We start from the raw sequence: 144,179 nt of genomic DNA, 5'->3' as shown, positions 1-144,179 counted from the left end.
TGCAGGTGCTGTCAGACCTGTTGAGTTTTTCCAGCTATTTTTGTTTTTGCTTCAGATTTCCAGCATCCGCAGTATTTTGCTTTTATCTGTGGTTTGTCATGGTGCCTCAGATGCAGATGCCACAATGGACCATTGCCAAGTGAAGACATCATGATTGCCGCTAGTATACCAGGCATTGACCTGCATGTTTCACTGCCTATGTTCATGCATTGCTAAATATTGAGGGAGTGAGATTCATTTTAGTTGTGGTACATCTCAGAGTTGACCTGTGTGGCCTGTAAAGTGGCGTGTGCAGTTAATGACACCCTGGACCACGGGGAATCTTGCAATCCTCACAAAGCCTGCTGTGTCTGCTTCTCTCTGGCAAGAAAGAATGAAATGTATTCAGTCTCTTGAATAGAAGGCCTCTGTGACCTCCTTCTTGTGGATAGCAAACTGTGAGATGTTGAAAATATCACCTGCTCCAACCAGAGGGAGCCTGATATATAAAGTTCACCAGCATAATGTTACAACCGGGTGAGGAAGAGTGCACTGGCTCCTTTTTATTCAGTCTCCTCGGTTGCTGGCAACAAAGGTTTTTAAAAAAAATTATTTTCCCTGTTAGATGCTTTTTTCAATCCAAATATATTTGCTTTTTAATAAGGAGCCAATCAAGCCAGGTTTCCTTCAGTCAAAGAAAGAGTAAGTTTATTAGTTACCAAACCTGAGAAAAATAATAAAGGATGTGACAACACACACACACACATCAGAAGTAAGAAACAAATCTAAATATAAGTTAAAAGAACACACAAGTAAGTCCTTTGCTTGCCCTGAGGTGTAGATTGTTGAATGTTGCAGCTGTTTGAAGTTAGCTGGTTTCCTTTAAAATCTTGGAGTTGAATTGAAGTTTGAGTAACTGCTCTTACTAGAGTCAATTTTAGCTTGAGAGACAAAGATTCCTTACTGTTTCCTTCAGCAGTTTTTCCAGATGACTTTGATCGTTTCTCTCTCTTTCTGGCTTGGCAAAACCGGCTCTTAAACCTCCTGTCTGTATATTCCAAGAATGGAATTCAATTAACGCGTCTTGCAGTCATTGTTGTAGAACAAGTAATCACATTTTTGATCTTTCATCTCAGAAACTTTTGACACATTTCAGGATAGTAGAAACCAACAGGAGATAGAGTTATTTTGTCTTCCACAGGGGTTTTGAGTGTCTGTTGGATGTATCTGGTTGATTAATAGCTCCCATTGTCTTGACAGAATTATAGTGGAATTGCTTTTCAAGACTCCCTGTTTGAAGTGGACCTTGACACCCCTCAGTTGTGAAATTCCATGCAACCTGTCAGGGCAGGTTTGTAGTATAATCCATATAGGATCTTTCTAGAAAAGTGGTCAACTTACAACATCAGACATCAGATGACTGGTGGTAGCCATCTTTGGTCAGTGTCTTTTCTTGTAATTTTTGAAAAAGAAAACAGGTCCTCTTTAAACAGTTCGATATGTTTTTGGTTAGCTGGTGATGTTATAGGTAGATCTCACTCAATATTGTGACATTGTGACAATGGTCACCTTCACAGCGACTGGTGGTGCTGTCTGCATCCTGCTCTGAGGTTGCACCAGGTGACAGATTTCAGTTAGAACATCCTTACTGAAGCTGAGATGTCTTACACATTGTTCCTTGCTGAGTTTCAGTTAGGAGAATTACTCACTGAAGACACTGGGCAGATATGGGCTCCTGCTGAGAGCCTTTTCCCCCTCTCCTCCTCCTCTCTCTTCTAGCAGCTTATTCTGCTCTGTGTAATGAATACCCACTAATGTAACCATGTCTGGGAACAAATTGTTTGTGCAGAATCCGTGAAATCAGGACAAAGTCATTCAGCATATGCCACACCACCTTCCTGCAGATCTCAGCTACTTTAAAGAACTCTGGAACCACAAAACACTTCTACAATTACAGCAACAGCCAATACAAATCAATTAGCACCTAACCTGAAGGTAGTTGATGATCTCTTTACAGAGAACTGGTAGCAGGTCCTTCCTGCCACTGAACACATGTTCAGCTGTGAGATGGTGTTAGCTGGAATGTTGAATTCCTAAGTAGCAGTGCCGGTGTCAAATGATTGGCATCCTGATCTGCTTATGCAGTACACTTCCATCAGACACTCCCTGCCTGCCTGCCTCCACCAAAATGGTGTCCGGTGCAGATCGCACCAGAAGTGTGTGCGTGCTCCGTAGATGTCCATTTTGGAATCAAGAAAGGCAATGGTAGCACTGAAAAACTGGATGCTCAGGAGGCAAACTTTCTGGTCTTGGTTTGTCAACTCTGGCTGGATATATTCCTGGTGGTTTCATCACATGAACTCTTATCTCCAATCACCCCACCCCCACACTCCTACCATTGGTCATTCCCATCCATCCCTGTCCTCCCAAGCCAATTAGAAAGCAAATATTTTCCAGTATCTATTTGGATGAATCTAGGGTGTCATAAACAACCTCCCCATCTCCATTTTTTTTATTATTCAAAAAAACATTAAAAAGAAATAGCATTTTAAAGACCCCCCGGTTATTTTTCCAGCTAGTAAATAAATCGGAGGGAAGGCAATCCGAATGTCTATTAATCCCAGCTCTTTTCTTGATTTCTCAGGATTACCAGCCCAGTATCAACCACTACTCTTACAGAGGGAAAAGGGGAGGCTGTACTGAGCGGGATAATAAATAAACAGGACAGTAGTATAAGAGCTCTGCCTATAAGGGCATAAGGCAAATATTCACCAAATTTCCATTTCAGTTATTTTACACGAATGGTTAGCAGTTCCACTGAATGGGGACTATTTACAAATGCATTACCTAATAGATAGTATCGATTTGCCTAAGGGTTAGGCAAAAAACCGAGTATGTTTTTTGCACCTCAACCAACACATCAGTAGCCGAGTCTCGAGAGATGGGAATCATCAGAGAATGAACCAGAACTGCCTTGCTGTTTTGGCAACTCATTGTTGCCTCGGGTTCAGAATCTGCTCAGGATGTGTTTATAACAATATCTGTTGGGGAATTAGTCGCCGCCCCCTCAACATTTCGCACACTTATTGTTTAAATGAAACTTTTTTTTTTGCCATTTGTCAGTTGCCCCTAAATTCCTTGGCTATGATATCATAAAAGATGCAGCTGTTACATGCTGAGTGTGCGTGAGAGAGAGAGAGAGAGAGAGAGACAGTGAGAGACACGCCTCCAAAGCCTGGACTGGCCAACATTTACATCCCAGCAGTGCGCAGGACCGAACTGAAACTGACAGGGACACTGGACGCGAAATTAACCAGCTCCAGCCATCCTGGGGACAAAAACAGCTGGCAGCGGCCGGCCGGCCAGCCAGTCAGTCAACAGTGCAACATCTGGAACGTGCACTGGGCGTGAGTAAAACAAAAGGCAGCGTCGTTAAACCATTATTTTATTTAAAAAGTAAGATAGCGGAATGGCTGTGATGTTTCAGTAGCCATAGTTACAATGTGGGAGAGCTGGCTGTCTCCATCTGTGATACAATTCATTTTTAGAGAGATGGACGGGCGGGGGAAACCGTGGGAAATATTAACAATCTGTGGTGGATTATCTCTTTAAATTGTGCGAGGACTGAAGTTCTGTTAGGATGGGATTCATCTTTAGCCACAGATCCACATTAGATTAACCAGAGGTTCCATTGTTATTCCCCATGGTGTAAATATTGAGAACCAGCATAACACAGGAAAAAAATTAACATTGAGGTTATTGTTCTCCTGAAACAAGATTAACTGCATTCAAAAAAATTTCAAACAAGCAGGGAATTTTCCCAACAAATTTGTAAAAAATTAAGGATGATTTTTAGAACAGTAATTGTTGAAATGGGCCCAAACTCTCTTTCTGGATCTATTTGTAGCTGTATCTTAGGTTGAATTGTCCATTTCTTCATGCTCGTTTCGGCCTTGCCCTCCTGAACTCTGAGCCACACACGGTGGTTGTTGTTTCTGGAGGGTGGGTGATCCTGCTTATGGATAGCTCTATATTCATAGCAGGGAGAAATGACTTCACCCATCTCCCCCCAAACCCTGTATTCTGAGGGGTAGCACTAACAATGTACACTGAAGACTCATTCTAACTTTGGGGAAGAGATGGGGGGGTGGGCTACATATTACATGAGGCAACCAAATAAATCCTGATATATTTGTACTGTATTAATCAGGTGATCTCCTGTGGTTTTGGTTAGTGAAAAAGAACGTACAAAAGATAAAAGATCTCTCTGTAATTGTCTCTCTCCTTTGCCTGTCCCTGTCTCACTTTCACTCACTGTCTCTATTTCTTACACACACACACACACACACATATATTCTCTGCCGATATGCCTCTTACACACCTGTCTTTTCTGTATCTGTATTTATGACTTTCTGATTCTCCCTTTGTGTAATTTGTATTTTACTCTGCTGTACTCTCGCTCCATCTTTTGCTTTACATGCTCATGGACAGGTACAAAAAGTAATTACAAAGGCTAATGGAATGTTGGTCTTTATTGCAACAGAGCTGGATTACAAAGTGGTGGAAGTTAAGCTATCATTATATAAAGATCTGGTGTACAGCATTCAGTCCTGACCTCCATACTCAGGGAGGATATATTGGAGGGGGTGCAGTGTAGATTCAGCAGAATGATACTGGGGCTAAAAGGACAGAATGCACAAACTAGGCTTAAATTTCCTTTACTATAGAAGATTAAAAGATGGTCTGTTTGAGATGTTTAAAGGATTTGATAGGGTAAATAGAGAGAAACTATTTTCTTTGATGGGGAGTCCATAACAAGGAGGCATAATCCTTATAATTAGAGCCGGGCTTTTCAGGGCTGATGTCAAGAAGCACTTCTTCACGCAAAGATTAGTGGAAATTTCAAACTCTGTCCCCCAAAAAGCTGCTGAGGCTTGAGGGTCAATTGAACATTTCTAACTTGAGATTAGGGGATTTTGTTAGGGAAGGGTATGAAGGCATCTAGAAGCAAGGTGGGTGGAGAGAGTTACGGGAATATCAGCCATGACCTAATTGAAAGGTGAAACAGACTGGAGATGATGAATTGAAACCCTCCTGTTCCTATGCCTTTTGCCCCTTTTTTTGTGCTCGTTTCTGTTCGCAATCTCGGTGCCATATTTGACCCGAGATGAGCTTCTGACCACGTATTCATGCCACCACTAAGACTACTGATTTCTACTTCTGTAAAATCACCCGGCTTTGTTCCTGTCTCAGCTCATCTGTTGCTGAAACCCTCATCCATGCCTTTGTTACCTTTAGACTCGACCATTCCAACGCTCCTGGCTGGTCTCCCATATTCTATCCTTATAAACTTGAGGTCATCCAAAACTCTGCTGCCTTTGTCTTAATTCGCACCAAGTCCCTTTCACCTCTCACCCCTGCCCTTGTGCCTTCAGCTGCCCAGGCTGTAAGCTCTGGAGTTCCCTCCCTAAACCTCTCCACCTCACTATATTGCTTTCCTCCTTTTAAGACATTCCTTCAAACCTACCTCTTTGGCCATATTTTTAGTCATATGACCTAATATCTCCTGAAGTGGCTTGGGTGTCATACTTTGTTTAATAATGCTGGTGAGCCAGCACCCTGCATTCCTGACCTGGGCTGCTGCATTGCAGGGTTAGGCATCTCCTAACCCTCCACAATTTTTGTGGAGTTGGGTGAAATTTTCAAGGATCTGTGGTTCACGGCCCCTCAGAGGTGTCATGAGCCATAGTCTGGATGAAGGAACCTTTTGAAAGATAAGTTCAAAAGGTCTTACCCATGACCCTTCATGCCAACCTATGCCCTTCCATCCACCTCCAATGGCCCATCATACCCTACATCCACCCCGCAATGGCTCCTCATTCTCTCCTTGCTCACCTATACCCCTCCACCCACATCCGATGGTCCCTCAGACCTTCCATGCCAACCTATTGTGTTTCCGTGCCCATTCATTCAATTGGTTCTAGACAGAACTAATGAGCCCTATAATCATACTGACAGGTGGAAAAGCTTTAATAAAAACAGTCATTTTTAAAAGTCAGTGGAGTCTTCCCAGCTCTGTGAAAATCCAGCCCATTGTCTCTAAAAGTTTCCCCGCCACTGACATTGGACTGACTGGTCTGTGGTTACTGAATTTATCCTCCCATTTTTTTGAAAAGGGGTATAACATTTGCCATCTCCCAGTCTCTGGCACCACTCCTAAATCCAATTAAGATTAGGAGACTGTGACTAGAACCTGCATTACTTCCACTCTTACTCCCTTAAGTAATCCAGGATACATACGTCTGGCTGCATGACATTTCTATTTTGCGCAATGTTAACTGTTTAAGTATCTCCTCTATCTATTTTAATCCTATCTGATATCAATTCTACATCCTCACATACTGTGACATTGGCAGCACCTCATCTCTAGTGAAGTCAGATGCAATATATCAATTTAGTATCTGAACCATGACCTCTGCCTCAATAAAACAATATCCTTTTTGGTCTCTAATCAGCTCTACCTTTCTTTTGACCGCTCTTAATCTTTTCTCTTCCATTTCCTTTATCCCTCTTATTCCCCTTTTCAGTTCTCCTCTGCACCTGAATACTAAAACCAATTACTAAATTACAGAACACTAAAAACTGATTAATTACCACATTGCTGTTTCTGGGATCTCCCTGTGCGTAAATATACTGCTGTGTTTCCTACACCACAACTGTGACTACACTGTGAAGCACCTTGGGATATCTTTAAGTTGTGAAAGGTGCAAGTCTTTCTTTCTAGATATGAAATCAATGACTCCAATATTATAAATTGCTATATAAACATACAATTGGTTGACAGACATTATAAATTAGATAAACAACTCAAGATGAATTTAAAAAATCAATTTTTATGATCTCAAGATTATAAGTTCCCAATTAATTAATGATTCCACTCTAAGAGTACAATCTGACTGATAAAACTAGAGCAGGGGCTACGCACAAGTCCAGTTTCTGGGAATGAGCAGACTCCAGAGCTAGTGAGTAGAACACAGACCAGGCCTGGGCCTCTGAGTAGAAAGAGGGGATCAGACCAGTGAGGACTTCAGGAGTGGAGCAGTGTCGGGGCTGGGGCGGGGAGTGGATCAGTGTTGGGGCTGGGGCGGGGAGTGGATCAGTGTTGGGGCTGGGGTGGGGAGTGGAGCAGTGTCAGGGCTAGAGTGGGGAGTGCAGCAGTAATATGGTAAATTTAGCATTCAGTTTGAGAGTGAGAAACTTGGATCGGAAATTACTGTGCTAAACTTAAATAAGAGTAATTACGATGGAATGAGGGCAGAGTTGGCTGGGGTGGGCTGGGAAAACAGTTTAGCAAAAAAGACAGTGGATGATCAATGGCAGACATTTTAGAAAATAGTTCATGACTCTCAACAAAGATATGTCCCAGTGAGGAAGAAGGATTCAAGGAAGGGGATAAACCGACCATGGTTAACCAAGGAAGTTAAGGACAGTATCAAATTGAAAGAAAAAACATACAATGTGGCAAAGATTAATGGTAAGCCAGAGGATTGGGAAAGTTTTAAAAACCAATAAAAGATGGCCAAAAAATAAATAGAGGGAGAAAATAAGCTTTAAGGGTAAACTAGCAAGTAATATAAAAACAGACAATAAGAGCTTCTTTAAATATATAAGGATGAGAGAAGCCAATGTGAACACTTAGAGAATGAGGCTGGGGAAATAATCAAGGGAAACCAGGAAATGGCAGGGGAGTTGAATAAATACTTTGCTTCAGTCTTCACGGTAGAACATACTAATAGCATTCCAAAAATACTAAATAATCAAGGGGCAAAATGGGGGGAGGAAATAAATGCAATAACTATCACTAGAGAGAAAGCACTAGGGAAACTAAAGGGGCTAAAGGCCGATAAGTCCCCTGGACCTATGGATTGCATCCTAGGATATTAAAGGAAATAGCTACAGAGATAGTGGATGCACTGGTAGTAATCTTCCAAGAATCCTTAGATTCTGGAAAAGTCCAAAAGGATTGGAAAACTGCCAATGTAACACCCTTATTCAAAAAGTGAGGGAGACAAAAAACAGGTAACTATAGGCCAGTTAGCTTAACATCTGTCATTGAGAAAATGTTGAAGTCTATTATAAAGGATGTAATAGCAGAGCATTTAGAAATACGAAATCTAATCAAGCAGAGTCAACATGGTTTCATGAAGGGGAAATCATGCCTAACAAATTTATTAGAATTCTTAGAGGAGGTAACAAGCAGGATAGATAAAGGGGAATCAGTAGACGTAATATATTTGGATTCCAAAAGGCGTTCGATAAGGTGCCGCACATAAGGTTACTTAATAAGATAAGAGCCCATGGTGTTGGCAGTAGTATATTAGCCCAGATAGAGGATTGGCTAACTTATAGAAGACAGAGAGTTGGGATAAGGGGGATTTTTTTGGGATGGCAACCTGTAACTAATGGAGTGCCACAGGGATCAGTGCTGGGGCCTCAATTATTTACAATATATTAATGACTTAGATGAGGGAAATGAATGTACTATCGCCAAGTTTGTGGATGACACAAAATAGATGGGAAGGCAAGTGGTGAGAATGACACAAGGAGTCTACAGAGGGATATAGACAGGTTAAGTGAGTAGGAAAAAACTTGGCAGATGGAATATAATGTGGGAAAATGTGAGGTTATGCACTTTGGCAGGAAGAATAGAGGAGCTGAATATTATTTAAATGGAGAAAGGCTGCAGCACAGAGGGATTTGGGAGTCCTTGTGCATTAATCCTAAAAAGCTTACATACAAGTTCAAAAGGTCATAGGGAAGGCAAATGGAATGTTGGCCTTTATTTCAAAGGGAATGGAGTATAAAAATAGGGAAGTCTTGCTAAAACTGTACAAGGCACTAGTTAGACCACACCTAGAATACTGTGAACAGTTTTGGTCCCCTAAGGAAAGATATACTGGCTTTGGAGGCAGTCCAGAGAAGGTTCACTAGGTTGATCCTGGGTAAGGAGAGATTTTCTTATGAGGAGAGGTTGAGTAGGTTGGGCCTGCACTCATTGGAGTTTAGAAGAATGAGAGGTGACCTTATTGAAACATATAAGATTCTTAGGGGGCTTGGTAGGGTAGATGCTGAGAGGTTGTTTCCCCTTGTAGGAGAGTCTGGGACCAGAGGGCATAATCTCAGAGTAAGGGGGCGCCCATTTAAAACAGAGATGAGGAGGAATTTGTTCTTTCAGAGGGTAGTCAATCTGTGCAATTCTTTACCACAGAAGGCTGTAGGCAGTGGGTCGTTTAGTATATTCAAGGCTGAGATAGATTTTTAATCAGTAAGAGAATCAAGAGTTATAGGGAAAAGGCAGGAAAGTGGAATGGAGCGTTATCAGATCAACCACGATCTCATTGAATGGCGGAGCAGACTTGTTGGGCCGAATGGCCTACTTCTGCTCCTATGGTCTTAGTGTCGGGGCTGGGGCGGGGAGTGGAGCAGTGTTGGGGCTGGGGCGGGGAGTGGAGGCCATTTGGCAAGTGGAGCAGTCCAAGGCCTTGTTTTGGCCCTCGGGGGTTGGGCATTGCCTGGGCTGGGCCTGGGAAGTGTAGAGATAATGAAAGTGGAAAATAAATGATTGGTAAGCATATACAACAAGGAAATGAAAATTGCTTATTGCAATTCTGTGTAGGAGAATGTAGAAACCTATGAAAATGACGAACAGGAAAAGACAAGCTGGTTAATCACATCCTGACCAGAGTGGTGAAGCTCACTGTTGGCTAATACTTGAAGGGTGGGCTTACTTGGCAAGATTCTGAAGGTCAGGAACACAGCCCAGGGGACAGGGGGTGACTGGGAGCTGTTCCCCAGGGAACGGCAGGGTAGTGGGAGTATACCACAATGTAGAGAGGGGCTCTGTGAGCTGTGCCTCAGGGAACAGGGGTGCAATGGGAGCTGCACCCCAGAGTGATTCAGCACTCTCAGCAGAGGACTGAACAAATAATTATGTATTTGCCCTTCACTGATGGTGATTTAAAATGAGAGTTCTGAGGTGCATTTTTTTTGTGCTCTAGGGGGTTTTGAGTTTTTAATCAGTGTGGGTTTTCTGTGATGCACTAACAGCCTAACAGCAGTGCAATCTAATGGTTTCACCAGAGTAGAAGAGGAAATCTAACATCTTTAGTGCCAATTTGCACAGATTTAATACTGAGTTACTGGTCATTAATATTACATTGGGATATTGCTGCAATAGTGAAGGAGCACTGAAAGTCAGGTTTTGAAAAATGTGCCCTCACTTTACTACTTCTCGAGTTCTCTGCCTGAAGACAGGTGCAACCCTCAGCACTCTGATCTCCACCAGTGGTCTGGCGAGGAGGCAGATCCCAAATCCACCCCACCCCATGCTGTTGGCACCAATCTGATTCACACTAGCTGTCCAACCAACTGAGCCAACTGGTCCCCCAGGGAGTCTGAGTTGCTGTCGTAACACACACCTTTACAGGCTTGTTGTAGTCTGGAGCAATGGATAGTGATGGTAGGAGCTCCAGCTCCATCCATCATTATCCATAGCTCTTACCGCTCTCCCACTCTCACCACCTGCCATTGGCGTGTGTTGGAAGGATTTGCAGGTTGATATTCAACCTGATGGACTGTGTTATGAACTTTCCTTGGCCATCAAGTTCAGGAGTGGGACTTGAACCCAGAGCTTCTGTCTCAGAGCCAGGAACGCTAACCATCCAAGACCTCCTTTCACTTTACTTCACACAGAGGAATTCTGAATCTCACCAATGTACTTCTTGCTTTTTCCTTTCAATATGTCAGTGTGGTGCTTAAATCTGCCCTGAAACTTTTACAAAATGATTTAAAGGAAAGAAAACAAATAAAATGATTAAATTGATGTCTAAAATCAGTCTTCACTTCTTCATTCTGGTAACTTTCTGACAATTTAAGTTGCTAAAGTTCATCTTAACTTGTTAGCTTTATTTTTGGGCACTGCACCTCAAATGGGATATAATGAGCTTAGAGGCACTGATTCACCAGAATGATACTGAGGTTTAAAGGGTTAAATTATGAGGCATAACTGAGGCCTGTATTCCCTCAGGTATAGGAGATTGAGAGGTGATCTAATTAAGGTGTTTAACATGATATAAAGCATTCAATAGGATTGATGGAGAGAAACTATTTGCCAAATGGGAGAATCCAGAACTACAGGGCACAGTCGGAAAACTGGAGCTAGGCCTGAGAGGAATGAAATCAGGAAGCACTTTTACACAAAGATTAGTGGAAATCTGGATATCTCTCCCTCAAAAGCTAGTGAGTTGGGTGGGGGCGGGGAGGAAATGGGGTAGGAGTCAATTAAAATTTTCAGGACTGAGATTGATAGATTTTTCTGGTAAAGGGAAATGAAGCAAAGGTGGGAAAATGGAGTTGAGGTACAGATCAGCTAGGATCTGACTGACAGGCCTGAGGCGCTGAATGGCCTCCTCCTGTTCCTATGTTGCTGTCTAGACTGTTGCTCCTTTTCACTCCATTACATTACAGTTTCAAAAAGTACTTCACTGGCTGCGAAACACATTGACATATCCTTTCTTTACAATTCTTTTATTTTTTCCCTCCTTTGCTTTCCTTTCTGAAATGATTGCTATCATTTTAAGTGAAGATGAATCTACCAGGTAATGTAGGCTTGGAGTCCAGTGCAGGCCGAATTGGATAAGGGTACTGGGCTTCCTGAAGACATTGTGGAACCAGTTGTGTTTTTACAACAATCCAGTAGATTTCATGGCAATTTCCTGCTACCTGTCCACAAATCACCTTGGCACCTTCTCTGTTAAAAGTGCTAATGAAATGTGAATAGGTGAGTGACCATACCATATTAGAAATTAAATTTTGGCTTATTATCCAACCAGCAGGAAATTTACTTCAATGTTGAACAAGTAGAGAGAAGCAGGAGATAGGCATCTTAAAATAGCTAAAATCTATTAATATATACCACTAAATAATTGACAAAATCAGCAACATAGTTGAGTACTTACATGTAAGTAACTCAGTGGTGTTTGGGTATGGTTGCAGGAAGGGAAGATTATACTTCACCAACTTCCTTGACCTTTTTGAGGAAGTGACATTCCAAATGGACATTGGCAAACGTACGTTCGTAATGTGAGCCCAATTTTCCTGGTTTCTCTTTGTCCAGGTGGTGAGCACTCAGTATCCAGAGGACCATCTCAGCTCAGGGGATGATGGGGTGAAGGGTGACCAGGTTGATGCTAGTGTCAGAAGGATTGCGTTGCAAGGAAACGTTTGAAAAACTTTTACTCTTTTTCCTTGAAAGTTAATCAGTGAACGAGTCTTTTCTATAAGCTGCAAAGTGGAAGAGAAAGGGTTACCTTGAGTCACTATTAAAACATGATCTGTAGAATATGGGGACAAACTGGAAAAAGGCAAGCTAAGGACTGATGTCAGGAAATATTTCACCCACAGTGATCAATACTTGCAATGGTAGGGGATCAGAAATGCTCTGGAGCTGTGAATCAGGTGATGATGGATATTGTAGCTTTAGACAGCAGGATAAGCAAGAAGAGCCAGTTCTTTTTATTACTTATTCTCGGGGTGTGAGCATTGCTGGCAAGGCTGCATTTATTGCCCATCACTAGTTGCTCCAAGAAGGTGGTGGTACACCTTCTTAGAATCATAGAATGGATACAGCAAAGAAAGAGGCCATTCAGCCCATTGAGCCTGTGCTGGCTCTTTGCAAGTGCAATGTAGCTAGCCCTATTCCCCTTTCCTTTCCGCATACAGCTGCAACTTTTTCCTCTCTTAAGGTGCTTATCCAAATAATTCCCTTTTGAAAGCCACGATTGAACCTGTCTCTGCTGTTTTGATGCTACTGAGTGGCTTACTAGTTCACTCCAGAGGGGAGCTGTGGTCACTATTGCTGTTACCCTTTTCTATTTCCAGCTGGTTTTAAAGTGAAATCCAAATTTTCAAACTGCCATTAAGAGATTGGATTCACATTTTCTGGAATATTAGTCCAGTGACATGTCCAGTGTCTTGCCACATCTTATTTTAGGAATTGGAATGTCTCACTTCTTGTATTTACATTGCAGGAGAAGACATCCCATAAAAACATTGACAGGAGGAAGAGCCCTTGATATCTAACCCCACAGGAGGAGGAAGTCCCAGAAATGCTTGGAAGGATGGCCAGTGGGGAAGTAGAACAACTGCTGCACCCTCGGGGTTCGTGAGTTCCTTCCCATCACTTGTTGACAGTCCTGTGTATACTGAAGCTATAGAATTATAGGAGATTACAACATGGAAGGAAGCCATTCAGCCCATGATGTCAGTGCCAGCTCATTCCCAGAAGAATCCAGTAATAATCCTATTGCTTTCCGTTCTTCCATATCTTACTCCTTCACAAATGTTCTTCTACTCTCAAATAAGACAGTGGTCTCTGCCTCAACCACTCCCTGTGGCAAAACATTCCTCACTCCAACATGGTTCTGTAACAAAATTTCTCTTCACTCTTTGTTCACAGTGATCATTTTAAAATGAATGACCCCTTACTTCTGATTCCCAACTAGACAAAATAGTCTTCCCCTATTCATCCAATCAAAACCTCACTGAGCTCATTTATAAAAGATCTCAATTAAATTTCCACTTCCGTGGAAATATCCGTAGTATCTCGAGCCTTTCCACGTGATAATTTATCAATCCTGGAGAATGTACACTGCATGCTCTCTGTGGCTTTTATACTGTTTCTATAATGTAATGCAAACTTGGAACTCCTTCACCCAAAAGGCTGTGGGTACTGTAGATCAATTGAAGACTGAGATAGTGGGTGTTGGGGAAGACTGTCTAGGGATATGCTGAGGTAAATGGAGTTAGGATACAGATTGGCCATTATCCAATTAAATGGTAGAACAGGTTTGAGGGGCTGAATAGCCTCCTGTTCCTATACTCCTATAATGAGATATTTCCTTACTGCTGTATGAATATTATTGTATTCCCACTGTTTATTTACTATATTCTCTTATTCAAAACTGTACTTTAATTGTAGTTAAACAAAATGTTATAAACAGCATTAAGAAAGTGGAGAAATATCAACATTATTTAAAAGGTGTATCATTGACCCAAAAACTGGAGTTGGAGGGTGTGGCCCTGTTTCCTTTGCTTGAAGAGATGCAGTTTGGACATTTTGTTGTCTGCCTGTGTCGGTGCTTTGTCTGAGGCATTCCAGGGGTTTTTTTGAGCATCAGCAATCTATTTGTGTTGCGAATAACACCCTGTTTAAATCTTGGATTTGTTTTTGTGTAATCCTCTGCAGCACATTTAACAAAATTTAATCTTGTGCATAATCATATAACACACATCTCAGGGCCTTGCTACTCTTGGTGCTCAGAACAGTTCAATCCTACTCTTTTGAGTGCCTGACTGATAAATATACAGATGATTCTCATTTAATTGTAGTGTGCACTGCAAGTGGTAGAGAAATTGCAGCTAAACTGGCCCTTTACATCAGATGACTAACAGAGGACAAAGGGCCCATTCACTGGGATTATCTTCAGAACAATCAGTGTTAACTGCTCATTGGAGGCTGAATATGGTTAATGCTCTGTTACTACTGAAACTGAGTTTGCACACAACCGATATTGGGCTTTGAGTTATTGCACACCTGCTGGGTCTCCCAAAGCTGCTTGCTGGTGAAAATGCAGGATCTCCATTTTGGGCCACTGTGTCCCCAGTAGTAACCCTCAGGTAGGTGCTGGGAGAGGATGGGGTGGTGGGGAAATAGGAAACTCGCAGGAGCAAGGGGAGATCAGTGGGGCTAGTATTGATCCTGGGATCTCAATTCCACATTTAAACACTTAAATTCAAAACTTCTGCCCGTCAAGGTTCCTTTCAAGATTAGGCCACATGTGAGCCACATTTTTGAAGGTAACCAGCCTGGCACAGATGAGCATAATGTTTGCATATGGCTTCAAACAGGCACAAGGCCTAAGGAATGAATGTTTGATTCAGGTGTGGGCCCTGCACGCCCCTTTATCCACCTTGACCAATATGGAAGGGGCACACTTCTGGTGTGTGGAGCACATGCTGCCATATTGGCTGCTTAGGAAACCATTTTGCACCTTATGAACAGATGTGGTACTATTGAATTTCTAGGTTACAAATTTCAATAGAGGCCCTTTAGGCATTGAAAAACAATGAACTACGACTTGTAGTGTCTGACGAAGAACATAGGCCATTTAATGGTTGATGAACTGAAGGCTTTATAATGGAGGATTCATTAATGCCTATTCCAATTTGTCATATTTATAGTTCTCACTGTAAACTTGTGATATATGCCATCATGGCTGTGTTCTGCTTTGGCAGATATGGAAAGCACCAGAGCTTTTAAAGATCCTTTTGAATGCCACATTCCCCTCTTCTTGCAGCAAATAGAATTTCTGTGTCACTAATTAGAGGGAGTGTTGAAATCCACAGGGTTTCTCAAACCACACTGAAAACACCACAACCTCACACAGCATGGGTTTAAAGGTGAAAAAGGGAACTCTGTGTAGCACTGAGAAGAGGCGTCTATTTATAGCCACAGAAACCTCTAGAACTGAAAAAGGCAAAGGATTTAATGATGGTGCCAAGAAACACAGACGTGACTGATAATATCTGAAACTGGAGGAAAGCTAATTACTGCACCGTCTGGGTTTTCATGCGGCCTCTTACACCCAGAATATCCAACTATTCTCACACTGATTCAACTTAACTGAATTGTGTTTAACGGCCAATATCAACGTGTTCAAATATTTAAATATCTTATATTCATTTGAATGAAAATGAATGAAGAAAAATAGTTTTGGTTCTCAAGGGGGTGTAGATTGAAAAATTAAACAGGAACTGGTCAATCTCTGATAGCGCTGGGGTGAGAGTTTGACTTCTTGCCTGACTGATTGGCACTGTTTAGCCGCCCTTTTCAGTGATAAGGCCCCTGTGATTTTGAGGTTAAAGGTCTCCAGCAGGTCCATGATTGAGGCTTCATGATTAGGCCAGAGGGCTGCTGTATTGCCAGCTCTGTTGGACATTTCTTCAGGTATCATTAGATGATCTCCTGCCCCCACACTCCTCCCATTGGTCACCTCGTCCAGCCCCATGTAGGCAGTGTGGGTCTACGAGTATTCCCAGGATGGGAATGATTTACAGGGCTATGGGGAAAGAGCAGGGGAATGATACTAATTGGATAACTCTTTCAAAGCACTGGCACAGGTACGATGGACTGAACGGCCTCCTTCTGTGGTGTATGATTCTTGTGTTTCTATATTGTAAGAGCTGATAGCTTCTTTTCTTTCTTGTGAATGACAATTCTTTGTCTCCCGGTCAGAATTCTGGCTTAAATACACTTGGGCAGTGGTCATTACAGCAAGTTATCTTCCTGATCAGTACTGCTTTGGTGGGAGCCAAACCAACAGCAACAAGAGGAAGTGTAGTGGGAGCTCAATTATGAAACCTAATTGCAGCAGAGAAAATTGAAATTCTGGTAATCATAGGTTGGATTGTTTAAAAGGCTTCATGTAGCACGGGTATTCATACAATCGATGAAATAATCCAGTTTAATAAATTTGTGACACAAAAATATAAGATTGAAAGGTAAGATTATTCACCCAACCAGCCAGTTAAAGTTAGTTTTCTGGGCTTGTGCTGCAGGAAAATAACTTCCTTCCATCTCAACACTGAGCCCATGTCCTTCCACTGTCTCCACTCTGACTCTGTGTATTCTACATTTAGCACACTTGGCAAGTTAGTCCACAGTTTTAAGTGAGAAGTTGCATGTAGATCACATCCTGTTCTTGTGGGTTTGATATCAATTTGTACGAGATTAATATGAACTTTTGTTACTGAAACTTCAGCCCATTTGGCCTCCTTACTTTCCAATCGTGACATGGCATTGTGCTGTTTCTGCACAAAGATCTGCTTCCACCTCACTGCTTCCTTTACACTAATCCCTCGGTCACCAATAACCAGCAAACAATTATTGAGCAAAAATCTTTTCTATCTTAATGGCACGTGAGGTGATATCCCTTCTACTGTCCCAAACTGACTACTTTACAGAGGACAGGGCTGTATGGGTCCATCCACAAATTCTAGGCTTCAAGTGGCAGCCAAGCGAGGGTTGCCATTGTGCACAAAATGCCTTTTTAGAATTTTTGGGTGCTAGTTCAGCGCAGTGAAATATTTGCTGGTGTGAATTGTGAAGTGGGAGATGTTCCTGTTCTCTGATGGTGGGGTGTAATTTTCAATGAGCCTGAAGCCTCTCCACTGATTCTGCAGGTAGTTAGGAATGCAGAGACACAGAGGCAAAAACTACTGGGTAAAAGTAGACCAAGGCCCCTCCAGTTCATCATCTTCTATCCTGAGTCCATGATATAATGATAATGGAGTTGTTGGTTCATCATAGCAATTTATTTCTATCAATTCATCTACAGCAGGCTCACACATGAGGGGCTGGATTTTATGGTGGGCAGTGGGACCCTGTCGTTGAGCCCGTGATCCTGAGCCTGTCCATATTTTCAGCACGTTCCCTAGTGCAATCTTGTGGGAGGTGGCTTCCTAATTGGCTTGTTGTCCTATTAAGGTTGGTGGGTGGGCTCTCAATGCTGCCAGCAACGATGTCAGGCTAGCAGCCCCACTGGGAGAGATGGGCATTGCTGAGGCAGGCAGTTGAGTGGGAGGGCACCTCAATGTGGTGGCACTTTCAGCTGCCTGCATTGAATTATACATTAAAGTGGCTGAAGCTGGTAGGGCCATCAGCTTGGAAAGGAAACTCCTTCCACAGGCCTAGCCATGGACAGAACTGTGACCTTTCATCTCTGCAGTGCCATGATTGGGACATGGTGCTTCCAGCTCTGATGGCCCCTTGGCCTGCTGCGGTTGAGCTGTAGCCTCCACACATGGTTGTGGGGTGGGGGGAGGAGGGTGTGTGGTAGGGCTGCTCTGACGTTAGTAAAATACTGGTGTTGGTTCAAAATGGCTCTAAGAGTAAATGGATTCTCACCATGACACCCCAGTCCCCATTTCTCAGGATCCTGTCCCCCCACCTCCAACCCCATCTTCATGGGACTGGGAAATCTAGCTCAAGGTGAGGAAAATTTCAGTGATGGAGAGATTTGGGAACCACAGATCCAAAATCACCTGTTCCTCCTAAGCACACCTTGGGTTTCAAATACAGCAACTGTAACTCTGTGTAAATGAGAGAAGTTGTACTGGCTCACTGAAACCCACAATACATGAGATTAAGTTGGAATAATGTAAATGGAATGGCCCTATTGCCAGTGGCTGAGACTGGGGGAATGATTCTGCCATACACCTGGATACAACTGATCCTGTCTCTTAACCAGCTCGTGGGACCACCTTTACTTGCATCCACAGTAAGTGTTTTTGAGCACAGCTATGGGGTTACCAAAGGGCATTCTAATCTTTACAATTTGAATGAAGCAACAGTAGTAAGGATGCAGGAGGAGAGAGTTAAGCCGCATTAAAAGATGATGAGTCACATGAGGTATTACCATTCTCCCTTACAGAATTTACAGGGCACACAGATCTCTATAAGGAGCTCCGTGAGAGAAGGGTACACATCATCAAAGAGGCAATGGATAACCGTGCCAGCAGCTGCCACCTGTTACATATGCCTATGAAGATGTCGTTCCTCACCTACTGCTGTCATCTTCAACCATTCTCAACACTTTAAAGGCTGCAGCTGTAATTCCTATTTCCTTGGCACAGGCTGCCATGATTGCATTCAGCTAAGGCTGACAAAAATGCAAATGCTGCTTTCAATTGTCCAGCGGGGCCAATGCTGCTTTCAATTGTTAGGTGGGAGTGTTGCACTCTGGGGTGCAATGTTGGCTCAGGTGGTGGATGCTTAGGGCCAGTGGGGTAATTACCCCCAGGAGAGGGGTAATTTTAACCAAAGCTGCCTGGAGGGAACTCCCAGGAACGGGTGTAACACTGATTTCACACTCTCCCTGTACAAATTAAGACAGACTGACACAGTGGGCTGACTATCAAACTGCATTCCACCCAATCCAGTGGACTGGTGTGTCTGGTAAAAATAACCTCTTGTGTGTGTCTATCGCTTTGGGGGATCTGGAGCAAATTAGGCAGATAAAGAAACCATCTAGTTAAGCAAATGAAGAATCAATGTGTGTATCATGAAACAATTTCCCTCCTGCATTAGGAAAATAAAGACTTGGATTTCTGTAGGATCTTTAAAATGCTCAGGATGTCCGATAGTGCTTCACAGCTGAGAAAGCGCTTTTGGACATTCAATCGTTGTTGTAATGTAGGGAAATGTGGCAACCAATTTGTGTACTGCAAGATTCCACAAAGAGCAAGAAAATGTCAGGTAACCTGTTTTTTTTAGTGATGATGTTTGAGGAACAAATACTGGCCAGGACACCAGGGAGAACTATAATGGAGAACTTGAAATAGTGCCATGGGATCCTTTACATCCACTGAGAGGGCAGATGGAACATAGTTTCACTCATTTGAAAGATGGGTTCCCCTTCTTTCTGTTTTCAATATGATTACAAATCTCCTTTTGTTTAGGATCCTCTGTTTCCCAGTCAAGCTTAATGAGCTCAAACAGTTCCCAGCCATTTCCCTCAATTTGTCTTGGTGACCCAGTCTTCACTATCACAAATGTCCACTTAACTTGACTGCTTCCCCTCTCAAGCTATTTGTGTCTTTTTATTGTTTATGGAAGCTCACAGACTCCCATCCCCCACCATCACTCTCCACCTCTCTGGTTAATGCTGTAATCTTCACTTTACTGCACACTGGAGCCCTCGATCTCTGGGAAACCAATCATTTCCACCATCCATTCTGTGAATAACATTTTCAGCTGCAGGATTTACTAGATGTTGTGTACAGGAAAACACCACTTGCGGTTCCCAGGGACAATATTCCCATCCCCCTTCCCAGCTGGAAAATCTCAACACTCCATCTTTGGAGCAATGGGTATTTGGTTACCACAAAACACAGATGTCCTTTTCATTCAATGTTATTGGGTACATGATGTGAAATATACCACACAATGTGATTTCTCAAGGTGTTGGTGTGTCTCAGTGGGCAGCACTCTTTCTCCTGGGTCAGAAGATCATGAATTCAAATCCCACTTTAGAGACTTGAGCATGTAATCGAGGTTGATGTTCCAATGCAGTACTGAGGGTGTGCTGCACTGTTGGGAGGTGTCATCTTTTGGATGAGATATAGTCCAGCGTAGCTTGGTTTAATTTCAAAGAAAAACAGGGGTGCCTAGTCTCTTGATCAATATGAACCCCTCAAACAACCCCCATACAGATTTTCTAATTATTTATTCTATTTCAGCTATTCCATGCACATTGCTGTGCGCAAATTGTCTGACAAATTTCCCTGCAATACAATAGTGACTAAAGCTCAAAGGTACTTCATTCAAAAGTACGATAAAATACATCAGGATACCTTGAAGTCACGAAAATGTTATAGAAATGCAAGTCTTTCTTTGTTGTCATTTGTTTGGAGTTTATTGTGTCATGTTTAGACCAAAGCTGTATTGGGAGCTGTGAATAATTATGGAAATGATTTGACCCTAGACAATAGTGTGGAGCTAAGACACCACACCTGACTACGAACCTAGTCATTTTCGACTAAACTATTGTAAGGATGCAAAAATCTCTCTCGAGTCAACAGTGTCTTTAGCATCCTTTAAAAACAAGCTACTCATATGTAGGGACATTAAGAATGTATAATTCTTTCTTTCACTTAATAAATAGATCGGCAACGTAGACATCTTTCTTTCTAGAATTTCAATTGTCTGTTGTAAACATTTGTAGATATGACTAAATCCAGCACTACTGGGGTTTCGCTGTCTCCAGAATCTTTTTCTTGATGTCTCTAGATGCTTTGGTCTAATGACATTAATCTCCATATGAAGCAATGACACAGGCTGCGTCTCTGCTGGTCATCACATAACCAGCCCATTTAAACACAGTCGTTGTTCTCCCCATGTCACTTTTCCCATATATCAGACTTACTGAGGTAATTTATTCATGGCACATAAAATGTAGACTTGGACTGTTAAATTGTGCAACAGATTTTGCATTAGGCTAATTACTTTCCAACATAAAAATACAAACAAATGAAGCAAATCCCATTAAAGGAATTATGTGCTTTTTATACTGCAACAGAGTCATCAGCTTGGATTTTCACCTAGTCAGGAAGACTTCACGGATCTTTACAAAAGGCAGGCAGGACCTAGATGTGAAAGTCCCACCCCCATTTCCGAGGGATCCAATTTTTACTAGCGGGGGCAGGGTGTGATTCACACATAAGGGAGACCTGGACTCAACAGGGCCATTTGAACTTAGTGCTGAATTCAAACAGACCCCATTTTCGCTGTTCCAATGGCCTCACCCGCAGTATGGGAGTCACAGGTTGATGAAGTAGATGTAAATGTCTTGAAGAGTGAATAAGGTCTGTTTAACTGTCATGAAGTTTTTCAAATCCCTTGCTTTTTAAACTTAGAAACAAAGCTGTCAATGAGAATTTAAAAAAACACTCTGCCGAGCTGTTTTGGTTGACAGGCTGTCTGGTGTAAGTTAGAGAAAAACACAGTTTCAACAGTGTTCTTTGTTGGCATTTCCCAAGGGTTATTATTATTTCATTATGAAAGCTTAGCTGAGTGTTAAAAGCTAAAATGATCTCAGCAAGATGTTCTGAGTTGACAGTTTGACAGACAGTTTAAAGAGAATACTAAAAGATTAGCTGTCTTTGATGTGACTAATGAATAGAAGTGTGTTTGTTTTTATAATGGATTAACCACCTGAGGAGATTTAAAAGCTTTGAATGGGTTCCATTAATGGAAGTTTCTTTCACTATCAAATGTATATGAGTGAGAGCTGTACTGGATTGTTATAAGTATTTTTTTTATCTTCACATGGCTCCTGAGGTCTGCCCATGACGGATACTGGGATACTACGGAGGTGGCATGGGCTTATGAGGGGACATGGGGGTATTGGTGGGGACATGAGTTGGCATGGAGGTGACCTGGGATTTTGAGAGGCCATTGGGGTGAGGGTTAGAGAGCCTAACAGCTTCTAAAACAACAGGGATGAAGTCTCAGAGAACAGAGGCAGGCCACCTCCATGGCCACCTACGACCTGCTTCCAGGGCTGGTGGATCCGACTCCTGACCTGGACTCCCTGGAGTGAAAATTGGGCCTACTGGGCTCCTTCAAACTAAGGCAGTTCTGCTGAGTTGGGAAATTTCTGACTCGAGCTACCTGCCTCGGTGGCAAAAGTTCTGCCCATAGAGTCAGAGTCAACCTTAAAGGAGAAGTAGAGTGCTGGTGAAATAGTTAGAACTGGATCATTGGAACCACATGCATTTCTGCTCTTTGTTACAGTAATCATATCAGCAGTGTCCTTCAGGGTATGCCCCATTATCTCTCCATTATGTTCCTTATGGAGGGCTCCAGTTACACATTAAATGAGATCCAGGAGCTGACCTCACACCATCCTGCAAAGCCAACTCACCAATATGCCAGGGAACTCCTTGGACCTGGCACAGGAATTCTAGCACACCTGGCCAATTGGCCCACATATTTAACCCTTTAATTGGTGCAAACATCAGGGAAATGGTTAACTCCCTGAGCCAGTTGGATTTCAGCTCAGCCACTTGTGGAAATTTTGCCATAAGTAGCTTCATTGCTGTATTGGCCTGGATTGTAACCCTACCTCACCCAGCATGAATGGTGTGTGGGAAGTGTTGATAGGAGGCCAACTAATTTCCTCTGAGATTTCACTGTTTCACCCACCTCCATTTCGCCTTTGACAATTTTCAAGTCGGCCAAGGTTCCTCCTACAGGTAGGTAGGGGCCTGCTTTCAGTGCAGAGACCATCAGTCCCGCACCATAGTTTTATTTACTAATTAGGAGAAGGCCACAAGGTGTAAAAGTCATCCTCTGAAACACTGCAGGAAGCATCAACCAACTGACAATGCTTTGTGAAAACTTCTCATGGGCCAGCAGGAGCTGGAGAGCCCAACATCACCCCTGACTCTCCCCAAATCCCAGACCCACAAGGTGTTCTTTGCTGCCCACCCAACCACCCTGCCCCCGGCCCTGACCTGCCACTCATTGGCATTGGCTGCTGCAATTCTTGTTAAGTGCTGATGTTCTGCTGAGGGCCGTTTCCTCGGATCCTTGACCTCCAAAGGCTCCTGTGCAAATTCCCATTGTGTCTTCTGGCCCCAGCATCATTCCTGTTAGTTTCAGGCAGCAGACTGGCCTGGAATATTTAAATAAGGCCTGGTTCTTACCAGTAAACTCCCCACAGGATGTTCCCTCCTGCCCCACATCTCATGCCCTCTACATACTTCCAGCTACAGGCACATCACTCAAACACATTGCAACACACTCACTGCCCCTCTTCCCTCTCTCTTGCAGGACAAAGCGGCAAACATTAGGAGACAGAAGCAGACAACAGAAAGGGGAAAGGCACACCACTGCCGCTCTGCCTGAGCCCTTGCTGTTGCCTCTCAACCAGTCAGCCCAGACTGCTGCCACCTAGGCTGAGGTGGTGCTGTCTGAAGCAGGGTTGTCAAGACCCAGAGCTGCTCCAAGTCATCCTGCAAGGCCATCTACAGTCTCCCCCAATGAAAGACATCAGCCTTCCACCAGCCATGCTGATTATCCCACTGGGGTAACACTGTGTAGGAGCACTAGGCAAAGACACTGGCAAAACAAGAACTAAGGGAATGCACAAGGGTGAGTAATTCAGTTTTGTATTGGCACTGTTGCTGGATTAATATAGAATGTGTTTTTGTGTTTTTTTTATTGGATTTTGGCCAAGAAAAGGGTGTGGATATCTATAGCAGAGGGATGGAAAGCTGGGGAATTGTGGAGAAATGATGTGGGGATGTACTCGGGGAACGCAGAGTCTGATGAGTTGCTCATGGATGGTGCATCGAGATTAATGGTGTCCCAGATGCCTCCTCCCTTCCTCTTACTTCTTCTCCCCCAAAGGCCTGATGTCACAGGCTATGCGCTCATGAGATTCGGGTTGTGCAGAACACACCAGAACATGACAATTTTGAAGACACACTCCAGTGAGTGTTGTAGGGCTCCCCTTGACAGTCCAGGCAGCCCAACTGCTGTTTTAGAGTGCTGATGGTTTACTTCATGACATTTCTGGTCACAGCATGGCTCTCGATGCATAAGCACTCTCTGCATGTGGTCAGCTGGTGGAGGGGAGTCATGAGCCACACAGAGAGGAGGCAGCAAGCATCCATCCTTTTTTAAAAAATTAATTCACAGGATGTGGGCTTTGCTGGCCAGCATTTATTGCCCATCCCTAGTTGTCCTTGAGAAGGTGGTGGTGAGCTGCCTTCTTGAGCTGCTGCAGTCCATGTGTAGGTGCATCATGGTTCATCATGGTTCAAAATATGGACGGAACAGTTAATTGGCACAGGATAAAGGTATCATGACTGCTGTAAGAAAAGCAGGAATTCACCAACATGATGCACTCTCTGCAGTTTTGCACGCCAGTTGCATTTTAAGGGAATGGGTCCTTTGAGGTTTAGTTACATCCTAATAAAGCCACATTCCTCCTCTCTGTTTAGAGAAAAGCTTATGAACGCTCCTCTCCTGGTATGCTGGCTCTTGGTGACCTACCTGTTGCAGTAATGCATGGCAGATTGTAAGATGTTGGTGATGTCACTGACTCCAGCCTAGAAGGATCTGTTTGCATAGAAATTGAGAACCATAGTCATCTTGACAGGGAGTGCTGCCCTCATCCTGCTCTGTGGTTGCAGCTTCAGTTGGAAGAGATGGCATAGTCATGGAGTAATTTATGGCACAGAAGGCCATTCGGTCCATCAAGTCCATTTTGGCTCTCTATGTAGCAGTCCGCTCAGTCCCACTCCCCCGACCCGCCCCCACCCCCCGCTCTATCCCCGTAGCCCTGCTGGTTTATTTCCTACAAATGCCCCTCTTATGGAGCATAAACACTAGCAGAATAAGTTGGGCTGAATGGCCCATTTCTGTGCTGTACATTCCATGTAGAACCTTACTCCCAGGCATTCAACTAGTTTCCCTGAGCAACCAATTTTTAAAACACTTTAAGTATATTCTTGTTCCTTCCTCAAAACAAAATGCAATTTTAAGTTTCAGTTTGGGAAAAGTCTATTGATGAGTGAATGCAACCAATCAGCGTGCTGGCTAGTTTAGAGTCAGTGAAGTTTGACCTTTCAAGCTCCAGGCTTTGAGTGATATTGTGTGAATTCAGTGTGAATAAACAGCCCTGATCAGACAAACAAACAAAAGGCAGGATGAAAGACATGATCACTGGTTTCCAGTAAATTTGTTATGATTTAAAACAGCTTTTGAATCTTGTAAATTGAAAAAAATGGCAAAATGTTGGAACCTGAAACTAAACCAGGAACTCCTGGAAACACTCAGTGAGTACTGAGGATAACTTTAATCTATCTCGTCCATCGGGAAACTAAAGGCCTCAGGTATGAAATTGGTGTCACACTCCATCCGATTTTACTTTGCACTGATTTCAATGTGTCGAGTGTAATATGGCATTCTTGATGTATTGTGCAATGAGGAACCTTATGAATGATTGTGTCATGATGTAAACTGTGATGGTTTTTACACATTAGCATTGTCATTATCTCACAATACCCAAGAATAATGTGACCAAGGCGTTGTACAAGTCTAACATAATCCCTTTGTTTTTCAGTTCTTTGTTTGCTTTTTTAGACTTTATTAACCTGTATTGTTACTTTTCATGATTTGTGTCTCTACCCACAAATCCTCCTATTTCTCGACCCCATTTAGACACTTACTATATTTTCCAAGGAGTATGTGCTCTCTTTACTAAAATGTTTCACCTCACACTTATCTATATTGAAGTTCATTACATATCCACTTTGCAAGTTTATTAATATCTTCCTGGATTTTGTCACAGTTCTCTTTTTCTATATGAACTACACCCAGTTTCAGCGCCATCTGCAGATTTTGAAATTACCCTTCTGATTCCTGAATCCAATTTGCTAATCCAAATGGTGAACATGATCATTTCTCTGGTTTATTTGCCAAAGACATTATTGGAAGCAAAGTCAGTACTTGGCAAATTCTCAGCAGAGTATTGCAAATATTTCAGTACTTTGGAACTGTTCTGTGATGCTGACACAAATTTAGCAGCACATGTCAAGGAATTCATAACACTGACCCTTTGGAATACAAATTCTGAGAATGTCAGACTCCACCCTATTGGGATCTTGCATTGTAACATAAAACACTGCAATTCACAGTGTTCCTCCATCTTGGATAAACAATCTGTCCCATATATTTCCCTGTTGAAAGCTCCTGTTCAATTGGCTCTCCAATATATCTGATGTCTGTGCTGATAGCTCGAATAACCACATTTTTGATATTACTCGGATCTCCTGTGTCCTGGATGACAAAGTTGAATCCTAGTGCCTCAAACTCAAAGGAAAATTGCTGTTACCTGTCTTTGATCTGTAAGATGTTAATCACTGTCCTCCTTAACTATGGCAGCTGCTAAGAACTCAGCGTTAATCCATCCATGCTTAGTACCTTGCTATGGTCTAGATGACACAATACATCCCCTAGCTCCCACCCAACAGGCACCTTTAGGCCTTCTATCTGGGCAACATGTTCACCCATGCAGATGGGTCCCTACACAGCTCATTGTCTTGAGTGCTGCCTCAGTACAGTTCTTTCTCCAAACCCTAAGCAGGCTTTTTTTGGGAGTACTGAAGAGTACAGTTTGTCGGTCATTAAGGGACGAGAGAAACACTTCCAATCATGCCCGATGACCGAACTGTAATCAATACTTCAAAATCATTGGGTAAATTTACACCACCTGGCAGAAATGAAAGTTGAGTAGGGTGCGAAGGATCCCTCTGATTCTCCAAATCTGTTGTCATTTACTTGTGGATGATCCCATTGATCCCACTTGGATTCCCTAATGATCCTCAAGGTCTCTCAAAATTAATAATCTAATTTGTTATAGTGCTCAATCTGAAGAGACTTCAACCTTCAGTTTAATGGATCTCTTCTTTCCAGTATAGGTATCATAGACAATGCTCTCAGAGACCTGAAATTCAATGGTGTGCCATCAATTTCTCTCAAATAAAATGGGTGCCAAAGCATCCAAGATTGTGTACCAGAAGTGCTGCCATCCATATTGGTGATGGCAGAACATGAGGCATTCCAGGGCCCTGCCTCAAACAGGCCTTAGGCCCTTTCGATAAAGAATGCAGAATTCAAATGTAAGGATGACAGATGGAATGGTGAAAGAGCACCCTAAAATCATTGAGGTTTACAGCTAAGAGGCCATTCAGCCCATCACGTCTGTTGCTGATTCTTCACTGGAATGATCCAAAATTAAGAAGCACATAAGGATTGCCCAGTAGATTCCTTGGTTTCTGATATTCCTCCAAATTTGGTTAATCTTCTGAAATGAGGAAGAAACGGTGACTCTACTGGGAATCTATTGTAGATCAGCAAACAGTAGGAGATAGAAATGTGAATATGATCATAAATAATAGTGGTTCAATAATGAGTGGCTTTAATTATACAAAGCTAAGCTGGGTAATTGGCTGAGTGAGGGCAGGATTTGCTTTCATTATAATGTTGGCAAATAGCCTATTGATATTCAACATGTGTGCACTCAGGAATAGCACCTAAAGTAGGTAAAACAAAAAATAAAAATTACCTGGAAAAACTCAGCAGGTCTGGCAGCATCGGCGGAGAAGAGTACAGTTGATGTTGCCACCTAAAGTAGGTATTAGGCTGCTGCCAGCATCATGAGATTTCCTGACATTTGGCCCGAATTTTCACTCCCGGGTCACCAGTGCAGAATCAGGAAAATTCCCGGCTCAGCAAACCCGACCTGGGAAAAAGTGCTCTTGATGGTCAGATTTTTGTTCCGGGTGAAGGGGTGAAATGGGAGTCAGGCCCTCCACCCCGGGAACAGTTCAAAAACAGCACAAGGGCTGCTGGGTGCGGAGGCCAGCTGGGTGGGGGGGAAAAAGAGAATAAAACCAAAAATAGCCATCCAGCCCTCACATCTCACACACCCTCATCCCCCCCCTACACACTGCCCAAGACCCATCAGTGCCAATCCATGCCACTTCATGCTCCCCACCCACCTCCCAGAGCCCCTCATACCTTCCATGCCAATCCCTGCCTCTCACCTACCCCCATGGCTCTTTATAGCTCCTATGCTGACTCATATCAACCCTCATGCCCTCACAAACTACCCATTGCCCTTACACCCCCATGCCAACTCACCCAGTATCCACCATGGACAGTCCTCAGGACCCATGCTGAGATTAAATAAAGTTCTTAAGTGTCTATTGATGGATTCACGATTTCAAAAAAACACTCATTGATAAAAACATATTCACTACATTTAAATTCCTTTAATCCTCTGTAAGAACAATCATTTGTATTTATACTCCTACTTCAACGACCTTATAAGCACTTGGTGATGCCAACATACGAATTAGGAGCAGGAGAAGGCCATTCAGCCCCTCGGGCCTGCTCCGCCATTCAATAAGATTATGGCTGATCTGATTGTGGCCTCAGCTCCACATTCCCACCAACCCCCGATAACTCTTGGCTCCCTTGTTAATCAAGAATCTATCTACCTCTGTCTGAAAAATATTAATTGACCCTCCCTCCACTGCTCTTTGGGAAAGAGAGATTTACGACTCCCAGAGAGAAAATTTCTTCCCGTCTTAAATGGGAGACCCCTTATTTTTAAATTGTGTCCCCTCGTTCTAGTCTCTCCCACAAAGGGAAACATCCTTTCAACTTCCACCCTGTCAAGTCACTTCAGGATCTTATATGTTTCAATAAGATCACCCCTCAATCTTCCAAACTCCAATGGATACAGGCCCAGCCAGTCTTACCTCTCCTCATAAGATAACCAACTGCCCTATTCCAGGTATCAGTTGGGTGAACCTTCTCTGAACTGCTTCTAAACGCATGTATATCCTTTCTTAAATAAGGAGACCAAAACTATACACAGTGCTCCAGATGTGGTCTCACCAGCTGTAGCAAAACATCCCTACTTTTATATTCCATTACCCTTGCAATAAGCGACAACATTCCATTTGATGCTCTAATCACTTGCTGTACCTGCACACTAACATTTTGTGATTCATGTATCAGGACACCCGGATTCCTCTGTACCTCAGAATTCTGTAATCTCTTTCCTTTTAAATAGCATACTGCTTTTCTATTCTTCCTGTCAAAGTGGACAAGTTCACATTTCCCACATTGTACTCCAATCGCCAAATTTTTGCCCACTCACTTCACCTATCTCAAAGAATCACATATTTTTTTTTATTCATGGGATGTGGGTGTTGCTGGCTAGGCCAGTATTTATTTCCCATTCCTAATTGCCCTTGAGAAGCTGGTGATGAGCTGCCTTCTTGAACTGCTGCAGTCCATGTGGCGTAGATACACCCATAATGATTCTTGGGAGAGAGTGCCAGGATTTTGACCCAGTGACAGTGAAGGAACTGTGATATATTTCCAAGTCAGGATGGTGAGTGACTTGGAGGGGAATTTCCAAGTATTGGTGTCCCATGTATCTGCTGCGCTTGTCCTTCTAGGTGGTAGTGGTCGTGGGTTTGGAAGGTGCTGTTGAAGAAGCCTTGGTGAGTTCCTGCAGTGCATCTTGTAGATGGTACACAATGCTGCTACTGAATGTCAGTGGTGGGGGGAGTGAATGTTTGTGGATCGGGTGCCAATCAAGTTGGCTGCTTTGTCCTTTGAGTGTTGTTGGAGCTGCACTCTTCCAGGCAAGTGGGGAGTATTTCATCACAGTCCTGGCTTTTGTCTTGCAGATAGTGGGCAAGCTTTGGGGAGTCAGGAGTTGAGTTACTCACTGCAGGATTCCTAGCCTCTGACCTGCTCTTATATCCACCATATTTATATGGCTAATCCAGTGCAGTTTCTGGTCAATGGTAACCCCCAGGATGTTGATAGTGGGGGATTCAGCAATGGTAATGCCATTGGATGTCAAGTGGCGATGGTTAGATTCTCTCTGCTTGGAGCTGGTCATTGCCTAGCACTTGTGTGGCACGAATCACAGAACCACACAGTGCAGAAGCGGCCCTTCGGCCCATCGAGTCTGCACCGACACGTGAAAAACACCTGACCTACCTATCTAATCCCATTTACCAGCACTTGGCCCATAGCCTTGAATGTTATGACGTGCCAAGTGCTCATCCAGGTACTTTTTAAAGGATGTGAGGCAACCCGCCTCCACCTTCCTCCCAGGCAGTGCATTCCAGGCCGTCACCACCCTCTGGGTAAAAAAGTTTTTCCTCACCTTTGACGAGGTCCCTCATGGCAGACTGGTACAGAAGGTAAAGTTGCACGGGATTAGAGGTGAGCTGGCAGGATGGATACAGAATTGGCTTGGTCATAGAAGACAGAGGGTAGCAGTGGAAGGGTGCTTTTCTGAATGGAGAGCTGTGACTAGTAGAGTTCCGCAGGGATCAGTGCTGGGACCTTTGCTGTTTGTGGTATACATAAATGATTTGGAGGAAAATGTAACTGGGCTAATTAGTAAGTTTGCAGATGACCCAAGGTTGGAGGAGTTGCAGATAGTGAAGAGGATTGTCAAAGGATACAACGGGATATAGATCGGTTGGAGACTTGGGCGGAGAAATGGCAGATGGAGTTTAATCCGGACAAATGCGAGGTAATGCTTTTTGGAAGATCTAATACAGGCAGGAATTACACAGTAAATGGTAGAACCCTTAAGTGCATCGACGGGCAGAGGGATCTGGGTGTACAGGTCCACAGGTCACTGAAAGTGGCAACGCAGGTGGATAAGGTAGTCAGGAAGGCATATGGCATGCTTGCTTCATTGGCAGGGGTACTGAGTATAAAAGCTGGGAAGTCATGCTGCAGCTGTATAGAACCTTGGTTAGGCCACACTTGGAATATTGCGTGCAATTCTGGTCACCACATTACCAGAAGGATATGGAGGCATTGGAGAGGGTGCAGAGGTGGTTTACCAGGATGCTGCCTGGCCTGGAGGTTATTAGCTATGAGGAGAGGTTGGAGAAACTCAGATTGTTCTCACTAGAGCGACAGAGATTGAGGGGCAACTTGATGGAAGTTTACAAAATTATGAGTGGCATGGACAGAGTGGATAGTCAGAAGCTTTTTCCCAGGGTGGAAGAGTCAATTACTAGGGGACATAGATTTAAGGTGAGAGGAGAAAACTATAAAGGTGATGTGCGGGGCAAGTTTTTTATGCAGAGGGTAGTGAGTGTCTGGAATTCGCTGCCAGAGGAGGTGGTGCTGCTTCAGTATCTGAGGAATTGCAAATGGTGCTGAACATTGTACAATCCTCAGTGAACATCCCCATTTCTGACCTTATGATGGAAGGAAGGTCATTGATGAAGCAGCTGAAGATGGTTGGGCCGAGGACACTACCCTGAGGAACTCCTGCAGCGATGTCGTGGACTGAGATGACTGACCTCCAACAACCACAACCATCTTCCTTTGTGCTCGGTATGACTCCAACCAATGGGGAGTTTTCTCCCTGATTCCCATTTTTGCGTGGGCTCCTTGATGCCACACTCAGTCAAATGCTGCTTTGATGTCAAGGGCAGTCACTCTCACCTCACCTCTGGAGTTCAGCTCTTTTGTCCATGCTTGAAGTGTGGCTGTAATGAAGTCAGGAGCTGAGTGTCCCTGGCAGAATCCAAACTGAGCATCAGTGGGCCAGTAATTACTAAACAAGCGCTGCTTGATAGCACTGTTCATGACCGCTTCCATTACTTTACTGATGATCGAGAGTAGACTGATGGGGCGTTAATTGGCTGGATTGGATTTGTCCTGCTTTTTGTGTACAGGACATACCTGGGCAATTTTCCACATAGCTGGGTAGATGCCAGTGTTGTAGCTCTACTGGAACAGCTTGGCTAGGGGCGCAGCAAGTTCTGGAGCACAAGTCTTCAGTACTAGTGCGGGAATATTGTCAGGGCCCATAGCCTTTGCAGTATCCAGTGCCTTCAGTCGCTTTTTAATATCACCTGAAGTGAATCGAATTGGCAAAAGGACAAAGAGGTGTTGAAGGTGGTGATATTATCTAAAGTAATGTGCTAATTAAGGGTAGAAAGCAGGAGAAGCAAGGTATAGATAGCCCTAGTGGGGGTGGGGTGGGGTGAAGGAGTCGAAAAAGGCTAAAAGGTAGAGATAAAACAATGGATGGAAATACATTTAAAAATAATGGAAATAGGCCTTCAACACCTCTTTGTCCTTTTGTCTGTGACATCTTTTGGTTATCTCCACCTATCACTGGCCCTCTACCTAGCTCTTCTTGTCCCAACCCCCACACCCCCCCGCCTTAAACCAGCTTATATTTCACCCCTTCTCTATTTTTAATTAGTTCTGTTGAAGAGTCATGCGGACTCAAAACGTCAACTGTGCTCCTCTCCACCGATGCTGCCAGACCTGCTGAGTTTTTCCAGGTATTTTTGTTTTTGTTTTTGTTTTGGATTTCCAGTATCCGCAATTCTTTGCTTTTATCTCTGTGTTTAATTGACTGCCACTTCTCTTCAAGGAATGCCTACCTTGAAGAAGTTTTGCTCTTTTCTCCGTCAGGATTTTCGTATCTCTCTTTTGCCTTGTTCACCTTCATTGCTTTCCATTTCTCTCTTGGTGTTTGACAAGGTGTTTACTAAAACCCGCTTTCACAGCCATATTTCCTTTCTCAGTGACTGTCTCTGTCTCCGACTTACCCCATGCGGATTTCAACTGAAATTCCATCCCTCATGTTTCACACCCACCCAGGATTACAGGTATCTCCGGGACATACAACGCTCCTCGGACTGCTGTTCTCGTCGCATTCTGAGATCCACACTCAGTGCCATGCGCCGCCATATGAACACACTCGACCTCTCCCTCCAGCAGCACCGCCGCACCCTTTTTCAAAGCTGCGCATGCCCCCAGTTTCATTTTATTCTTCGTCTCATCCGATGCCTCAACAAGAAACTTTTTCTCTTTCTCTCCAGTGCAAAGGAACGCAAGCTCCAACAACTCATCGACATCAACACCCATCCAGGACCCTCCACCTCTGCCTGTCCCTCTGTCCACATCACGTCTTCCAATCCCAACTCCGGCCGTGTATTCACCATACCCCCTGACCTTCCCCTCTCCGATGCTGAACGTTCAGTGCTCAGCAAAGGACTTAGTTTCATATCCTTATACCCTCATCTCAATGAATTTCGGGCTCGGCACGATGCTGAACTCTTCTTCCGCCGTCTTCGTCTCCGTGCTCACTTCTTTGGGCAGGGGTCCTCTCCCCATTCAATGGATCCTTTTATCCACCTCCAATATTCTCCCTCCACCTGGACCCCTCCCTCTGGATTCTTACCTTCTCTTGATCTTTTCACTGAGAACTGTCGGCGTGACATTAGTCGTCTCAATTTCTCTGCTCCTCTCACCTATTCTAACCTGTCTCTCTCTGAACTTGTTGCACTCCGTTCTCTCAGGTCCAACCCTGACATTGTCATCAAACCCGCTGACAAGGGTGGTGCTGTTGTTGTCTGGCGCACTGACCTCTATGTCGCAGAGGCTGAGCGTCAACTCGCAGACACTTCCTCCTACCTCTCCCTGGACCATGACCCCACCACTGAACATCAAGCCATTGTTTCCAGGACTGTCACTGACCTCATCTCCTCTGGAGATCTTCCTTCCACAGCTTCCAACCTGATAGTCTCCCAACCTCGGACGGCCGGCTTCTACCTCCTACCCAAAATCCACAAACGTGACTCTCCCGGCAGACCCATCATGTCAGCCTGTTCCTGCCCCATGGAACTCATTTCTCGCTATCTTGATTCCCTTCTCTCTCCCCTTGTCCAGTGTCTTCCCACCTACATCCGTGATTCCTCTGACACCTTACGTCACATCAACAATTTCCAGTTCACTGGCCCCAACCGCCTCCTCTTCACCATGGACGTCCAATCCCTCTACACCTCCATCCCCTACTAGGATGGTCTGGTGGCTCTCCGCTTCTTCCTCGAACAGAGGCCCGAACAATCCCCATCCACCACTACTCTCCTCCGTCTGGCTGAACTTGTTCTCACACTGAACAATTTCTCCTTAAACTCCTCTCACTTCCTCCAAATAAAAAGTGTGGCTATGGGTACCTGCATGGGCCCCAGCTATGCCTGTCTCTTTATGGGTTATGTGGAACATTCCTTGTTCCAGTCCTACTCCGGCCCCCTCCCACAACTCTTTCTCCGGTACATCGATGATTACTTCAGTTCTGCTTCGTGCTCTCATTGGGACCTGGAAAAATTTATTAATTTTGCTTCCAATTTCCACCCCTCCATCATTTTCACATGGTCCATCTCTGACACTTCCCTTCCCTTCCTTGACCTCTCTGTCTCTATTTCTGGTGATAGACTGTCCACCAATATCCATTACAAGCCTACCGACTCCCACAGCTACCTCGACTACAGCTCCTCACACCCCACTTCCTGTAAGGACTCCATCCCATTCTCTCAGTTCCTTCGCCTCCGTCGCATCTGTTCTGATGATGCCATTTTCAAAAACAGTTCCTCCGACATGTCCTCCTTCTTCCTTAACTGAGGTTTTCCACCCACGGTGGTTGGCAGGGCCCTCAACCGTGTCCAGCCCATCTCCCGCGCATCCGCCCTCACACCTTCTCCTCCCTCCCAGAAACATGATAAGGTCCCCCTTGTCCTCACTTATCACCCCACCAGCCTCCACATTCAAAGGATCATCCTCCGCCATTTCCGCCAACTCCAGCATGATGCCACCACCAAACACATCTTGCCTTCACCCCACCCCCCGGCTGCATTCTGTAGGGATCCTTCCCTCCGTGACACCCTGGTCCACTCCTCCATCACCCCCTACACCTCAACCCCCTCCCACGGCACCTTCCCATGCAACCGTAGAAAATGCAACACCTGCTCCTCCACTTCCCATCTCCTCACTGTCCAAGGGCCCAAACACTTTTTTCAAGTGAAGCAGCATTTCACTTGCACTTCCCTCAACTTAGTCTACTGCATTCGTTGCTCCCAATGCGGTTTCCTCTACATTGGAGAGACCAAACGCAGACTGGGTGACCGCTTTGCAGAATACCTTCGGTCTGTCAGCAAGCATTACCCAGACCTCCCTGTCGCTTGCCATTTCAACACTCCACCCTGCTCTCATGCCCACATGTCCGTCCTTGGCTTGCTGCATTGTTCCAGTGAAGCTCAACGCAAACTGGAGGAACAGCACCTCATCTTCTGACTAGGCACTTTACAGCCTTCCGGACTGAATATTGAGTTCAACAACTTTAGATCATGAACTCTCTCCTCCATCCCCACCCACTTTCCGATTTTCCCCCTCCTTTTTGTTTTTTCCAATAATTTATATAGATTTTTCTTTTCCCACCTATTTCCATTATTTTTAAATGTATTTTCATCCATTGTTTTATCTCTACCTTTTAGCCTTTTTCGACTCCTTCACCCCACCCCCATTAGGGCGATCTGTACCTTGCTTGTCCTGCTTTCTACCCTGAATTAGCACATTCCTTTAGATATTATCACCACCTTCAACACCTCTTTGTCCTTTTGTCTGTGACATCTTTTGGTTATCTCCACCTGTCACTGGCCCTCTACCTAGCTCTTCTTGTCCCAACAACCTCCCACCCCCAACCTTAAACCAGCTTATATTTCACCCCTTCTCTCTTTTTTATTAGTTCTGTTGAAGAGTCATGCGACTCGAAACGTCAACTGTACTCCTCTCCACCGATGCTGCCAGACCTGCTGAGTTTTTCCAGGTATTTTTGTTTTTGTTCTTGTTTTGGATTTCCAGCATCCGCAGTTCTTTGCTTTTAAATAGGTTCCCCTTTATCCACCTTATTTGTTACTTCCTCAAAGAACTCCAATAAATTAGTCAAACATGATTTCCCTCTCACAAAGCCATGTTGACTGCCTGATTGCACTGAGATTTTCTAAGCGCCCTGCTCTAACTTCCTTAACAATAGCTTCCAGTATTTTCCCTTCTAGTTAGCTGGCCTGTATTTTCCTGCTTTCTGTGTCCCTTCTTTCTTGAATAGAGGAGTCACATTCACTATTTTCCAATCTGATGGGACCTTTCTCGAATCTAGGGAATTTTGGGATATTGAAACCAATGTATCTGCTATCTCAGCAGCCACTTCTTTTCAGACTCTAGGATGAAGTCCATCAGGATCTGGGGACTTGTCAGCTTTAAGTTCTAATAATTTTCTTAGTACCCTTTCCCTGGTGGTTGTAGTTGTTTTAAGCTCCCCTCTCTCTTTCACCTCCTGATTCACAATTATTTCTGGGATGATATTTGATCCTCTACAGTGAAGACAGAAACAAAATATCTGTTCAATTCATCCACCATTTCCTTATTTTCCATTATTAATTCCCCACTCTCACTTTCTAGAGGACCAATGCTCACTTTACTTTTTTCATTTTTAAATACCTGTAGAAACTCTTCCTATTTGTTTTTATATTTCTAGCCATCTTTCTCTCCTACCATATGTCTTCATGCCCTCATAATTGCTCTTAGTTAAGTTTAAAACCCTAGTCTTGGGTCCATTCCTCTCACCCTCAAACTAATTGTGAAATTCAATTATATTATGATCAGTGCCTTCTCTATCAGGTCATTAATTAACCCTGTCTCATTGCATATTACCAGATCTAGTATAGTTTGCTCTTTGGTGCCAGGATGTGCGGCTCTAAGAGACTGTCCTGAAAACACTATGAACTCCTCAACCAGGCTACCTTTGCCAATCTGATCTGTCCAATCTATATGTCGTTTAAAGTCACTCATGATTATCGCGCACCTTTCTCACAAATCTTCATTATTTCTTCCTGTATACCCTGTCCTACAGTGTGGTTACTGTTAAGGGGCCTATATAAATCACCCCCACAAGTGACTTCTCACCTTTACTATTTCTCATTGCTATCCAAACTGATTCTACATCTTCTTGATCTCCAGAACTAAGGCCATCTCTCTCTACTGTTCCAATGTCATCCTTAATTAATAGATCTACCCCTACACTAGTCAATCAAACTGTAAAATGACAGGAATCTCAGTGTGCTGATGGTAAGTTGTGAAATCATTCATGCAGCACTAATCTTGTAATGCTAACCCTCAGGCTAATGTCAACAGGCAGAGTGAAATACCAAGCACTGTACTTTTTCAACACGTCGACAATTTTTTTTCCAATATGTAAATGGCAGGAGGTTTAAATGCCTTGACACCTTGACAACTCCCTTCAGCAGTTCCCTCGATAGCTCCCTTTGACAGTTCCAATGAGCTTCACAGTTTCAATGAGCTTAATATTTCCTATGTGTTTATCTACTTTTTACGCACATTCACGTACACTTTTAACAATCCCAGAGAGTACCTGACCTCTTTCAAAGGTGTCCTGGGACCATATCCAAAAGGGTACCTTACCTCTCCAAAGAACTCCACTAACTTTAGACCTTCTTCTACCAGGTCTGATATGCATACATTGTATTTCCCACTCCCTCCTTGTGAAACTCAGACCTGACTGAAAGCAGCTGCACTTTTTAACATGTGCAGCTGCCTCCATGAACCATGGATGTGCAAAGTTTGACCCACCCCCATCACCCACAATCCACTGCCCCCGACTGCAAAAATGGCAGGGGCCGGGTTCTGGGGAGTGACTTCCAGATTCGGGCCTCTGGAGCCATTTTCACAAACTCTGTGAAAATTCAGGCCTCAGTGCAGGAGGGGGTTAATAAAGAGATGAGGTAGAGAATGATATATCCAGACCAATACTACCAGTGTAAAAATGGCAACGAACCCTAGCCTACAATTCATGTTCTGGCTTTGGAGGTGAGTAAAAGACAGCACTGAGAATGACAGTGTGTTAAAGAGAAAATGGGTCATGCTGGCCTTAATAAGAAAATCTCCTGCCATCCTGAACGTTCTTTACTCCATCAAACTCGAACACACCCTGCTCTGTCTCTGGGCTTGCATTGTCAGCAGGGAAGTAACTATTTCCTGTTTCATTTATTTTAAAAATGTGTTGTGTAATGGCTGACTGTTATGTACCCATAAATATAAAATATATATGAACTAATATGTACTAATCATTGGTCAACATATTTGAAATCTTAACATATTCCTTTTTTTGCTTAGTTAGACTATATCTCGCCCACATGGTCCTCTAACTGATGACACAACACATTCACCCAGCTTGTGACTGATCTTGAATAATGTCATGTGAATCAGTGAGCGTAGAGAGAATTGGTGGCCTGTTCCACTTTGGTCCTGGCTGAAAGAGGCATTGGGAGGTAGAGATTACAATAGCAAATCTTCACAGAGAGAGGAACAGAAGCTGAGCTGAATGTGAGTTGATGTGGAGTGAAGCTGCTGTTTAATGCTGTGGGTTTGAGTTCACTCAGCCAGTGAATTATCTTTCATTTGCCCATTGTGTGGTGACCTGAGCATTCTATTTTCTTTTCAATTCTCTCTGCTGTTTCAAGCATTGGAGTGGCTTCTGATTCATTTGGTTAATATTTACAATGAGTGACCACTAAAGCTTGTTTAGTCATAGTCAGGTAAGACCCACAAGGTAAAGCCATTTCTTGGAGTCTAACTCATTTCAGAGTTTGACTTTTTACTAAAAAAGGGAAGAGGTTTTGTTCAAAGTTGATCGTAGAAACCTTTAGAATTTGATGCTTCACTAATTTAGCAAAAGGACTGGAAAAATGAGGAGATGGCTTTAATTATGCCTGAAAAACTGGTGGAAACAGATTCAATAGTAACCTTCAAAAAAGAATGGGATATAAACTTGCAAAGGAAAATATTTCAGTGTTATTGGGGAAAGAGCTGGGGAGTGGAATTTATGAATAACCCTTTTAAAGAGGCATGAGGGCCTGAATGATCCAAGATGGTGGCGTAGTGGTAATGTTACTGGACTGGTAATTAGCCCAGGCTAATACTCTGGGGACATGGGTTCAAATCCCAACATGGCAGCTGATGGAATTTAAATTCAGTTAATAAATCTGGAATGTAAAGCTAGTTTCATTAATGGTGACCATGACAACTATCATCGATTGTTGTAAAAACCGACCTGGTTCACTAATATCCTTTAGGGAAGGAAATCTGCCGTCCTTATCTGATCTGGCCTACATGTGACTCCAGACCCACAGCAATGTGGTTGACTCTTAACTGCCCTCTGAAATGGCCAAGCAAGCCACTCAGTGCAGGGGCAATTAGGGATGGGTAATAAATACTGGCCTTGCCAGCAATACCCAAATTCCATGAATAAAGGAAAGAATGATACAATGGGCAGGATCTTGGTTCTGAAATTTAATGGTTGCACAACATTTCTGGATGAACAACGTGTTGGTTTGTGTGTTGTGCCCACTGTAAGATTGCCAACATTAGAGCTAACAAAAAGTTTTTTTTCTCCCCTTGTACAGCTTAATTGGGCTTCAGTGAATTCGCCATGAATGGTGATTCTGAAAGTCAGGATTCTTTACAACAAGTTCCAGACTGGAAGGAGTTTTGCGAGGTGCAGGCACGAGTTGCTGCGACTGAATTTGCCAAGAAATTTCGGATATTTATAAGTGAAAATCCCCATTACGAGTGTCCGGGAATAGAGACTACTTTCTCACAACACTTTGCTTCCCATTTTGTGGAGTACTTTGCTTCGGAGGTGAACAGGCCATATCTGTCAGACTCCCCGATCAAATATAACGTTGCTCCGTTCTCAGACGTCCAGAATTGTCAGCTGCCTTACAGTAAAGAAACTCTCCAGAGAAAAGAGAAGAATTCAGATTCCCTCGAGAGTATAGACAACACTTCGAACTCAAGCAGGTACCTGAGGCAGGCACAGGTCTGGAACATGTCCAATTTTGGCCATTCCCGGAGTTCGGAGGACGTTTCTGGCAGACCAAAGTTTAAGAAAGGGTTTTCTCTGCGGAACATGAGCACGTGCATGGTCGATGGGATGAAAGAAATTTTACAATGGAGGTCCTCGGCAGAACCGCTACTGGATGCTGGGCAGAGCAGGAGACCTGAGGGTGAAGACTCCTCAGGGAATAAACTTGAAAGCGAGGTCCGTGACAAATGGAGCCACAAACTAGAACGTTTACGTTTGACACGGTCATCATCTGCTAAAGTGGAACTACTGGACATCCAAAGAGAAGGCACGTTGAGGTACATGGTGGCTGATGACACTAACTGCGTGAGCAGTACGCAATGGCAGAAGTGTCGACTGTTGCTACGAAAAGCTGTGAGACTGGAGGGAGAACGATTCCTCTTGGAATTTTATGTACCGCCAAAGGTAAGATCAGAGACTTTTACCACCAAGACCCTGGCAGTGCAAGAACTAGAAGAAGCCCACCTTAAAGGTACAGCACAGTTTCGCCCAAATGATACATGGGATTAAAGGGTTAAATTAGGAGGATGGGTTGCTTAAACTTGCCTTGTATTCCTTGATCTTAGAAGGTTGAGGCTTAATCTGATCGAGGTGTTTAAATGATGAAGGCGATTGATGGGGTGGATTTGCTCTGATGGGGATTCTAGAACAAGGGCACAATGTTAAAATTAGAGCTGGCTATTTAGCAGTGAAATCAGGAAGTACTTTTCTCACAGAATATGGTAGAAAGCTGATTCTCCATGGAAAGGCTATGGATGCTGGGGAACAATTTTCGAGACTGAGGTTAATAGAATTTTAGATAAGAGTATGAAGGGAAGTGGAGCAAAGGCAGGTAAATGAAGCTGAGGTATTATAGATCAGCCATGATCTAACTGAATGGTGGAACAGGCTCAAGGGGCTGATGGCTCCTCCTGTTCCTATGCCATGACTGGCTGTGATAGTTGTGAATAATTATTGAATTATATCCATATTTCCTTTATTCAAGTGCCTTTTTGAAATATGCAGACAAATATCAAGGGACAAATCTGACCATAAGGATAAAGGGTGAGGAAAATGGAAACACTCTCAGGAATAAGAACATTAGAAATAGGAGTGGAATAAACCACATAGCCCCTCGAGATTGCACCACCATTCAATACAATCTTGGGCTTCAACTCTACTTTCCCGTCCACTCCCCATATCCCTGATTCCCTGAGAGACCAAAAATCTGTCTATCCCAGCCTTAAATATATTCAATGATGGAGCATTCACAACCATCTCGGATGAAAAATTCCAAAGATTCATGACCCTTTCAGTGAAGAAATTTCTCCTTGTATCAGTCCTAAATGATCAGCCCCTTATCCTGAGACTGTGCCCCTTGTTCTAGACTCCCCAGCCAGGGGAAACAACCTCTTAATAGCTATCCTGTCAAGCCCCTTCATAAGAAGAACATAAGAAATAGGAGTAGGAGTAGGCCATTCATCCTCTCGCCTGCTCGCCATTCAGTAAGATCATGGTTGACCTGACTGTGGCATTAATTCCACTTTCCTGCCTGTCCCCTATAACCCTGGGCACCCTTGTTAATCAAAAATCTGTCTAACTCAGCCCTGAATATATTCAATAACCCAGCCTCAGATGCTCTCTGAAGAAGAGAATTCCAAGCACTAACAACCCTCCAGAGAAATTTCTCTTCATCTCCATCTTAAATGGGAGACCCCTTATTTTTAAACAGTGCCCTTGAGTTCTAGATTCCACCCCGGGGCGGGCGCCAACATCTTCTCAGCATCCACCCTGTCAAGCCCCCTCAGAATCTTCTATGCTTCCATAAGGTCACCTCTCATTCTTCTAAACTCCAATGAGCATAGACCCAACTTGCTCAACCTTTCCTCATAAGACAAAATCCTCATCTCAGAAATCAGCCTATAGGGAACCTTCTCTGAATTGCTTCCAATGCAAGTATAACTCTTCTTAAATAAGGGGACCAAAACTGTATATATTGCTTTAGATGCAGTCTCACCAACTGGGGGGTCTTGCACAGTTGTAGCAAGACTTCCATACTTTTATACTTGATTTCCTCTGCAATAAAGGCCAACATTCCATTTGCCTTCCTAATTACTTGCTGTACCTGCATGCTAACTTTTAGTGGTTCATGCACAAGGACACCCAGATCCCTCTGTACCACAGCATTCTTCAGTCTCTCTCCATTTAAATAATATTCTGCTTTTTCAGGCTTCCTGCCATAGTGGACAACCTCATAATTTCCCACATTATACTCCATCTGCCAATTTTTTGCCAAGTCATTTAAACTACCTATGTCACACTGCAGACTCTTTGTATTCTCCTCACAACTTACTTAATCTTGATTGTTTCAATAAGATCACCCCTCATTCTTTTAAATTGCAGAGAAAATAGACCGAATTTACTCCGCCTCTCATCATAGGACAGCCCTCTCATCCGAGGGACCAATTTAGTGAACCTTCATTTTCAATGCAATAAATATTTCCTTAAATATGGAAACCAAAATTGCACCCAGTACTCCAGGTGTGGTCTCAAAGGTCCATACAACTGTAGCAAGGTTTCTTTATTCTTGTACTCCAATCCCCTTGCCATGAAGAGCAACATGTTATTTGCTTTCCTAATTGCTTGCTGTATCTGCATTCTAACTTTTTGTGTTTCTTATATGAGTATGAAAGCACCCAAGTCTCTCTGAACACTAACATTTACAAGTTTCACACCTTTTAAAAAATGTTCTGCTTCTCTATTCTATGGTCAAAGTGAAAAACCTCACACTTTCTCACATCATACTCCTTCTGTCACCTTGCCCACTCACTTAACCTGTTAATATCTTGTAGTGACCTCCTCACAGCTTGCATTCTCACCTACCTTTGTATCGTCAGCAAACTTAGAAACGTTACTGTCTCTTTGTCTGAGTCATTATTATAGATTGTAAATAGCTGAGGCCCCAGCAGTGATCCTTACGGCACTGCACTAGTCAAACCATGTCAACTTGAAAATGCCCCATTTATCCCTACTCTCCGTTTCCTGTCCCTTAAATGACCCTCTGTGTCACCCCTAACTTCATGAGCCCTTATCTTGTGTATTAACCTTTTGTGTGGCACCTTATCAAATGCTTTTTGGAAATCCAAGTATACGATATCTCTGAAGAAAAATCATACAGGCTCTAAACGTTAACTCTGTTTCTCTCTCCACAGATGCTGCCAGGCATGCTGAGTATTTCCAGCATTTTTTGTATTTACAATATCGACTGGTTCCGCTTTATCTATCCTACTAGTCACATCCTCAAAAACTTTAATAAATTTGTCAAGCAAGATTTCCTTTTCGCAAAACCTGTTGACTTGTTCTAATCATACTGTAATAAAAACAAAAAGCTAAAAGCTACTGCGGATGCTGGAAATCCAAAACAAAAACAGAATTACCTGGAAAAACTCAGCAGGTCTGGCAGCATCGGCGGAGAAGAAATCAGTTAACGTTTCGAGTCTTCATGACCCTTCGGCAGAACTGAGTATAGTTAGGAGAAAGGTGAAATATAAGCTGGTCTAAGGTGGGGGGGGAGAGAGAAGTTAATGGTGGGATGATTGTGGAGATAAGCAAGCAGTGATAGGAGCAGATAATCAAAAGATGTCACAGACAAAAGGATCAAAGAGGTGTTGAAGGTGGTGATATTGTCTAAGAAAAGTGCTAATTAAGAATGGAAGACAGGACACTCAAGGTACAGTTCTAGTGGGGGTGGGGTGGAAAGACTAACAAAGTTTTAGTTTTAGATTTAAAAATAATGGAAATAGGTGGGAAAAGAAGAATCTATATAAATTATTGAAAAAAAAGGGAGGGGGGAGAAACGGGGTGGGGATGGGGGGAGGGGGAGTTTAAGATCTAAAGTTGTTGAATTCAATATTCGGCCCGGAAGGCTGTAAAGTGCCTAGTCGGAAGATGAGGTGCTGTTCCTCCAGTTTGCGTTGGGCTTCACTGGAACAATGCAGCAAGCCAAGGACAGACATGTGGGCAAGAGAACAGGGTGGAGTGTTAAAATGGCAAGCGACAGGGAGGTTTGGGTCTTTCTTGCGGACAGACCGCAGGTGTTCTGCAAAGCGGTCGCCCAGTTTGCGTTTGGTCTCTCCAATGTAGAGGAGACCGCATTGGGAGCAACGAATGCAGTAGACTAAGTTAGGGGAAATACAAGTGAAATGCTGCTTCACTTGAAAGGAGTGTTTGGGCCCTTGGACGGTGAGGAGAGAGGAAGTGAAGGGGCAGATGTTGCATCTTCTGCGTGGGCATGGGGAGGTGCCATAGGTGGGGGTTGAGGAGTAGGGGGTGATGGAGGAGTGGACCAGGGTGTCCCGGAGGGAACGATCCCTACGGAATGGCCGTCAGGGGGGGTGAAGGGAAGATGTGTTTGGTGGTGGCATCATGCTGGAGTTGGCGGAAATGGCGGAGGATGATCCTTTGAATGTGGAGGCTGGTGGGGTGATAAGTGAGGACAAGGGGGACCCTATCATGTTTCTGGGAAGGAGGAGAAGGCGTGAGGGAGGATGCGCGGGATATGGGCCGGACACTGTCAACGACCGTGGGTGGAAAACCTCGGTTAAGGAAGAAGGATGCCACAAAGGATCATCCTCCGCCATTTCCGCCAACTCCAGCATGATGCCACCACCAAACACATCTTCCCTTCACCCCCCCTGACGGCATTCCGTAGGGATCGTTCCCTCCGGGACACCCTGGTCCACTCCTCCATCACCCCCTACTCCTCAACCCCCACCTATGGCACCTCCCCATGCCCACGCAGAAGATGCAACACCTGCCCCTTCACTTCCTCTCTCCTCACCTCCCCATCCCCACTAGAGCTGTACCTTGAGTATCCTGTCTTCCATTCTTAATTAGCACTTTTCTTAGACAATATCACCACCTTCAACACCTCTTTGATCCTTTTGTCTGTGACATCTTTTGATTATCTGCTCCTATCATTGCTTGCTTATCTCCACAATCATTCCACCCTCAACTTCTCTCTCCCCCTGCCCCCCCACCTTAGACCAGCTTATATTTCACCTTTCTCCTAACTATATTCAGTTCTGCCGAAGGGTCATGAAGACTCGAAACGTTAACTGATTTCTTCTCCACCGATGCTGCCAGACCTGCTGAGTTTTTCCAGGTAATTCTGTTTTTGTTCTAATCATACTGTGCCTTTCTCAGTGTATTGTTAAGGCTTCCTTAATAATAGATTCCACCACTTTCCTGATGACTGATGTCAGGCTAACTGGCCTGTAGTTCCCAGTTTTCTCTTTCCCTCCTTTCTTGAATAATGGAGTTACATTTGTAAAATTCCAATCTGCTGGGACTATTCCAGAATCTAGGGAATTTTGGAAAATCATACATTATCTCTGCATCTATCTCCTTTGGAACCTTAGGATGTAGGCCATCAGATCCCAGGGATTTGTTGTATTTTAGTCCCTTTAGTTTCTCCAGTACTTTTTCTCCAATACCTTTATTTTTTCCTTTACCTTATTCTTTATTAGCTTAATTTCCTCACTCTTATTAGCCCCTAGGTTACCCTCTATTTCTGGCATGTAACTTGTGTCTTCTACTGTGAGGATAGACACAAAATATTTATTCAATATTTCTGCCATTTTCTTATTCCCCATGATAATTTCTCCTGCCTCTGCTTCTAAGGAACCAACGAGTAACTTGCCTCCTGACTCCCCAAAGCCTGTCCACCATCTATAAGGCACGAGTCAGGAGTGTGATGGAATATTCCCCACTTGCCTGGATGAGTGCAGCTCCCACAACACTCAAGAAGCTTGACACCATCCAGGACAAAGCAGCCCGCTTGATTGGCACTACATCCACAAACATTCATTCCTTCCACCACCGACACACAGTAGCAGAAGTGTGTACCATCTACAAGAAACACTGCAGAAACTCACCAAGGCTCCTTCAACAGCACCTTCCAAACCCACGACCACTACCATCTAGGACAAGGGCAGCAGATGGATGGGAACACCACCATCTGGAAGTTCCCCTCCAAGTCACTCCCCATCCTGACTTGGAAATATATCGCCATTCCTTCACTGTCGCTGGGTTAAAATCCTGGAACTACCTTCCTAACAGCAATGTGGGTGTACCTACACCACATGGACTGCAGCAGTTCAGGAAGGCAGCTCACCACCACCTTCTCAAGGGCAACTAGGGATAGGCAATAAATGCTGGCCCAGCCAGTGAAGCCCACATCCTGTGAATGAATTAAAATTTTAAAAAACGTTTACTTTGGCTACTCTTTTCCTTTTTATATACTTGTAAAAGCTTTTACAATATGTTTTATATTCCTGACCAATTCACTCTCATATTCTGTTTTTTTCCTTTTTTTAAATCAATTTTTGGTGGCCCTTTGCTGGTTTCTAAAACACATCCAACCCTCAGATTTACTACTATTCTTTACAACACTATATGCTTTTTTAAATCTAATATTATCCTTAACCTCCTTAGTAAACTACGAATGGATCTTTCTCACTGAGTTTTTGTTTTTCAATTGAATGTATTTTTGTCAAACATTTTGAATTATTTCTTTAAGGTTTCCCAATGTTTATTCACCACCATATCTTTTTGTCTATTTATCCAATCAACCTTAGCCAGCTTTCCCCTCACACCATTGTAATTGGCTTTGTTTAAGTTTAGGATTCGTGTTTGTGATTGGAATATGTCCTTTTCAAACTTAATGTGGAATTTAATTGTATTATGACCATTATTTCCCAGTGGATCTTTTACTATGACATTACTAATTAACCCTGCCTCATTGCACAATTGAAGAACATAAGAACATAAGAGCTAGGAGCAGGAGTAGGCAATTCAGCCCCTCGAGCCTGCCCCACCATTCAATATGGTCATGGCTGATCTCATTTCGGCCTCAACTCCAATTTCCCACCCTCTCCCCATAACCTTTCAACCCGTTACTAATCTAAAATCTGTCTATCTCCTCCTTAAATTTATTCAGCGTCCCGGCATCCACTGCACTCTGAGGTAGTGAATTCCACAGATTCACGACCCTTTGAGAAAAGTAATTCCTCCTCATCTCTGATTTAAATCTACCACCCCTTAGCCTAAAACTATGACCTCTCATTCTAGAATGCCCCACAAGGGGAAATATCCACTCCACATCTACTTTGTCTATCCCGTTTAGCATCTTATATACCTCAATTAGATCTCTTCTCATCCTTCTAAACTCTAGCGAGTATAGGCCTAAACTGCTCAATCTCGCCTCATAAGACAAGCCCTGCATCTCTGGAATCAATCTAGTGAACCTCCTCTGAACCACCTCCAGTGCAATTACATCCTTCCTCAAGGGGACCAAAACTGTGCACAGTACTCCAGGTGCGGTCTCGCCAATGCCTTGTACAGTTACAACAACACTTCCCTATTTTTATAGTCTATTCCTTTAGCAATAAATGCCAAAATTCCATTTGCCTTCCTTATTATCAGCTGTACCTGCATACTAGCTTTCAGCGATTCATGCACGAGGACACCCAGGTCCCTCTGCACTGAAGCATTCTGAAGTTTCTCTCCGTTTAAATAATAAGGCACCTTTTTTATTCTTCCAACCAAAATGGATAACCTCACACTTATCCACGTTAAACTCCATCTGCCAAATTTTGGCCCATTCACCTAACCTGTCCATATTTGTAAATTTCTTATTTCTTCATTGCAATTTACTTTCCCACCTATTTTGGTGTCATCTGCAAATTTAGCTATAGTACCTTCTATCCCTGAATCCAAGTCATTAGTTATATTAAGTAGTTTAACTAGTTAGCTATAAATTTAGTGCATTTTTTTTTATTCATTCATGGGATGTTGGCATCACTGGCTGGGCCAGCACTTATTGCCCATCCCTAGTTGCCCTTGAGAAGGTGGCGGTGAGCTGCCTTCTTGAACCGCTGCAGTCCATGTGGTGTAGGCACACCTACAGTACTGTTAGGGAGGGAGTTCCAGAATTTTGACCCAGCGACAGTGAAGGGACGGTGATATATTTCCAAGTCAGGCTTCGAGGGGAACTTCCAGGTTGTGGTGTCCCCATGTGTCTGCTGCCATTGTCTTTCTAGATGGTAGTGGTCCTGGGTTTGGAAGGTGCTGTCTAAGGGGGCTTGGTGAGTTCCTTGTATCTTGTAGCTCCCTTGTACTGGTTTAAAGTACTGCCCCCAACTGTCCCCCTTTACAGGGATAAAATCTTAAAACTAACTAACAGATCACCTACCTGCTCACTTAATTAATGCCTTTGAAGACCCACCATCTACTGATGGCTTAAAAAGATACAAAACACATCTCCTAATACAAATCCTTTCTATGTGCTTCCCCTGGTAACCTACTGCTTCTTCCTACCCCTTAAATGTAATGGAACTGATGGTCATAATACAAGCCAACTGCTCAGAAATGTCCCCAGGAAAAACTGCTCTGAGTATACTCCTTATGATGAGTCAGACTGAAAGTGCAGTGGGAGGAGGATTTGCCATACAGAAATAACCTATAAATGCATTTAGGAACATGGGAACACCAGAACAGAAGGAAGCTATCACCTGTCGAGCCTGTTCCACTATTCATGGTTGATCTGTGACCTAAGTCCATGTGATCTTTGCCCCATTTCTGTTAATACTCTTGGTTAACAAAAATATATCAATCTCAGATTTAAAATTAACAATTGATCTTGCATCAATTACCATTTGCAGAAATGATTTCCAAACTTCTACCAACCTTTGTGTGTCGAAATGTTTCCTAATTTCATTCCTGAAAAGTCTGCCTCGAATTTTTAGGCTATATTTCCCATCCAGCAGAAATATTTTCTCTCTCTTTCAACTCTATTTCCCTTAATATCTTGCAAACTTCAATCAAATTACCCTTAACTTTTGAAATTCCAGGGAATACATCCCTAATTTGTTAGCCCAGGTATCATTTTGGTAAATGTACATTGCACTCCCTCTGGAGTCAGTATATCCTTTCTAAGGTTTGGTGCCCAGAACTGCTCTTATACTCTAGGTGTGGACTAACCAGGAGTTTGTATATTTGTAACTTAACTTTCACCACCTGTATTTTAGTCTTATAGATATAAAGGCCAGCATTCCATTAGCTTTTTTGATCATGTTCTGAATTGTTCATAATATTTTAATGATCTGTGTACCTGGATCCCCGAGCGTCTTTGGACTTCCACTGTTTCTGGATTTTCACAACTTATAAAGTACCCTGTCTTTCTATCCTTTTTAGACTCCAAAGTGGATGGCCTCACATTTGCCAACATTGAAACCCACTTGCAACAGTTTATCCAAGTTTCTCCTTGTAACTTTATTCTTCCATCTGCACTGTTCCAATGCTGTCTATCTTTGGCATTAGCAAATTTGGATAAGTGGCTTTCTATCCCATCATCTAAGTCACCAATAAATATGGTGGCTTGCTCAGGCCCCAATACAAATCCTTGCCGGACATCATGAGTCACATTCTGTCAATTAGAGTACCCGCCCATTATCCTTACTCTCTATCGCCTGCCACTCAGTCATTTTCCAAACCAGGTCAATAATTCGCTTTTGAATCCACGGGCTTCAATTATAGCTAACAGCCTCTTGAGAGGAACTTTATCAAATGCCTTCTGGAAGTCTGTATAAATAACATTCCCTGTCCACTACTTTATTCACCTCCTCAAAAACTTCAATATAATTTGCCAGGCATCAAATACTCTTTACAAATACAGCTTTGTACCTCGGAATGTTAAAGAAAGACAATATAGTGATATGTGGACTGTCACTTTTACTGGACAAACATTCACGAGACATTCAGAGACAAACTGAAGGTTACAGTCCCTGCCTGAATGCAACAACAGCCCAGAGATAGGCAGAGGATTCTCTGGATTCAAGCATATTAACTTAACTACTTTAAATAAATCACTTTTATACTTTACAAACTGTTGGGAATTTGAAACGGGAACAGGATATGTTGGAAACATTTGAGCAGGTCAGGCAACATCAGGGGAGAGCAGAGGATTTAATATTTTGGGTGGAGGATGTTACTGCAGAACAGTATTTGAAAAGGATCAGAACAAAGGAAAAGGAGAAAATGCTACTTCTGTCCCTGACAGGTTCTCACCCAGACGTCACTCTGGTCGACAGTCTTGGCTTGGCTTTCAGCTAGGCCTGGAAGTGAGTCCCTACCTGCTATTTTTAAAGCTCCTCTGCTTTCCTTCCGACACAGACAAAAGGTCAAATGCAGTCTCACTCACACACACTGTCCCACTCTCTCTCTCTCTCTCACACACACACACACACACACGCCCACACACACACTCCCACACACACTCCCACACACACGCCCACACACACTCCCACACACACTCCCACACACACGCCCACTCCCACTCCCACTCTCTCACACACGCCCACTCCCACACACATATACACAATCCCACGCACACACCCACATACACATACACTCCCACTCCCCCTTACACACACACACACACACACACACACTCCCACATACACACACTCCCACACACACACACACACACACACACACTCCCACATACACACACACACACTCCCACATACACACACACTTCCACTCCCGCATACACACACACACACACACACACACACTCCCACACACACATGTAGACAAATTACCCCTGAGCTTTCTAAATTCCAGGGGGTACAATCTTAGTTTGTGCATCTCTCCTCATAAATTAACCCTTGGAGTCCGAGGTATCATTCCAGTAAACCTACCAGATTTATCATTTAATGTAGATTTCCTCCTAAAATGAATCACCTCACATTTCTCTGCATTAAATGTAATTTATTGGCCAAGGTCCTCCTGAAGTTGCTTATGCTCCTCTCAATGGTTCTTCATACTCCAATTTGCAACTTTTGCAAGTTGGGCCCTGCAGTGATTGAAGGTATAGCTTTTCCTACTGTCTATCAGGGGGGGTCACGAGATTGTTCTGACAAATGAGCCCTAAACGCAGGTAATGTGGGAGGGATGGAGCTTTCTAGTTGTGGACCTTGTTCAAGCATGTCGCTTCTAAAAGAGCTAGGTAATAAAGTTATCTGTTTCAAGTAGAAACCTGTCCGGTACATCAAGTCATTACATTTGGCGACAAGGATGGGTTAGCTCCAACTCTGCCCCTTGCCTTGTGAATGTGAATACATCAGTTCTTAAGGAAAAAGAAAAGTCGACTCACCAGTCATGCCACTCTTCGGCAGAATCGACCCTTATGGTGCACCTATGGAAGACTGGAGACAGTATGTAGAGAGCCTTGGTTTTTATTGCCATGTTGGCAAATGAAATAACCTCAGAGGAGAAGCAGAAAACAATTCTTTTAAGCGTCTGCGGGAGCAAGACATAGAACCTCATTCACAGTCTGACAGCCCCGAATCTGCCCAATTCTAAATCTTTTAATGAATTAGTAGACCTTGTGAAGACACATTTTCAGCTGAAGCCATCGGTAATAATGCAGAGGTTTAAGTTTAACTCCAGAGTAAGGGCCCTGGGACAGTCCATTGCAACTTGTACAGTGAAGTTGAAGGAGTTGACTGAGCATTGCAACTTCAGAGACGCACTCAATGATAGGTTGCAGGACCGGTTAGCTTGTGGTATTCACGGCGACCCCATTCGGCACTGTTTACTTGCAGAAGTTAACATCGATTTGAAGTGCACGTGGAAATAGCACTAGCCATGGAAAGTGTTGCGAGGGACTCGCAGGCTTTACAGAATGTGCAACATGGTGCCGCTCTTGGGAACCGACCACTGGGCGTGGCGCGAAAACCAGAGAGATAGCAGCGAAACGGGAGACGGTCTCTGCTGCTCGAAAAATGAAAAGGCCTAGTGGAAGCATTTCAGCAGCTCTCAAGTTAATCTGTTACAGGTATACGGGTAACCATGTATCACACATCTGCAGATTCAAAGAGGCAGAATATCATTACTGCCACAAGAAAGGACACATAATAAAGCAATGCAGGGAAAAATCAAGATAGCCCATAAGACAGCAGACCAAGATGATTGAAGTGAATAATATAACTTATATGAAGCTGCTGATACCGATATATATTCCCTGTACGTTGTCAAAGCAGTGAAAACTGAACCAATAACTGTCACCATTCAAGTGAATGGGAGGTCTCGAGTCATGGAGGTAGATATGGGAGCCTCAAAAACAGTGGTGGGAGAACACACATTTAAATACCCAAACTAAGGTACCCAGCCACTGAATCTGGAGCAAACCACAGCTCAATTGAAGACATACACTGGAGAGTCAATACAGGTAAAGGGCATTGCCACAGTACTGTCCAATAGGCAACAGACAGCCCAGCTTCCAGTGATCATAGTGACAGGTGAAGGACCTAGTCTTCTGGGCCAAGATTGGTTACAAAAAATTAAGTTTAATGCTCTTAAATATTTCAGGAGTTCCTGAGCTGTTAAGGAAACATGACAGTATATTTTAGAATGAGTTAGGAGAATTGAAGGACCGTCACATGCTGCAAGAATCCCTCAGGTCAGAGTTCGTTCCACTAGAAAATCATAAAGAGAAACCAAACGAATTCAGTGCCACTCTAAACAAAGTGAAGAAATAGTTGGCAGAGAAGACTCAACAATGTTCAATGTTCCAGGAGGAAGCCAAGGGATACAAGAAGGAGACTGAAGAGCTGAAGAATTAGCTGATTGAAACAAAAGAGGCATTAGAAGGAAAAGTCATGGAACTTTCCAAGATGTGAGTGGATAATGAACCATGGGTAGCTCAACTATTGAGCTGAACCAAGTTAAGATTTCACCAGAGAGAAATTTGGCTGACCGAGAAACCAAAATGAAGGACGAGACAAAACTCTGTGGGAAACAGAAAAAGAAAAGACAGAAATCAAATCCAAAAGGCTAGTCGGCTATGGCTCCAGAACCCTCTCTGCAGCTGAGAAAGGATTATTCACAACTTGAAAAGGAAGGTTTACCAGTAATATTTGGAGTGAAGAAATTCCACCAGTTTCTGCATGGATGACATTTCCCCATTGTGTCAGACCATAAACCATTAATGGGTTTATTCAGTGAGGATAAAGCTATTCTGCCAATAGCCTCAGCAAGAATTCAATGTTGGGCTTTGATATTATCTGCGTATGAGTATACCTTTATGCACCATCCTGTCTTGCATATTGCATCTGTGGATGCACTCAGTCGTCTCCCGTTACCAGATAGCATTGTACGTGCTTCAGTGCCGCAGGACGATGTGCTTGTACTGAATTTCCTGGATTCTTCACCTGTGAGTGCGAAGCAAATATGGAACTGGACAAACAGAGATCCAATTTTGTCAGAAGTCTGACACCTGGTACTGCAAAGGTGGTCGAATTCACCAGTGTCTGAAGAGATAAGGCCATTCCATACCCATAAAACGGAGTTAAGTTGTCGAGATGGAATCTTGATGTGGGGATCAAGAGTCGTGCCTTTGCAAGGAAGAGAACCATTCTTGACAGAGCTTCACAGTGTGCATCCAGGCATATCGAAGATGAAAATGCTTGCACGAAGCTATGTCTGGTGGCCAGGCATAGACAGCAACATTGAAAGCATGGTCAAGCACTGTCTCCATTGTCAGCAACAACAGAAGTTGCCCATTTCAGCTCCACTGCATCCATTGGAGTTGCCTGGTTGACCCTGGGTTAGAAATCATATTGATTATGCAGGACCATTTTTAGGTATCATGTTTTTATTGATCATCATGCATTCTAAGTGGATGGATGGGTATGAAGCCAGATCACCGACATCTGTACAACTATTGAAAAGCTGCGCCAATGTTTGCATCTGCATGGCCTACCAGAAGTCATTGTTTCGGATAACAGTACAGTCTTTACCAGTACAGAGTTTCAGAGATTCATGAGCTAAAATGGAATCAGACATATTACAACAGCACCATATCATCCCTCATCAAATGGGTTAGCTGAAAGAGCAGTGCAAACTTTCAAATCAGGAATGAAGAGGTTATCCAAAGGTACTCCAGAAACTCGACTTCCCGTTTTCTTCTCAATTATCATACGACTCCTCGTTCAACTACTGGTTCAATGCTGTATGAATTATTAATGTAACACTGCCTACTTACAAGGTTAAGTTTGGTGTTTCCAACCTTAGAGGGGAAGGTAGAGAAGAATTAGAGTAATCAAAAATTGAATCACAATATTCATAAGTAAGCTCAAAGATTTACTGTAGGAGATACAGTTCTCGTGCGGAATTTTGGAAATGGACCTAGTTGGGTTCCTGGTATAATTGTCTCTGAAACTGGTCCCTTGTCATTCCAAGTGGAAGATCGAATTTTTTGACAACATGTGTATCAACTAAGGACAGGAGAGACATTACAACAACCAGCTATTCCACCTGTAATCAATGTCAAACCATTAATTCCTATCAGCTGACTCCATCTCACTCCCTGACATCATCTGAGACTGAGACTCATAGCAACCTTGATGTCATATTTGACTCTGTGCTGAACTTTCGGCCACATACCTGCGCTATCACCTAAATCGCCTATATCCATCTCTGTAACATCACCTGACTCTCAGTTCATCTGCTGCTGAAACCCTCTTTCGTGCCTCCATTACCTCTAGGTTTAACTATTTCAATGCATTTCTAGCCAATCTCTATTAACTTAAGCCCATCCAAAACTTTGCTGCCTGTATCCTAACTTGCTCCAAGTCCTGTTCATCCATTACTCCTGTGTTCGCTGTCCTAGATTTGCTCCTGGTCAAGTAATACCTCAATTTCAAAATTATCACCCTCATTTTTAAATCCCTCCATGGCCTCATTCCCCCAATCTCTCTAATCTCCTCCAACACTACAACTCTCCCAGATCTCTGTGCTCCTCCAATTCTAACCGTTTGAGCATCCCTGATTTTAATTACTCCGCTTTCGATTGGCTTTCGTGCTTTCAGTTGCCTATCCTCTTAAGCTCTGCTTTTAATAGAAGAAGCAAAAGTGACATGAAGAAAAACTTCTTCACACAGTGAGTAATTAGGATCTGGAATGCACTCTGAGAGTCTGGTGAAGGCAGGTTGAATGGAGGCATTCAAAAGGAAATTAGACTGTTATCTGAAAAGGAAGGATCTGCAGGGTTGCTGGGAGAAGACGTGGAAATGGCATTAGGCGAGTTGCTCATTCGGAGAGCCGTGCAGACATGATGGGCTGAATGGCCTCTTGCTAACCCTAACCCTGAACTCTAACATTCCCTAAACTTCTCTGCCTCCCTCTTTACCTTTAAGATGCTCCTTAAAATCTACCTCTCTGACCAAGCTTTTGATCATCTCCTTATGTGTCTCAGTGTTATATTTTGTTTAATAATGCTCCTGTGAAGTTTTATTACATTAAAAGTGCGATATAATTATAAATTGTTATTGAAGCCACTTTGATAGCTTTGACTGGTCTTTTACAAGCTGTGAAGAATCAGCTGTAATTGATCTTGAAGAAAATGAGATAAAAACAGAAAATGCCAGAGAAACTCAGCAGGTCCAGCAGTACCTGTGGAAGAAACAGAGTTAATGTTTCAGGGTGATGACTTTTCATCAGAACTTTCGCTCGCTCACTCACCCACCCACTCGCTCACCCACCCACTCATTCATTGAAAGACATGAGACCTTTAAAAACTTACTTGAATACATTAGCTAATTTCATAAAAAGGGGGTGTGTCCTCCATTCACCTGTCGCCTTCTACGCTCACTAGACTTGCCCTTGAGAGTCTGCGCTGGCCCATTTCTGCTGCAACTGGGAAGTATCAGCTGAAAATGGGCAATATAGTCAGAATGCAATAAACTTCTCGGGCTGAGGCAATGCGTTCAGCATTCCCACTGACCGGGAGATCTGGGCCATTAACTTTGTTTGTCTTTCCACAGATGCTGTCTGACCTGCTGAGTATTTCTAGCATTTTCTGTTTTTTGCCCCCCCAAATTTCCAGCATCCTTGGTATTTTGCTTTTGTATTAGTATTGAAGAAAATGAGCCTTCACATGACATTAGAACCAGGAATATCCTGTGGAGTTTTTTTTTGTGGCAAGTCATTTCTTGATGGCAAACCCTGAAGAAAGATTGCTTTAATGCCTACTGTCAGAAACCATCAACTTATCTCAGTCCATTTCCTGCCTTGCATTTGTGTAAAGTAGGAGGCCACTTCATTTAATCGATTGGTTCTAGAAGGCTCCAGCCTTATCATCTAACCAATTGGGCTTTAGTCACATCCCCCAAGTGATCTAATTGGTTCTGACATCCTGCAGCCCAATATTCCCAATGGTCTGATTGGTTGATGCTGACAATTCAATTGCTGGAAAGCTAACTTTTCTGAAGAAATTAAAATAAATTGATAAAAAGGTTGATGCTCAAAAAGTTGGCATAGAAATAGTATCAAGAATCCTATCAGCTGTGGATTGAAGTTCCTTTAGTAGAGAACAAGACCAATTGTGTATTGGAGCCCAGCCTCCCTGTGAGAATGCTTTGGTTTGACTGTAATTGCCAATGACAGCAGGCATTCTACCCTCTCGCTTTTCCAGAGCTGCTCTGACTTTCTTTGCCCACAAAGACCTTGTATATTGTTACGTGCACTGGCCCACAGTAGCTTGGTATTCTTCGGAACAAAACCGCTGTTCACAGCAGCCCCATTGACTGCAGAATTCACAGATCCTTCAGCGTGAATGCTAAGATTGGGCTTTTGTGAAAATCTAGCTGAGTGAACAGTGCTTCCTTTGTTCACCTAGTTTGGGACAATTCAGAAACCTACAGACAATGATGTCCACACAATCTTCTGTCCCCCCTCCAGTGCTCTTGATAGCTACCACCATTTTGTTTGCTCGCACAGTGAAAAATTAACAACGAGATTTTTTTTTTAAACAGAAGTTATGTAATTTTTCTCAGGACATTGTGACTCTTTGCTTGTATTGATTTCATTTACTGCGCAGAAAATGACAAATTACCACGACCACAAATAACCTTTTTTGGTTCGGTAGCTATAGTGATGTACAGGGAGGCAGGCTCTCTGTGAGTTAGATACTCTGAGCATTACACAATCTAAAAAGGTTATTGAGGCCCTGAAACTAATTTACTCATTAGTCTACACTCATAATAAGCACAATAACAACAAATTTCATTTATTTAACCCCTTTAACATAAAAAAATTAACCTGAGCAGCTTGCCAGTTAGGGCTCAAATCTGAGCAGCAGTCGGATGGGTGAGGGTGGTCTATGAATTGTTGTTAAAAGGTAGGAGCAGGCTCGAGGGACCAAATGGGCAACTACTCCTTTTCTTACATTCCTACAGAGGTTTTTAAAGGTGGGGAGAGAAGTCACCAGGTGACAGGTTTAGTGCAAGAGTTTGAGTGCGGAGGGAGCAGAGTAGATATATGGAGAATTGAAGCATAGGACCAGAAGAGATTGTGGACAGAGTAAGGCCATGGATGGATTTTAAGACTAGGATGAAGGTTGAAACAAGTGCATAGAGTTCAGTGAGAATCAGTGTCAACGATGAGTTCATGTGCATGTCAAGATTAGTCAAGTAGTTGCACCAAAATAACATAGATTCACAGAAATTTAAAGCACAGGAGATTGTTTGGCCCATTGACCCTGATATTAACTTGGAGGCGGGGAAGGAATGGGAGGCTGTTTTGCAGCTGGGAAGCACAGGAGAATGCGTTTGCCCCAGGCCCTGCCAAATTTACATCTTTTGTTTCCATTTCCCAGCTGTAGTCAGCCAGATTGCGAGGCTGGCTGGCTGTCAGGAGGGAAGGTTTTTAGCAGCAAGCTGAGGAACAGAGCGGAGGGACACAGATTGTAGTTGCAGGGGGCATGGATCGATTGGAGGGTTGGAGATATCAGAGGCCTGAGACACATCAGGGTGTGTTTCTGGGAGGATAGACGGGGGTGTGGTTGTTGGAGACACATTGGGGATGGAGGTGTGCTGGTGGAAATGAAAAGGTTGAGGGAGATGGAACTTGCAGTGCAGAGGTGGTGGAAATCAGAAGGGTGAACTCAATGAGAGATTATGACTCTAGGGGTCGAGGTCTTCAATCGTGGGGAAGGAGCAAAGCAGGTAAGCAAGCACTTACCTGCTAAATCCAGCAATCTTCGCCTCCCTTTAACTGCCGGTTTCTCAATGTCTGGGCGATCTGGAGAATAGGGATTAGATTTCAGCCTTATTATAACATTTAAACAACGAACACACCTCCCGGGAATGGATTAGCTGCCTGTCTTTATTAAAACTGGAAATAGAAAGGTTGAGGCCAGGTTTGAAACTTTTAACATTTTTACAACACCCCTGCCCCAAACCCACCCATAAAGTTCCTGCAGATTATCCTGTGCCAGTGCTGTGATGGAACTATCAGCTGAATCACATTCATTTCCTTTCTCCAAAACTATTTTGTATTTCTCTTTTTCAGATATTAATCCACTTCTCCTTTTAAAAGCAGTTCTGGATTCTGCTTCCCCCACTGCTCCTGGTCAGATGTTTCTGGCCTAACAGCACTCTGTGTTAAAATATAAACATTTTCTATACACTCCCTTTCTTCCTTTGATAATCATCTAAATTGATGCCCTTGAATCAGTGACCAATGGAAATAGTTTTTCCTGATTTACCTCATACATCTATCAAATTGAGAATTCTAGAAGAATCAAAGAATTTTATAGTATTGAGGATGTCATTCAGCCCATCATTCCTTTGTGACTCTTTGAAAGATCTATCCAGTTAGGCCGCGCCACTGCTCTTTCCCCATAATCCTGCAAGTTTATCCCCTTCAAGCATATAACGAATTCCCTTTTGAGTGTTACTGTTGAATCTGCTTCCATTTCAAACTCTACATTCCAGATCACAACAACTCACATAATGTCACCTCTATCTTTATGCCAATTGTCTTTAAATCTGTATCCTTTGGCTGCTGACTGTCCTGCCACCAGAGAGTTTCTCCTTATTTACTCCGTGAATAGAAACAAAGACATTTCTCCTTATTTACTCTGTGAATAGAAACAATGTGCAGAGGTACGGGGAAAAGGCCCAATGGCATTAGGTCATAATGCTCATTTGGAGAGCCGGTGCAGACGTGATGGGCCGAATGGCCTCCTGTGCCGTTAAAATTCTGTGATACTCAGTGAAAAGCACTTCACAATTTTAAACACTATTAAAACTCCCCTTAATCTTATTCTAACCAGAATAATCCCAGTTTCTGTAGTGTCTCCATTTGACTGAAGTCCCACATCCCTGGTACTATTCTAGTAAATGTACTCTGACCCCTCTTTATCTCCTTGACATCATTCCTGAACTGTTAATTGAATACAAGACTCCTGCTGGAACCTAACAAGTGGTTTACAATGATTTAACATAACTTTGTTTCTATTCTATGGCTCTCTTTATGGTACCAACGATCCTGTATTCTTTTTAACTTCCTTCTCAACTTGTTCTGTATTTATACTGTTTCTGCACCTCTTTTGAAATTGTACCATTTGGTTATATTGTCTATCTTTGTTTGCTCTACCAAAATGTATCACTTCACACATCTCATCATTGAATTACATCTGCCATGCATCTTTCCATTTCACCGATCTTTTTAAAAATTCTTTCATGAGATGTGACTGTCACTACCAGCATTTGTTACATTCCTAATTGCCCTTGAGAAGATGGTGGTGAGCTGACTTCTTGAAACACAGCAGTCCATGTGGTGTAAGTACACCCACAGTGCTGTAAGGGAGGGAGTTCCAGGATTTTGAACCAACAACAGTGAAGGAACATCGATATATTTCCAAGTCAGGATGGTGAGTGGCTTGGAGGGGAACTTGCAGATGGTGGTGTTCCCATCCATCTGCTGCCCTTGTCCTTCTAGGTGGTAGAAGTCGTGGGTTTGGATGGTGCTGTCTAAGGAGCCTCTGCAGGTGGCTGCACTGCATCTTATAGATGGTACAGACTGCTGCCACTGTGTATCAGTGGTGGGCGAGGTGAATATTTGAGTTGGTGGATGGGGTGCTAATCAACTGGGCTGCTTTGTCCTGGGTGGTGTCAAGCTTCTTGAGTGTTGTTGGAGCTGCACTCATCCAGACAAGTGGTGAGTATTCCATCACATTCATAAGAACATAAGAAAAAGGAACAGGAGTAGGCCATTTGACCCCTTGAGCCCTCTTCACCATTCAGTAAGATCATGACTGATCTGAATGTGGCCTTAATTCCACTTACCTGCCTGCCTCACCCCACCCCCAACCCCTCCATAACCCTTGACTCCCTGGTAGATCAAAAGTCTGCCTAACTCAGCCTTGAATATATGTAATGGCTCAGCTTCCGCTGCTCTCTGTGGAAGAGAATTCCAAAGATTAGAGACCCTCTGAGAGAAGAAATTCCTCCTCATCTCTGTCTGAAATAGCAGACTCCTTATTTTGAAATGGTGCCCCCAGTTTTAGATCACCCCACGAGAGGAAACTCTTAGCATCTATCCTATCAAGCCCACACAGAATATTTTCAATAAAATAACCTCTCATTCTCTTAGACTCCAATATAGGATCAACTGGTCAACCTTTCCTCGTAAGACAATTCCTTCACCTCAGCAATCAATCTAGTGAACATTCTCTGAGCTGCTTCCAATGAAAGCAAATGTCATTCTTTGCTGGTTTGCTGACTTGTGCCTTGTAGATGGTAGACAGGCTTTGGGGAGACGGGAGGTGAGCTACTCACCGCAGAATTCCCAGACTCTAGCCTGCTCTTGTAGCCTCAATATTTATATGGCTAGTCCAGTTCAGTTTCTGGTCAATGGTAATCCCCAGGATAACCCCTCTCCTAACTTTACTCAGTTCTGCTGAAGGGTCATGAGGACTCAAAACGTCAACTCTTTTCTTCTCCGCCAATGCTGCCAGAACTGCTGAGTTTTTCCAGGTAATTCTGTTTTTGTTTTGGATTTCCAGCATCCGCAGTAGTTTTTTGTTTTTATCCCCAGGATGATGTTAGTGAGAGATTCAGTGATGATAATGCCATTGAAATGTCAAGGGGAGATGATTAGATTCTCTCTTGTTGGAGATGGTCATAGCCTGGCACTTGTGTGGCATGAATGTTACTTGCTACTTGTCAGCTCAAGCTTGGATATTGTCCAGGTCTTGCTGAATTTGGACATGGACTGCGTCAGTATCTGAGGAGTCACGAATGGTGCTGAATGATGTGGCGCGAATGTTACTTGCCACTTGTTATGATATGGCAGGTGATATTTGCCGGGCTGACTAAATCCCAAAGGGAAACTTGGTCAGGCTATCACAACGATTTGCAATTTGTATTTATTATGAGAAAGTATGTGTACTGAAGTTAGAAGCAAAGATTCCACCACCACTATTGGATATTTTAAATATTAAATTAAAACATGTATTAAAAAAAGAAAAGAAACCTTAAACACACAGGGTTGAAGTTATACAGTTAAATTTAGTCTTATAACAGTTCCCAAAAGATTTCTACTTGGCTAGACTCACAAAAAACACCCTTTTCCAGGCAAAATTCCCATAGATTCTTAATCTATAGAACATCCAGTAATATTAGCACAAGGCACCCACTGTGGCTATAAGGGAGGTATTTCACAAGCTTCTCTCTTCCTCTCACTCGAAATCCAAAGCTTGTAACAAAATCAAGCTTTCTGAAGAAACCAGACACTTCTCTGGGGTGGCTAGAAGCTGCTTCCTTCATAGGACTGCGCGCACAGCACTCTCTTCAAGATCACATGGCCACACACATCTCACAGCTTTCAATGTTTCCTTAAATATATTTCTTCCCTTTCATCTTCACCCATTGCTCTTAATTTCCCAGAATCTAAAAATCTTTCATGTTTTTATGGCCACCACTTTCAGGAAAAATAAACTTAATAACTCTGCTTTATTTAATTTATGATCTTTGCCAATTGTAAAACTTCATTTTTTCTCTCTAAAATTCAATAGCTAACAATTCACTCCTCATTTATCTCCTAATACAAATTCCTATTCATGTTATATCTACTGGTATCCCATCTTACCTCGTTCATTTCCACTTCAAAAATGCCTGCTCTCCGCCTAACCCTTTGATGATTTAAACCTTGCTGTCTGACTGTCTTCAGTCTAATTAAATTAGTCACAAACACACACACACAACATACACATAGACCCCACAAACCTGCTTCATAGTATCCCACAGTAATATTGGAAAAAAATACATTTTCTTTACACACTTAGCCTAAGTCTGAATGTTGTCCAGGTCTGCAGATGGACACAGATTGTTTCAGTATCTGAGAAGTCACGAATGGTACTGAACATTGTGCAATCATCAGTGAACATTCCCACTTCTGACTTTATGATGGAGAGAAGGTCATTTATGAAGCAGCTGAAAATGGTTGGGTCCAGGACACTACCCTAAGGAACTCCTGTAGTGATATCCTGGGGCTGAGCTGATTGGCCTCCAATAACCACAAACATCTTCATTTCTGCTAGATATGACTCCAACCAGTGGAGAATTTCCCCTTAATTCCTATTGACTTCAGTTTTGCTAGGACTCCTTGAAAGCAAGGATAGTCACTCTCACCTCACTTTCCAGTTCAGCTCTTTTGTCCATGTTTGGAGCAAGGCTGTAATGAGGTCAGCAGATCCTGGCAGAACCCAAACTGAGCATCAGTGAGCAGGCTATTGCTGTGCAAGTGCCACTTGACGGCAGTGTCGACGACCTCTTCCATCACTTGGCCGATGATTGACAGCAGACTGTTGAGGTAGTAATTGGCCAGACTGGATTTGTCCTGCTTTTCATGGACAGGACTTACTTGGGCAATTTTCCACATAGTTAGATAGATGTTGAAGCTGCATTGTAGCTGAAACAGCTTGGCTAGGGTAGTTCTGGAGCACAAGTCCTCAGTACTACTGCTGGAATGTTGTCAGGGCCCACCCAGTGCCTTTAGCCATTTGTTGATATTGTTGAATTGGCTGAAGACTGGTATGCGATAAGAACGTCCCTTGTTGTTTTTAATATGTAGAAATCTATCGAACTCAGTCTTGAACATGGTCAACAACTGAGCATCCACAGCTCTCTGGAGCAGAGAATTCCAAAGATTCACTACCCTCTGAGTGAAGAAAGTCCTCCTCATCTCAGTCCTAAGCAACCTGCCCCTTATTCTGAGACTGTGCCCCCTGGTTCTCCCCTTCTATGGACTCCCCATCCAGGGGAGACAACCCTTCTGCAACTACCCTGTCGAGCCATGTAAGAATTGTGACATCAGTCGTCTCAATTTCTCTGCTCCTCTCACCCACTCTAACCTGTCTCTCTCTGAACTTGCTGCACTCCGTTCTCTCAGGTCCAACCCTGACATTGTCTTCAAACCTGCTGACAAGAGTGATGCTGCTGTTGTCTGGCGCACTGACCTCTACGTCGCAGAGGCTGAGCGTCAACTCGCAGACACTTCCTCCTACCTCCCCCTGGGCTATGACCCCACCACTGAACATCAAGCCATTGTTTCCAGGACTGTTACTGACCTCATCTCCTCTGGAGATCTTCCTTCCACAGCTTCCAACCTCATAGTCTCCCAACCTTGGTTGGCCCGCTTCTACCTCCTACCGAAAATCCACAAACAGGACTGTCCCGGCAGACCGATTGTATCAGCCTGTTCCTGCCCCACGGAACTCATTTCTTGCTATCTTGACTCCATTCTCTCTCCCCTTGTCCAGTCCTTTCCTCCTACATCCATGATTCCTCTGACACCCTACGTCATATCAACAATTACCAGTTCCCTGGCCCCAACCGCCTCCTCTTCACCATGGACATCCAATCCCTCTACACCTCCATCCCCCACCGGGATGGTCTGATGGCTCTCTGCTTCTTCCTCGAACAGAGGCCCGAACAATCCCCATCCACCACTACTCTCCTCCATCTGGCTGAACTTGTTCTCTCACTAAACAATTTCTCCTTAAACTCCTCTCACTTCCTCCAAATAAAAGGTGTGACTATGGGTACCCGCATGGGTCCCAGTTATGCCTGTCTCTTTATGGGTTATGTGGAACATTCCTTGTTCCAGTCCTACTCCGGCCCCCTCCCACAACTCTTTCTCCGGTACATCGATGATTGCTTCGGTGCTGCTTCATGCTCTCATCGGGACCTGGAAAAATTTATTAATTTTGCTTCCAATTTCCACCCCTCCATCATTTTCACATGGTCCATCTCTGACACTTCCCTTCCCTTCCTTGACCTCTCTGTCTCAATTTCTGGTGATAGACTGTCCACCAATATCCATTACAAGCCTACCGACTCCCACAGCTACCTCGACTACAGTTCCTCACACCCCGCTTCCTGTAAGGAGTCCATTCCATGCTCTCAGTTTCTTCACCTCCGTCGCATCTGTTCTGATGATGCCACTTTCAAAAACAGTTCCTCTGACATGTCTTCCTTCTTCCTTGACCGAGGTTTTCCACCCACGGTGGTTGACAGGGCCCTTAACCGTGTCCGGCCCATCTCCCGCGCATCCGCCCTCACACCTTCCTCTCCCTCCCAGAACCATGATAGGGTCCCCCTTGTCCTCACTTATCACCCCACCAGCCTCCGCATTCAAAGGATCATCCTCTGCCATTTCTGCCAACTCCAGCATGATGCCACCACCAAACACATCTTCCCTTCACCCCCCCCCCCGGTGGCATTCCGCAGTGATCGTTCCCTCTGGGACTCCCTGGTCCACTCCTCCATCACCCCCTACACCTCAACCCCCTCCCACGGCACCTTCCCATGCAACCGCAGAAGGTGCAACACCTGCCTGCCCTTACTTCCCCTCTCCTCACCGTCCAAGGGCCCAAACACTCCTTTCAAGTGAAGCAGCATTTCACTTGCACTTCCCTCAATTTAGTCTACTGCATTCACTGCTCCCAATGCGGTTTCCTCTACATTGGAAAGACCAAACGCAGACTGGGTGACTGCTTTGTGGAACACCTTCGGTCTGTCCGCAAGCATTACCCAGACCTCCCTGTCGCTTGCCATTTCAACACTCCACCCTGCTCTCATGCCCACATGTCCGTCCTTGGCATGCTGCATTGTTCCAGTGAAGCTCAACGCAAACTGGAGGAACAGCACCTCATCTTCCGACTAGGCACTTTAGAGCCTTCCAGACTGAATATTGAGTTCAACAATTTTAGATCATGAACTCTCTCCTCCATCCCCACCCCCTTTCCGATCCCCCTTTTTTCCAAATATTTATATAGATTTTTCTTTTCCCACCTATTTCCATTATTTTGAAATGTATTTCCATCCATTGTTTTATCTCTGCCTTTCAGCCTATTTTGATCCCTTCCCCCCACCCCACCCCCACTGGGGCTATCTGTCCCTTTATTATCACATTCCTTAGATAATATCACCAGCTTCAACACCTCTTTCTCCTTTTGTCTATGACATCTTTTGGTTATCTCCACCTATCACTGGCCCTCTATCCAGCTCTACCTGTCCCACCCCCTCTTAAACCAGCTTATATTTCACCTCTTTTCTATTTTTCCTTAGTTCTGTTGAAGAGTCATATGGACTCGAAACGTTAACTATGTTCCTCTCCGCAGATGCTGTCAGACCTGTTGAGTTTTTCCAGGTATTTTTGTTTTTGTTGAGAATTGTGTATGTTTGAATAAGATCACCTCTCATTCTTCTAAACTCCGGAGAATAAAGGCCCAGTCTATCTAACCTTTCCTCATAGGACAATCCCTCCGTCCCAGGAATTAGTTTGGTAAATCTTTGTTGCATTCCCTCTATGGCAAGTATAATTTTCCTTAGGTAAGGAGACTAAAACTGCACACAATACTCCAGATGCTCTATATAATTGCAGTAAGGCATCTTTACTCCTATACTCAAATCATCTTGTAATAAAGGCCAACATACCATTTGTTTTCTTAATTGCTTGCTGAAACTGCATATTAGCTTTCAGTGACTCATGAACAAGAACACCCAAGATCCTTTGAAGTTCAACACTTTCCAGTCTCTCACTATTTAAAAAATATTCTGTATTTCTGTTTTTCCTACCAAAGTGGTTAATCTCACATTTCTCCACACCGTATTCTATCTGCCAGATTTTTGCCCACTCGTTCAGCCTCTCCAAATCCCCTTGAAGCATCTTTACATCCTCCTCACAACTCACACTTCCACCTAGTTTTGTGTCATCTGCAAACTTGGAAACATTACATTTAATGCCCACATCCAAATCATTGTTATAGATTGTGAATAGCTGGGGCCCGTGCACTCATTCTTGCAGTGCTCCACTAGTCACAGCCTGCCAACCTGAAAATGACCCATTTATTCCTACTCTCTGTTTTTTGTCCCTTAATCAGTTCTCAATCCATGCAAGTATATTCCCCCAAAATCCATGTGCTGTAATTTTGTTTATGAACTACTTGTGTGGGACTGTATCAAAAGTTTTCTGAAATCTAAATGTACCACATCCACTAGTTCCCTCTTGTCTATTCTCCTAGCTACATCCTCAAAAAACTCTAACAGGTTTGTCAAATATGATTTCCTTTTCAAAAACCCATGTTGACTCTGCCCAATCCTGCCATTATTTTCTAAGCATCCTGTTATCACATCCCTTATAATAGATTCCAGCATTTTCCCTACAGGCTAATGCCTGATGTCAGGCTAACAGATCTGTAGTTCCCCATTTTCTCTCTCCCTCCTTTCTTAAATAGTGGGGTTACATTTGCCACCTTCCAAACTGTAGGAACCATTCCAGAGTCCATAGAATTTTGAAAGATAACCAGCAATGCATCTATTATCTCTACAGCTACCTCTTTCAACACTCTGGGATGTGGATCATCAGGTCCAGAGGATTTAGCAACTTTAAGAACCATTAATTTCTCTAGTACTTTTTTTTTACTGATATTAATATTTTTGCAATTCCTCATTTGTATTAGTCCCTTGGTTCTCCATTATTCCTGGGAGCTTTTTAGTATTTTCCCCCATGAAGACAGACACAAAGTATGTGTTTTGTTTCTCTGTCATTTCCTTATTCCATTATAAACTCTCCTGACTCCACTTGTAATGGACCATATTTGTTTTTGCTAATTGTTTCCTTTTTACATAACTTCAGAGGCTTTCTCAGTCTGTTTTTATATCTCTCGCTAGTTTACTCTCATATTCTATTTTCCCTTTCTTAATCTTTCTCTTGGTCCTCCTTTGCAGAATTCTAAATTGCCCCAATCCCCAGGCTTACCATTTTTTGGCAACTTTACACTTCTCTTTGATCTAATTCAATCCTTGATTTCTTTCGTTAACCACGGTTGGAGTACTTTCCTTGCTGAACATTCTTGGAATATATTTTTGTTGTAAACCCATTCACAAATGGATGTGGCAGGACTACAGAACTTTGATCTGATCCATTGGTTGTGGGATTGCTTATGGTGCTTCTGCTGTTTGGCATGCAAGTAGTTCTGTGTTGTAGCTTCACCAGGTTGGCACCTCATTTTTAGACGTGCCTGGTGCTGCTCCTGGCATGCTCTCCTGCACTCCTCTTTGTTTTCTTCTGAAGTCTGTTACTATCGTCTTCATTGTTTGCTACATTTCCAAGTTTTGTGAAATGATTTCATTTCAAACTATGAAATTATGCCCCATACACCCAAGTCCACATCATTAATATGTATCAAAGAGAGCAGTGGTCCTAACGCCTACCCTGGAATTACCATTCTTTCATACTTGCCTCCAATGTGAAAAACAACCATTCACCATTACTCTCTACTTTCTATAACTTGGCCAATTTCATATTCAGGGGCTTTTATTTTGTCAACAAGTCCATTTTTTGGTACTTTATTAAATGCATTTTTAAAGTCCATGTACACAACATCAACCACACTACCCTGATCAACTATCTCCCTTACTTTATCAAAGAACTCAATCAAGTTGGTTAAATACAATTTGTCTGACAAATCTGTGCTAGCTGCCATTTAGTGGGTTCAGAGCATTCCAAAGAAAATTGAAGTGTGACGTAATAGGAAAGAAAGTAAGTGATTGGTTGGTGAGCATTCTCTCTTTTTTTCATTTAAACTAGGGAATTTTAATTGGTGTAAGTATTACATCAATTGAAATAATAAGAATATAAGCACAAGCAGGACTAGGGTCATTAATTAAAAATTAAGAAAATAATTAATTAGTTAATTAAAACACAAAGATGGCAGGGTAAGTGATGTGCTGTAGCTGTAGTAAGTGGGTGCTGTGGGAGCCACAGCAACCACATCTGCAGTAAGTGTCTGCAGCTTGCGGAACTCGGGTTCAGAGTTAATGAGCTGGAGTTTGAGCATCGGACACTGCGATGCCTCAGGGAGGGGCAAGTTACCTGGACACTTTATCAGGAGGCAGTCATAGCCCTTATGCTAGGGTCTTCTGATTTGTTCCATGGTCAGAGACTGGAGGATGTGACTGTGAGTGAGGTAGGTATGAGGATTGAGAAAGTAGAACTGGAGAAGCCTCAGCCCTTCCAACTGTCCATCAAGTTAGAGGTTCTTGCAGCTTTATGGATGACAGCAAGGTGCATGAGCAAACTGACCATGTTGCAGGGAACCATTGAAACGTGGGCGTATGTAGGAATGTTGTGGTAGTAGGGGACCACATAGTCAAGGGGATAGACACAGTTCTCTGCAGCTGAGACCATGAGTCCAGGCAGTTGTGTTGCCTGCCTGGTGCTAGGGCTCAGAACATCAGCTCAGAGCAGGAGAGGAACTTGCAGTAGGAGGGAGAGGATCTAGTTGTTGTGGTTTACATGGGTACCAGCGACACAGGTAGGAAAGGGAAGAGGCTCTGCTTAGGGGTTATGAGCAGCTAGAGGCTAAATTAAAAAGCAGAACCAAAAAGGATTACTACCTGAGTCACAAGCAAATCGGCGTAGGGAAAGTAAGATTAGAGAACTGAATGCATGGCTCACAGTCTGGTGTGGGAGAAATAGGTTTCGATTCTTGGATGCTGGCACCAGTACAGGGTAAAGTGGAAACTGTATGGTTGAGACGGTCTTCACCTGAACCGTGGCGGGACCAGTGTTCTGGCAAGTCATATAACTAGGGCGATAAAGAGGACTTTAGACTAAATAATGGGGGACAAGGGATCAAGTAAGGAAAGATGTGATAATATAAAGAGAAAGGGCAACACTTTTAAATGACTCCACTGTGTCTATTTTTAAGAAGAATAAGGGGATGCACAGAGAGGAGACTGCACCAGAATGAGACATAGACCGAGTGTGAAGTTGGGAATTTGGTTCACATAGAAATTCAATGCAGAAGGGGAAAGAGAAGTTCCTTTTCCCAGCCTCCAGTAGCTGTAGAAGACACAAGTTACGTAACAGAAATAGAGAATATCGTAGCGGCAGCAGGGTGTAGCGACATGTGTAATGACAACCTGAGTGCAGCAGGAAGGGACAGAGCATACAAACTTAACAGTACACCAGCAGATAAGGCCAAAGTTTGCAAGAATGGTAAAAGGACAGAATTAAAAGTTCTGTATCTAAATACGAGCAGCATTCTTAACAAAACAGATGAATCAATAGCACAAAAAAAAAATATATATGACCTGATAGCCATTTCAGGGATGTGGTTGTTTTTAATTTGTTCATGGGATGTGGGCGTCGCTGGCTAAGCCAGCATTTATTGCCCATCCCTAATTGCCCTTGTTTAGAGGGCATTTTGAAGAGTCAACCACATTACTGTGGGCCTGGAGTCACATGTAGGCCAGACCAAGTAAGGACGGCAGATTTCCTTCCCTAAAGGACATTAGTGAACCAGATGGGTTTTTATGACAATCAGCAATGGTTTCATGGTCATCATTAGATTTTTAATTCCAGGTTTTTTTTATTGAATTCAAATTCCACCATCTGCCATGGTGGGATTCGAACTTGGGCACCCAGAGCATTACCCTGGGTCTTTGGATTACCAGTCCAGTTACAATACCACAATGTCACTGCCTCCTCCATAAGGTTAACCAAGGCTGAGACCTAAATATTCAATGGTATTTGACATTTTGGAAGGGTAGAAAGCTGGGAAAAGGTGCTGGTTAGTTCTGTTTATTAAGGATGACATCAGCACGGTCGTGAGAGATGACCTTAGTTGAGAAGATCAAGATGTAGAATCAGTTTGCATAGAGATAATAAATAGCAAAGGTATGAAGTCATTTTTGGGAGTAGTATATAGGCTCCCAAACAGTAGCTAGACTGTCGAACAGAGTACACAGAAGAAATAATGAGGGCTTTTAAGAAAGGTACTGAAATAAAATGGATGATTTTAATCTTTATATATATTGGATGACTCAGATTTGCAAAGGTAGCCTGGTGTGAGTTCATAGAGTGTACTCAGGACAATTTCTTAGAGCAGTATGTTCTAGTGCCAACCAGGCAGCAAGCTATTTTAGACCTGGTAATGCGCAACGAGACAGGATTAATTAATGACCTCATAGTAAGGGAGCCTTTAGGCAACAGTGATCATAACATGAGAGAATTTTACATATAGTTTGAGAGTGAGAAGATTGGGTCTAAGACTAGTGTCTTAAACTTGAAAAAGGAAATTACAAGAGTATGAGAACAGAGTTGGCAAAAGTGAACTGGGAAAATAGGTTAAAAAATAGGGCAGTAGAGAAACAATGGCAGACGTTTAAGAAGGTATTTCATAACTCTCAGAAAAGATATATTCCACTGAGAAAGTAAGACTCTATGAGAAGGATGTACCATCCATGGCTAACTAAGAAAGTTAAGGATAGTATAAAATTGAAAGAAAAAACATACAGTACTGCAAAGATTACAGATAGGTCAGAAGATTGAAGATATTTTAGAAACTAGCAAAAAATGACAAAAAAAGAGAGAAATTAGACTTTGAGAGAAAGCTAGCTAGAAATATAAAAACAGTTGGTAAGAGTTTCTACAAGTATTTAAAAAGAAGAGTAACGAAAGTGAGTGTTGCTCCTTCAGAAGATGAGACTTGGGAATTAATAATGGGAAACAAGGAATTGATGGAAACATTGAACAGGTCTTTTGTGCCTGCCTTCACTGTAGAAAAATCAAGAGATAAAAGAGAGGGAGGAACTTAAAACAATCACAATGATTAGGGAAAGGGTACTTGGAAAACTATTAGAATGAAAGGTTGACAAGTCCCCTGGACCTGATGGCCTTCATGCTAGGGTCTTAAAAGAAGTGGCTACAGAAATAGTATATGCATTGTTTGTGATCTTCCAAAATTCCTAAATTCTGGAAAGGTCCCAGCAGATTGGCAAATTGCTAATGTAGCACCTCTCCTCAAGAAAGGAGGGAGACAGAAAGCAGGAAACAATAGGCCAGTTAGCCTAACATCTATCATTGGGAAAATGATATAATCCATTATTAAGCAGGTAATAGCAGGATATTCATAATGGGATCAAGCAGAGTCAACATGGTTTTGTGAAAGGGAAATCATGGTTAACTAATTTATTGGAATTCCTTGAGGAAGCAACAAGCAAGGTGGATAAAGGGGAACCTGCAGATGTGATGTATTCAGATTTCCAAAGGGCATTCAATGAGGTGCCACATCAAAGGTTACCACACAAAATAAGGGCTCATGGGGCAGAATATTGAGCTCGACGGATGGGTGCGTACCCAACTCGGCCGAGCTTAAAATGACGCGCGATGACGTTGGGCGAGCGTCCTGACATCATCATGTAGTCCTCTGATATTTCATTCGGCAGGTGCACGCCGGGGTCGGCAGTGTGCCCACTGACAATTAAAAGGCCTATTAAGGCCGTGAAAAAAGTAATTAATTTCAAATTTACCCTGCTTGTCCAACTTTACAGGTGAAAATACCAAGCGGCCTTTGCACTTTTTAGGAAACCTCATCCACAGACAGGATTAAGTTTCTAAAGCAAATAAAATTAAAATAAAAGTTTCACACTTGAATCAAAAACATGTCCCTGCTCATGTGACAGAGTCACATGAGGGGACATGTTTTATGACATTTTTATTCTCGTCATTATTTTTTTTTAAACAGCGCTTCATCCTCCTGAAGCTCCGTGCCTCAGGAAGATTGAAGTGCTCTTTCGCGCGCATGTGCAAAGTTCGCACTCGGTCCGCTCGCCCTCCTCCTCCTGCCTGCACAGGCAGTGCTCAACTCTGCTGCTCGGGTTCCACGCTAGGTTGGCCTTAATTGGCCTGCCTGCGTAAAATCATGGTGCGGTGCTGTTCGCGGGGGCGGTCGGCTTCCTGACCGCTGCTGAGCACTCCTGCCAAGGGCAAAATTCTGCCCATGGTGTAGAGGGTAACATATTAGCATGAATAGAAGATTGGTTTGCTAACAGGAAGCAGAGAGCATGGATAAATGGGTCATTTATGGATAGGCAGGCTGTTAATAGTGGAGTGTCTCAGGGATCAGTGCTTGGTCCTCAACTACATACAATTCATGTCAATGACTTGGATGAAGGGACCACATATATGGTAGCTAAATGTGCTAATGACACAAAGATAGTTAGGAAAGTAAGGTGTCAGGAGGACGTAAAGAGTCTACAAAGGGATTTAGATAGGTTAAGTGAGTGGGCAAAGACTTGGCAGATGGAGTATGATGTAGGAAAATGTGGACTTGTCCACTTTGGCAGGCAGAACAGCAAAACACTGTAATGTTTGAATGGAGAGAGACTGCAGAACTCTATGGTACAGAGGGATCTGGGTGTCCTGGCACATGAATAACAAAATGTTGTTACACGGGTGCAGCAAGTGAGTAAGAAGGCAATTGGAATATAGGTGTTAATTGCAAGAGGAATTGAGTATAATAGTAGGGAAGTGTTGCTACAGCTGTACAGGGCCTTAGTTAGACCTCATCCGGGTACTGTGTCCAGTTCTAGTCTCCGTACTTAAGAAAGCATGTAATTACATTAGAAGCTGTTCAGAGAAGGTTCACTTGATTGATTCCTGGGATGAAGGACTTATGAAGAAAGGTTGAGCAGGTTTGGCCTACACCCACTGGAGTTTAGAAGAATGAGAGGTGATCTTATTGAAATATATAAGATCCTGAGGGCACTTGACAGGGTGGGTTCTGAGAGGATCCTCCCCCTTGTGGGGGAGTCTAGAACAAGGGAAATAGTTTAAAAAAACAGGAGTCTCCCATTTAAGTCTGAGATAAGAATTTTTTTCTCTCAGGGTCGTTAGTCTTTGGAACTCTCTTCCTCAGAAAAAGGTGGATGCTGGGTCATTGAATACATTTAATGCTGAGTTATATAGATTTTTGATTGACAAGGGGGTCAAGGGTTGTGGAGGGCAGACAGGGAAGTTGAGTTGAGACCACAGCAGGATCAGCCATGATCTTATTGAATGGCAAACAGGCTCAAAGAGCTGAATGGCCTACTTCTGCTCCTAATTCTTGTGTTTTTATCTTCTTGTTTGTTCTTATATTCATTTTCTCTACTGCCTCCTCATTTACTGTTACATTGACAACATCCTTTTCTCTAGTGAAGACAGATGCAAAGTATTCATTTAGCAAAATACTATGGACGCTGGAAATAAGAAATAAGAACAAAAAATACTGGAGAAAACTCAACTGGCCAGGCAGCACCTGTGGAGGGAAACAGAGTTAACATTTCAAGTTAATGAATTTTGTCAGAACCAAAGAAAGATAGAAATGTAAGAGTTTTTAAACCAATGGAGGGGGAGGGGTTAGGAATAACAAAGGAGAAGGTCTGTAATAGGGTGGAGGGCAGGAGAGATTAAATAACAAAAGATTTCATGATGTAACAGCCGATGAGAGTGTGAATGGGGATAGTAAAGAAATAAAGTAAATAAATAAAGTTTATTTTAGTTTTATCAACTTGTCACACTTCCAAAGATTCGAGTATCTGAACTCTCATGTCACTCTGCTCCTCAACTCCTTTTAAAGTTTTACCATTTAATTCACATTTCCTCTCTCTATTCTTCCTCACAAAATGAATCCCCTTACATTTCTCCACATTAAAATTCATCTGCCATTAATCTGCCTGAACTACTAACTTATTCCTGACTTTCTTGAGGTCCACTTCATCTAACCATCTCCCTATTTTTGTCACTAAAAACAAATGCAAAATACTGCAGGTGCTGAAAATCTGAAAGTAAAACAGAAAATGCTGAAAATACTCAGCAGGTCTGGCAGCATCTGTGAAGTGAGAAACATGGTTCACGTTTCAGGTCAAGGTTTTTTCTTCAGAACAGTTTTAGTTCTGAAAAAAGGGCGTTGACCTGAAATGTTAGCTCTGGCCCAGACCTTCTGTGGAGTGGTAATCACCTTTCCACTTATCCAATTCGGGTGGTGCTGCCACATTTCTCCAGACTTCCAACCCGGGCCTGGTGAGAGACGTGCAGCGCAGCAGCTCCCTGAGTCCTTCCAGTGCAGGGCAGCAGCATTGGGGGAAGTGAAGCCACCTCCCCTGCCGTAAACCGGGTAAGTTTAAAGATTCCAGCCAGTTCGACAGGAGAGAAGGTAAGTGTGTAAGGTAAGTGGATAGGATGGATCAGGGTGGAGTTGGGTGGTCAGGGGGCTGGTTGGGCGGTAGTCACGGAGGTGTGGTGGGTAGTTGGGGTGTGGGGGTGTAGTCAGGAGGGTGGGGAGGTGGTCAGTGGCAGGAGGTCGATATGGTGGTTAGGGGTGGAGGGTTGGGTGGGTAGTTGGGGGGTGTTTGGGAGGTGGGGTGGTCAAAGTGTTGGGAGGTGGTTGGGAGGTGAGTTAGAAGTGGTTTTAATCCATCTAGGTTTTCCTGGGTGACTATTCTGGTAAGAGGGTCGGAACCATCCGAAGTCTCTTATTTAATTTGGAGTATCGGATGGTTCCAGGTGCAGGGTAATTGCACAATGGAAGCTTAAACTTCCTGGGCAATTCCTGTGCAGTCCTTGTGTGGGGACTTCCAGGGGGTGCACCAGCGCATTTCCTGGGGCACCTGCACAGTATGATCCCTGAAAACTGTCTCTACAGATGCTGCCAGACCTGCTGAGTATTTCCAGCATTCTGATTTTATTCCCTATTTTTGTGCTGTTTGCAATTTTGATACACCTCTATACCCAAATCCAGGTTGTTTTTATATACATTGTGAAGAACAATGGTCCTAGCACTGACCCCTGGGGATATCACCAGTTACTTGCCTCCAGTCTGAAAATTAGACATTAATCATTGCCTATCCATTAACCAGCTTCCTCACCATGCTGCCACATTCCCTTTAATACCTTATTATTATTATTATTATTATTATTTATTATCTGATTGGAATAATGAATCTTTGCAGGAAAAACCTAACAGTTTTGCAGTAATTAACCCAGTGCAGCAACAGGAAGAGAGGCAGGAGATTTTACAACAGCAGTTTGCATAGCCCCCAACTGATAGTTCTGTAACAAGGTCACTGATTTTTCAATCCTAGACTATAAACATTGCACCTCATTTGCACCATAATAGAATTGAACAGCACAGAAAAAAATCAAACAGTGTAAAAAATCAAACACATGCACAGAGTACAATATTTATTTTTATGTTCATTGTAGGTTGATTTTGAATGAGAAGTTTTATGAGAGGCCGGTATACTACTTGAAGACGTAAAAACAATAGTTGCAGATCCTCTGAGGGTGGCAGCACTGTTGGGTATCGCTCAGTTCCCTCTGTTCTCCCACACTGCACAGAGTAAATTCTTCATGGGCAGCTGCATAAAAACAGTGATAGCTGATCAGACTCTGTTTTGCATTCTGCTCAATTTGCTTTTCCATTGACTATGGACAAACTGTCTGTCACAGGTATCGGATCAGTGAGACTGCTGTCTGACCATTGACAGCAGAAAGGATCAGTAGATGGTCCCCTCTGACGGGATGCACAGTGACACTGGTGGAAATAGCACAGATTTTAGGGGTAATCTGCATTACCACAAGGACAGAAGAAATAGGAGCAGGGGTAGGCCATTTGGCTCCTCAAGCCTTCTCCACTATTCAATAAGATCATGGCTGATCTGATTGTGGCTGTAAGTTCACTTTCCTCCATGACCCTGGACTCCTTTGTTGATCAAAAATCTTTCAGTCACAAAACTGGCCAGACAGCAGGGAAGTGGTGAAAGAGGCAAAGTAGAATGAGAAACATGGAATGGATTTGAATGAAAGCGCAATGTCTAAGATGTTAACCTGAACAGGGATTTACTCTCCATTAAGACAGTCTGGGTTGATCTTTACTATAACACCACAAGGTCCACTTAGAAAAGGACTGTTTGCTCAGTGTCTGAACTTTGTTGGATCTTTTGATGTAATCAGTGACACACAATAACCTGATCATTTCTTTAACAGTCTACAAAGCCCAGAGTCAGCATCCCACTTTCTGCAATCATTAAGGTCAGGACCACGATGCCACTAGAAATGCCGGATAAAGACAACACGTTTGTGCTGAAGGTGAGCGTGTGATGTGGGCTCAGGGGTGATTGTGCGATCAGCCAGTGGCTGCCACAAGTAACAATGCACACCTTTTACTATTGATCATTGCATAAGTATTGATTCTTCTTGGCATTGCTCAGGAACTTTTCTTTCAATGTACATTTAGAGCATTGTGTTTTGTAGTATATATATTTAACTATTTTTGACCTGTGCCTACATTGGCTTATCTGCCAAGAAATCAGATCACAGCTGGAATCTCTTCATGGTTTGGGCGCGCACAGATATCAGGCACCTGTGATGTCTGCTTCTTAAAGGCAGCTAGCACCTCTTAAAAAGAAGGTATGTTCTTGCTGCAGACAGCAAAACAGTTCTGAGTGAAGATATGCCTGAAGCAACTAGTGAGAGAGCACCAAGATTTTCTAATGCTGTCTTGGAGGACTGGTGCTGGAATTGGACAGAGGAAGTAATATCCTCTTCCACACAGAGGATAGGAAACCCTCTAGGCATCAACGTAGGAAACAGTGGGAAGAAATTGCAGAGCATATGTGAATAGCAGAAGCTTTGCTCCCAGGACATTGCTGCAACGTCCAAAGGAATGATCTAACTAGCATTGTTAAGGTAATACTCTTACTCCCTACTCACAGTTGCACCATTTTACAGCCTCAGTAATCTCAAGATTCTCAGCACTCAAAAGACTCCCCTCCCCACTACACTTCACTTACCTACATTCATTGCGCCACACATTGCTCCTCATGCTCACACACTCAACACCACTTCAACCCTCACATAGGTCAACCCTTGCCCTTCTCTTTCATTTCAGCTACTGAGAATGTAGAAGCTCCTCTGCTAAGGGAGGAAGAAGCATGGTCACTTGGTCCGACTCTAGCAAACACCAGCTCAGATATTGACACCACACAGAGTTTAGAACCTAGGTTAGAGAAGGTATTTGCAAATGGTGCTTTTCAGGACAAATGCTCTGGAGCTATGCAGGGAAGGGTGCAGGACACTGCAGCTGCCAGCTTACACAGACAGAGTCATACTTTAGCCTTGCTGCAGAGAATGCACATGCTGACTTCGAGGCCCAGGCTACTGAAGAATACTGATATACCAGGAACTGCCAAGTGCTCTAGGCAGCCTATACACCATGAGCTTATACATCATGTTGTGTAGAATTGAGGATTGCAGCTCCAACTTATCTCAAGGCTTTGTGAGGAACATGGAGACCCAGTTCAATGTAGAGCAAGCGGTCAGTTCCATTAACATGACAGTAGCACCACCAGTTTACAGTATCTGCTGGCAGCTCTGACAACAGCCATGCAACATATGTAATTTTTTTTTTAAATGAAAAGGTGTGAGTCTTTGTGTGAGTTTGGTGAATCTGTGTTTGTGTGTGTGTGTGTAAACATGCGTGTTTCATTGTGATTATGGGTGTCTGTGTGTATCTATATGTGTGTGTGTTTGTGGTATATGTGATGTCATGGATAAGAGGGGAAACCAGGGAATTATAGACCAGTTAGCTTAACATCTGTTGTCAGAAATTACTAGAATTTATAATTAAGAATAGGGTGGATGAACATCTTGAAAATTTTCAGCTAATTAGAGAGAGCTTACATGGATTTGGAAAGGGTAGCCATACTTGAAGTCTTACTTAGACTTAGAGCTTTCAGGTGCCTAGTGACACATGAGGCAGACAGAGCATGTGCTTATGTCTATTACCATAGCTAGTTTTTCCTGGAACAGGTTGCTAGCCTGTCGCCAGAGGCTCCACATCAAGCATGGCTAACCAGGGGATTCTCCCGTTTGCCATAGGCATATTGAAACAATTTACAGGTTGATAGTCAACCTGTTTGTCCACATCGTCAGAGTGAGACTTGAACCCAGGGCTTCTGGCTCAGAGGCAGGGATGGTGCCCACTACACCACAAGACCTCCCCATACTTAATGAACCTGAAGGATTTTTTTGAAGAGGTCACTGAAGTACTGGAGAGGGGAGTGTCTATCAATGTTATTTATATGGACTTGTAGAAGGCATTTGATAAAGTCCCTCATAAGAGACTGTTAGTTTAAGTTGAAGCCGATGGAACTGAAGGCAAATTATTCAGCTGGTTAGGAAATTAGCTGAGTGGAAGGAGACAGAGAGGAGGGATAATGAGCAGGTACTCAAATTGGTAGGTTGTGACTAGTGGTGTTCCACAAGAATCTATGTTGGGGCCTCAACTACTCACTATATTCATTAATGACTAGGTAATGAGATAGAAAGTATTACAATCCCGTATAGACTGATAACTTTTAAAAGAAAGGGTTGGAAGAAAACCGTTAGACAAGATCTCACTTTTTAAAATTTCTTTTAAAAACTTTTACTGTAACAGGCCAACTAAAATCAACAAAGCTCAAACATTAATTGATAGGTGAAGGATTTTTCAAATGCAAAGGTAAATTTCACTTTAAATAGTCAATACAACAAAGATATTCCTCATGTAGTTACAAGCACTCGCAATACTTCCCGCACAATTGTGGCACCACATGCAATCTCACAGTCTTTCCAATTCACTTCCCGCTCAATCATTTTGGCCCTAGGGTGGCATTGACCAGCAGCCGTATTCCATCAAGGGTCCGTGGACACAGTCAACATTGACAAAGCATATGTCTATGAACCCTCTCTCATTCGGGTCACAACAGTCCTGATGGCACAGAATCCCAGAAACTCCCTTCTCCCAATGTCTTAAATTGTTTGGTTGACTCTGGCAAAATGGAGACAGTAGTAGTGGATCTGGTCCAGTCCACAATCCCCTATTCTCCCTGCCTTCAGCTCTCTGTCCTTTCCATCTGTATAACACATACAGTAACACAGTCCCTGCTCAATTCTTAGAGCCCTGTTTCAACACCAGGATCTGTTCTGAACTGCCTCCCACAAGACAGGCTGAAACCCGACACCATTGCAATTAGCTTTCTATTTATTTTCTGTTTCATCACCATAGCAACTTCAGGTCACATGGGCATTTCTTGGAACCTAATGATGACATAACCAAGAAACCACTTGCCTCCTCCTCCGAATACACCCCAAGTTTTGCTTTGGCCTTAAAGGGGACATTGCGCAAAAATAAAATATAGGCTTTTCCCAAAGCACATGGGTCTTCACAAAAGCCAAATACCCAAATTTACTGATGAGACAAAGATAGGTAGCATTGTAAGCAGTGTAAGAACATAGGAATGTAGGAGTGACAGGAAGAAAGTGCAGATCAAAGCATAAAATTACAAAGATATACCAACAGATTAAGTGAAAGGAACTATTGGCAAATGGATTTCAATGCATTCAAATGTGAGGCCATCCACTTTGGACCTAAAATGGTTGGAACAGTGTACTTTCTAAATGGCTAAAGGGTAGAAACTATGGAAGTTCATAGAATTTATGGGCCCAGGTATGTAAATCCTTAAAATGCCATGAATGGGTACAAAAAAAGTAAAAAGGCTAATGGGATTATGGCTTTTATATCTAGGGGACTGGAATACAAGGAGGTAGAAGTCATGCTTAGCTACGCAAAGCCATGGTTAGACCACACCTGGAGTTTCTGTGAGCAGTTCTGGGCACCAAACCTTAGGAAGCATTAATTTGCCTTTGAGGGTAGATTTGTCAGAATTATATCTGGGCCGAGATTTTCATGCCTCCATCCATGTCAAACTGGAAGCCAGGGAGATTTGAAAATGGTAGGCACGCTCCAAATCTGGAATTCCTGTCCCCATTCCCAATGTGTATAATTTTTATGATGCCAGGGTAAGGGTGAAAATAGTGAGCCCACACTCAGCAATCCCACCTTGGCCTACTCCATTGAAGAGTTGGGCAATTTAGACACTGCCCCCCACCACCCCCACTGCTATTTTACAGAGTCAGGCTCATTTTGGGAAGAGATGTGGTTCACAGCACCTCAGGGGAGTCACGAACCTTAGACAGAATTTTACGGCCCCATTGAGGCTGGGCGGGCCTGTAAGATGCGACGAGCCATTCAAAATTCCACTGACTGGCGGGGACGGAAAATCCTGCCAACGAGCGGGGCTGTAAAATTCCGCCCATAGTTTGGATTCTGAAAAATTTTGACAGGTAAGTTTATAAGGTCTCACCCATGCATCCCCATCCTCCAAGTCCCTCATATCTCCCTGTCCCATCCATGCCCTCTCATATCTCCCATGCCCCCTCCATGCCCAACATGCTTTTGCCATATGCCTTCCATGCCCCCCTGATTCCTCCATGTCTACTTTTCCATTAAGTGCTATGTACAGAACCAATTAGTTATAATAACATTGGCAATTCTTTGAAATGCTCAGGTTAAACAAAATCACAAATCTCTTTTGAAATAAACTGCTGTTCTTACAACCTTATAAAAGTGTCACTCAGACACAGCCATGCATAGTATCAATAACAAAAGCTTCATCCTACTTCACATCTCTTAACCTTGTTCAAATAAATGTACGGACATTGAAAAACAACACCAAAGAAACATCAACTTATTATAGCCTCATAAAGATGTCAATCAATCAAATTAATCAAAACACTCCCCTTCCACTGTATAAGCAGACCCCTGCTGGGCTGACTGCATTAGTGAATCATGGAACTCAGCCAAACTTTCATAATAAGTTCATCTTGCAACTGTATAAACAGAAACAGATTGCCAGACTCCATTTCTCCAGATGACCTCATTATGAATGTATGGCTGAACTCCATGACTCATTCATGCTGTCAGCTCAGCAGGGGTGTGTTCACACAGGTTGACAATTTTATAAGGTTGAAAGAGCAGCATTTATTTTCAAAGGAGATTTTTAAATGTATTTTTTTCATGAATATTTCAAAGAATTGCCACTGTTATTATATGGCTCATTGGTGAGTGGGCATGGAGCATGCAGAGGCCATGGAAGGTGTATGGAAGGGTGGGCATGGAGGGGGCATGAGAGATATGAGGGTGGATGGAGGTGGCATGGGGGCTATGAGGGGGCACGGAGGGTGGGTGGGTGAGGGCTAGAGGGCTTTTACTATAACTGGGCCAAAGTCCCAAAGAACCAAGGTGATCCTTGTAACCAGCCTGCCATGGCACTCATTCGCCTCCGTGACCCCCTCTGAGCTGCCTCCGGAGGTGGCAGGCTCACCTCCAACACATCCCCCCTTCCCCGACATGAAAATACAAGTAGGCAGGGGCCTTTTTAAAGGAGATGTGTCTGCCTGATCGGGAAGTTTCCGTCTCAACCTTCCCGCTTCCTTGATGGAAATCTGGCCTCTGGTCTCCAAGGGTTAAGTTATGAGGAGAGATTAAACAAACTAGGATTGTATTCCCTGGGATTTCAAAGATTAAGGGATGATTTGATGTAAGTTTTAAAGATATTAAAGGGAAAAAATAGGGTAGATTTGGAGGAACTATTTCTGTTGGTTGGTAGTCTGAGACTAGGGGGCATAGTCTAAAGGTTAGAGTCAGGTCTTTCAGAAATGTAATTAGGGAACACTTCTTCATGCAAAGAGGTAGAAATTTTGAACTCTGTTCTTCAAATGGTAACTTCTTCTTATCGTGTCCATGGACAGTCTATACATGGCCCAGCCAGAACTGGACACATTTTTGCGCCTTGGTGTAATTATGAATGCATGTCAACTACTGGTGATGGTTGAAAGACATATGCTGTACTACAGTATATTGAAATTGCTGGATTTGTAACAGTAGTATATATTTTTTTTTTCATTTTTTCTCTGGAGAAGTTTTAATCCAGTGGCAGTGGAATTTAGACGTTAATTGTATTCAGCTTGTAATTGGTGGGAGGAGATTAATGTCACTAACATTCTAAAATGCTTTTTTGAAGCTACTTTTATGTATATTAAAAGAAATTGGTGTTGAATTTGGTGCAAGATCTGCAACAGTGCAGGGTTCCTCTAGCGATAGGCATTGCAGGAGATGTTGCATAGTCTGTGGCTCAGTTCCACATTCACAAGTTGCCAGGCTGGTTGTATATCCCCATTTGCTTAGTGACACCTTTGAATGACCTATACCAGTCCTAAGTCTGTTAAGGCACTTCCAGGTTGCCCAGTTGCAATTAGCTCCTGGGGAAAGGCTTTCATCTGGTAGAATTTCCATCGCTGGGTGTTGTTCGAGACTGGCGAGCCGGTTTTTCCACAAGGCGATGCGGGCTTCAGATGGGGTTGATTGTAATGGAACAACACTGTTCATGAAGCTCTTCCTTGACTTTAGGCGAATGGGTGCAGGTATATGACCATGTAGAGGGTGCCTCTCATCTGATGTTTGACAGAGTCGCTCTTTCTTGCTGGCTTCCGTTCCTCTTATATCAGGGGGAGCGATACCTGCCAGGATATATAGGTTGTTGGTGTTTGTTGGTTTTAAACAACCTGTGATAAGTCGGCAGCTTGCATTCAGAACGGCATCCATCTTCTTAGCATGAGTAGATCTTTCCCATGCAGGGCAGGCGTATAACCGGTAACTGATGCTAGATCAATTGTTAAGTTTAAAACTGAGATTGAGAGATTTTTGTTAGCCAAGGGTATTAAGAGACACAGGTCAAAGGACATAGATCAGCTATTGAAACCATGGAAATTTAACTCACAGAAAGTGGCCATTCAGCCCATTGTGTCTGTGCCAACTGACAAGGAACCATCCATTCTCCAGCTCTTGCTCCATATCCTTGCAGGTTATGATACTCAAAATGCATATCCAAGTACATTTTAAATGTTTCTGCCTCAACCACCATTTAAGAAATTGAGCTCCAGATCCCCAACACCCTCTGGGTGAAAAAAATTCCCCTTGAATCCTCTCCAAACCTCCTACTACTTACCCTCAATCTATGCCATCTGGTTATGCACCCCGAACCAAGGAGAAGAGGGCCTTCCTATCTACACTAACTACCCCTCATAATTTTATACACTTCAATTAGGTCCCCCCTCAGCCTCCTCTGATCCAAAGAAACCAGGCCAACCTATCCAATCTTTGTTCATAACTAAAATTTTCCTGTTCAGGCAATATCCTCATTAATCTCTTCTGTACCTTCTCTAGTGCAATCTCATCTTTCTGATAGTATGGTGACCAGAACTGTATGCAGTACTCTAGCTGTGGCCTAACTAGTGTTTTATACAGTTCCAGCATAACCTCTCAACTTTTGTATTCTACGCCTCGGCTAATTAAGGCATGTATCTTATACGCCTTCTTATCTACCTGTCCAGCCACCTTCAGAGATCTGTGGACATGCACTTCATGGTCCCTCTGTTCCTCTACACTTCTCAGTATCCTACCATTTATTGTGTATTCCCTTGCCATGTTAGCCTTCCCCAAATGCATTATCTCATATTTCTCTGGACTGAACTCCATTTTCCACTGCTCTGATCATCTGACTGATCCCTTGATACCTTCCTGCAGTCTAAAGCTTTCTTCTTCATCAGCAAGTACATGGCCAATTTTTGTATTGTCTGCAAACTTCTTAATCATGTCCCTAACATTCAAGTCCAAATCACTGATATATACCATGAACAGCAAGGGACCCAGTACTGAACCCAGTGAAACTCCACTGGAAACAGCCTTCCAGTCACAAAAACACCCACTGATCATTACACTTTGCTTCCTGCCACTGAGCCAATTTTGGATATACTGTGGAGAAACTCCCCTGCTCCAAACAAGTCTACTTCTCTTCTAAAAATGTTACTCTTAGCTACACAAAGAATAGAATAAAATCAAAGTCTTATACATAAAAAATAAGGATCCAACGTATGACTTAAATTGAGGACTGAATGACATCTGTAAGTGTTAGTCCAATTGACCTACTTTACCTGAAGACTATACTTGCTCTTGACGAACACCACAGAGACTGACTAGTAATAGATACATATTTGATGTCTTGTGATTGCTCAGCAACTTCTTCACATCCTCCTCCTAGCGCAGAGCTACAGGCCTAAGTGCTCACTATGATTTCTAAATGGATTGCTTTCCGATTATTTAAAAAATCTCCTTTAAGTGTGTCCACCTTAAACATACACTCAATCAAAGGGCTCTCAATTCCTATTGGATCATTTACACTTGGAGACATGACTCAATGTTGAGAGGGAGCTCTATCAAATTCATCCCATGCAACAGGATGATTTCACATTCCCAGCTCAGGACCATGTCAACACAATACTGGCCTTTTACATTAAATCACACTCTCTGCAATGCTATCAATGGTCTGAATCTGTGCACACTGGGCTATTCCTAACCCAGGGGTACTGGGGCTAGTTGCAGAACCCTCTACCAGCACCTACTCAGATCATCTAACTCAGTAATATCAGGGATTAAATCTGAGAGTGTTTGGACGGTATGGTTCAATTACTCACTGCCTGAGCCATTAGAGTTGAACCTTTTTTAAAAAAGTATTAAATAAGAATTTCTGCTTCTGTGTGTGTCTGCGTGTGTACAGTCAGCCACTACCCTTCTAGGAGCACTGTAATTGGCTGCAGGCAAGGGTTTCCTGACTTTGTCTGTTTATAATTAAGAGTCTGCTCGATTTCCTGGCAAGGGTCAATTAATGCTGCATTTAGTGGTCCCTGTTGGGAAGAATTTTTTTGCAATCTCAATCTTTCATCCACAATCAGTATAAAGAGACCACTGAAATTATTTTTAAAAACACAACAGGCCTTAATCAAAGTACCTGGGTTGAACATTTTAACAACATACTTCCAGCTGTTTTTAAGCACTCCAATTTGTTTAACTTTGCCATTCAAGTTTTTATGTATTTCTTCCTTTTTTCTGTCAAGCTTAACACAATATTTGCTTGAAATGTTCAGTAAAAAATGAAAGTTGTCTTGTTAGCATATTCTTCCAGGACTCTCCTCTCCTGACCTGATTACAACCTTGGTCAAAACTTGGACAAAACAGCTGAATTCCAGAGGTTAGGTGAGAGTGACTGCCTTGCCATCAATGTAGTATTTGACCATGTGTGGCATCAAGGAACCCTAGCAAAACTGGCGTCAATGGCAATCATGGGGAAAACTCTCCGGTGGTTGGTGTCATACCTAGCACAAAGGAGGATGGTTGTGGTTGTTGGAGGTTAATCATCTCAGTACTGGAACATTGCACCATGAGTTCCACAGGATAGTGTCCTAGGCCCAACCATCTTCAGCTGCTTCATTATTGACCTTCCCTCCATCATAAGGTCAGAAGTAGGGATGTTCACTGATGATTGCACAAAGTTTAGAACCATTCACAATTCCTCAGAGACTGAAGGGATGGGCATAATTTTTTTTTATTCATTCATGAGTTGTAGGTGTCACTGGCTGGGCCAGGATTTATTGCCCATCCTAATTGCCCTTGAGGAGGTGGTGCTGAGTTGCCTTCTTGAACCGCTGCAGTCCATGCGGTGTAGGTAACCCACAGTGCTGTTAGGGAGGGACTTCCAGGATTTTTACCTGGCAACAGTGGGGGAACAGCGATATATTTCCAAGTCAGGATGATGAGTGACTTGGAGGGGAATTTCCAGGAGGTGTTGTTCCCATGTACCTGCCGCCCTTGTCTTTCTGGATGGTAGTGGTCGTGGGTTTGGAAGGTGCTGTCTAAGGAGCCTTGGTGAGTTCGTGCAGTGCATCTTGTAGATGGTACACACCACTGCCACTGTGCGTCGGTAGTGGAGGGAGTGGATGTGAATGGGGTGCCAATCAAGTGGGCTGCTTTGTCCTGGATGGTGTTGAGCTTCTTGAGTGTTGTTGGAGCTGCACTCATCCAGGCAAGTGGGGAGTATTCCATCACACTCCTGACTTGTGCCTTGTAGATGGTGGACAGGCTTTGGAGAGTCAGGATGTGAGTTACTTGCCACAGGATTCCTAGGGCAGAATTTTCAGTTTTGGCGGGTGGGCACGGTCGGCGGTCCGTTCCCCAGCCAATCCCAGACCCATCGACCGCGAATTCACACTGGCTGGCCGATTAACAGCCAGCCATCGTGAAGTACATGCTGAAAGGCTTAGTGCTGCCGGGTTGGGGATGGGAGGAGGGCAAGCGCTGAAGTCAGCCCGGGTGCGGGTGAGTGCTCATAGAAAGCTCCCTGAAGGCAGAGAGCTGCCTCAGGAAGCTGAAGACATGAGCAACCTAAAATAAAGGTCACAGCAACCGGAAAAAATTGTCCAAGCTTCATCACCAATCACCTGAAAATATAGCCAATGAAAATGCTGTCCACAGAAATTTATTTTTATTTTAATTTATCACAGAAACCTCATCCCGCCCGTGGATGAGGTTTCCTGAATAATGCAAAGGCTGCCTGGCCGATTCGCCCGCCGTAACGTTGGACGGGCAACAAAAATCTCTGTTAATTACACCGTTAATTGGTTTAATTGTCCTCTTAATTGTCGGTGGGCACGATTCCAAGTTTAACGTGCGCTCGCTGACCGAAATATCGTGCAAGTGCGCAATGATGTCGGGACGCTCACCCAATGTCATCATGCGCTACTTCAAGCTCGAGCGGGTCGAGCACTCACCCACCCACTCAACAAAAAATTCTGTCCCTAGCTTTTGACCTGCTCTTGTAGCCACAGTATTTATATGGCTAGTCCAGTTCAGTTTGTAGTCAATGGTAACAATGGTAACTCCCAGGATGTTGACAGTGGGGTTTCAGCGATGCTAATGCCATTGAATGTCAAGGGTGGATGGTTGGATTTTCTCTTGTTGATGATGGTCACTGCCTGGCACTTGTGTGGCACAAATGTTACTTGTTACTTGTCAGCCCAGCCCGGATATTGTCCAGGTCTTGCTGCATTTGGACATGGGCTGCTTCAGTGTCTGAGGAGTCGCGAATGTTGCTGAACATTGTGCAATCATCAGCAGAGATTCCACCCCCGATTCCCGCTGACTCCAGTTTTGCTAGGGCTCCTTGATGCCATATTCGGTCAAATGTTGCCTTGACTTCAAGGGCAGTCACTCTCACCTCATTTCTGGAGTTCTGCTCTTTTGTCCATGTTTGAACCAAGGCTGTAATAAGGTCCTGATGGAACCCAAACTGAACGTCAGTCAGCAGGTTATTGCTAAGCAAGTGCTGCTTGATAGCACTGCTAGCCTAACCAGCAATGCCCACAAACCATGAACAACCATGAACAAATAAAAAGTAAGGAGGCCAGGACTGTACAGAGCACTCTAGGTGCAATGCCCTGTACAGTTGTAGTAGGACTTCCCTACTTTTATACTCCATGCCCCTTGCAATAAAGGTCAAAACAGTAACTGTCAAGGGGTGGCTGTTCACAGTATGTCACCAAGATCTCACATTGAATTGGACAAGACAAGGACGGACCATCAGGATATGAGGAATGTCACAGATGCTATTCAAACTAATCCTTTTGGTCCTTCTTGGAGACAGATCAGTTATATCACATCACATTAGGCCAAGTTGCTCCAGCACCCATAGTTAAGGACTATAGAGAGACCAAAGAAATGAGAAGGGAAGCATTCACGACTCTTTGTCAGAAGTGACTACAACACCAGGATGTCAGCTTTCATGATCCTGTCAAGAAGATGAAACTGAGGACTTTCAAGGACACAGGAAAATGTATGGTAACCAAAGTAAACAGATCAAAACTTATTTGTCAGGCTATTCGTTGTTGGACCAGTTGGTGATTTTCTGCAGTGCATCTTGTAGATGGTACACACTGTTGCCATTGTTCAATGGTGGCAGAGGGAGTGAATGTTTGTGGAAGGGGTGCCAATCAAGTGGCCTGCTTTGTCCTGGACAGAGTCCAGCTTCTTGAGTGTTGTAGGAGCTGCACTCATCCAGGTGAGGGGGGAGTATTCCATCACACTCCTGACTCGTGCCTTGTAGATGGTGGACAGGCTTTGGGGAGTCAGGAGGTGAGTTACTTGCCGAGGATTCCTAGCCTGTGACCTGCTCTTGTAGCCACGGTATCTATATGGCTAGTCCAGTTCAGTTTCTGGTCAATGGTAAGCCCCAGGATGTTGATAGTGGGGGATTCAGTGATGGTAATGCTATTGAATGTCAAGGAGCGAAGGTTAGATTCTCTCTTGTTGGAGAAGTTAGGGACATCATATGTTGTTTTGCAATCTCTCCATGAAGAACTAGAGGCATACACTCATGAAGTCTATGGGCAGGTTGGTTGTGGAGACATGAACCAGGCCAGATATCAAATGTTCAGGACCGGAAGATATGCAGAGAAGCGTTTGCCAACAAATAAAGATTTATTACAGGCATATACTGCGTGCCAATTACCAATCTGCAATGCACAACCGATGTCTTCAGAACATCCCAGAAATCCCATCTCCAAAGGACAATGGGTGGGAACTAGAAAATGAAGTACTTGTCATAGACTGGATGACACTTCATTCAACACCAGCAAGTGTAATACAGCTTGACCATTGTTCATGCAAAAAGACACAGTGTGCACAAAGGACAGTGCTCTGTCTCCTCAGCAAACTACCTTCCCTGACAATTGCTCATGTGTAGATTGTGAGAATTACACATTATTACCTGGGACTTCCAGGGCTCAGGAGGTAGATACCCTCCGTTTGGATAATGATGATGATGATTCATGGATATGCAAATGTTGGACAAAATATGTAAGTAAGTAATAATGAATGAGAAAATAGTATCAGGAAAGATACTACCCACCCCACACCAATCTCTATCTCCCTCCCCTTTATGACCAAAGGACCATTTACAGCTTACTGGGCAAATATGGATGATAAATGAGTGCAGGTGTCCCTTTAAAGTTTAAATAATCCTGCATGGAATAAATGGTTACTGTAGTAATTTCTTCCAAAAATAACTTAGATTTATCTATAAGTGCACCATAAGATAATTCCACATCCCAGATGTCCTCAGCGATGCACCTTTTGACCATTGCTTATAACACCCATGTTGAAAATTTAGCAGTAATGGTGATATAACCATTGCTAATGAAAGAAGGTCCATAGAATTTTTTTTTCACTGTTTTTTGCAACTTCTCAGTAACACTCAATTTTCAGACTTAGGAAAAAGCAGTTTTGCTTCAGATACATATTTTACAATGATTCTGGGTACTTCCCGGGTAGGAGTTATGGAACTTAAGATCTAGATAAGAAAACATAGGCTTCAGCCTGTGGTCTAGTAGCTGATACAAGGTCATGCAATTTTGTTGCTTGACTCTTGACCTGTACGGGTGTACTGGATACGAAGATCCATTAAGCATCCTGCTGACTAATTAATGCCGAGTAGAAAGTGTGGCAGAACCACAGATCTCCTGGTCCTCAGAAACATTACCTAACATACTGAAAATACGCATATGATTATATTTTGGTGCAAAATTCTATCCTACTAGAAAGACTCTGTGATTTGTCATGTGGCAGGTGGAGAATGGTGCAGAGTACATCCTGGAAACGATTGACTCCTTACAGAAACACTCCTGGGTGGCTGACATTCAGGACTGCATGGATCCAGGGTAAGAGGAACTTCTCTGCTCAGATATTTGGATCTGCAGAATGGTTGAGTGGAAATATTTTACATAGAAAAATATACCACAGTAAATGGAAGCTGACATGAGGTATAATAATTGTAATTGATATTTATTATATATTACAGGTGCTACATTTAGTTTTGGACAGTAATACAAAATGGATAACAGAGTTAGAGGTTTACACTGCACACAGGCTGCCAATTCGCTATTGCCCGTTTTGTGTTACCGCTCAAGGTGAATTGTATCCCCTTTGTCTCTGGTATTGTTAAGCTTCCAACTGTTTTACAAAGCAGGAATCTGAATGTTGGAAACAATTCTCAATGTGATTAAACAGAGGAAACACAGCCATTGGATTCTGCAGTTCTTGCAGGAACTAGAGTATGTGTAGCTGATGGTTCAGGAATTTTACTAACAAGGAGTTAGTTTGTGTCAGTGAGAATAGCAGGAAAAGATTCTATTGGGCGTGCAGCCTAATTGATGCTGGAGTCTTTGGATCACTCTCCTAGCAAGCAGGGTCACGCAAAGGTAACAGAAAGCAGTGGAACTTTCAAGATGTTACTTGTCTCATAAGAGCAATCAAGGACTGCTGCAAAAATAGATAATGATGCAGGGCATTGTGAGGCTGGGAGGATCATTGGGCCAATGAAGTGGCATCAGTGGGTTATGTTCACCTGCAAGGGTGCACAATTACACAAGAATGAGCCTGTGTCAGTTTTCCACTGGTTAAAATCTGCTAACAGTCAAGATCAGTAGGGTTTTCCAGAGTTAAATAACTCTCAGGTTCAATAACAAACCCGTAACAAACAGTAACAAACTCGTGAAACTTTCCTTGGGGTCCAAAGAGAAAATTATTCAGAGTTGGTGTTGAACCCGAGAAGCTGTAGTAGGGATCCTGTTATGTTTCTGGGTCTTTTCTGCCTTTCTTATCCTAGATACTTTAGCTTCTGTGTTTCAGCATGGATGAGTTTTCAGATTCTCATTGTCTCAAGAATATCTTAAGCCACTCTGATGTCTCGGCTACTTTTGGGTATATGCCCAGAATGGAAAACCATTCTGTAATATTTTCTTTGGTTGCTGGATCTATCCTGTGCCTTTACAGGACCTCTCTCGTGTCTTTGACAAGCAGCAGTAATTCAGAAGATTGGAGCTTTCACTATCAACCAATTAAATTATACTTCACATCGATTTCCTATCCCATTTCCTGGAAAGGAAAACAATGAACCTATATTCACTGCCAATCACTATCTTTATCTTTACTGCCCGCTTGTCGGGCTCTGCAACTGTAAGATCAAAGAAGCACAACTCCATAAGCTGCCTAAAGAATGTCAATTTGTTGAAGCTGTCTGGAGCCTTCCAATTCATAACTGGATATTTCATTGCCATGGTATCAAAATTTCTTGCTTCTAAAAATTTACTTTCCCAAGACTTTCCCTTCAAGCAACTTTTCCTCAATGGAAAAAAAAGAGTGCCATCTACTGCCCTGCAGCATGGGACCTCTGCCGTGCTCCGAGGTTTGAGACTGCAGCATGGGCTCTCAACCTCTGCATTGGGAAACTTCATCCATGGAGCTCTGCTCAGTAGGAGAAACTCACGACACTCAACGGCTCTCCAGTCTCGCAGCCCCAGTTCAAATCGACTTTTCCAGCCCTATTATAGCAGAACACTGCCTCTCTGTTTGCCTACCATTCCAATACACCTCCCCTTCAACTATTCACTCTCTGAGTACTGATTCTTTAGGGTGATTTTCATACCAGGTCCCATACTTTAGCTGCTGCTGCTACTTTCAGCTGTTTGCTAGTGTTATCCAAGGCTTTATGGCTTCTCCTGTTGTCCAAGGATGTCACTGCTTTGTGATCGCTGCCACCACATTGCACACTGCTGTCACCATGTCGCGCACTGCTGTCACCATGTTGTGATATTGGTTCTTAACACAAACGTTCTGAACACTATGAGAATGATTAGTAATCTAAATTAAGGTTTTTTTTTTAAATTGAAGAACAACAGGATCCCAGGAAGCTCTTCATACATTTGTTAACCTACTGATCAACACTGCTCCAATGACTGTATCTGCTATGTTAACTTGCATTACTTCCTGGGATCATGTATACCAAACCATTCACAATTCAGTAGTATGTTAATCAGTATGTTAAACTACATGCACTACAAAGCAATATCACAACATCCACCAGCTCCCACATGCTACAGCTGCAACACATCACCTGCCCTGCCATCTTTATTTTGTTTTTACTCAACAAATTAGGTTTCAAGTTTAGAATATCACTCAACAATTATCCATAGCTATATTATGGAGTTTAACTAGTTGCTCTGTAAACCAGTACTGGTTTAAACTACTGCCTCAGCTTAGTAGGGGAAAATAACTTAAAACTCATCAATCACCTATCTGCACACCTAATTAATGCCTCTGGGCTTCAGCTCTTGGGCCTCCTTATCGCCAGCTCCCTCTCTCAGACAACTCTTACCTCATTGTACCAAATTCCCTCACTTACCGAATTCCCTCATTTACCAAATTCCCAGATTTAGGCACTTGTTCTCACTGCACTCAAATCTCCACGACCACCTTTGTGTGACTTACTTTGTGCATCTGCTAAACTTCCTGTATTTATACTTGCTCAGGTTCCAATAAGGATTTGAATAATTTTCAGCTAGTTTCAAAAGTTGCAGCCAGTCCTACACACAAATGAACCACTAACACCACATTCGTTATGTAGCCATGGAGACAACTGAATGCACCTTCACAACACTTGTTTTTATTTTGGCTGAAGATATAATCTCGAGTGTCTCTGCTTTTAAACTATATTTTGACTGCATTAAAGAACTGTATAAAATGAAACTAAACAAAAATGTTTCATAGCATCCAACTTCCTACAGAATTATCAAAGATTTGGTGCTTATAAATCATGAGTAGATTCACAACCTTTTATCCAGACCTCAAACCCTCAATCAAATGACATTACACTCCTTCCATGGTGCCCTTCTTTCAGGTTAGCGCTTTTCCTGATGTGCATATTTATATTTTCACTCACACTGTGGCATTGTTGTTTATTTGTAACTTTTTCACTGATGCATAAGCATTGACTAATTCATTTTGACATGTCACACAAACTCCTAAATAGCAGCTCTCACATACTAAAATCCAATAAATCTTCAGTTCTATTCAATAACTTTGATAAATCTGAACTGCAGCTTTTTAATATTATATTAATCCCAGGATGCCACACAATGGCCTTATCGGATACGCATATCCATCACCATCTTACATTATACTGTGTATGTCACAATTACCTCACAATCTTTATGCACTTACAAATATTACCATGAATGCCCTTGGGGCAGTAGGGTGCCCTTTGTGCCCTCAGCCTTCACCTGGAAGTGATCTTTGCATATATCCTTGCACGCATTCAGTCAAAGTCTTCTCACATTTCAGCAGCTGAATGTCATTCAAACATGTCATCTTATGGACCATAGCCTAGATATAGATACTGGCTCATCTCATCTCAACAATTAGGAATATGATTCTGAAAAGTAAGGACTCACTTGACACCATTCAGCTCATGTATAGAAAATGCAATCATTGGAAAATAGGCCATGAAGAATGCAAGAGGTGAGTGAAAAGAAGGAAAGCTGTCAGGTCAGGATTGGGTTCCTCCTCTTTCCATTAGCTAACTGCTGGCACTTTATCTGAAAGGTGTATGTGAAGGTTGCTCCTTAGAGCATCATTATAACCATTACTTTTTGCAGGTGAGCCAGATTTAGTCCTGTACATCTAGCAACAGACAGCATCATTTACTTTCTCCCTCCCAAACACCACCTCAGTTACATCATCATAGAATTTGGTGAGTACAATCGTCATTGGCTATCCCTCAATACGAAGATGACATCTTCTCAGGGTTGTGAGTTTCTGCCATGGGTTTACACGTGACTGAATAGATTCTCAACCCACAGGTCTTTGGGCACATGGAGCAGGACGTCTCACAATGTAGTGGGATCCGGAGTGCAGGATTTTCTCCCTTTTCTTTCTTTCCCTGCCGCCGCTCTGCCCCATCATTAAGGAGTTGGGACTCGAAGCGTGATACAGCTTGATGGACAGGTAGTCGCCATTCTGAATGATAATGAATGCTGGTAGAAGCCTGTGTGTGACTTTATTTAATGTGGGGACCTTGAGGCGCTGCCATTGTCCATACAATCTCAACAGGTTGGTGTCAGATTTCACTGACATGTCAAACCACGACGATTGGGATCACCTGATGCTACAGCCTTCTTCCACCTTTGCAACAGATGAGACTCTCAGTCTTCCTTCACATGTTCTGCCATTGAGGACTTTTGGACTGCACTTTGTCTGGCACCTCCCCCAACCTTGCCGCCTGGGTGGCCTCATCAGAAGCAAGGAACTCCTGATGGCATCTCTCAAAGGGTCATCAGAAAGTACAAGCCTCTCCACCGCATCAAGGTGGCAATCCATGGAGAAGAGAGAGTGCAATAGAGAGGAGTACATGACCAAGAGAAACAGATGATGGCAGAGAAGGACAAGCAACCTTAGGCAGTTTATATATCACCTCAGCTGATAGCTTAGGGGATCTAGATTGCACAAATCCTCTTTATAAAGAACATCACTAAAGAGCACCTATCAAAAGCAATATAAAAAGCATCTTTCTGAGCATCTAGCCTTACAGCAGGCATTGAGGTTCAAGTTGACACCTGTGTTGGAAACAGTGTCCTGGGTGGAACCCATTACTTTCATGTACTGGACGCCTACACGACACTGCATCCATCATGTCACATCTGGCAGCTTCAAGGACATCAGCAAAAGCTCTCCAATGGCAAAGGCTTCAGGAGCTTTTTCCATAGAAGCACAGAGAGTACTGTAGTAGAAATCTGGGTGCAAGAGCCAGTCTTACCTGTTCTGACCAACAAGCTTGAGATTCAGTTAGGGAGATCTTTGAGATAGGACCTCGCTGATCTCAGTTGTTCTATTACCTGTTGTCACACTGAAAAGTAATCATAGTGAATCAAGTGACAGTGGGGCAACATTTAGGGGATAGTGATCATTGTTTCATAAGGTTTGGGATGATGGTGGAAAAGAATATTGGTCAATCCAGAGTAAGAATAATCAACTGGCAGAGAGCGGACTTCAATGGAGCAAGAACGGAGCTGGGCCAGATAGACTGGAACCAAAGGTTGGTAAGAAAAACAGTAGCTAAACAGTGGGCTACCTTCAAAGAGGAGATGGTTTTGGCACAGCCAAAGGCAAGGATAGGATAAACAAATCCAGAGCTCCCTGGATGACAAAGGAGATAGAAATTAAGTTAAAGATAAGATTAAAAATAAGAAAAAGTGTGCTTACGACAGGTGTCAGGTAGCAAATGTAATTGAGAACCAAGCTGAATACAGATGGTTCAGAAGGGATATGAAAAAGCAAATATGAGAAGCAAAGAGGGATTATGAAAAAAGACTGACGGCTAACATAAAAGGAAATCCCAAAGTATTCTATAAGCACATCAATAAGAAAAGGGTGGTAAAAGGAGTAGGGCCGATTAGGGACCAAAAAGGGGATTTACACATAGAGGCAAGAGGCATGGTTGAAGTGTTAAATAAATACTTTGCAACTGTCTTCGCCTACAAGGCAGATGCTGCCCAAGTCATGGTGACAGAGGAGAAAACTCAGTCACTAGAAGGGTTTAAAATTCATAAGGAGAAGGTATTGGATAAGCTGTCAGTACTCAAAGTTGATAAGGCACCGGGACCGGATGAGAAGCATCCAAGAATATTGAAGGAAGTGAGAGTGGAAATTGCAGAGGCACTGGCAATAATCTTTCAATGTTCCCTGGATTCGGGGGAGATGCCAGAGGACTGAAGAATTGCAAACATTACGCCCTTGTACAAAAAAGGTTGTAAAGATCTTCCCTCAATTACAGACCAGTCAGTTTAACTTTGGTGGTGGGGAAACTTCTGAAAACAATTATTCGGGGTAGAATTAATAGTCACATGGAAAATGTGGATTAATTCAGAAGAATCAGCATGGATTTTTTAAAGGAAAATTGTGTCTAACTAACTTAATGGAGTTTTTTGAAGAGATAACAGGGATGGTTGATGAGGGCAAGGCCGTTGATGTGGCGGTTGTGGGCTTCCAAAAGGCATTCGATACAGTGCCACACAACAGACTTGTGAGGGAAGTTATAGGTCATGGAATAAAAGGGACAGTAGCAACATGGATACAAAGTAGGCTGAGAGATAGGAAACAGAGATTAATGGTTAATGGGTATTTTTTGGGCTAGAAGAGGGTTTGTAGTGGAGTTCCCCAGGGGTCAGTATTGGGACCCCTGCTTTTCCTGATATATATAAATGATCTAGATCTTGGTGTGCAGGGGACAATTTCAAAGTTTGCGGACGACACAAAACTTGGGAGAATTGCAAACTGTGAGGAGGACAGTGTAGAGCTTCAAAAGGACATTGACACACTGGTAGAGTGGGCAGATAAAGTTCAATGCGGAGAAGTGATACACCTTGGTACAAAGAGCATGGAGAGAAAGTATAAAATAAAGGATACTATTCTAAAGAGTGTGCAGGTGCAGAGAGGTGTATCTGTACATACGTCTTTGAGCAGAATTTTGCTCTTGGTGTGTGGGATCAGTGGGGGCGGTCGGGAAGCCGACAGTGCACTGCAATTTCACGGTGGCGGGCCAATTAAGGCCCACCCAGTGTGATACGCGAGCAGCAGCGCTGAGCGCTGCCAGTGCAGGTGGCAGGAGGAGGGTGAGCAGGCCTACGCAAACTTCGCACATGCATGGAGCTGCCTCAGGGAGATGAAGAGATATTTTAAAAAAATAATAAAGAGCAGAAAAATGTAATGAAACATGTCCCCGCATGTGACTCTGTCACATGAGCAGGGACTGCTTTCAATTAAAAAAATAAAGTTTTAATCTCATTTGTATTTGCTTTTGGAAACCTCATCCTGCCTGTGGATGAGGTTTCCAAAAAATACAAAGGCTGCAAGGCCTTTTTGCTTGCCCACCAACCGTTTGGTTGAACCGGCAGTGAAAAATTAATATCAGTTGATAACTTAATGGATATAACAGACCTTTTAATTGCCGGTGGGCGCGCTGCCGGCTCCGGCGCACACCCGCCTACCGAACTATCGCATGGCTGCGCGTTGACGTCAGCATGTTCGGCCAACATCATCGCGCATCATTTCACGCTTGGTTGGGTCAGGCGTGCACCCACCCACCGAGCTAAAAATTCTCGCCTTTAAAGATGGCAGGACAGGTAGAGAGAGCTGTTACTAAAGCATGCAGTATTCTAAGCTTCATTAATAGGGGTATAGAGTACAAGAGCTGGGAGGTTATATAAGACGCTGCTTAGACCTCAGCTGGAGTATTGTGTACAGTTCTGGGTGCCATACTATAGGAAGGATGTGAACGCATTGGAGAGAGTGCAGAAGAGGTTTACGAAAATGGTTCCAAGGATGAGGCACTTCAGTTGTGAGGAAAGGTTGGGACTGTTTTCCTTGGAGAGGAGAAGGCTAAGAAGAGACTTGATAGAAGTTTTCAAAATCATGAGGGGTATGGACAGAGTAGATAGGGAGAAACTGTTTCCGCTCGTAAACTGATCGAGAAGCAGAGAGCACAGTTTTAGTGTTTTGCAAAAGAAGCAAAAGCGAGGTGAGAAAAAACGTTTTCACACAGCGAGTAGTTAAGAGTTTGGAATGCACTGCCTGGAAGTGTGGTGGAGGCAGGTTCAATTGAGGCATTTGTTATGACAGCAGTTGGTAAAGGCTGAGTTGTTTAAATCCCAGAGGGAAACTTGAACAACTGTCATAACCTATATTTTCAACTGATATGTTTGAAATGCAGCTCCGAATTCAGAAATGAAACTACCAAGCCTCAAGAGGTTTTTTTTTATATAAAACTAAATAAAACATTTATTAATTTAACAATAAATTAAACAAGTACACATGTCTACAAATTACTGCCATAATAACTTTTAAACAAATCCCCAGATTAATCACTCCCAGGTAAATCTTCGCCAAGGCAACAATAACCCACAGATTTTGAACAGACACCAGGCAAAGCACATTTAACCTTACAAATTCAAAGTGAGATCCCTTGCAATTTGGTTCCTTTGCAGACACAGTTTTTTTTTGAAAAATACTTTATTCATTAAATATCTGGAAGAACATTATAAAACATTTCTAAATCACCATCACAAAAAAGTGCAATCAGATTCAACTTTTACACATGGATCACGAGGTGCAATCAATGAACATTACGATAACTTCAATATGGTCATTACAGACAACACAGGACTCTGTGCTCCACGGGTTGTTCCCAGGGATACACACCGAGATAAACATCAACTGTAGCTGGAGGATCATCAACTCGGTGAAAGACGCTCTTTGGTCTGCCCGAAACTTATTGGTCTTCCAGTGCAAAGAGTTGTCCCCGACTGAGTGTTGCAGACTGGCACATTCCAAGGTCCAGGACTATGTGCTGAGGGATGCACTAAAGCTTGGGGCAGCCACTGCAAAGGCCCAATGGGGAAAGGTCGCTGTCTAAGACCTTTCTGCCATAGTGCACCGAGGGGCTGGGAACTGTTTAGACCCCTCGGGCTGTATGGCTCACAATAAATGTATGCACTGAATACTAATTGTATTGTAATTGTTTTGAAGCACCTCAGAGTGCAACATGGTGTATGTTGATAACTCCAATACCTCTGCAGACATGGTTGTAGGGTTTACAGGCTGCTTAGATCCTACATGCCTCTGACCTGCACATACAAAACTCCTTTCTGTTTATACCTAGCCTTCCCTTTGAATGTAAATTCTCATTGTATCACTAGGTCTTTGAACTCCACCTCTTCTAGCAATAAAACCCATTTCAAAGCACCAATTTTATTAGTAATATAAACACATTGCTTGGTGCTTCCTCAGTTTCATACCCTTGCGCCCTCCTCTCAATTAATTTCGGGCTCGGCACAAAGCTGAACTCTTCTTCCGCCGCCTTTGTCTCCATGCTCACTTTTTTGGGCAGGAGTCCTCACCCTGTTCAACAGATCCTTTTACCCGCCTCCAATATTCTCCCTCCACCTGGACCCCTCCCTCTGGATTCTTACCTTCTCTTGATCTTTTCATTGAGAACTGTCGGTGTGACATCAGTCGTCTCAATTTCTCTGCTCCTCTCACCCACTCTAACTTGTCTCTCTCTGAACTTGCTGCACTCTGTTCTCTCAGGTCCAACCCTGACATTGTCATCAAATCTGCTGACAAGGGTGGTGCTGTTGTTGTCTGGTGCACTGACCTCTACCTCGCAGAGGCTGAGCGTCAACTCGCAGACACTTCCTCCTACCTCTCCCTGGACCATGACCCCACCACTGAACATCAAGCCATTGTTTCCAGGACTGTTACTGACCTCATCTCCTCTGGAGATCTTCCTTCCACAGCTTCCAACCTCATAGTCTCCCAACCTCGGACAGCCCGCTTCTACCCCCTACCCAAAATGCACAATCAGGACTGTCCCGGCAGACCGATCGTGTCAGCCTGTTCCTGCCCCACGGAACTCATTTCTTGCTATCTTGACTCCATTCTCTCTCCCCTTGTCCAGTCCCTTCCAACTTACATCCGTGATTCCTCTGACACCCTACATCTTTTCAACAATTTCCAGTTCCCTGGCCCTAACTGCCTCCTCTTCACCATGGATGTCCAATCCCTCTACACCTCCATCCCCCACCAGGATGGTCTGATCGCTCTCCGTTTCTTCCTCGAACAGAGGCCCGAACAATCCCCATCTACCACTACTCTCCTCCGTCTGGCTGAACTTGTTCTCACACTGAACAATTTCTCCTTAAACTCCTCTCACTTCCTCCAAATAAAAGGTGTGGCTATGGGTACCCGCATGGGTCCCAGTTATGCCTGTCTCTTTATGGGGTATGTGGAACATTCCTTGTTCCAGTCCTACTCCGGCCCCCTCCCACAACTCTTTCTCCGGTACATCGATGATTGCTTCGGTGCTGCTTCATGCTCTCGTCTGGACCTGGAAAAATTTATTAATTTTGCTTCTAATTTCCACCCCTCCATCATTTTCACATGATCCATCTTTGACACTTCCCTTCCCTTCCTTGACTCTCTGTCTCAATTTCTGGTGATAGACTGTCCACCAATATTCATTACAAGCCTACCGACTCCCACAGCTACCTCAACTACAGGTCCTCACACCCCGCTTCCTGTAAGGACTCCATCCCATTCTCTCAGTTTCTTCGCCTCCGTCGCACTTGTTTTGATGATGCCACTTTCAAAAACAGTTCCTCTGACATGTCTTCCTTCTTCCTTGACCGAGGTTTTCCACCCACGGTGGTTGACAGGGCCCTTAACCGTGTCTGGCCCATCTCCCGCGCATCCGCCCTCACACCTTCCTCTCCCTCCCAGAACCATGATAGGGTCCTCCTTGTCCTCACTTATCACCCCACCAGCCTCTGCATTCAAAGGATCATTCTCCGTCATTTCTGCCAACTCCAGCATGATGCCACCACCAAACACATCTTCCCCTCACCCCGACCTGGCAGCATTCTGCAGGGATCATTCCCTCCTGGACACCCTGGTCCACTCCTCCATCACCCCCTACACCTCAACCCCCTCCCACAGCACCTTCCCATGCAACCGCAGAAGGTGCAACACCTGCCCCCTTACTTCCTCTCTCCTCACCGTCCAAGGGCCCAAACACTCCTTCAAGTGAAGCAGCATTTCACTTGCACTTCCCTCAATTTAGTCTACTGCATTCGCTGCTCCCAATGTGGTCTCCTCTACATTGGAGAGACCAAACGCAGACTGGGTGACCGCTTTGCAGAACACCTTCGGTTTGTCCGCAAGCATGACCCAGACCTCCCTGTCGCTTGCCATTTCAACACTCCGCCCTGCTCTCATGCCCACATGTCCATCCTTGGCCTGCTGCATTGTTCCAGTGAAGTTCAACGCAAACTGGAGGAACAGCACCTCATCTTCCAATTAGGCACTTTACAGCCTTCCGAACTGAATGTTGAGTTCAACAATTTTCGATCATGAACTCTCTCCTCCATCCCCACCCCCTTTCCTATCCTCATTTTTTCCAATAATTTATATAGATTTTTCTTTTCCCACCTATTTCCATTATTTTTAAATGTATTTCCATCCATTGTTTTATCTCTACCTTTTAGCCTATTCCGATCCCTTCCCCCCACCCCACCCCCATTAGGGCTATCTGTACCTTGCTCGTCCTGCTTTCTACCCTTAATGTCACCTATTAGCACATTCCTTAGATAATATCACCACCTTCAACACCTCTTTGACCTTTTGTCTATGACATCTTTTGGCTATCTCCACCTATCACTGGCCCTCTATCCAGCTCTACCTGTCCCACCACCCCCACCTTAAACCAGCTTATATTTCACCTCTTTTCTATTTTTCCTTAGTTCAGTTGAAGAGTCATACGGACTCAAAACGTTAACTGTGTTCCTCTCCGCAGATGCTGTCAGACCTACTGAGTTTTTCCAGGTATTTTTATTTTTGTTTTGGATTTCCAGCATCCGCAATTTTTTGCTTTTAGCTTGGTGCTTCCTAGCTGGGTGTAAGGTTTTACTACCTTCTTTTGAATAGTTTATTCAACAAATGCAAATGTGCTCTTTACGTTCTAGCCTTCCATTTATCTAATTAACATCTCAAACTACTATACATCAAAGCACCCAGACTAGCTGGCTTTAATCTAACTAAGCTACACACAGGTACAGACCCAACTACAAGTCCAATTTAAAAATAATTTCCAATATCATTATACACCTTAATATCTCTTCATGACACACTCAAGAGGGCATTAGATGATTATTTAAATAGAAAAAATGTGCAGAGTTATGAGGAAAAGGCAGGAGATTGGCACTGGCTTAAAATGCTCAGAGAGCTGGTGCAGACACAATGGTCTGAATGGCGTCCCTCTACACAGTAACAATTCTGTGATTCTGTGAAGCAGTGCCCAGTAGCATGGCATGGCTGAAATGGGCATGAATGATGGTGGTGCCTCTCAGGAGAAGGAAAACATCTGGACCTCCTACAAGTCCTCTCCCAATATGCCCACTTGCTAGACACTCCTAACCGCATGCAGAGAGCTGGTAGACACATGAATGGCCTCATTCTGTGCTGTAACCTTTCTATAATTCTAGCTGCCATGCAGTAGTGGAAATGTCACAACTTTCACAAATTATCCGTATCCAAACATGGTGGCCTGGTTGGGCTACCTCTTGGAATAGAGCAAAAACAAAAATTGCTGGAAAAACTCAGCAGGTCTGACAGCATCTGTGGAGAGGAAGACAGAGTTAATGTTTCAAGTCCGAATGACTCTTCATCAGAACTAAAGAGAAATAGAAATGAGGTGAAATATAAGCTGTTTAAGGGGGTGTGGGACAGGTGGAGCTGGATGGAGGGCCAGTGATAGGTGGAGGCAAAGGAGAGATTGCCAAAGATGTCATAAACAAAAGGTCAAAGGGGTGTTGACGGTGATGATATTAGCTGAAGGATGTGCTAATGGTGACATTAAGGGTAGAAAGCAGGATAAGTGACAGATGGCCCAAGTGGGGGTGGGGTGGGGGCGAGGGGATTGAAATAGGCTAAAAGGGGGAGATAAAACAATTGATGGAAATAAATTTTTAAAATAATAAAAGAAATAGGTGGGAAAAGGAAAAAAAAAATTAATATATATAATAATTATTAGAAAAAAGGGGATCAAAAAGTGGGTGAGGATGGAGGAGAGAACTCATGATCTGAAGTTGTTGAACTCAATATTCAGTCCGGAAGGCTATAAAGTGCCTGGTCGGAAGATGAGGTGCTGTTCCTCCAGTTTGCATTGAGCTTCACTGGAACATTGCAGCAGGCCAAGGATGGACGTGTGGGCATGAGAGCAGGGTGATGTGTTGAAATGGCAAGCGACAGGAAGGTCTGGGTCATGCTTGCGGACAGACTGAAGGTGTTCTGCAAAGCGGTCACCCAGTCTGCGTTTGGTCTCTCCAATATCGAGGAAACCGCATTGGGAGCAATGAATGCAGTAGACTAAATTGAGGGAAGTGCAAGTGAAATGCTGCTTCACTTGAAAGGAGTGTTTGGGCCCTTGGACGGTCAGGAGGGGGGAAGTAAAGGGGCAGATGTTGCACCTTCTGCGGTTGCATGGGAAGGTGCCATGGAAGGGGGTTGAGGTGTAGGGGGTGATGGAGAAGTGGACCAGGGTCTCCCGGAGGGAATGGTTCCTACGGAATGCCACCAGGGGGGTTGAAGGGCAGATGTGTTTGGTGGTGGCATCATGTTGGAGTTGGCGGAAATGGCAGAGGATGGATCCTTTCTGGAAATAGAGCACTATTCGGATCATGAAGGATGTCATTTCAGAACAGGACAAGCTGCCAGAAGTGGGAGGAGGGGGAGGAGAAGGGTACTCGGCAGGACACCATTTCCAGAGAGGGTCTTCAGGGCCCACTTCTTCTACCTCATCATCTGTAAGAAACCTTCACTTGACTCAGGGATTTGTCACTGAGCTACGTCACCGACTACAACCACAACTGCAGCCTCAAACCAGGGCATGAACAGCATTGCCTGTGTCAAGGTCACCTCAATGTTTAGGTCATGGGCTCCTTTTAGACTGCAGCAAAATAGAGCTGTTGGACCAAACCCTTTCGGTGTCTGGGTCATCGGAGAATAGACATACAACTGAAAATGTGTGTTGGGACCCAGTGGAAGTCCTGATGAGTGGATCTACATGGGAATAGCATGTGAAGTTTAAAGTTCCGATGGGCACCCATTCCGACCACCCGACCTTGCCCCTGAATCGATTATCCCCTGACCTGACTATTCCTCTATCTGACATGAAAACCCCCTCTCACCCAGCAACCCCTGACTTGACAACACCCCAACCCCAACCCGACTAACCTCCGACCTGACCAGACCCAACTACACCCACTACCAACCACCTGACAACTCCCCCCTCAACTGCCCTCCTGACCCGACTACCCGCAACCACTCGATCAGACCTGACTTCCCCCCCTGTCCTGACTGCACTGCCTGCACACCCGCCTCACCCACCCACCACCTTATCCACCTACCATCTCACCCATTCACCAACTCTCCACGGAGCAATCCAATCAGTCCTATTCCCCCGGTCTATTCCTGTAGCCCTGCAGGTTTATTTCCTTCAAGCGCTCATCCAATTTCCTTTTGAAATTATTGCTTGTTTCTGCTTCTACCACCTTTGTGGGCAGCAAGTTCCAGGTCATTACCACTCGTCATAATCTTGTATATCACAGTTCACAGTGCACTGCAGTACACGAGAGGTTACCAAGGCTCTATACATCAGGATAAACATTTAGACCTCCACCCCGATTGAGAGAGAGAAAGCTAACATGGTGGTTATATTGCTGGACTAGTAATCCTGAGACCTGGATGAATGATCCAGACATCCTGGCTGGAATTTGATGGCTCCCTGGGGTTCAGGATGGCATGCTGCAACATTCATCAATCAGAAGGGATTCCATCCCCTCAATGCTCAGCCGGTTTGTGACCACAGGTGACATGTCATACAGGTTTGTGTAAGCTGTACTGGCAGCAGTCATGACTCCTTCATTCTGTATCAATTCTCTGCGCCCAGGCTCCAGCTAAAGGCCAGAAGGTCGGCAACAAGAAGACCTTAATAAATTTGCAGTATTACCTTTAATTGATAAATTAATTTCCATTTAGTAAGTGTACGGTGGTACATTTTGTTAGGAAGAATAAGGAGTCTGCATACCCCGTGGAGAAAACTTTTTTGAAATGGGGTAGAGGAGCAAAGGGTTCTGGGGGTACTGATATGCAAATCACAAAAAGGAGTGACAAAAGTTAAAAGGCCAAAGAAATAAAGCACAGGGCTTCAATTCAAAAAGGACAGAATTGAAAAGCAGAGAAGTTATGGTAAACCTTTTTAAAACTTTAGTTAGACTATTGTTACTGTACACAGTTCTAGTCTATACTGGAGAAGATTCAAAATAGATTTACATGGATGATACCAGAACAGAGAGGTTACAACTATCAGGAAAGACTGAATGAGCTGGGGCACTTTACTCTAGAAAAAAGAAGGCTATGGGGTGGCTGGATAGGGGTCTTTAAGATTATGAAAGTGACTGATGGGCTGGAAATAAAGATGTTTTCACTGGTGAGGAAGACCAGAACCAGGTGCCTTAAATATAAGATCGTCACTAGTAAATTAACAGGAAATTTTATAGAAACTTCTTTATCCAGAGAGTGGTTAGAATGGGGAAGTCAGTACCACCAGGAGTGATTGAGGTGAATAATATAAATGCATTTAGGGGAATGGGGAAAGTAATAGAAGGATACACAGATGGAGTTAGATGAAGAAAACTAGATGAGGAAGTTCATGTGGAGCATAAACACCAGCACAGTCCAGTTGGGCTGAATGGCCAGTTTCTGTGCTGTACATTCTATGTAATTTTGTGTAAAGAGTTATCCCCTCAAAACATGGCTTATTCTGCTGAGGAAACCATATACAGCAGGAGTACAATAAGATCCATACTGCCACAAAGAACATCATCAAGCAACAATTGATATCCTTAAATGATGCTTCCAGTGCCTGGATTATTTGCAAGGAGCCCTGCTGTATATCCCTGAGCAGATATTGAGATTTGTATCTGCTGTATGCTACATAACCTGGCCATCAAAACAAACTTAGGAAGAGGAGCACAAAAACAATGAGGAGGAAGAGGAGAAGGAAAAGGAGGCAGCAACCAAGAGTGCCACTTTCTAGCTGAACTCAGAAATCAGGGACTGAGAGCCACTTCCACTAACCACAACTCCAACTCCCCATTCGCCAGCAGACTCACTTCTTACCTTTCCTTTTATAGTCCCCATCACATCTCTCAACATTGATTTGCTTTCCTTTATTTGATTGCAAACATAAAAACAACACCAAATGCAAATCCCCCAAAAATTATCAAATCAATAATATCATTATGTACACTAAATAAAGCTAATTCCCCTATCTTCCATGTGTCTTTGCCTCTCCTTGTGTTCCTACACTGTGTTACTCCAGTGGCTGCAACATGTCAGGTGGAAGGCTGGTTTTAGACTGAGCATGGACAGCAGCACTCTGCTCTGGCTGGCTGAAAAGCAACAACAAGATGGAGTGGCATTGGTGGGAGCACAAATTCTGCCATCCTAAGATCCCAGCAGTTTCCTGTTCCTTGGAGTCAAAGCCAGAAGTCGGGTCCTCACTTTTCTGGTGTCATTCTATAAATAACCAAATTTAGTGAATTCCGTTTCACAACTTGACATGGGGGGATTTGAACTCACCACCAGTCTGTACGCTGCTCTACCCATTCTGAACACTGAGCCACGAGAGAGATATATCAAAGAGCTAGAGGCAGTTTTGGGATGATCCAGCTGCCTGTGATGTCTTGTCCAATTCCCTTTTTGTTGGAGGGATAAAAAATGGACAATCCACAATTGCCTGCTACATCCATCCCCTGACTTCACACATGGGGCAGAATTTTGCCCTTGGCAGGGGTGCTCAGTGGGGGTGGGCGGGGGCGGTCAGGAATCTGACCGCTGCCCGTAATCGGCACCAGACCACGATTTCATGCTGGTGGGCAAATTAAGGCCGCCCAGTGTGAAACAGCGGCAGCGCTGCCTGAGCGGGCGGGGGGAAGGAGGGCAAGCGGGCCGAGCGTGAACTTCGCACATGCGCGCGAGTGAGTCCTTCATAATCTCCATGAGGCATGGAGCTGCCTTGGGGAGATGAAGAGATATTAAAACTTAAAATTAAAAAAATAAAAATGTAATGAAATGTGCCCCCTCGTGTGACTCTGTCACATGAGCAGGGACATGTTATTAATGAAAAATTAAAGTTTTTATTTTATTTTTATTTGCCTTTGGAAACCTCATCCTGTCTGTGGATGAGATTTCCAAAAAAATGCAAAGGCCACTTGGCCTTTTCGCCTGCCCACCAACCGTTACGTTGGACAGGCAGCGAAAATTTTAATTTAATTGATTACTTAATGGCCTTAACAGGCCTTTTAATTGTCGGCAGACGTGCTGCCGGCTCCGGCACTCGCTCGCCGACCGCACTATTGCGCGACTGCGCGCTGACATCGGCACGCTTGGCTGACGTCAACGCATGTTATTTCACGCTTGAGCAGGTCCAGCGTGTGCCCGCGGAGCAGAAATTTCTGCCCATGAAGTTGAAGTTCACTCCCCTAGTGCCAGAGAACTGAGTATGAGAAAAGAATATAGAAACTTGGGCTAGTCGGCCTTGAAAGAAGGTGAATGAGAGGTCAGCTGAGATTGATGTGTAAATAGTTAATGGCATGGAAAAAGAGATATTGAAAATTAAATTTAAACTAAATCATGAAAGTAGGAAGGGGCAATACAGACTCAAGAACAGCAAATGTAAGACTGAAGTCAAGAAGTTATTTTCTCAGAGAGAGTGATCAATGGAAGGAATAGATCTGAGTGGAACACTGGGTCCTTGGGCACTGAGGCCAGAAACCCTTGAATTATTGAAGAAACAATTGGACGGGCGAGACTGTAGCAACTTTCTAGATGGATGAATGGAATTCCTCATCCATATTTGTGAGATGTTACTTATTTTGATGCCTCTGTGGTTGAATATTCTGCTGGTGGGTGAGGTACCAGGGAGCTGTAGTCTGGCAAGAGTAGCACTTTCAGTATAGAAAGACAGAAACCTGAAAAGGAGTTTGATGGTTCTGATGGTGGTTCTCATACATGCATTGTATTGGTGAGGGGCTAATAGCAGCAAAGAGACTCTCATCTCCCCCTGGTGAGAATACCAGGTCCCAGACTGTGACTGGCTTCCCCAGTCGAGTAGTTCACCACTGCAGTGGAACTAAACATTTTCATTTGCTGATGTTTTTGCTCGTTTATTGTTACTCTAAATATATCTGAGTTTCTGTGATGTGCTTTATTAATATGTTTTAGGAGGTAATTAATTTTGTGTAAGATTGTACAGTATTTCCAATAACACTAGGCTGGTGTTTCCTCATCCAGCCCCGACAGGCTTGGGCAGGACATCCATCTGCCACTCTGCTATGACTGCAACCCAGTTTACAGGATCAAGGGTCATGGTGAACTTGGCAGCAAGTGGGAGGCTGCCAACGGGGACCCCCAGAAATTCCAGGGGGTGTGACAACAGGGAGTTGGGGCACTTAAAGGGTCAGATACAGCTGGAAGGAGCAATTTGCCCAGGTATTTGCGGGCTCTGGCCGAGGAGTTGAGAGTAGGTGTTTGGAGCTAAATTGGAAATCAATCCAAGGCCCTCTGCCTCAATTCAGGGTCTTCACACCACAATTTTGGGGACCCCTGTCAGGTTTCATCTTGGGGACCCTGGCAGCCTATAGCAAGAGTGGCAAAGGGGAGAGGAGTGGGCTTCCCCTCCCCATCGACATGTGTACATGGGGGAGCGTGGAAGGGTCAAGCAGTGGCAGTACCAGTGGGGAAGGAAAATCAAAATGTGTCAGGGAGTGAGTGTCCAATCTTCCTACTGTTTCCAACACTCAAATCTAGGCCAGCCTCTTCCAGCTTATTGCAGTTTCCCATTGTTTGTTTAAAGAATTCATGTTAAGTCTTAAACCAAACAGCTACTCCTTCATGCAAAAGCGAGTTTATATAAATCCAACTTTTCCATCCTGTCTGAGTTTTGCCTCCATTCCTTTGCAGAGATAGTGAAGAGGACTTGGAGCTGATATCCTGTCCACATGCAGTGAGCATGCCCAGTAGGGAATTGCCTTCAATTCCTCCTTGCAGCTGTGACTTCCTGTCAGATGGTAAGTGTCTGCGGCTCCTCTTCCTGTCCTTTAGTGAAACTGGCTCTATTTTCTGTTCAGTGGAAGAATTTCTGTCAGAATAGATTCAGAGAGCTCCATGGATTGGGATTTGTTAATACTCCATGACTGGATAGTGAGGTTTGGGAATGTAAAATGTGGAGGTAGATTTCCAAAGTATTTCCTGGGCATAAAGCTGGCCTGGTAGATAGCATGTCCACTAAAGAAATTTCCTGTTTTGAGGAACAGCATTAGGAGCACACCCGCCATCCTTAATGGGATGATGAGCTCAGAGACTGCCAATTAGGAGGCTGCCTGTGGTAAAACGGCTCATTGGGTCTGGCTCCTGGCAAATGTGGGCTCGGGAACCCCATTTGGTTCCAAATTTGATGTCCTGAAAACCCGTGGGGAAATCTTGCCCAAGTCTTCAGTACTATTGCCAGGATGTTGTCAGGGCCCCTGGGCTTTGCTGTACCCATTGTGTTCAGCATTTCTTGATATCACATTGAGTGAATCAAATTGGCTGAAGACTGACATCTGTGATGCTGGGGTCCTCAGGAGGAGGCCAAGATGGATCACTTACTCAGCATTTCTGGCTGAAGATGGTTGAAAATGCCTCAGTTTTATCTTTTTCATTGACGTGCTGGGCTCCCCCATCATTGAGGTTGAGGATGTTTGCGGAGCCTCCATCTCCTCTGGTAAATGTTTAAATTTCTGTAATGGTTCCTTTGCCTTGACTGCTCGGGGGGGAGCCCATCAGTACACTCCAGATTGGGTTGAAAGTTTGTGGTGTTCTGCTGTGCTTCCATAGCATTGGAAATTGTTTCTCTCCATCTACCCTATCTGTTCCCCCCTAATATCTTCAATTAACTCTCCCTTAACCATATAAATTCCAGGGAATACAATACTTGTAAGTGTAATCCTTATCATTTAACCTTTGGAGACCAGGTATCTTTCTGGTAAATCTTCACTGCACTCGCTGCAAGGCCAATATATCCTTCATGAGGTGTGGAGCCCAGAACTGCTCACGGTAACCCCAGTTGTGCTCTAACCAGGGCTTTGTATAGCTGAAGTGTGACATCTACCCCATTGTATTCTAATCCTCTAGATATAAAGGCCAGCATTCCATTAGCCTTTTAAATTATGTTCTGTACCTGATCATAACATTTTAATGATCTGTATACCTGGACTCCCAAGTCTCTTTAGGGCCTCCACTGTTTCTAGCTTGTCAACATTTATATAGATTTTAAGTCCAAAACGGATGACCTCATATTTGAATCCATTAGAATCTATTTGCCACGGTTTTGCCATTCACTTAATATATTTTTGTAAATTTATGCTTCCATCTACATTGCTTACAATGCCACCTATCTTTGTGCCATTGGCAAATTCGGATACATGGCTTTCTATCTCATGCTCTAAGTCATTACTAAATATGTGAATATCTGAGGCGTGAAGCAAATCTCTATGGGGCACCAATAGTCACATCCTGCCAATTAAACTACCTGTGCATTATCCCTACTTTCTGTCTCCTGTAACTCAGTAATTTCTTAACCAGGCCAAGGATTTCATGAGCTTCAACTTTAGCTGACAGTCTCTTATGAGGAATTTTATCAAATGTCTTCTGGAAGTTCAATAAATAACATCCATAGACATTCCCTGGCCATTATTTTATTCACCTCTTCAGAAAATTCAATCTGATGGGTCAGATGTGACCTACTCTTCACAAATCCATGTTGGCACTGTCTGATCAGCTGAAAATTTTCAAGATGTTCATTAGCTCCATCCTATCTGTGGCTGTCACATCCCAGCAGGTCTGTACTGGGGTGATGAGGAGGAGGCCTTGATGGCCCCTCCAGCATGCCGTCGGGAGGCCACCTCAAGTTAAGTGACAGGCTCCTGCCTCACTGAGGGGCTTGGCCACTATCAGGCAGAACACGGTGGCACCTCTCCCCTTACTGGCCCAATAATGGGCCTAATTGGCTACCTGCTGCTGCCAGGTTGGTAGCCTCTGCCCCATGCACTCCACCTCTGGCAAGATTGCTCAGAGGCAACCCGCTTTTACTCCCGCTCCCACCTCTGTGGAATCGGTAAAATTCAGCCCAACATCTCTGTATCTATTCCATCAAATGTGGGTTCCAAGCTGAGGATGAATAGTAAATCCTAGGGATGAGTTTAAAGTGCATTAGAAGCATTCCTCAAGGTTGGCTAAGCACAGGGACACAATAAACACACTAAATTCATGCTATCTTCTCTGCCTCAGGTGTTACTCAAGGCCCAGATAAGATATGTATTAATCCTGATTCTGCTGTCACAGTCTCACACGTCAAACCGAAGGAACTCCAAGTGCCGGAACCTCTCGCGCACATCCCTCTAGAAAACTTCCTGCAGACTTTGCATTCAGAAACTCCAAGCACTGCATCCTCTGCAGGTAAGGGAGTGACACCCCAGTCATACATCTTCACCGTTGAATAAGTCATTATATTACTTCACCCGAGAATGATTGGGTTATTCTGGGGTTTCTGGAACTTTCACTGTAAGTGGCAGCAAGCTAAAAGCTCAGTGATTGGTTAAACTGATTCCATCATCTTGCTTTTCTCTTTGCACATGGGACATTAGGTTTCAGTGGGTGTTAGGGATCTGGGCTCCTCAGACAACTGTAAAAACTGCTGCAGTAGTGCGAGTGAGAGCTGCTTCTTTCCTCTAACTTGTATTTTCTTTCTTTAAATCCTTGGGTGAGTTATTTTGGTGAAAGATCAGTAGACCAAAGACCTAATTTATGGACTGTCAGTTTGAGCCTCGGGAAGAGGATCAGAGTGAAGGTGTAAAGATTATGGGTGAAGGCTTGGAGAAAGTGATGTTTCTAGGGTTGGTGGTGACAGGAGATGAAAGTATGGAAATGGAAATTAAGCAACAGATTAGCTGTGGTTCTGTAATTGGAAGAAGTTCAGTGAAGTGTTATGTGATAGAAAAGTATGCTGAAACTGAATGGAAGAGTCTACAAGACACTTGTGAGACCAGCCTTCTTATATAGTGCAGAAACTTGAGCAACATCAAGAAGAGGGGAACAACTACTGGATACCAATGAGAAGCAGATGCTAAGATGGATGTGTGGAGTAATGAGGAAGAACAAAATCAGGAACCAGCCCATCAGAGGTCAGTAAAGATTGTGGGAGCATCAAAGAAAATAGCCAGGAAGAGATTGAAATGGTATGGCCATCTGTTGTGGAAAGATAGAGGAAATGTGATGAGGGATGTGATGGGAGATGGGATTGGCAGGATGAAGGGAAGTGGAAAATTGAAGGCCAGATGGAAAGATGTGGTGGCAAGAGACTTAAACACAGCAGGATTGGAAGAGGAGTAGCTGACTGACAGGAGGAGATGTGTGATCAATCAGAATTGGGTGACCCCATTTAAAATGGGAGAAGCTGAAAGAAGAAATTGTTACTTTGGTGAAAATGTAAAAACAGACTCTAAGTGAGTGCTCTGAGTATAAGACAACTCTGTTTAAAAGTCTGGTTTTAGTAACCAATTTGGGTACTAATTAGTGATTTTTATGTTTTATACTTGCCTGGAGCGCTGAAACAGACAGCTTCACATTTAGCACTCGAGCTCTGATTGGACACAATTTTCGTGGTATATGTAACAGTTTATGTGCTGGCTGCCACTCAGTAGCACAGGTTTTCAGATGCCCCACAGGAGATCCTGGTGGAGGAGGTTCAAAGGAGGAGGGGTGTCCTGTACCTGTGGGGGAATAGGACATCGCTTTGTTGTTCTTTCCCTCTCTCCACCTCAATCTTCACCTCGTGTGGCTCCTGACTTTGACCCTTTGGCATGAGTGCTGCCGGTAATGGCAGGCCTCTTATGATATCAGGTTGTGGAGCATGCAGCAGCTCACTATGAGTCTCGAGCCTTCTTTGTCCTTGTTATGACCCCTGTTGATAGTGATAACTTTTTTAAAAATGAATTTCTTAAATGATCAACAGAAATAAAAAGTGAAATATTCTCCACCAGTTTGACTTTTACTGCAACAAACAAACTAAAATCAGCATAGATCAAATATTAATTAACAGGCAATTAATACAACAAACTAAAGAAAAAGGTAAGTTTCACATTCACTAATTGACACAGCCAAATTATGTCTTATGAAACACTTTTAAGCAATGTCTTGTTTCTGACCGATTGGTAGCATTACAAGAACAGTCCCATTGTCTCTCCCAGCTGATCAGCGGTGGTTCACTTCTCCCTGCCATGCCAGGACTAGACTTTGTGTCCTTCGACAATCATTCCATTCAGTCCAAGTTTTCCTGGGTACAATTACCACCAGCAAGGTACAGCTTACTGACTCTCCGTTACTTAAATCTTCCAGAGCCCCGTCTGGGAACTGCCTCAGGGAGATCGAAGCGCTTTTTAAAAAAATTAATAAAGTTAGTAAAAATTTAATAAAACATGTCCCCTCATGTGACTCTGTCACATGAGATGGGACATGTTTTTAATTCCAAAATAAAGTTTTTATTTAATGTGCCTTTACGCGTGGATGAGATTTCCTAAAAAATGTAAAGTCCGCTTGGCCTTTTTGCCTGCCCGCCAACCGTTAGGTTGGACAGACAGCATAAATTTCAAGCTAATGAGGTTGTTAAAGGCCTTAATAGACCTTTTAATTATCGGTGGGTTCGCAGCCGGCTCCGGCACTCGCCCGCCGAATGAAATATTGCGTGAGTGCGCGATGACGTCAGGACGCACGCCTGACATCATCACGCGTCATTTTACGCTCAGGGGTGTCAGGCGCGCACCCGCACTCCAAGCGTAAAATTCTGCCCTGTGAGAAAGTGTTAAAACTACCACCCAACTTCAATGGTTTCTGTTTGCGTTTCTCTCCCCATGGGAACAGGATCACATTGGCATGCTTCTGAGCTGAGGTGTTTATCGAGAATTCTTTGTTTTACTTTGAATGATAGGTATTTTTCAAAACATAACCATCATGTAAAGTTCAGCTTTCATGACACCCTCTCTCCTCCAGCAGCTGGTGCTGTTTTGCCTGGACTCATCTCCTCCTTCCATTTTTCCTCAAGACCAAGGAACACCCCTAGCAAAATCCCCATAACCAAGGCTTCCTGTTCTCCTGATAACTCACATAAGGTGTCCAGTAAGATGGAAAAACACAGGACACACTTTTTTCTCAGAGAATTTCCAGAATAAATGATGCTTGTGTGTTGGTGAAGTCTCGACAAAGTGAGCCAGAAAGTCTCCCGATGTATTTCTGAGGTCCTCTTCACAGCTCCAGCAGCAATGGCCATAAAATGGTGAACATCCCTTTTGGTAGCGCTTGAAATCGACATAAACACCATGCATACTGTTGCAGATGGGAAAGTGATAGCCATCAAAACACACGCAGTCTCTTAGTGCTTCTCCCTATCTCCTTGGACTCTGCTTTGGGCTCTGACTCTGTGTGAAGGTGATAATTCTGAACTGGAAACCTCAGTCCGAGCTGATCATCAACTTCACACAAAACCGACAATACAGGCCAGCCTGAACCAACCCAAGAGATCACACAAAGGGCAATGGGTTCAGTATTTGGGTCACTTCTCACAGGGCACATCGTTCTAAACTCAGCTCAGTACCAACCACCCACAGAACTCGAACTCAATGAAGGAGAGTTTTTTCAAAATTATAGAAATTACACACTGAAGGCCATTCAGCCCCTTGTGCTGGTACTCTCTCCTGTAACCCTCTATCACTCTTTACAAATATATATCCATTCCCTTTTAAATGGGCTTTTATTCTCTATCTCAATAGCGACATGTGGTAAAGTATTCCACAGTCAAATAGCCCACAATTCAAAAACCTTCCTCCTACCGTCCCCCTTGTTTCCTCCAATGAGAATCGTTGTTTTCCATCTCCTAGTTCCCAATTCACCCACCAGTGAAAACAATCTTTCATTGTTTACCCACCGTTAAGGTCTCTGGGTTTCACTTAATCCTTTATTGGCTGTTCCTTTCTCAGTGCTGCTCCCACCCGCTACCTTCCTCTTGCTGGTGCTCCAGGCTCTGGGGAAATGCTGTGCCCCAAGCCCACCCCAACCCTCTCATGGAAGCCTTGAACCCCCATTCTCTATTCTTCCTCTTTCCCCAAACCCTCATTCCCATCTCCCTCTTTCCCCGAGTCCCCATTCCCCATCTCTCTCACCCCTGGCCCAACCCAGTCCACTCCTGAGGAACTCTGCCCCACCATGCTGCCAAGCCCCCATACCCCAGTCTCGCTCCCTCTCATTTAAGCCGTCCAGACTCCTGCCCTGTCCCCAGTGGTGCGGAGGGTTAATATCACCAGGTGAAGGCTTCTCTAATGCAGAGGTGACATTGACAGATTTGGGGTGGGAGGGGCTGCTACAAGAAATATAAGGCGTGAAGATATCCTGGGCTGCCAGCAGGCTCCTGGACAATCCTGCAGCATTGACAACTGTAGTGTGTGAATGCCCGTCAATCCGACATTGAGGTGAAATTAGTAAAAAGTGACAGTCTCCTTCACACAGAGTGTCGACACATGGAATGGTCTTCTGGGTGAGTTAGTGGAGGAATCACCCAAGAACCATTTGAGAAACGGCTTGATGCTGTGATGGGAGAAGTGTAGAGTCTCCCAGGCTGGAGGAGCTCACATTAGGCAAGTGACCATTATTTGATCCATACTGTGCAGACCAAATCTTTTGCAAATCTCTATAGGCAAGTCTTCAAGCATTGCTCCTAATGGCTGGGCCATGGTACAGTGTTTAAGTTGGAGGGGTATGTGGCCTTTTCTGACTTTGGACATGCCATTCTCAAACAGTTAGCTTTTGTAGAAACTGGATTATCTTTTTTAAACTGCAGATGAGAAGGATCAGACAGAAGCTGAACCTCAGCTCTCCAGTTACCCCTGGTTCCATGGGACACTGTCACGAGTAAAAGCTGCCCAGCTGGTACTGGCTGGAGGGTCAAGGAGTCATGGCTTATTTGTCATTCGCCAAAGTGAGACACGGCCGGGAGAATATGTGCTGACCTTCAACTTCCAGGGGAAAGCAAAGGTAAGGGGCAAGAGCACCAAACAAGTTAGAAACTGCAAAACTTTGAATAAACAAACAAAGAAGGAGCAGGAGTAGGCCATTCAGCCCCTCGAGACTGCTCCCCCATTTAATAAGATTATGGCTGATCTGATCGTAACCTGAAATCTGTATCCCATGGCCACAGTTAAAAGTTGAGGCAGAACCAGACACTCTAGCTGGTGAGTCTCTTCAACTCATGCTGATATATATATGACTGTTTTCAGATCTCGCACAAGTATAAGGCATTTCAATGTGACTTTTCTAATTGATCAGCCCTTGGTGCGCTAGTCCATAGTGGGATCGTACTGTGCCTCACTTTTGCCAATCTCAGGCTAAAAAAAGCTCCAAATATAATGGAACTCTAAGAGAGCACAGTGTGTTTTAGGCATTTTGGAAAATTTCTACTTTACAGAAGACCTTTATTACTGATTTCTCTTCTGGGATATTGTTATAGACATTTTTTTTTAGTTTCTTTTTATGAAGAATTTTTATTATATCTAGTTATTGTTTAATGGATCCTTAGCTAGCTGGATATTTATTTCAGACAATTCACCAAGAAAGCTGGCATCAATTGACATATTTACAAAACTTCAGAATAACAGGAAAAGCTGAAAAAAGAGGGAACATGAAAAGGGAGCTTATCCAACAGCAATTTTCACAGGAGCTATGGGAACGAAGTCTCTCTTCCACAAGCAAGCACTACATTTTATTTTTGGGTGAAATGAAGGAATGCATGACAAGGAAGTCAGTGGAACCATCTAATCTGCACAGCAGGGTTAGCACAACTATCAGTGATCGGTTGGAACTAGCCCCATGGGCTTCAGATCAGCATCTCTTCAACCATTGGAGATTAGGGGATGGTGTGCTGCTGCTGTTTAAAACTCTGAAGGAATGTGACAGGGTAGAAAAAGATATTTTCAGTGATTGAGGGGTTAAGAACAATGGGCCAGAAACACAAGATTAAATGCAAGAAATTTAGTAGAGATAACAGGAAAGTTTTTTGTTTACACACAGGATGGTGAAACTGTGAAGTTCACCTCCAAAGTTAGGTCTGGATTTTTGTGGACTCAGGTCGAATAGGAAGTCTGTAAACATGCAGGACCCGATTCCAAGATTCCTGCCCTCACTCCCATTCCTGTAGCCTGCCCACATACAGCACTCCCATCCTTGCCTGCTCCATTGCAGGGGTGAGCATTTCAAAACAGCACTGTAATTTTGATGGAGCTGGGACTGTTCTGTTGGTAGACATGGTTCATGGCACCTCAGAGGAGTCATGAAAAACAGCAGAGCCCTAGTCTTGATTCGGGAACGAAAAAAAACCAGCCATTTAAAATTCCTTTTATTGCCCAACTTACTTTCTCATGAAGCTGCGAATCAATCATGGTCATTCATAGTATCAATACCAAAATAAACTTTTATCCATTTCATACGTCATAATCCTGTGTAAATAAGCAAACAGGCATTGAAAAAAACTCTTCAGAGAAAGATCTAGTTATTAAAAGGTAACAAAGCTGTCACTCCCCAACAAGGTGTGTCAACATTGCTGAGCTAAGTACATTTGCTATTCTTGGAGCTCTGCCAAACATTCATAATAAGGGCATCTGACAACTGTATCCACAGAAGCAGTTAAAACAGATAGCCAGGGATCTGTTTTTATTCCAGAGATGTTTCAATGTATGCGTGTTTATTTACACAAGAAGTGGATAAAAGATTTTTGTCATTGATAGCATGAACTGCCATGGTTGATCCACACTTTTTTCTTTGCTTATAGTGTCAGAGTCATGAGCATTTCAAAGACTTGCAAATAGCTCATTGGTTCTGTGCATAATACTGGATACTGGGAGAGTCAGTTTGAAGGATGCATGGGGGACATGGAAGGGCATGGTGGATATGAGAGGCATGGAAGATATACAGAGGGCAAGGAAGGGGCATGGGGAAATGAGGGGGAATGAGGGGGAATGGAGGGGGCACGGGAGATATGGGCACCAAGCTCACCTCCCACACAATCAGGGGATTTACATTTAAAAATAGCATTGCATGAGTTATAGAGTAGGGACCAGGAATTTATCTGGCATTGGGTTCCCAGCCCTGCTTTGAAAATCTAACTTCAAGTCAAAATTTAAAAGAAGTGGTTGAAGTAAAGGAGGAGGGATGTAGGGATATGGGAACAGAGCAACTACGTGGGATTAGAACACTGCACATGAGGAGGAGAAACACAAATGATCAGGCTAAATGCCCTGTTCCCATGCTGCATTTTAAAAAATGTAATTCTATGCGATTTTGAGGTAATTCTGTAACAAGCTCCTTTCTACTTTATGTAGCACCTGCGCCTCTCTCTGAACGAAACAGGCCAGTGCCATGTTCAGCATCTCTGGTTTCAGACCATCCTCGACATGCTCAAACATTTCCACACTCATCCCATTCCCCTGGAATCTGGAGGTTCTGCTGACATCACTCTCCGCAGTTATGTGCTGGTCACACAACCTGTCCCAGGTAGGAATTTTCAAAAGTACAGCCGTGGTTTTGGAACTACTTTGGGATTTTATTTTCTTTATGGGAATATGCTGGTTTATTTTTAAGCAAATTATCTTTTTTGATTGTGAGACATGACTGTCTCATCTCTCGTGACCTGTTAGTACAGCATCAGCTTGATTGCATCTTGTTACCTGCCCTTATTCTTCACCTGATTTTAATTGCTTCACCACTGGTGGTCATGCTTTCAGCTGCAAAAGCCGTAAGCTCTAGAATTCCATTTCTACTTCCCTCTGCTCCTTTTTATATGCCCTTTAAAACCTACCTCTGTGACCAAGCCTCTCCTAATATCTCCTTCTTTGTCTTGGTTTTTGTTTGATAACCCTCCTATGAAGCACCTTGGGATGTTTCACTATGCTGAGGGTGCTATATAAATACAAGTTATTGATGTTATCCCAGAAATGTCAAATTAAACAATCATTTCCTTCCATGCAGGCTCTCTGGTATCGCCAAGAGGGGGGTATTTGTTGATGTCGTTGTTTATGAAACTTGTGGTACATTGGTTGTAATCAGCTTGTCGTGATTTCCTTTATTGCTTATGAAGGGGAGAGCAAGACACTCAAAGGATGGTGACCAGGGTTTAACACTCCATTTAGGTTACATAACCCCTGCCATCTATTTCACTATGGGTTATGCCAAATCTGACCCTTTGGCATTACAAAGCTGATATGGTTGAGGAGTAAATCCCACAGCCCCAGCTGTGTGTAGTTTTTAGTGACACGCTGAAGAATGTTAGAGGAACTTAAATAGTTCTCTACACATCCTGTCAATGATTTACTCATTTTCACAAATGGATCTTTAGCCTACTCCTTTATTTCTCCCCAGTCAGGTACATGTAAGCCCTCAATTTCCTTCCCTTATTTCTTGGCTTAAGTCAAGCACTGAGTGTGGGGTGACTTGGAGGAGATTGAACTGCCTCTGCCATTTTGTAATGTTGGTGCCTCAGAAGGCAGTACCACTGTGGCTTGTTTAAAGAAAGGGTTAATAACCCTATTCTAGTTTATTATTTATGACCTGCTAACAAATGGCAAGTGTGCACCATATCTAAACTCATGGTTTTCAGCAATAGCACATTTTAGTGGCACATCTCTTCAAAATTTCCTTTAACACTTGTCAATCACCTGATGAACTACTTAAGTCATGAACAGCGCCATAAAGTTTATGAATCCCACTATTTTGTCAAAATGGCTGAGCTGCAAGTTCCTAAAGCCCACTGTACACCTGGTCTCCAATTGTCCAGGTGTAATGACATGGGGCACATTTCTTCAACAAGTTAGAGAGGCCAAGATGCATAGAGACATATAGAAAATGGCGTCTGCCGCTCGGAGCAGCTGACTGGAGGTCCTGAAAAAAATTGCACAACTTGCAAAAGAAATGAAAGGTAAGACAAAGATATTCTGGGAAAGTACAGATTCTACATGGGACATCGAGGGACAAGGAGGGACATTGTAATTCTTAAGGAGGCAAAAAACACTCTTCATATGAGAAGATGTTAACAAGGCTGGAGTAAGGAAGGTAAGTACAAGAAGAAACAACAAGTTAATGCCAATTATATTCCACATGCCACAATGACAAAGAGAATATGCTGTAGGGTAGAATTTCGAAGGCCTATTTCTGCCTTAATCCACACTCTTCTTATGTTTAAAGGCAAGATTTTCACAAAGTAGAACACAGAGTGCAGGACATTTGGACCCTCTCCCAGAACATGAAGAAATCTTTGTTCATTTATTTGGGAGGGAGCCTCTTGGGGTACGTATCACATTACTCAAATCCTTCATGATATCTTACATCAACATGTCCATTTACACTGTGCACAAGTGCATAATACTGCATGAACTGACAGCAAAGTACCCAGATGCATAACTGTGCTTATGTACCCATAATTGCCATCTGCTGTCTTCATAAAGCAAGGAGAGCTGAGTGGATTCATGCTGCCAACCATCACCACCCATACGTTCATTGAACACCAGTACAGATACAGACACTTTATGTCAATTGGATAGTCATGTTTCTCCTCTCACCTCTGAATCACGGGTTCAAGACCTTTGTCAGTGACTTGTGTACATAATCTACTTAGAGAGTGCCAGATTGTAGGAGGTACTGTCTTTCAGATAAGAACAGCATGGGTTTGTAAAGGGTAAGCCATATCTAAATAACCTAGTTGAATTTTTTGAGGCAGTCACTGATGCAGTAGATAAGGGAGTGCTTATGGATGTTATTTATATGGACTTCCAGAAGACACTCGATAATGTTCCACATAAGGGACTGTTAAGCAAAATGGAAGCACATGGAATTAGGCAATCCGTTGGCATGGATAGGGAATCGGTTAGGAAGTGGAAGACAGAGATTAGGGATGATGTGCAGGAATTATCATTAAGGATAATACTCCAATTGGCAGGATGTCACAAGTGACCAGGGATCTGTACTGGGGCCTCAGCTTTTCACTATATTCATAAATGATTTGGATGAAAAGAGAGAGAGACAGGCATATCTAAGTTTGCTGATGACAACATGTTAAGTGGCACAGTAAATGGTGCAGATGGGAACAGAAAGTTGCACATTAATACACTCAGTGAATTACTGTAACTGTGGCAGTTGGAAGTGTGAGGTGATTCATATTGGACTCAAGATAGATAGATCAGGATATTTCCTAAATGGCGAGAAGCTAGAAACTGAGAAGCAGAGAAATTTAGGAGTCCAAGTAGAGAAACCACTAGTGGACAGCTAGAGAAAAAAAGATAATTGTAAAGACTAATGGAATGTTGGCTGGATAACAAAGAGATGGAAGTTATGTTATAGATAAATAAAGCTCTGGTTAAACCACATTTGGAATACTGCATTCAATTCTGGGAACTGTGCCTCATGGAGAATCTATTGGCCTGGGAGGAGGTGTCACACAGATTCAGAAGAATGATACTGGGACTAATGGGGTTAATTTATGAGGACTGGTTGCATAGACCAGGCTTGTATTCTCTTGAATACAGATGATTAAGAGGCGATCTAATTGAGGTGTTTGAGATGATGAAAGAACTTGACAGGATAGAGAGAAAAATTAGAGTTAGGTCATTCAGGACTGACATCAGGAAGCACAAAGGATAATGGAGATCTGAAATTGTCTTTGTCAAAAAGCTGTTAAAGCTGAGGGTCAATTGAAATTTCAGAATTGAGATGGATAGATTTTTGTTAGGCAAAAGTATTAATGATTGCAGAATGTCGAACCAAGGTGAGTAAATGGAGTTAAGATGTAGTTTAAACATGATCTGATTTATTTTTTGATTCAATCATGAGAAGTGAGTATCCCTGGCAAGGCAAGCATTTATTGCCCATCATCTTCTTGAATACAACTGAGGGCTTACTCGGCCATTTCAGAGGGCAGTTAAGAGTCAACCACATTGCTGTGGGTCTGGAGTCACATGTAGGCCAGACCAGGAAAGGATGGCAGATTTCCTTCCCTAACGGACATTGTGAACCAGATGAGTTTTTACAACAATCAAGTGTTGTGGTTACTAATATGATACTAGATTTTTGAATTCAGGATTATCTATTTATTTAATTGAATTTTTAAAAAAATTATTCTTTTGTGTGATGTGGGCATTGCTGGCTGAGCCAATTTTTATCATTCATCCCTAATTGCCCTTGAGAAGGGTGGTGAGCCACCTTCTTGAACTGCTGCTGTCCATGCGGTGTAGGTACACCCATAGTGCTGTTAGGGAGGGAGTTCCAGGATTTTGACCAAGCAACAGTGAAAGAACAGCAATATAGCTCCAAGTCAGGTTGGTATGTGGCTTCGAGGGGAACTTTCAGGTGGTGGTGTTCCCTTTCACTTGCTGTCCTTGTCCTTCGAGGTGGTAGAGGTCATAGGTTTGGAAGGTGCTGTTGGAGGAACCTTGTGGAGTTGCTGCAGTGCATCTTGTAGATGATACACACTGCTGCCACTGTGCGTCAGTGGTGGAGGGAGTGAACATTGAAGGTGGTGGATGTGGTGTCAATCAGGAGGGCTGCTTTGTCCTGGATGGTGTTGAGCTTGAGTGTTTTTTGATTTGCACTCATCCAGACAAGTGAGAGTATTTCATCACACTCCTAACATGTGCCTTGTCTTTGGGGAGTCAGGAGGTAAGTTACCCTCTGCAGAATTCCCAAGCTCTGACCTGTTCTTATAGCCACAGTATTTATAGGTTGATGATTTTTCAAGTTGATTATCTTTCGACAGAGCTGCTTAATATTTTACTCACTAGAGAAGGGAAATGCTGCCAATATTACATTAAAGGAGGAAGTTATAGAGAAATTGGGTAGGATGAAAATAAAGTGGGCATACTTAAAAGGTTGATAGGCCTCTAAGTAGAAAATTCACCAGTTCTGGATAGGATGCATCCGAGGTTACTGTAAATTGCTGAGATTTTGTCCACAATCTTCCAATTCTCCACAGATATGGGAGTGGTGCCAGAGGACTGGAGGGTTGTAAATGTTACAACCCTGTTCATAAAGGGGGAAGAGGGATAAACTCAGTAACTACCAGTCAACTTAGTGACAAGGATACTTTTGAGGCATTGCGGCATAAAATAATCCAGGATATGGGCTAACTAATGAAAGTCAGCAGGATCTGTTAGAGGCAAAATTTGATAGAGATAATTAGATAGAGATAGGGTTGAGGAGGATAGTGTAGTTTTTTATTATTTATTTTTTATTATTCATTCATGGGATGTGGGCTTCATTGGCTGGGCCAGCATTTATTGCCCGTCCCTAGTTGCCCTTGAGAAGGTGGTGGTGAGCTGCCTTCTTGAACTGCTGCAGTCTATGTAGTGTAGGTACACAGTGCTGTTAGGAAGGGAATTCCAGCAACAGTGAAGGTTCCGATGCCAAGGTCAATGCTGGGTGGTCCATCCGGTTTCATTCCTTTTTTGTCACTTTGTAGCGGTTTGATACAACTGAGTGGCTTGCTAGGCCATTTCAACCACATTGCTGTGGGTCTGGAGTCACATGTAGGTCAGACCAGGTAAGGACAGCAGATTTCCTTCCCTAAAGGACATTAGTGAACCAGATGGGTTTTTACAACAATTGACAATGGTTTCATGGTCATCATTAGACTTTTAATTTCAGAATCACGCCATCTGCCGTGGCGTGATTCAAAGTCAGGTCCCCAGAGTACCCCAGGTCTCTACTAGTCCAACGACAATACCACTGTGCCATTGCCTCACCATTGACGTTTTTGTTTTGATTCCTGAGCAAGATCTGCTAGCAGACATCCTTTGGACCAAGGAATGGGAAACATGGGAAGTCACTAACAAGTTCCTTGTGATGAACCCCATCTGTCAAATGGCGAGCTTTGAACTACCGTGGTGAGAGCGGTTCTTGTTAAGCAGATTCAGGGCAGGTCAGGGACCCTGTGCAACCAACCTCCACTGCTGGGGCCTCAGTCCAACCCTTATGCACTTGTGGAGAGACACAATGCTGCACATTACTGAGGAGTCTCCCCTCTACAGACTAAGTGCCTGACTAATCACCATAAACTCAGCAAATGAGGTGGCTGTAGCATGGCTTCAGGGATTTGCATTTGCTAAATAATATAAACAAATGATTGATGTGTATACGAACTTTCAGAAGGTGATCTGATAAAATACTACACAAAAGACTTGGTAGCAAAATTAAAGCATATGGGATCAAAGGAACAGTAGCAATTGTGGATTAGAAATTAGCTAAGGGATAGAGAGCAGAGAGTGAATTGTTGTTTTTCAGACTGTAGGCAAGTCTACAGTAGTGTCACCATGGTTTGGTATTATGACCATTGCTCTTTTTGATATATAATAATGGCCTGGACTTGGACATACAGGACATAATTTCTAAGTTTGCAAATGCCACAAAACTCATAATGTAGTGAACAATGAGGAGGATAGTAACAGACTTCAGGAGGACATAAACTGGAAAAATGGGCAAACACAGTCGATTTAATGCAGAGAAATTGAAATAATTCATTTTGTTAGGACGAATGAGGAGAGGGAATATAAACTGAATGGTACAATTTTAAAGAGAGTGCATGAACAGAGAGATCCAGGGATATATGTTTACAAATCTTTGAAGGTGAGAGGACAAGGCTGTTAAAAACACATATAGGATCCTTGGGTTTATTAATAGATGCATATATTACCGGTTAGGCCCTAAGTATCGTGGCTAATTCTGAACACCACACTGTAGGAAGGATATAAAGGCCTTACAGAGAGTGCAAAGGAGATTTACTGGACTGGCCCGTGGGATGAAAGGCTTCAGTTATGTGGAAAGTCTGGGATTGTTCTCCTTAAGAGCAAAGATTAGGAAAAGAGCCTCTTGCGATTTGAGGAAAAAACAATACACAATATGTTGTTATGATGTGGAATTCACTGGCTGAAAGGGTTACAGAAGCAGATTCAATAACAACTTTCAAAGAGGAATTGGATTAATACTTAAAGGGTAAAATTTCACAGGGCTCTGCGGATAAAGCAGGGAATGGGTCTAATTGAATACCTTATTCAAAGAGCAGAGTCATACACACTCGAAACATTAACTCTGTTTTTCTCTCCACAGATGCTGTTAGACCTGCTGAGTTTTTCCAGCATTTTCTGTTTGTGTTTGACCCTATTCAAAGGACTGGCACAGGTATAATGGGCCAAATGGCCTCTTTCTGTGGTGTATCATTGTATGAAGCTGTGAAATTTTATGCAATTGCTCCTACACCTTGATATTCTGTGGCTGGTCTAAAATTGTTATATGTATCTTCAAGCTAACGATAACAACTGAACTGCTGCATCAACAGGGTTACAAGTTAAAATATATTACATTACATGATATTATATTATATTATTAATTTACTATGTTACATTACTGCAGCTGATGTGACATACTAATACCTCTTCAATTGCCCACTCACTTTAATATCTATCTAATGCTCCCTTCAGTGTTTGCTCACATTGCTATTTACCCTGTCAATCTGAATATTGCCATTGCCTCTGGCTGATCACCATGTCAAAGTTTCTGTCCCCTCATGTAGGAGTTTGAGTCCCTGGGCAAACGTATTATTCAGTTAAGTTGATTCCTTATATCTCACAAAAAATTATCTCAGCAGATTTTCATATTTCTCAATAAGTATTGCAATAAAAATAAATAAGTTTTTAAAGGGGCAACTGCACTGGAACTCCAATTGTGTGCAGAAACAATTTAAGGTGTTAATAAATATTTAATTCTCAAGTGTGAGGGCAACATTTGGAATTTAGTTGATACAATAGTTTTACAAATGAAAAGCACAACAGTTGACTGATCATTAATATCTAGTCAATTAATTCTAGTCTTAAAACTAAACTGTCCCATCATTTTTAAAATGATATAGAATTCTAATCTTTCCCCCATGATGATTAACTTAAAAAATCAGCCTCCAATTCTCATTCATTGAGGTATTGCTTTGCATAGGTTATAATAATTGCAGCATAAATTGGGATTTGATTTTACCAGTGAAGCTTACATCAATGGTCAGGTTCAGCTGGGGGTCACATGACAACTGCGTGCACATTCTGCAAATCTTGCATATAAAATTACACACAATTCATAAATTTGCAAGCAGTTATGTGAATGTTTGTATATGTTTAGGCTGAAATGCATCTAAACAGATCTAAGATAATGACTGATTGGATAGTTACCGAGTACAGAGTTTGGAATCTATCGTGTAATATGGGCTGGGGTGAGGGGGCTACTCATTCTCTCTAACTTTTAAACTTCCAGGGGTGGTTGAAAAGGGTGGTGGGGGTAAGAGGAAATTGGAATCAGTGAAGCAGTTTTTAACCTGTAAAGATCAATCTAACAGCTTCAAAAGGTGATAAGTTTCAACAAGAAATGCACAGTTACATCTCGAGTCATTAACAGTATTGGGGAATGAATTTTGAATACATTATAATTTTTTTCTATAATATTTCTGAAAAATAACAAAGTAAAACACTTGGGATTCGGCTCAACCATATTCTTCCATAAGCACCTGCTTTCTTCTCATTTACAAATTCACTGCTCCTCGAATAGATCGTGTTTTGTGAAGAGAGTCTGGAAAAGCTTTGACAATTGGAGTTGAGTTGAGAGGAGAGCTGAGAGTCCATCTAGCCTGCTAGGGTTCACAAAGTGAATCTGAGAAATGAACATGATATGATCAGAATTCACAACTGACATGACAGTCAGCATATATTACTATAATAACATGGCACCTTTACATATAGGAAAAAGTCCCGAGGCATCTCACAAGAAGCATTATCAAACCAAGTTTGACACTGAGACACACAAGGCGATATTAGGGCAGATGACCAAAAAATTGGTCAAAGAAATAGGTTTTAAGGTGTGTCTTAAAGGAGGAACATGAGGAAGAAAAGTGAAGAATTTGGTGGCAGTGGTGGCGGGCAGCTTAGAATTCCAGAGCTTAGGGCCTAGGCAACTGCAGGTGTGGCCACCAATGGTGAAGTGATTAAAATCAGGGATGCTCAAGGGGCCAGAATTAGAGGAGTGCAGAGATCACAGAAGGTTATGGAGGTGGAGGAGGGGGCAGTGTTGGTGGGGGAGGGGGGTTGAGGCCTTTGAGGCATTTGAAAACAAAGATGAGAATTTTAAAATTGAGGCTTTGCTTAACCAGAAGCCATTGTAGGTCAGTGAGCACAGGGGTGATGGGTGAAGTTTAGAGTGGGAAGAACATGGAAGGTCAGCCAGGAGTGCATTAGCATAGTCAAGTCTGGAGGTAACAAAGACATGAATGAGGGTTTCAGCAGCAGATGAGTTAAGATAGGGCAGAGACGGGTGATGCTACGGAGGTAATAACAGAAGGTCTTAGTGTGAAGAAGAGTTGTGGAAATCTAGAGTCAGGGTTTTAACCTGATTTTTGGATGAAGCAGTGTTATCCTTTATTCATGTTATAAGTCCTTCATTTCACAACCATTGTTGGCTGTGTTCCCAACTTATGGATTGTCCATTTTCCAAAGGGGAAGGGTATCCTGGAGTTCTTTTCTTGGAAAGGTCTGCAGCTCCCTGAGGCAGCTGTCAGCCTTCAGGGAGCTCTCTCACATCGCTCACCTGCGCCCATGGTGATGTCATCACCTGCCCTCTTCCCACCCCAGCAGCACTGAGCTTTTCAGCGCACGTTTCATGCTGGCTGAATGTTAATTAGCCAGCCAGCATGAAATCGCGGTCAGGGCCTGATCACGGTCGACGGTCCGCTTCCTGACCGATCGTGTGCGTCTGCCAAAGGTAAAATTCAGGCCAGTGTGTGTGAAAGGGTAATGGTACCGTGTATAGTGTTTGAAATGGTGCCTCGTCAAGTGGAATAGATGTGTGCCATGCTTAATAGGCCCCACAGAAAACGAGTACAAAAGTGAAGATCACGCTTATCATAACCTTACTATTGATAAAAGAAAATGTCTTCCTCATTCACAGCCAGGTATGGATGGTGACCTCCTTCTGTGTAGCTGTATCTGTTTTTTTACTAGAAGATATCCCTTCAACCCCAAACTTAGCTCCATCTCCTGTAGTAGGCCCTTCAACTCTACAGTATCAATACAGTGTTTCCATTGTCCAATCATAAAAACATATCCACTTTTCTGCCAGGAACACAACTTCCTCTTCAATGATCAGCTGCATTCCTTTAAGAGCTGTTGTCTTTTAGCAATCTCCAGTTGAGTGTGGACTAGACCGAGATATCTCAGCAAGAGTCTCATTAGCCAGGAGCTTGTTAAAGTTGAGAGGAACTTTGCTTACTGGATTCCACCTGGCCTGCCCTGAACTACAATCACCTTGTGCTAGAGACCAACTCAGGCCTATTTTTGCCTGATTTGATAAACCTATTTCTCTCTCCTGTGGTATTACTGGGAGACTTTTTCCCTGTGCTATTACAAGGAGAATCGCCCTTTGGTATTACAAGGAGAATCACCCCTGTGGTATTACCAGGGAATCTCCCCCTGTGGTTTTACCAGGGAATCTCCCCCTGTCATATTAGCAGGGAAAATTGCCCCCTGTGATATTAGCAGGGGAATCTCCTCCTGTGGTATTAGCAGGGGAATCTCTCCTGTGGTATTAACAGGGGAATCTCTCCTGTGGTATTAACAGGGGAATCTCCCCCTGTGGTATTAGCAGGGCAGTCTCCCCTGTGGTATTAGCAGGGGAATCTCTCCTGTCACATTACCAGGGGAATCTCTCTGTGATATTATCTTTTGCAACACAAACTGCTAGTGTAGACTGCTAAACACATCATTTAACTCAAATCATTACTGAAAAGGCCATTTGCCATTATCACTAAAGAAGTAATTGGCTATAATTACATTAAGATGGTGTAAGAAATGTGAGACAAGTTATTTTTCATTGGATTGCATAGTATTATACGGTACAGAAACAGGCTTTTTGGCCCAACCAGTCAATGCTGGTGTTCATGCTCCACTCGGGTCTCCCCCCATCTTTTTTTATCTAAATCTCTCATCATAATCCTCTATTCCCTTCTCCCTCATATACTTGTCTGGTGTCCTCTTAAATGCATCCATACTATTCTCTTCAACCACTCCCTGTGATAGTGAGTTCCACATTCTCACCACTCTTTGGGGAAAGAAGTTTCTTCTGAATTCCCTATTGGATTTTGAATTTTGTGAATAACATTTCTTGTTAAGTTGCTTTTCTTTGGTTTGCAATTATTTTGTGCAACATTCCCATTCCTCTGCTGCTTTCAAACCACCCTTCTAGAAGATGGGGAAAACTGGTCATAACTTGCCAGTCATTCTGTTTTGCTCACTCTCCTTGATCTCCAAGATCTGAATTTGGTAATGAGAATTTCCTTTTGAAGCTGGTGGAGGATTTTGTGCTGTTAAAGGGAATGACACCTCTTAAAAGGAATGAGCACAAAGGTTGGATAAAAACTATGATGGCCTTTCAGAAGAAAGCATCAGATTCTGAGAAAGATCTGGAAAATCAAGGGTGAACTGGAAGTGAGTAAAGCTAGGTCAAGGAGAGATTGCCCTGGTAATACCACAGGAGAGAGATTCCCCTGATAATACCACATAGAGAGAGGCTGCCAACAATACAGTAAACAGATTCTTCCAGTAATACCACAGGGGGAGACAGTTTCCTAGTAAGTGTGCATGGTGAGGGTCTCATGGTAATACCACGGGGAAAGATTCTCCCAGTAATAACACAGGGAGAGACTCTCCCTGTAATAATGCAGGGAGAGACTCTCCCCGTAATAACACGGGGAGAGACTCTCCCCGTAATAACCTGGGGAGAGACTTTCCCAGTAATAACGCGGGAAGTGACTGTCCCAGTAATAACCTGGGGAGAGACTCTCCCAGTAATAACCTGGGGAGAGACTCTCCCAGTAATAACCTGGGGAGAGACTCTCCCAGTAATAACCTGGGGAGAGACTTTCCCTGTAATAAACTGGGGAGAGACCCTCCCTGTAATAACCTGGGGAGAGACTCTCCCAGTAATAACGTGGGGAGTGACTGTCCCAGTAATAACACGGGGAGAGACTCTCCCAGTAATAAAGCGGGGAGAGACTCTCCCAGTAATAAAGCGGGGGGAGACTCTCCCAGTAATAAAGCGGGGGGAGACTCTCCCAGTAATAAAGCGGGGGGAGACTCTCCCAGTAAAAACGCGGGGAGAGACCCTCCCAGAAATAACCTGGGGAGAGACTTTCCCAGTAATAATGCAGGGAGGGATTTTTCCGGTGATAGTGCAGAGGGGGGGAAGAGTCTTGCGGTAATACTGTGGGAGGGGGATTGAATTTTCCGGTAACACCCCCCTGCATAAGTGGTCTAGGTCAGGAGAATAGAACAGAGGAGCATAGGACTTAGGAGCAGGAGTAGGCCATTTTGTCCTTCAAGCCTGCTCCACCATTCAATGAGATCATGACTGATCTAGTTGTGGTCTCAACTCCACTTTCCTCTCTGCCCCCTATGACCTGTGACTCCCTTGTCTGTCAAAAATCTGTCTAACTCTCCTTGAATAAATTCAATGGCCCAGCGTCCACTGCTTTCTGGGGAAGAGAATTCCACAGACTAACGATCCTCTGAGAGAAAAAATATTTTGTTCATCTCAGTCTTATAAGGGAGATCTCTTTTTCTTAAACTGTGTACCCCCAGTTCTAGTCTCCCCCAGAAGTGGAAACATCCTCCTGGTACAAATCCCCTCAGGATCTTATATGTTTCAATAAGATCACCTCTTTCTTCTAAACTCCAATGGGTATAGGCCCAACCTGTTCAATCTTTCTTCATAAAATAAGCCCCTGATTCCAGGAATGAGTCGAATGAGCACTGAGATCACTAAAGGATACTGATTGTAATTCAACTAAAGAATGGGACCGATTAACTGATTAATTCCTGGAGGATTTTGATATCAAAGCCTTGACTGCCCTCTTGGGTGGGTATAAAAATCTGATGACATAATTCGAGTTCTCATGGAGTCCTGAACAACATTATTCCCTCAACCAACACCATAAAACCAGTTCATCTGGTTATTTATCTTATAGCTCTTAGTGGGATCTTGCCGAGTAATCCATCCCTTTCTTTGCGCGTTTTTAAATCCTGCAAGAGGGGGTGGGGTGTGGGGCAGTGGGGACATTTCTTGCATCAGGTCCCTTCAGTGGAGACATAATAGAAAAAGCATGAGCAGGCAAACAATGTTAGGTTTCAAAATTGCTGACAGTTCTGTCTCAGTTTTCTCCTCCAGCACCCTACCTTTAGCAATTTAAATTGCAGCTTCCCTTCATTAACTTGCTGCCATAGAAACTGGAAAATAGAAACTGAGGTACTGGAATAACTTTTCTAAAATCTTTGGTCGGCACATTTACAGAGCAGTAAAGTAATGGAGACGAATCCCTCCCTCAATCCCCACACTCACCAAACAATTGCCCAATCAGCTTTCTGGGAAGCATCTCATCAGAAATTGATTACTGCCAGAAAGCAATCAGAGCTAGAATAGCAATGGTAAATAATTCATTCTCCAAACATAAAGGGTTGCTCGGCATAGGAATGAGTAGAGGTTTTAAGAAAAGACAAGACTGTGATCTAGAATGTCTTGTTGAATGGGGCTGAAACGTGAACCCTGAGAAAAGCAAAGATCCAAAGACTCAAAAGTTGTGAAATCTGGAGAAGAATGGAGCGAGTCAGTTGGAGGGATGACAAGAGCAATGAAGAATTTCTCAGGATGGTGGAGGAGAAAAGGTCATTAGTATCATCAAGAAAAGGCAGCAAGATTGGATAGGCAATATTCTAAGGCAGGAAAACTTGATGAAGGAGGCGATTGAAGGAAGATTAGAGGGATGGAGACCAAGAGGGAGAAAGAGAATGATGATCTTAGACAATCTGAAATTGAAAATGGGAGGCTCCTATCAGCAACTGAAGAGGAAAGAACAAAGCCATGAGTGGAGCAATGAGCAGAAGACCTGCCTTTAAGCTGATCGCTATTACATCCTGCATTGTTCTACTGATCCTATCCATAGGATAAGGGTAGAGGTTGGGGTGTAGCCAGGGGCAGGTAGGGGTTTCACCCCAGCCCTCAGGGATGAACATGCTACATATCCAAGATAGATTAGGGACAAAATGTGCAAGGTGCTGATAGTTATCATATAAGATTTTTGGATTTGGGGGCCACAGATACTAAAATAGTCATTTAGCTGTTTATAAGTAATTTTAAGATAATTTATTAAGAAGCAGCGGTTTAGATATGATGTGTTAACTAATTAGACAGAAAAAGTATACGACCTGTGACAGTTGAGTGGTTTACCGATCCCAGAGGATGAACAAACAGTTGGCACAGAGTGTGTTGATTTCAGTAGCTTGTGATAGCAGCATTCTGGTCTCTGGTCAAAGTGTTAGGGAACTCTTCCCTCGGTCTTCTCCCCTTCCTCTGGTCCATCTTCCACCTGAAGAATGCGGCTGCCTGACGAGCACTGTCGAGGCTGACCAGGATTGTCCCTGTCCTTGAGCACTTGTTAATATACCCTTTCTCTGGGGATTGGTAGTTTACCCAGTGTCAATCACCTACTCAAACCCTTCAGACCAATGGATACAGGACAAGTACCCAAAATGGTTACCTCCCTCCCTGTTCTTCACCTTGCTTGAGATTAGCTTGTTGGTTTACCTCATGCTGAGGGTCATTTCCTGGCTCTTTCTAAACACTTGCATAGTTAAGGGGGTACACAAGTCGCAATTCTACCTTAGGAATGTCAACATGGAAGCCTGAACCAAGTGATCCTGATGCTTCCAGGGACTGTTTTGAAATTGCCTTTCAAGAGGGAAAATCAATGCTGTTTAGCTATCTCATAAGGTTTCTATACTGTGCAGAAAATACCAGTTTATTAAAGACCCCTGTTTCTTACAATGTACCATCTACAAGGTGCACAGCAGCAACTCACAAAGGCTCCTTCAACAGTACCTTCCAAACCCATGACCTCTACCACCTAGAAGGACAAGGGCAGCAGGTACATGGGAAGATCACCACCTGCAAGTTCCCCTCCAAGCCACACACCTTCCTGACTTGGAAATATTTCACCATTCCTTTACAGTCACTGGGTCAAAATCCTGGAACTCCCTCCCTAACAGCACTGTGGGTGTACCTACACCATATGAACTGCAGTGGTTCAAGAAGGCAGCTCACCACCACCTTCTCAAGGGGTAATAGGGATATCAATAAATGCTAGACTTGCTAGCAACACCCATGTCCCAAGAAGAAATAAAACAAGTTATCATGTGAAACTTTAATTACAGGAGCAATCACACAAATAAAAATGGGTTGATGTGACAACAATTGCAAAGCAGATCATGGTAACCATAAACCTTCTATCATCCAGGAGCAGTAATGTAATTAACCATGAGGAACAAACTTTAGATATACCAAGGGCAATTAGGGGTGGGCAACAAATACTGGCCTTACCAGCCACAACCATATCCCATGAAAGAATTGAAAAAAAACATCAAACTAGCTGTGTAACTGGGACCCAACACAGCTTCAGATGGGAGATCACGGGCAGGATTTTCCCTACAGATGCAAGGACCCTGACATCAGGCTCAAATGGGGCCCTGAATCCCATACGGGGCTGAATTTTGCAGGAGGGGCAGACTGCTCACTGCACCAGAAGAAAAGTCGGCTGGAAGCTGACACAACCGGAACAAGCCTGCCCCGCAGCCATACACGCTGGGTGTGGGCTAAATTGGTTGTGATTAGGGCTTCTGTCCCTCAGTGGGAGGAAGTCCCACTCTCCCTGGCAGCGCCAGAGCTCAGTAGTGGGTGCTGCCAGGACTGCAAGAAAGAGGTTGAAGAAGATTATGGCTGCCCCAGAAAGGTAATACCTGGGGTTTTAGAGCGTGGAGGGATTGTAGAGACCTGGGAGGGGAAGAGGGTGATGGTGAGGAGGGGGGGCGGTTTGCAGTGCATGTAGGCCATAAGAAATGACCTGCCCACTTTCGCCTGCCTGTTCACGCCAACTATATTAGGGTGTGGGCAGCGTATTATCCTGGTCAATAGGCTAACAAACCTAACTGACTTTTAATTATTTGTTTACAGATGGCAGGCTGGCTGCCAATTTTGGTGTCCACTCACCTAGCATTTTACAAGGATCAGCTTGGGGGTGAACAGGAAAGTGGTGGGCTAGCCACCGACCTATTTTACGTGCCTCCCTGTCGAAAACACACCTGGCGGGGACACACAAAATCCAGCCCACTCCAGGAAACGGTCACGTGATTTTTCCCTGAATTGGCCAATTAGTGAACAGAAGAAGGGCTCGCCATCCAATTAAGAATGGCGACCAGGGTCTTGAAGCTGGAAGTGCTTGACGGCAGCGGAAGAATACCAAGGCAGTAAATGAGGGAGACTGCGCCCCAAAATGGGGACACTCTCTCATCAGCTTTTTTAAATTTAAAACGAGGAAAGGCTTTCGCAACTAGGCCACCACTGTTCTGGGAGGAGTCCCTACACAGGATAGTCTGCAGCTGCTGCTGAACCCGGGCTGACAGTGAGGCCCTCTCAGCCTGCCTGGAGAGCTGGCTCTCTGGCCTGCCGTTGGGAGGTCACCTCAGGGAGTTGCACTGTCCCCTGTGGCCTGTGGGGAAATGGAGGCAGGTTCGAAAATCCCAACCAATCTCTGACAGAAGGTCTTATCACACCCTTCAGCAGCTCAATTTGTTGCCCATCGCTAGCGGCCCCGTAGCCCTTTGGTCCTACAATCCCACCTCCAGGAAATGGCCCAGCTGCTGGATGGAGCCAGGGAACCGGCATGCCAGCTAGCAGTGGGAAATTCTGTGCCTGCCTGCCTCTGTTCCCGTCCCTTGCATGGACTAAAAATCCAATCAACTCCTCTCCCAAGTGAACTAGTGCAAAATGCACATTGTCACATGTCTAAATTTCCAGAAAGTCTAAAAGTTTTGGGTGAAGAAGCACAGAGCTGAGACAGTGGGTATCCTAAGTTAAACATTTAGATGAGTAAGAAGCTGGTTGAAAGAGAGGAAACAGAGGATATTGGTTATGGAGAGATGTCTAACAGGTTAGCTGTACCGAAGGGAGTGCCCCTGGGATCAATACTGAAATCCAGACTCTTCCTTACTTATATGAGCGATATGGATATGTGTCAGATTCTCTGTTTGTATTGAAGTGGGACACTGCAGGATGGGAGAGGCAATTGATTTTAAAGTAACAGTTAAAGAACTCCCGAATGACCTAGACAAAAGTTAGAAGTGGGCAGATGTGTGACAGATGAAATACAGCACTGATACACTGTTAGACATTGGGAGAAAGAACAAAGGATGCACTTACTGAAGGTTAACAAGCTGGCGAACAGGCCAAAAGAGATCAGGTGGCAGGTTCAACACTTTCAGAGCCGAGCTACACCACTTTCCCTCGTAAATCAATCTCGATTGATAGGAAATAATAAGTCATTAGGTGGGTTCAGAGTAAGGAGAAAGTAATGATTTCTAAATTAGGGCTATTGTGCATGAATGTGAATATAAGGAGTGTGCTAAATAAGATTGGTGAGTTGCAGATGCAGATAGCTAAGTGGAAATATGATTTGTGGCTATAATGGAGACCTGGCTCAAAGAAGGGCAGTACTTGGTATTAAATAATCAGAGATAAGGTATTCAGGAAAGATAGGAAAGGGTTGGCAGCATTGGTTAAGGAGAGCAGTGCTGGAGAGAGAGGATGTCCCAGAGGGACATGTCCCAGATTCTATTTGGATGGAGCTAAGGAGCAAAAAGATGCAATTACATTGCTCGGTGTAGCCTATAGGCCACCAACTATGGGAAAGATATAGAGGAACAAATTTGCATGGAAATTACATGGAGGTGCAAGAATTATAGACTAGTTAATGGGCAACTTTAATTACCCAAATAGAGACTGAGATAGTAGTAGTGTAAATGGCAAAAAGAGGCAAGTGCTTCTAGAGTGTGTTCAGGGGAATTTCAGTATGTTTCCAGCCCAACCAGAAAGCAGGCACTGGTGGACCTAATTCTTGAGAATGAGGTGGGCCAAGTGGTTCAAGTTTCAGAAAGGGAACATTTATGGGGGAAGTGATCATTTTATCATAAAGGTTTAGGTTGGTTTTGGAAAAGGACAAGGAACATCCAGAGCAAGGATAATTAATTGGGAGAAAGTCAACTTCAATGGGGTAAGAATGGATCCGACTCAGACCAATTGGAATCAAAGGTTGGCAGGAAAAACTGTAACTGAATAATAGGCTGCCTCTGGAGAAGGGATTGTTTGGGCAGAGAAAAGCTATATTCCCATGAAGGGGAAAGGTAGGGAAAACAAATCCAGAGCTCCTTGGATGATGACAGAGATAGACACTAAGATGAGGAAGAAAAAATGTGCTTATGACAGATGTCAGGTGAATAATGCAGCCGAAAAGAAGGCTGAATATGGAAAGTTTGGAGGAGAAGTGAAAAACCAAATCAGAGAAGCAAAGAGCGGTTATGAGAAGAGACTGGCAGCTAACATAAAAGGGAATCCAAAAGTCATCCATTGGCATATAAATAGTTAAAGGGTGGTGAAAGGAAGAGTGCAGCCAATTAGGGACCAAAAAGGAAATTTATGCAGGGAGGCAGGAGGCATGGCTGAGGTATTAAATGAATACTTGCATTTGTGTTTACCAAGGAAGATGATGCTGTGCAGATCATGGTGAAAGAGGAGATAATTCAGACGCTAGATGGATTTAAAATTGATAAAGGGGAGGTATTGGATAGGCTGCCTATACTTAAAGTTAATAAGACGCCAGGACAGGATGTGATGCATTCAAGGATACTGAGGGAAGTGATACTGGAACTTGCGGAGACACTGGCCATAATTCTCCTATCTTCCTTAGACTCAGGGATGGTTCTCAGGTGACTGGAGAATTGCAAATGTTACACCCTTATTCATTAAAAGTGTGTAAAGATAAGTCTAGCAAATACAGACCAGTCAGTTTAACCTTGATGTTAGGAAGCTTCTAGAAAAAATAATTTGGGACAAAATTGATAAGTCATTTGGACAAATGTGGGTTAATTGAGGAAAGCCAACGCAGGATGTGTTAAGGGAAAATTGTGTTTAACTAACTGTTGATGTGGTGTACATGGACTTCCAAAAGGCATTTGACACAGTGCCACACAACTGACTTGTGAGCAAAGCTAAAATTCATGGAATAAAACAGATGGTAGGAAATTGGTTGAGTGACAGGAAACAGAGAATGGTGGTTAATGATTGATTTTTGGACTGGAGGAAGATTTATAGTGGAGTTCCCCAGGGGTTGGTGTTAGGACCCCTGCTCTTTCTGATTTACAGGGCACAATTTCAAAATTTGCGGGCAACACAAAACTTGGAAGTGTTATGAGCTGGAGAAAGATAGTATAGAACTTCAAAAGGATATAGGCAGGTTGGTGGAATGGGCAGGCAAGTGGCAGATGAAATTGAATGTAGAGAAGTGTGAAGTGATTCATTTTTACAGAAAGAATGAGGAGAGGCAACATAAAGGGTGCAACTCTAAAGGGGGTGGAGGCAGATAGACCTGGCTGTATATGTGCATAAGTCATTGAAGGTGGCAGAAGGGGCTGAGAGCACGGTTAATAAGACATACAGTATCAAGGGCTTTATCAGTTGAGGCATAGAATACAAAAGTAAGGAAGTTATATTAAACTTATATAGTACACTGGTTCGGTCTCGGTGGGGGTATTGCGTCCAGTTCAGGGCACCATGCTTTAGGAAGGATGTGAAGGCATTGAAGAGAATTTGCAGAAAAGGTTCACGAGAATGGTTCCAAGGATGAGGAACTTCAGGTATGAAGATAGATTGGAGAAGTTAGGACTGTTTTCCTTAAAGAGACGGCTGAGAGGAGATTTGAAAGAGAAGAGTATTCAAAATCATGAGATGTCTGGAAAGAGTAGATAGGGAGAAACTGTTTCCACTTGTGAAAGGATCGAGAACCAGAGGGTCACAGCTTGAAGGCAATTGGCAAAAGAAGCAATAGCAACATGAGGAGAAACCTTTTCACATAGCGAGTGGTTAGGATCTGGAAGGCATTGCATGAGAATGTACATACGAACATTTGAATTAGGAGCAGGAGTAGGCCACTTAGCCCTTTGAGCCTGCTCCACCATTCAATGAGATCATGGCTGATCTGACTTTAACCTCAACTTCACATTCCTGGCTACCCCAATAACCTATCACCCCCTTGCTAATCAAGAATCTATCTAGTTCTGCCTTAAAAATATTCAAAGACTGCCTCCACTGCCTTTTGAGGGAGTTCCAAAGACTCATGAACATCTGAGAAAAAAAATTTCTTCTCATCTCTGTCTTAAATGGGCAACCCCTTATTTTTAAACAGTGACCCCTAGTTCTAGTTTCTCCCACAAGAAGAAACATCTTCTCCACATCCACCCTGTCAAATCCCCTCAGGATCTTATGTGTTTCAATGTGTGGTGGAGGCAGGTTCAATCGAGGCATTCAAAAGGGAATTGGAATATTGTCTACAAAAGAAGAGTCTGCAGGGCTATGAGGAGAAGGCAGGGGAATGGCGCTAGGTAAATTACTTTTCAGAGAGAGAGCACAGACACGACGGACCAAATGGCCTCCTTTTGTGCCATAACCATTCTATGATTCTATGGAAAGATCCCCTTTCTTTGCTTTCTTTCCAGCAGACGGACATTGGTTTGAGGGATTAATATTCTGTTCTATCAGCATATTTCCTTTAACCCTGTAATCCCTTTGTCTGTCCCGTATCTCTAAGCACACAATTTATATATATCTAACTTAAACTGCATCTGCCAGTTCTTGGCCCATCTCCCAAACAGTCTAAGTCCCCCTATAGCTTATCTCCATCTTCCACATTATTAACCATCTTGCTATAGCTGTAATCTGCTGAGACAAAGGTACTGGTGACCTCTCCCAGATCATTGGTGAAGTTGTTGAAGAGAACCGAGTCCAGTACACAAGCCCCATAGGATCCCAATCCTCTTGTAAAGAATCCTGCATTGTTACACAAGTTCTTTATTTCCTAATACTCAGCCATTTTTTGATACAGCACAGCACCCTCACGCCAATAATGAACCTGCTAATTCTTTCCACTAATTCTACTAAGAGCACCTTATAAGCTTTAAAAATCAAATTAAGCCATATTTACACTGCTTTCCATACCTATGTTTTTCATTCCATTATCAAAAAATTCTATCAAATTGATCTGGCTTGACTTCCAGAGTAAGTCCACAGTGGTTCTCACCAATTAGCTTGTATCTCTGTAAACATTCTACGATCCCCCTAAAACCTGCCTTCCCAACATTTAATGCCACTGTTGCTCTTTTCTTCCCCATTATTTACTCTTCAATCAACATTGCCCAGTTGGTCACCATCACACCTCCTGCTAGATTGTCCTTAGTAAAGCCTCATTGCAGAGTTCCTCGACAACATGTAGCAACTCCTTATCTCATCCAGAAATGACTGACTGACTTGTTTTTACTGTTAACACCAGCCAAACACTTTTCAACACCCATCTCCACCACTGGGTACTCTTGGCCAGGTCCAAATCTGCGCTTGGATCATTACAATAATTAGAAGCGAAAAGCTATCTGTATCAGTACAAAATCCATTTCCAATCATTTTAGCGTAAAATGAATCTATATCTGAACATTTAGGCTATCATCTCCAGGCACTGCAGAACATATTTGAACAACAGAAATTGAATGCTGAGCTGTATTGCCAAATCATAATATCTGAGATTGTTATTCTGAAATGTATAGTCCCCTGGTCAGGCCTGTGTTCAGTCTAAGCCACCAGCACAGAAAGAAACATCCAAACTCTGGAAGCAGTATTGAGAAGACTGGGTTCTGAGGAAAGAATCAGACTCAACAGCTTTGAGAAGTGAATGAAGTGGATGGGAACCTTATAGAGGTGTATAAAATGTAAAATGAAACTGAAAATTTTAATCTGGAGTGCCATTTCACATTATTCCATGATTTTGAGGTCAAGCGAACATAGGTACAAAGTGGTAAAGGTAAGGTTCAAATATCAGATTTATTCACAAAAAGTGATCAATAGCTGTGGTAATCTGCTAGTGTGGGATAATGGGGTTCCCTTGGAGTTATTTTAAAGGCAGTAGGGTACAAAGATAGATCTGTCTGTCAATGGTCTTCTTCACCTGTACTTTGTGATTTTTACAAAGGGAGGGATAGAAATAGTTAAAATAGAACTTTACAACAGGTGACAAAATCTCTGAAAGCCTATGGAAAGGCTGAAAAAGCATTTCTTAAGTCATCCTACAATTTATTGGCTCTCATGTTTTAAAATTTGCAGGGATTCTTTATGCAATAAATCTATCTTCCAACATGTTTTGTTATCCCTTACAGAGATGAATACGTCACAAAATGCCACACCTCCAGCTGCCCCTACACAACCCAGCTCCAGAAGTGATAACCATCAATCACAACATTACTTTGCCAACTCTGTAGCTGGCAGCCTTCAATCTGCTGCCCAAGTTGAAGGGACATCACCCAGCACCCATCCAGCACACCACAGATCAGAGGCTGCCATCGCTATTCGTACCAATAACTCCGAACGCCTACTACAACCTCAAGCTGCAACCTCAGAGGACTACCATGACAGCGATGGATCAAGGAATCGAGCACGAGCTGTGGAAAATCAATATTCTTTCTACTAACACAAGGAAACCCAATGTAGCAAGCCTAGGAGAATGCCTATATATAAACAGGGATACTTGACAAGATACGTCGGCTCAGCAAAACAGGGGAAAATAACAAGTGAGGGTAAAGAGACAGCATCCCTGTCATTTGACTACTAGCGATGAAAATGGAAACTGCTCCACATAGAGTGATTGTTTAATGTGAATTATAGTGTTTGATGCCACATCTGGTTCAGATCAATTGGCAAAGACCAACTTTCCTTATTAAATATGTTCTAAGGATTTGTATCTGCACTTTTCACTATTACTGTGAAGAAAGAGTTTTGATGGACTGTGCACAGACAATGAGTTAACAATGAACTGTCTTACTCATTATTTTGTCTGTAGTATTGTTTTTAGTGAGCCTGCTGTTGATATGATCAGATAAAGATTTAGCTTGTATGACATTCCTTTGTCCTGTTATCTTTAGTGGGGGGAGGTGCTGACTGATTTTGAAGTGAACATTCATTTCAAGGCCTAAGTTTGATTTGAGCTGTTGGAGTACGCTGCTGAGATCAGAAGAGAAATTAACCTGTTTAAGCGTGAAGGAGCATTTCAATATCCATCTGAATCCATTTACCACAGTGTCTCAGCAACATCAGCATTTGGAGTTCTCGGCTCCAGAAGGCATCAAGGTCCACACAGCCCATCATTCAGCACCACACTTGAGTGAATTTTGCTGGCACGCACGCCGGGATGTATGATGGTCTGTGTGTTCTATTCGAGGACATCTATGCTGTCATTATCCAACTAGTCTTAAATCATCTCATTTAACAAGGGAATGACATTGGCAATGGTCATGAAGGACTTTACAGCGCAGCCTGGGATACTGGACATCTAACAGGAAAGCTGAAAATTACATGAAGTGAAAGAACAACAAATAGAGAAAACAGAGATCAATAAAAGACAATGAAACCTTGGATACTGTTCACTGCAAGTATCGTAAATTAGGAAATATATCATAATGTGTCCATTTGTACTTCATGATACTGATGTACAATTTTAAAAATTTTATGAAAAATGATAAATTAAGATTTTTACGTACTGTCACAAAGATTCCATAAGAGATGTTTTATGATTCCTGTAAATAAAGTTATACAGTCTGTTGAGTGGTTATAAGTTCAGTGCAGGCTAATGAGAGATCTGGGCCTGGAGTTTCCGCTAGGTTACATTCATTTTTTTTCAGTGCAGTTCTCCTAAAATCGGCAAGACTAGTGTAAAGATTGAGGAATTTCTAGCACAAATTTGCACAAATTAGGTTCAGCACAAATTTATGTTCCAGGATCATTTTCACTTTTAAAAAGCATTACGCTGGAAGCCAGCCCCACCCTGAAAACTAGCTGTGCCCCCAGACAGCATTAATCGCCCTTGCAAGTCTCCGCTAATTACTCCCATTTTCAGGATTTTGAGAAGGCTCAAAAATGAAGCTGCTATTTTTAGGGATAAGGACACGAATAAATAGTTTTTAAGAACTAATAAATATTTTTTTTAATTTACTAATTATTATCTGAGATCGTTATCCTGATGTGTATAGTTCCCTAGTCAGGCCTGTGTTCAGTCTGAACCACCAGCATAGAAAGGAAACATCCAAACTCTGGAGGCAGTAATGAGAATACCAGGTTCTGAGGAAAGAATCAGACTTAGCAGCTTTGAGAAGGGAATGAGGGAGAGGGGAAGGAAATAGTTAAAGGATTTCAATTGCTAATTATTAGTTAACAACCTAAGTATCCATTTGGTTGCATAAAAGTGAGACTAAATGTGGAGAGTTTTATAACCAGCAATAGAACTCTGTCTAAAGAAGTCTGCCTTGGTTTCAGTCTTCATTTCCAAACAACTATTTGAGCTTAACAAGGGGCCGGGGACCTTATAGAGGTATGTAAAATGGAATTAAAATTTTTAATCTGGAGTGCCATTTCACATTATTCCATGATTTCAGGATCAAGGGAACATAGGTACAAAGTGGTAAAAACAAGGTAAGGTTCAATATCAGGAAGGATTTCTTCACAAAGAAATGTACCTACTGTACATCAATGAACCCAGTAAGTGATTCTGTATAGTATTTAAACTCATTTTCAGTTATTTAAAATCGGGGAGGGGGGAATTTTACAGCCCTCTGCCGGTGTATTTTTTTAAAATTTATTTTTATGAGATGTGGGCATTGCTGGCTAGGCCAGCATTTATTGTCCATCCCTAATTGCTCTTGAGGTGGTGGTGAGCTGCCTTTTTGAGCCACTGTAGTCCATGTGGTATAGGTACAGCTACAGTTTTGACCCAGCAACAGTGAAGGAATGGCGATACATTTCAAAGTCAGTATAGTAGGTGGTTCGGAGGGGAACTTGTAGGTGGTGGTGTTCCCATGTGTCTGTTACCCTTGTCCTTCTAGATGGTAGTGGTCATTGGTTTGAAAGGTGCTGTCTGAGCAGCATTGGTGAGTTCCTGCACTGTATCTTGTAGATAGTACACACTGCTGCCACTGTGTCGGTGATGGAGGGAGTGATTGTTTGTGGATGTGATACCAATCAAGTGGGCTGCTTTGTCCTGAATGGTGTCAAGTTTCTTGAGTTGTGGGAGCTGCACTTGAAGGTGGGAGGCAGGTAAAATAAAGTGAAGTGAAAGTTGCCATAGTCCCAGCCTCATTAGAGAGAGGCTACTGGTGGTGAGTTTAACCTGAGGGTCACCACATTTCAGGCGAGAAGGTTGAGAAGGTCATCCTTAATGGATGACCTCATCCGGTATGAGAATTGAACCTGCACTGTTGGAGTCACTCTGCATCACAAACCAGCCGTCTACGTAAAATGGGTGGCCAGCCCATCTCCTTCCCGCCCATTCCTGTGCTGCCCCCATATTACAGTAGGTGGGTAAGGCAATAGCCAGCCTACATGCCCTAAGGCTTATTGAGACCCTTAAGTTGCCAATTAAAGGCCACGTAAGCACCCATTGAGAGCACCCCCCCAAATACTACCCCCTCATCTGCCTCCTCCGGCATCTCAAACCCGACCCCCCCACGCCTCTTCCCCTTCCCAATGTTGACCAAAAATCCCAAACCTACTTTTCAGTTCAGTATCCCTGATCTTCTCTGGACTCCCTTGTACTCCCAGCAGTGGTCACTACTACGATCTGACGCTGCTAGGTCTACTCAGCTGTCGGCCAATCAGATTGGCCGGCAGATTTTGAGAGTGGTATTTCCTGTCCCTGAAGGGCAGAAGTCCCACATTTACCTTGTTAAGACCATCCCTAGGATATTATCACTGTGGGACTGCCCGTTTTAAAGTTGGCGAGCTGCCAACAAGCTTTTCTATTAGGCCCCCCATAAAATTCACTCCCAGGCTTCTCTCTCATGGAGAACTGGCCAGTGTTTAAAAATCTTTTATTTTTGACGATGAAACCATTTTCAGCTATATTAATAAATTGCACCTGGTTACCACTCAAATGCATCAAGGAATATTTTTAACGTTAATTTTTTAAAAAATTACAGTGAAACACTGCTATATTTATAGAATTTTTTTTACTCCAATCCTCGTAGAGGCCGATAAATTTTAAAAAGAAATTTGAACTTCCAGTTAATAGCTGAAAGAATGACACGTCAAGATTTCACATTTTAAGATATTTACATAATAAAAGACTAAAAACACCTCTAACACTAATTTTGTAAGCAACTTATACTTTAAACCACAGAATAGAATAGCCCCCTTATTTTTAGCCCAACTGATAAACACGGAATCACAAAATTTTAACGGCACAGAAGGAGGCCATTTGACCCATCATGTCTACACCAGCTCTCCAAATGAGCATTATGATCTAGTGCCCTGCACATTGTTTCTATTCAAATAATAATTTAATGCCCTCTTGAATGCCTCGATTGAGCCACACTTCCAGGCAG

The 144,179-nt window shown here is 43.3% G+C and overlaps 1 protein-coding gene across 4 annotated transcripts; it reads left to right on the top strand.

Moving 5' to 3' along the window:
- The first annotated feature begins 23,656 nt into the window (after positions 1 to 23,656).
- On the top strand, positions 23,657 to 141,423 carry sh2b2 (SH2B adaptor protein 2). 4 transcript variants are annotated; one of them, XM_078548752.1, is made up of 9 exons: positions 23,657 to 23,755; positions 39,505 to 40,370; positions 76,179 to 76,280; positions 89,587 to 89,678; positions 108,430 to 108,536; positions 110,851 to 110,964; positions 115,394 to 115,587; positions 117,927 to 118,098; positions 139,968 to 141,423. In XM_078548752.1, the coding sequence occupies exons 2-9, from the start codon at positions 39,531 to 39,533 to the stop codon at positions 140,276 to 140,278; spliced, it is 1,932 nt and encodes a 643-aa protein (XP_078404878.1). In that variant the 5' UTR covers positions 23,657 to 23,755; positions 39,505 to 39,530; the 3' UTR covers positions 140,279 to 141,423. The 4 variants fall into 4 exon arrangements, with proteins under 4 accessions (XP_078404878.1, XP_078404876.1, XP_078404879.1 ...); XM_078548750.1 differs by having other exon boundaries at positions 110,797 to 110,964; XM_078548753.1 differs by lacking the exon at positions 139,968 to 141,423 and adding an exon at positions 119,785 to 119,886 and having other exon boundaries at positions 110,797 to 110,964.
- Positions 141,424 to 144,179: the final 2,756 nt, after the last annotated feature.

Source organism: Cetorhinus maximus, chromosome 9 (assembly GCF_964194155.1).
Source record: "Cetorhinus maximus chromosome 9, sCetMax3.hap1.1, whole genome shotgun sequence".
NCBI lineage: Eukaryota > Metazoa > Chordata > Chondrichthyes > Lamniformes > Cetorhinidae > Cetorhinus > Cetorhinus maximus.
This window is presented reverse-complemented; position numbering and strand designations above follow the sequence as displayed.

Coding starts and splice junctions, on each gene's coding strand:
- sh2b2 (XM_078548750.1), top strand. CDS start 39,531: ATGAATGGTGATTCTGAAAGTCAGGATTCTTTACAACAAGTTCCAGAC. Junction 76,281..89,586: donor ACAACACGTTTGTGCTGAAG/GTGAGCGTGTGA, acceptor GTCATGTGGCAG/GTGGAGAATGGTGCAGAGTA. Junction 110,965..115,393: donor AAGCACTGCATCCTCTGCAG/GTAAGGGAGTGA, acceptor TTTAAACTGCAG/ATGAGAAGGATCAGACAGAA.